The sequence below is a fragment of the Cupressus sempervirens genome, chromosome 5 (assembly GCF_028749045.1).
Source record: "Cupressus sempervirens isolate cs-2001-9-10 chromosome 5, ASM2874904v1, whole genome shotgun sequence".
Lineage (NCBI taxonomy): Eukaryota > Viridiplantae > Streptophyta > Pinopsida > Cupressales > Cupressaceae > Cupressus > Cupressus sempervirens.
Window position 1 is genome coordinate 544,733,712 of NC_143122.1, and position 144,179 is coordinate 544,877,890.

Consider the following 144,179-nt stretch of genomic DNA (forward strand, 5'->3'; position numbering starts at 1 on the left):
GCACAAGACAACATCATAAAGGGATCACAAAGATCGCAATGAAAGACTTCAACACAATTCCGACAACCGACGAATCTTCGAACGCCACTACCCAACTGACACACCCAAACAAAAGCCAACAACCACCACAACAAGATGAGGGCACAAGAAATGACCACTTATCAACAAAACACCAAGCTGGGGTAAAATGCAGAATCCCGAAATTTGGCTAAGCCTGAAATCCTGAAGCCCTGAAAATTGGCTAAACCTAGATTTCTGAAGCCTTGAAATTTTCTAGAATCCATAACTTATCTCTGAGAGTTCTAAAACCTATCTCAAACGATATTTCGCATATATTAAAATATATCTTAAGTATAGTTAAACGATATATTTTAAACCCCAAGAGACAAAAACAAAAACACGAAAACTCGCTTTCAAGAGAAATTGACAGAATTCAAAATGCAACAGCATAGGGTCGAAGAACGCCCAAAAGGGTATCCAAAACCACTCTCAAGAAGATTGGATCATGAAAAAAAGTGCCCGTTGATGGCATGCGTAGGTCTTTCACAAAAATCGTGCGACACTTTTTACTAAGGGAGGGTGATACTTCTCCTTAAGGTGTGCGACACTCTTCTAGTATCGTACGACATTTCTCAAGAAGGCATGCGACACTTTTCAGCATCGTACGACATTTTTCAAGAAGGCGTGCGACACTCTTCCAGTCTCGTACGACATTTCCCAAGAAGACATGCAATACTTTACAGTGTCATACGACATAGTTTGCATGGGCGTGCGATACTTTTTAATGTGTCGCACGATGCTGAACAAATGTCGCCCATAGAAAACAAAAACACTCCCAGAAGCAAAAAGAACCAAAATAGAGCAAGGAACCTCCACGCCAAGGAGTATCGGATCCACGCGAATCGAGGAATGAACACTCGAGTGCAAGAGCAACACAAAAAGAAGAACATCTATCCATCTCAACTACAGCGGCAAAGAACACACTGAAATCAACATCGCAGAGAGCTGAACAATCAAACTAAGTACGCGGTTCCTCCCAACCGTCAATAGCATCATAAGACCATCGTGGATCCTAGCCATCCCCCGCGCGTAATATCCCAAGCCACCGACCAAATCGTCAGTACTGTTGTAATAGTGATGTCACTACTAAAACATGCAACAATATAAGCATAAGGAAATCTAACATGCTAGTGATAAAGCATAAGATAATCCTACAGTAGATAACATCACCTATCACATGCTAAACAACAGTAAGCAACAGATATACTACTAAAGCAAATCACATCATCTAATCATATGCTAAACATCATAATAAGGGAATGTGCCAAATAAAATAACATCATCTAAACATGATATACAAGCATCCCAATGAAAGCATAAATCACAAGAAAGCATACTCCGGAACCCGAAGTACCAAGTGAAGACATCTAGCAACGGTCGCACCAAGACAAAAGACCGTCTCTGTACACCGGTCCCTAGCAGTGGTGAAGGTAGCTACGCCTCCCAACCATGTGGCACCCATAGGTCCACATCCATCGTGCTGATGGAGATAAAGATCCAACCACAAACACACAAAAATCACAACATCCAAGTCTAATACTCACGCCAGACAATATGATGGCTAAACCAAGAACCTAAGACAATGCAAGGAGTACAGGTCCTAGTCAGACACTCAATAGGCTACTATATAGGGACTAACATCATGGAGAGTTGCTTGGCATCAAAAGGCCCAAGCTAGGACTTGCGCAGATTCAACATCCCTCAATGGAAAGGCTCTTGCACCCCAAATATTTTATTATCTTAAGTTTTATTACCAGTCACACATTTTATTTAATTATCACTTAATTAAAGCTTCCTTCGCCAACCCTCTGGGCACAATGATCACCAGGCTGCGAGGTAGAAGTCCCCTCCATATGCTACCCTACCCTACCCATGCTCATCCTATAACAAGTGCCCGTGGGCATGCATACTCCCATCCCAACCCCAATGATCATAACTTTCAGAAGTACCGCGAAAGATCGAGCCTCGCAAGTCACTCGACAAATGTACGTGGACGTACTCGTGTGTGGCGCACCACCATCACGAAGATCATAACACAAGGATAGGAATGAGAACACAAAGCAAAGAAAACACCCAACTGAAAGCAACACAGGAAGGACGGATTCTACACGAATCCCAAAGCCAATAAAATCATACATCATGAAGTCACTCAACCGGCCTCAATCCGAGAGTATGAATTCTACATGAATCCCAATGATGTAACAAGACCAAACATCGTGAACTCACTTGCGACACGCATCCCAATGCAACAAAAAGGTGCAATAGTGGTCTGACTGATATCCAAATGGATCATCCAGGTCCACGACCCACATTGTGCCAAGAAAACCCGAGAAAATAGGGCGGCACACAAAATGAGGTAAAAACTCCAAAAATTTGAAAAACTTCAAAATTAAAACTCATTTGGCCTTTGGGTTCAAAAACCCCAAAAATTCAAAAGTCAATGGAATCGGACAACGAATGCAAAAACGGCCAGCATAACGGCGTAAAATTTCAAACCCTCATCCCAAAATACAAGGAAATGTTCATACCCGCCCAATCGGGTAGAACTAGCATATAGAAACGGAGGGGAACACTAGTTCTCAGCCTCCAAACAAACGGCTACCAAAAACAGAAGCAGAAATGGAGCCAAAACAATAAAACGAAAAAGCCCTACCTCAGCCAAAAGGGCAAAACGGAAAACTGAACTAGAAAATAAAACGATCGCAGAAGTGGCTGAAAATCGTGGCAATCCAAGGTTTCCCCGAGCTGGATCCAACGAACCCAACCTCGCGACGATCCCACGCCTGTAGCTCCCACAACAAACAAAATAGTAAATCCTCATGAAGAGGATTTTGGGTTTTACTCTCCAACTTTCCAATTCAAAAGTGAGAAGTGAGGAATTAAATTCCTCTTTGGATACTTATTCACTTTTCGGGTGAATAATCGATTAGGGCATTTAACCAGCCAATCTAGTTAAACCTCGAATCGACCCAAACGAAAAACAGGTTATTTCTATAAATAGGAATTCATCTATGGAAAAGCTACCATAAATTAAAATAAATCAATTAAAAAGTCTGAAAACCCAAAAACACAAAAATCACCTAAACAACTTTCGCCACAATGCGAACCTCTAAATGCACAGACACTCTTACTGGTCTAATCACATAATGCAAAGGGTTCAGATTTAATAATCACAGAAAGGTTTAAATTAAACATTTAATTAAGGATACGTCGACCATACAAGGACGACATTGGTAAAATATGAAAGGCTGAATCACTAACTCCATGTGCCACTGCCAGGGATATAAATCCTGCACAGTAAACAACACGATCAAATGCAATTGCATATAATAACATAGCCGAAGCAATAAATGCATTAAATCACCTAATTTAACCATTTATTTAATTATATTAAAATAATCTATTTACATCACTCACGTTTGCATAAAGCATAACAACGTAGGAATGAAGTAAATAACCATAGCATTAAATCCATCACATAACATAATCAGAGGTATGTCCAAATACCAGATAACCAGATATCATCATAAAACACACTGTCATCTCAAAATGGCATCATCATGCAATATGATTAACTGAACAGCATAGTAGTCTAATATCTATGATACTGGAATCAAAGAGTAACATTTGACCCTCAGGTCATCTCAAATGTAAAACATCACATAAGAACAGATATCTCTCAGATCAAAATAAAACAAGGTAAATGTCCGCAGCACATAACCAAATAATCCAACAAGAACAATCCATTCTAATTACTTAAGCATTTAATAATGATTGATTACTCTGCATTAAAAAGGCATTTAATACACATAAGCAAACACAGTCATAAACATGACTAACCACTGCTACAGGAACCTAGTCCAGTGTAGCATGGTAAAAGAACATAGTGCAATCTCTGCACACATCTCAGGGTAATCACGGAACAACCTCATGATAACACATCGATCCTGGTAACCACTGGCACAAACCTCAGTGAACCAAAAATCACATCATAATCTCAAAGATCAGTCAAAAGCATAATCAACGCAACTGATACAGAAACATAAATCAAAACACCTCGACGATGTAGACCACTCAAGGTCACAATCATGATCCCATCACAACAAAAGATCAGCAAGGTTGCATCCATCAGGATGACTTATAGAAGTCAAATGGAAAAGGCACTACATCATCCCCCCCAAAGACTAGGCTTACTCCTGGAAGCTTGCAATCCAAGAATAGAAACCAAACACACCAAGAACAAAATCAAAAGCGAGCAATAGGAATGACTCAACAACTCTCTACAAGTCAAACCCAAATCACTCCAACATTCTCAAACCATCATGTTAACCCCCAAATAGGTTAACCACAAGAGAATGGGTGTCACACAGACACAAGGTCCTCCAACAAGGAACCTTCTATGTGCTAGGAAAACCCCTTCTAGTCATAAAGTCAACAACACAAGGTAAGGAACAACCCTCTCTACCTCGCCAACAGGTGCCCAACTACAACATGCACCAACCACATGACCACAACACCAGGTCAAAACACTAAGCAGTTCCAACAAAAGTTGGAATCATGGGGAATAGCCATCCCAAACTCCTAAGAATACTATCATGTCACACATGATCATTCTGGAATCCACGTAAACCACCCTTAGAACAAAGAGAATGAAAGTTTACCAACAAAAGGACACACTCCAAAGGACTACTCACCACCAAGTGTAGGAGCACGACACCTCACCAAGGTACAAAAACTCAACTACCACTGAAAACTAGGGTAACACAACCCAATTTGACAAGATATCACCTTTCCACAAGGTTGCAAAGACTTTCGTCAGTGGACACAATCATTAAATGTCTGCATACCAACTCATGAGATGGTAACATGTGTCCAACGATACCATGTCCCTCTAGCACCATGCTAGGAAAACTACACCCAATCTACCGCTAAACTCAATCTCTAGCCTCAAGTCAATAGTTAAAGAGAAAACTTGACTGAGACAATCCACATGAAGATATAAGCTTAGGGAGAAGGATACTACAGAGTATTAGGACTAAGAGGGAGTCGCTCTCAACCTCTGCACAAAATCAGCCCAAGATGCATTAGGGAACTCACAATTTCCCCAACCATCAACATACTCACAAGAGAACACTAACTGAGCTAGTGGCATAACCACACTAGCCTACTCTCTCAAGAGAGAAAGAATATGAAGATGTGCCAAGGTCAACATCCAGAAAGGAGAATGTAGACTCATCAAAGAACTGAGTCACTCCCGAACGATAAGGCAACATCATCCACAACAAGGAACGCTCACTAACCACACTACACCTCACAAGGGTGGGTCAGTGCAATAGGAAACACAAAAACCCAAGCACGAACTCCAACAAGTACCTAGTAGATTATGAAGACAAGATAACTCTTCTGTTATGAATAACATGAGGAGTTAAACTTCTCCAATGGCCATAAATACGATATGTCATGATTGAATTGGCCTCTACTCGAAAAGGTACTCAGAACATCGATCAACAACTACAGAAGCCATAGCCTCACAGCCGGACTCAGATTGAATCCATTTGAAAAGCGTCGAAAAGATATCGACAAGGACTACAACATGAAGAAGCTAAGAGAGACCAAGACCTACGATTTGAGCCACCACTCAAATCAAAACAACAAAGACAAAACCAACAGCCTTGGTCACCAAGACAAGCAACGGACGAAATGTCCAAATCCACACAAGAGCACACATGCCCAAAACAACATAAGGCATGGAATGAAAGGTAAATCACACATTGAAACCATCATTACTTTTCTTTCATAAATTCATTAATTTAGCATAACATAAGCACTAATGCATAATGAACTGAAAGATTTTCAAGCAAGGGTCCAAGAGTCACTTATAGAACAAGTACATACCTTTCAATTTCTTTCAAAAATAACATTAAGTTTAATCACCATTTAAACCATTCAGTTACAATAACAACTTTAGATCTAACAAAGACACACTAGCATGTTCTCCATGATATTATCCCTTAAACATACTACTAGAGGTTTGAGATGAACATGATAGAGTCACAACACACAACTGGGCAGCAGTAAAACACATCCAGAATGGTCATCATGAAACAAAATAAAAAAGCCCAAATGGGAGAATTGCCTATTCCAACAGTAAGTACCAAAAAGAGCTCATTTCAACAATAAGTCAAATGTGACAACTGCCACAAAGAGAGCGATAGATAAAATTTGATGACTACTCCAAGAGAGGAAAATACTAAAAACTAATGCTAGCCCAACAACATGAGGAAAGTACCTCCAGCCCAATAAAATAAGGCATCAAACAAATCACATTATAGGTGATGACTGAGTACAGTCACACAAGAGGGATAAATCACCACACAATGCTAAGAAATACATCATCCTAGCAATGTTAGAGAACACACTCACACACATCAAACAGTATACCATCAGTAACCTCATGCATATGCAGACAATAATAATTTCCATGCAATGCAACATTTAGATATTCATCAATTAATGCAAATTTTCATATGCTTAAGAAGTAATCAAATTGGGGACTTAAGTCATTAACCCAAGGATATAATGCAAACCTACTCTTTGGAATGATTCACAATAAACACTCATTTTCAAAGAAAAGAACCATTTCATCATTATAACAACAAAATAAAGAATCACAATTAAGATTCATTTATTTACTTGCAATAAAGAGAAAACAGGGAAACAATGCACCTAACCCCCACAAGGAGAAACAAGAAGAGGCACACAAGCCAACACATGGAAACCAATCAGTGGCTCCATCCAAAAAGGGTCACACACGCAACCAACCAAGCAAGGCACATCGATCCCACCTACAAAGGCAGGAATACTCACTTCCTTCTCAACACATTGCTCTAGTTGCCTCTACTGGACAAGCAAATCCATCCCAAGTAGATACCAAAGCAACCAAGATCACGAGTTCTCAACAAGACACTCGCACTCAACCAACGCAGCAACAACTACAAGGGCAACATAACACAGAGATCCCAATGTTTGAACATGGGCTCTGATACCAGATGTAATGCCTCGCCCGGAGATCCTTGGAAACAAGGATTCAAATCAAGCCAAGATATTTTTTTTTTACAAGTATGAATGCACAAGACAACATCATACAAGGATCACAAAGATCGCAACGGAAGACTTCAACACAATCTCGGCAACCAACGAATCTCTGAATGCCACTACCCAACTGACACACCCAAACAAAAGCCAACAACCACCACAACAAGATGAGGGCACAAGAAATGACCACTCATCAACAAAACACCAAGCTGGGGTAAAATGCAGAATCCTGAAATTTAGCTAAGCCTGAAATCCTGAAGCCTGAAAATTGGCTAAGTCTGGATTTCTGAAGCTCTGAAATTTCCTAGAATCCATAACTTATCTCCGAGAGATCTGAAACCTATCTCAAACGATTTGTCGCATATATTAAAATATATCTTAAGTATAAGAAATTAAACAATATATTTTAAACCCCAAGAGATAAAAACAGAAACACGAAAACTCGATTTCAAGAGAAACCGACAGAATTCAAAATGCAACAGCATAGGGTCGAGGAACGCCCAAAAGGGTATCCAAAACCACTCTCAAAAAGATCGGATCACGAAGAAAAGTGCCCGCTGATAGCATGCACAGGTTTTTCACAAAAACCGTGCAACACTTTTTACTAAAGGAGGGCGATACTTCTTAAGACGTGCGACACTCTTCCAATGTCGTACGACATTTCTCAAGAAGGCATGCGACACTTTTCAGCATCGTACGACATTTCTCAAGAAGGCATGCGACACTCTTCCAGTGTTGTACGACATTTCTCAAGAAGACGTGTGACACTCTTCCAATGTTGTATGACATTTCTCAAGAAGTCGTGCGATACTTTACAGTGTCGTACGACATAGTTTGCATGGGCGTGCAATACTTTTTAAAGTGTCGCACCATGCTGAACAAATGTCGCCCATAGAAAATAAAAACACTCTCAGAAGCAAAAAGAACCAAAATAGAGCAAGGAACCTCCACACCAGGGAGTACCAGATCCACGCGAATCGAGGAATGAACACTCGAGTGCAAGAACAACACAAAAAGAAGAACATCTATCCATCTCAACTACAGCGGCAAAGAACACACTGAAATCAACATCACAGAGAGCTGAACAATCAAACTAAGTACACGGTTCCTCCCAACCGTCAATAGCATCATAAGACCATCATGGATCCTAGTCATCCCCCGCGCGTAACATCCCAAGCCACCGACCAAATCGTCAGTATTGTTGTAATAGGGATGTCACTACTAAAACATGCAACAATATAAGCATAAGAAAATCTAACATGCTAGTGATAAAGCATAAGATAATCCTACAGTAGATAACATCACCTATCACATGCTAAACAGCAGTAAGCAACAGATATACTACTAAAGCAAATCACATCATCTAATCATATGCTAAATATCATAATAAGGGAATGCACCAAATAAAATAACATCATCTAAACATGATATACAAGCATCCCAATGAAAGCATAAATCACAAGAAAGCATACTCTAGAACCCGAAGTACCAAGTGAAGACATCTAGCAACGGTCACACCAGGACAAAAGACCGTCTTTGTACACCGGTCCCTAGCAGTGGTGAAGGTAGCTACGCCTCCCAACCACATGGCACCCAAAGGTCCACACCCGCCATGCTGATGGAGATAAAGATCCAACCACAAACACACAAAAATCACAACATCCAAGGCTAACACTCACGCCAGACAGTATGATGGTTGAACCAAGAACCTAAGACAATGCAAGGAGTACAGGTCCTGGTCAGACACTCAATAGGCTACTATGTAGGGACTAACATCATGGAGAGTCGCTTGGCATCAAAAAGCCCAAGCTAGGACTTGCACAGATTCAACATCCCTCAACGGAAAGGCTCTTGCACCCCAAATATTTTATTATCTTAAGTTTTATTACCAGTCACACATTTTATTTAATTATCACTTAATTAAAGCTTCCTTCGCCAACCCTCTGGGCACAATGATCACCAGGCTGCGAGGTAGAAGCCCCCTCCATATGCTACCCTACCCTACCCATGCTCATCCTACGACAAGTGCCCATGGGCATGCATACTCCCATCCCAACCCCAATGATCATAACTTTCGGAAGTACCACGGAAGATCAAGCCTCGCAAGTCACTCGATAAATGTACGCGGACGTACTCGTGTGTGACACACCACCATCACGAAGATCATAACACAAGAACAGGAATGAGAACACAAAGCAAAGAAAACACCCAACTGAAAGAAACACGGGAAGGACGGATTCTACACGAATCCCAAAGCCAATAAAATCATACATCATGAAATCACTCAACCGGCCTCAATCCGAGAGTATGGATTCTACACGAATCCCAATGATGTAACAAGACCAAACATCGTGAACTCACTCAACCGGCCTCAATCCGAGAGTATGGATTCTACACAAATCCTAGCGTTCACGAAACAAAAGCAAAGGTCGAACAAAAATCATAACAGGTGACAAATCACTCAACTGAACACAAGGTCGGGAGTATGGGTGCGACACGCATCCCAATGCAACAAAAAGGTGCAATAGTGGTCTGACTGATATCCAAATGGATTATCCAGGTCCACGACCCACATTGTGCCAAGAAAATCCGAGAAAATAGGGTGGCACACAAAACGAGGTAAAAACCCCAAAAATTTGGAAAACTTCAAAATTAAAACCCATTTGGCCTTCGAGTTCAAAAACTCCAAAAATCCAAAAATCAATGGAATCGGACACTGGATGCAAAAACGACCAACATAACGATGTAAAATTCCAAACCCTCATCCCAAAAAACAAGAAAATGTTCATACCTGCCCAACCGGGTAGGAACTAGCATACAGAAATGGAGGGGAACACTAGGTTTCAGCCTCCAAACAAACGGCTACCAAAAACAAAAGCAGAAACGGAGCCGAAACAATAAAACGGGAAAGCCCTACCTCACAGCCAAAAGGGCAAAACGGAAAACTGAACCAGAAAATAAAACGACCGCAGAAGTGGCTGAAAATCGTGGCAATCCAAGGTTTCCCCGAGCTGGATCCAATGAGCCCAACCTCGCGACGATCCCACACCCGTAGCTCCCACAATGAACAAAACAGTAGATCCTCATGAAGAGGATTTTGGGTTTTACTCTCCAACTTTCCAATTCAAAAGTGAGAAGTGAGGAATTAAATTCCTCTTTGGATACTTATTCACTTTTCGGGTGAATAATCGATTAGGGCATTTAACCAGCCAATCTAGTTAAACCCCAAATCGACCCAAACGAAAACAAGCTATTCTTATAAATAGGAATTCATCTATGGCAAAGCTGCCATAAATTAAAATAAATCAATTAAAAAGCCCGAAAACCCAAAAACACAGAAATCACCTAAACAACTTCCGCGACAATGCAAACCTCTAAATGCACAGACACGCTTACTGGTCTAATCACATAATGCAAAGAGTTCAGATTTAATAATCACCGAAAGATTTAAATTAAACATTTAATTAAGGATACGTTGATCATACAAGGACGACATTGGTAAAATATGAAAGGCTGAATCACTAACTCCATGTGCCACTGCCAGGGATATAAATCCTGCACAGTAAACAACACGATCAAATGCAATTGCATATAATAACATAGCCGAAGCAATAAATGCATTAAATCACCTAATTTAACCATTTATTTAATTATATTAAAATAATCTATTTACATCACTCACGTTCGCATAAAGCATAACAACGCAGGAATGAAGTAAATAACCATAGCATTAAATCCATCACATAACATAATCAGAGGTATGTCCAAATACCAGATAATCAGATATCATCATAAAACACACTGTCATCTCAAAATAGCATCATCATGCAATATGATTAACTGAACAGCATAGTAGTCTAATATCTATGATACTGGAATCAAAGAGTAACATTTGACCCTCAGGTCATCTCAAATGTAAAACATCACATAAGAACAGATATCTCTCAGATCAAAATAAAACAAGGTAAATGTCCGCAGCACATAACCAAACAATCCAACAAGAACAATCCATTCTAATTACTTAAGCATTTAATAATGATTGATTACTCTGCATTAAAAAGGCATTTAATACACATAAGCAAACACAGTCATAAACATGACTAACCACTGCTACAGGAACCTAGTCTAGTGTAGCATGGTAAAAGAACATAGTGCAATCTCTGCACACATCTCAAGGTAATCACGGAACAACCTCATGATACCACATCGATCTTGGTAACCACTGGCACAAACCTCAGTGAACCAAAAATCACATCATAATCTCAAAGATCAGTCAAAAGCATAATCAACGCAACTGATACAGAAACATAAATCGAAACACCTCGACGGTGTAGACCACTCAAGGTCACAATCATGATCCCATCACAACAAAAGATCAGCAAGGTTGCATCCATCAGGATGACTTACAGAAGTCAAATGGGAGAGGCACTACAATATATTTATATATTACTTAGTACAACTAAACATATGTTTGTTATTATTTACATTATGATTAATAATGTAATTATTATTAATTAAAATACTTTTTAAACAAATAAATATTATAACTCAATGCAATAATAATGAGCACTAGCCTTCTTTTGAAATTAAGAGGAAATTATATACTAATTTATGTTTGGTAGAGAAGAAGATGTGGTATTTGCCAAGTGGAGTGGAGGTGGCAAAGGAAGAGTTCCAGACATTTAAACACTTTTGGAGAGGGAGAGGTGGCATTTTTGTTTTGCCAAGTGTCGTGCATGTGTACTTGGTCACTAGGACTCTTTCACTCCTTGAAGGGCTTTATGGAGAGGTTTTAGGTGCTTTTTTTAGGCTATTTAATTACATCTGACCCAATTTAAATCAACGCTCCTCTCTTTATAAGTTTTTGGCGCGAACTTGGTGAGGATATAATCCCTCACTTGTACTTGCTTTTGTAGTTCAATCTTAGATGGTTATTTTGTTGGAGTGACTCCATCTTGATTCCTTAGCATTGTGCATGTGCATGTGCATGTGCATGTTTCCTGTAACACTTTTGGGTATATATGTTTGTTTTTCCTTTGCAGCATACTAAAGAATGTATTTTGGATATATCTTGAGTCTTGCCTATTGTGTGCATAATAGTGATTGATGTTTCTTTCCTAGATTCCTTCAATCCATGCCTCTTTACAACAGCCGTAACAAGTTTCTGGCTAATTTCGTATAGGTTGTAAGTTGTGTCAAAATTATTACAGTTGTTATTTGTGAAGAGATTCCTTCTAATATTGTATTAACTAGATCTTACGGAGCACTATTATACAAAATATGTCATTTCAAGGTTGTATCGTGCAATAGGTGATTTTTTGAAGCTTCACCATGTCTAGACAACAGTTTTATCCTTATTATCTTGGTGCATCACTTCTAAATTTATATTCAGCCATTTCCAGATTATCATTTCTTCTCCCTTTTCCTTTTAATAGTTAAAAGTTTCAATAACTTTTTAGGGAAAGAAAAAGTTAGAAGACGTTCCATGTTTCTCCAAAAAGCTAAGTTCGAAGACTTAACAAGGGTGCATTTTTCACAACTAGCAATAACGAAGTGAAATTTATACTTTACAAGCATATGCACTATTCTCCAAAGCCCCTAGATATATAAATATCTTTGTTGACAAGGATGTCAGTCCTCCACTCCAAATTCTCTCTATTAAATAATAGAGCACTAAACATATGATTAACGAGCCATGTCTAAACCCCTAACAATCCTCTATAACCATGAACAAATTGAACATTCTCCCTACCCATTTTAGAAGCAATGTAAACAGCTACAATAGAATGACACCATCATGATTTTGAAACTAAATTTTATAGAAAATGTCATAAGCAACATATATCACCATTAGATCTTCAAGGGTATTTATCAAAAGTGTACATTATTCATGGTCAATACCAGTTAACTCCTCTAGTTTCTTGTGCCTAGCTACTCTCTTTCCTAGAAATTCACCAACACTAGTCTTATGATGTCTTAAACTACCTCGTTTGTCACCTCATAAGATTTATTCAATGATAGGTTATCATTCTTAAATTGACTCGACAAGAACACAATTAATTCCATGTCATTGCACCAGGGAAATTCTTCCCATATATCCAAATTAAGATTATGTATTCTCTGCATTTCACCAGCTAATAAACTAATCTCCAACTGTTAGATCTTGACATGAGCAAATTCCTCTAACTCAACCTTCTTCGACACAGTCACACTGGTACCATGAACCATCAATTAAGACTCCGTTAGCAATTTTCTTTAATCTTTCTCTCAAGCTCAGCTAGTAAATTCTGATTTCTTCTGCAATAGTGCCGAATGATTTCAAATATTCACATTTATAACCATGATCCAGCATGATTTCTCTTTTGCTGACAAAAAATCATTATCACTGACTCAACCCAACTGTATTGTGCATACCAATCAACTAACATATATGCAATCATTGTTTGTCCAACCACCATATCAGGGACAAGCTAGTCACAACCAGTACCACCGTAGACCAAGTGATTGATATATCATTTTAATACTCCCAAGCCAAAGTATTTGACTCGGTTATATGAAAATCTAATACTGGGATACAGTACCACAGGGCTCTCTTCACCAACGTCTTTCTTCTTCCATATAGTGATGGTCTTTTGAGGTTCACTTGAAATTTTAACATTATTACAATCTCTAGTATTTACCATAGCACCCTAGATTTGCATGTGTTAGCATAATGGCCAATTTGGCCATATTTGAAATAATTGACACCTCTTTAGCCTGATCTCTGACTAAATTATAAATCTTCATTAATTGGCCTTGTAACAGTAATTGTGACACAAATAATTTCATGAAAGATATTATTTGTTCCACATTCCTTAACTGGATTAGAAACTTGACTTCTTCATTGATTTTCTTTATGACCAACTTAAGACAATTAAATCATTTAACCTTCTATTCTTTTCTCATCTTGCATTCAACAACCTTATGACCAAAATTATTGTAAATATAAAAGCCATTAAAATATAAGTGCCACTGAGCATTTGGTTGCTTTATTGAAGGACTTCGTATAGATGTCTTTAAATTCTCAGTCTTTCATGTTGTTTCAGAGAAAATTTGGCAGATATAAAATAAGTATAATATATACAGTTTTGTGTTTCAGTCACATACACCACTACACTCTCACTTATTCCGTTACTGTGAACAAGATATCTTTTTTTATATACACCTGATAAGGTAGCCAAATTATTGGCCAAGCCACAAAACATGTCAACCACAAAACAAAACAAAACAAATTACACCTGTATTTAACACACTGCCACCAATCTAAAATTTGTGTCATACTTGAGAAAACCTTTACAACATGTTACCACATGTCCTAAATATAGGTCACTCTTTAAGATATATTTATTTCATATTACCTGTATCGAAGGAGTATGGAACTGTCAGAAGGCCATAACCAAGTCCATGACTTGACCAACAAAATATTTGAACCAATTGATAAATAGGAACTTATGAAACTTGTCCACTAGAAGAAACCGAAACCATCTGATGAATTGCAAGGATGTCTAATAGCAAGAACAACTCGAAGAACTCTGTAAGCACAATAGTCAATTGATACTGACAGAAACTCCATGCAGATACATTTCAGAAAAACATACAGATGTACCAAAAGATGTATACCAACTATAGAAACAAGTACGCTTAGCACCATATACCAAATTTGCATGTACAAAAACTGTTTTGCAAACATTACCGAAACCCTAATGTCTGACTTACAACCTCATACATCAACTAATGTCTCTAACAAACAACTGAAACCCCCAAGTAACCGGTATGGAGATTTTGACATCATGACAACAGGCCAACAAAATCTCAATCAAAATGTAAAAGTCCCAAAAATCAAATCTTAGAACAAACCCTAGGTTATTGCTAGGAGATCTAGAGCTTGCTAGTTGTCTCTTTTTATTATCACCATCAACAAGTCAAAACCCTAGCTCATGAGTCTAGTGATAAGTACAATATTAGTTTCATCACTTGTCCTTTTGGTTCATTAAGGTCTCAATTTCTTTTTTCAGGCACTTAAGGTTGCATCCATAGATTTTCATTCCCAAGGTTTTGAAAATATATATATATACACATCACAGTCATCTTTAACAAAACACAGAAAATAGCATAAGCATACGTGCATTTCAAAATTTGCATCCCAAATCTTGAAAACGCCAAAAAAATTTAAAAATGAATAAAAACTAAAAGAAATTAACAAGTAAACATAGAATACATATTGAAATGCTAGATTTGTCACATCCTGGAACTCAATATCTTCAAGTTTTGATTTAAGTCTACATTTGTCAATTGGGTTTGTATTCTGCTTCATAAATATGACTAAAATAAGACTTGAATTTAAAACTTCTAAAAGAATTGAAACTCAGGAAGACCAGGGCACATTTGGTTGGTTTTAAAAGTAGATAGGCATGATTAGCCGAAAGCAATCTGTGATCTACTTCTGAAGGCTAACTGAAATCCGAATCCAAAAGGAATTATCACATAGCACAGTAAGTGTCAAATGACACTGATCATTCTTTTTCTGGTTAGATTATAACCAATATGAAACTAAAACCCATAAAGTAGGGATTCATATAAAAAATAAGAACTGGTATCAGTGGAAATCACAAGAATGCTCTCAAGCACAGCTTATGTTCCCAAAATCATTCAAGGAACACTGTTATTAACAAGTACTCTATTTCTCTCCTCACCACTATACCTCATTAGTAATTATATCATCCTCCGAAGAAAATCACAAGAATCATTAATTCCAAGTTTCCTCACAATGATATCTCTTGGCAGGATTCTATTCACAACGCCATGCCCATACTCCAAATGGCTCCCAAAGTTGTGAACACTACTCGTGTAGCCTAGATGACAAATTCTAAAGAATGAAACAATTTTGATACCTTTATTTGCATCTCATCTGCTGTGCATATATCCAACAAATTTCCTCAATATAAATAACTGCCAGCTAGGATGATCCTCGTGGAGACTTTCTTGCATAAATTAGCACCATCATAAACTCCTCTGCACTGGGGCTACTTGATTCTGAACTGAATCTAGAGTCAGCTCTTTCATGATCCATTTCCTGCAAAGAGGATAGCCGGTCTGTTGAAGCAGCATACTGTATCCAGAACTCCACAAGACTGTACAAGGATAGGCTTGGAACAATAGGTTGGCCACAGCATGTTATTTCAACCTACATCACAAGACCCGCAATGTTATCTAAAGCTACAACACGAGGCAGATTATAGGGAAAATGTAACACAAAAAGATACACCAAGAAATGATAGGTATTTGTTTTTGTATGATTATTGCTTTCTGAAATTGGAGATGACGATGATGATGATGATAATTATACTAATAATTGTTCACAAAACGATCAATGATGTCACAATAAATACATAACAAGAAGCAAATAAATTTGCTAAATAATGGGATTTATTCCATGGCATTAATACAACCTGAATATTTGTTCCAGGTCCTCAAACAAAACAGAAGTTAATTTGGGATTCATAAACTCTATGCAAAAAACCATACTGAAACTCCATCAAAGGAATGCGGACTGTGTCACCATCCCCACACCCACAGTTTTTGGTCAGTATACTTGCAAACAGTATAGCAATATCCTTATTGATTTACTCAGGTACTTTAATTTGATCAGCATCCCCATCCTTATAACAGCACCCATACGGTATATCACCATGACCCCCGAGAAAGCCAGACTGTCAAAGAAAATAATCAAACATTACAATATCAAAATCGATTAAAACCAAAGTTACACAGCCCTGGGGGACGGAGGGACGGCTGAAGGGGGGAACAAATTTCCGGGACGGGGGGACCAATCTAGAAATTCATGACTAGAGGATTACCAGAAGTAAGAACTACTTTCATGCCTTTTCATTCCTCATTGATCCTAATGGAATGTCATGGTTCACTAATTTCAGGATTCCAACTAACTCAACCACCCTGAGTATATCTTCTATTAGAAAATGAAAAACTGCTTGAGTTTAAAGTAGATCATAAAACATTTAAATGTTCATATTGGTGCAAAAACCAGTTAATCATAAAACAGCATGTTTCTTGATTTCCAAATCTACACTAGCATATCTCGTCTTAAAGAGTTAAATGCTTCAGCACTAAACTTTGAAAGTGTGACATTCTCAAAGATATGGCAATGTTGCTTGACATTCAATCTAATTACTGAATTAAAGTCTAATGTTACTCTAAGGCACAACTGTAGCACTTAGAAGAAAGCTGTCTTTAAAAGTTGAGCAAAATAAATTCAATGCTACAATATATCTATATTTATTATGTTAATTCTGAATAAAACATAACCAAAAATCCAGAAAGTGATAGAAAGATCACCTCAGATTCGTTTTTCAAGTCAAGCTTCTTTACAAGATATTTCTTCACATATGAAACAGGTACATTTCCATCTCTGTGACAATGGCAGATATATGATCTACTGTCAGCTTATTTAAGACTTTTTCACACGAATATAAAAAAGACATGATGGAATTTTTAAATTCAAAATATTGACAAAATTCAAAAATTCCTTCTAAAATAATATGGAATGTATTGAGTTTAAACATAATATCAAGTCTCTGATGTTTCTATTTATCACAAAACATTATATCTAAACCATTATTGTCCAGGGTTCAATGTTACATAAACATCAAAATTTGCTAAATTAGCAAAATTTGCTAAATTAGGTTCAAAATCATTCTCATGCATATCTAGGTATTTCATGAAGACTAAAGTCTTGCAACTTGAAAAGTGAAAAAACACAAGCAGCGTTAGCTTAAATGAATTTGTGTGCACCACTGCTAGGCAGTAATTACCGAAGTCATAACAGAGTGTTCCAGCAGTAAAAAGTCATGGAAACAAACATTGTTTGTTCCATCCAAAAGAAACTTCAATTTTAAGATTTAGTAAACTCCTGACCTATCTTTACTGGTCTTATGAATATGAACACTGGCATGCTTCAATTGATTTTCAATAAAATATGCAACTTCAAATTAATCATACATTATCCAGCTACATTCAAACAAAAAATTCTAACAAGAGGAGGATTGTGATATTGCTATCCAGATTTAACTGTGTGATTTTGAGTCACACTCATTGACCCATGTTTCGTGAGTAGTGATTCAACATGAATCCATCTCTCATGAGAATAAATAGAACACTTAGCATTCATTGGATCTAGGTGGTGCTCACAAGGGAGAAGCACTGGGACTTCTGTAATGATCCCATCTTTTGGCCTTCACGTTCTTTTAGCAGTTGACCAAGTGTGTGTGCGTTAGCCTTGTTCTACATGGTCTTGAGGGCTAACGAAGGGTTTAATGGGATCCTGGAGTGTTTTGGCCTAGTCATTTCCAGTTTGGGCCAAAACGAAGTTGATTTACTTAGTTTCAGGCATACTATTTTTAGTAAGTCGGCAGGACACAGTGCAGGTCAATTTTGGTGATTGGATTCGATACTCCTCGGTGAGAGCTTTCCGATGAGCTATCACTCACATTATTCGGAGTCCGATTGCTAATACATTTTAATGCTTGAAGTTTTATTAAAGTAACGTCTAATTTAATTGTAAAATATTAAAGTGTTACTTTAATATTTATTTTATGGTGATGTGTACCCAAGGGAGACGTAAGGGGTATTTTAATATATGTTTTATATATTACATATCTTTTATCCCACATTGCCCATATGAGTTGAGCGGACCCTTGGAAATAGAATAAAAGGAAGCATTTGTGGCTTCATTAGGCAGGTTGAATATGAGAAGAAATTGGTATGTGAGTTGCAGCTCAGTTCCTGGCATTTGAGGACGTCTATCCTGTCTTGTAACATTCTAGACGTCATTCCCTTGGGGTTTGGCCTTTGGAATTCTTTGTTTTTGGCTTCATTATCAGGCAGTTTAGTTGCATTTCCGGCTACAGGCAGATTTGGTATTTTGCTCATATCTTCTTCACTACTTGTCCGACGCTTATGCCGCTTTGAGGGAATGGTATTATGAAGGTAGTGGACTGATTGGAGGACAAAGTATTGTAGTAGCAAGTTCGTAAGCATGGGCTGAAGTATTATGACAATATTGCTGAAGTAATTAGTGAGTTGATAAATCTGCCATGTATTTGGTTTTATGAATTCTGAAAATAACATTTTATTAACAGCAGTTCATTTCCACTTTGCATATTGTTGTAGTTTTTTCTTGTTTATGTTGTATGATACCAATTCCATGCACGAAACACAACAAACAAATAAATGTTTGATTTCCAGAGTTATAAGGGGTTTTAAGAAGTTGAATGCAAACTGTTTGACATAATTCCTTTCAGCAATTTGGTTTAGTTTTTGGGACATTTAGGGGTGCCCATTACAATGGTATCAGAGCTATAAGTCCTGCCATCCTGTGGAGATCATATTGATAGCTAGATAAAGATGTATATTAGTCCAGATCAAGATGTGATGTTCAGACAGTTATTGGGTACATTAGAGAAGGAGCAACATATGCAACAAGAGCAGAATAGGCCAATGGATATGATGTTGCAGCTTATGGCTAGACAGATGGGCATCAACATTGATGATTTGTATGTTGCTCCAGAGCAGAAGGTAGTCGATTTCTCAGGTGGGATCGAGACACGTATAGAGCCAGCCAGCTATGATGTTGGTGATGTGGGCATTTCGACAGAGTCAGTAGAGACATGCGTGCGAAGTCAGGAGACCACATATGAAGCCTTGTCAGGGGATGATGATGTAGCAATAGTGGAATTAGGAGAATGTGAGGATACTACCATATCAGCAGCCACTTCTATGTCAGTTGAACCATCCAATGAGGAGTTTAATGGTATAAATGCAGTTGTTGATGTATTTTCTAATGAAGCCACACATGTTGATGATTATGAGTTTTCATCAACTACAAATTCAGTTCAGTTTTTTGTTGCAGCAGCTAATGTTGTTCCTATGTCCATATATTTCGATGCGGAAACACCTATTGTTGATACAATTAGCATGAGTACATATGGTTCACCTATAGGTACATCTTTTTCAATGCGTGATGGTGATAATATGCATTCCAGTCCAATATATATTATGTGGATGGATACAGAGAAGAAAACGTTTCATAGATCTTCCATGGAGTTTCCTTATGGTGACATTCTAACTTCATCAGCACAAGTTTTGAATGCTAGGCTACAGGGGTTGGTTCTGATGATGCGGGTTTGCAGTTGGTTTAACTTCCATATGGATATCACACATTACTTCAATTGGGACCCAGGTGGAGGTTGGCGTTCATTATGTTACTTAATTGCTTGAGGACAAGCAATTTCAAGGAGGGCGGATTTGTAATGATCCCATCTTTTGGCCTTCACGTTCTCCAAAGTCTAAGTGGAGCCTGTAATGTCCTCATTTTAGCAGTTGACCAAGTGTGTGTGTGTTAGCCTTGTTCTACATGGTCTCGAGGGCTAACGAAGGGTTCAATGGGATCCTAGAGTGTTTTGGCCTAGTCATTTCCAGTTTGGGCCAAAACGAAGTTGATTTACTCAGTTCCAGGCATACTTACTATTTTTAGTAAGTCGGCAGGACACAGTGCAGGTCAATTTTGGTGATTGGATTCGATACTCCTCGGTGAGAGCTTTTCGATGAGCTATCACTCGCATTATTCGGAGTCCGATTGCTAATACATTTTAATGCCTAAAGTTTTATTAAAGTAACATCTAATTTAATTGTAAAATATTAAAGTGTTACTTTAATATTTATTTTATGGTGATGTGTACCCAAGGGAGACATAAGGGGTATTTTAATATATGTTTTATATTACACATCTTTATCCCACATTGCCCATATGAGTTGAGCGGACCCTTGGAAATAGAATAAAAGGAAGCATTTGCGGCTTCATTAGACAGGTTGAATATGAGAAGAAATTGGTGTGTGAGTTGCAGCTTTGTTTTCGGCATTTGAGGACGTCTATCCTCTCTTGTAACATTCTAGACGTCATTCCCTTGGGGTTTGGCCTTTGGAATTCTTTCTTATTGGCTTCATTATCAGGCAGTTTAGTTGCATTTCCGGCTACAGGCAGATTTGATATTTTGCTCATATCTTCTTCACTACTTGTCCAACGCTTATGCCGCTTGGAGGGAATGGTATTATGAAGGTAGTGGACTGATTGGAGGACAAAGTATTGTAGCAGCAAGTTCGTAAGCATGGGCTGGATTATTATGACAATATTGCTTAAGTAATTAGTGAGTTGATAAATCTGCTATGTATTTGATTTTATGAATTCTGAAAATAACATTTTATTAGCAGCAGTTCATTTCCACTTTGCATATCATTGTAGTTGCTTTCTTGTTTATGTTGTATGATACCAATTCCATGCACGAAACACAACAAACAATAAATGTTTGATTTCCGGAGTTATAAAGGGGTTTAAAACATTAAACAGAGAAATAAGAGGTTGCATGCAAATTGTTTGACAAAATTCCTTTCAGCAAATTGGTTTAGTTTTTGGGACATCCAGGGGTGTCCATTACAACTTCCCGGGAGGTCACCCATCCCAATACTACTCCAGCCTGAGTGTGCTTAACTGCAGAGTTTCCTCCATAGTTAAACCCAAAGCTTGCAACCCCATTTGCAAAACCTTCACCAAGTGTCGTGCCTTATGAACCATTCATTAGAAAGCCCCTTAAGCTCATCAATTGATAAGTAGGAGATAATTTCCACAACAAGTCAAATAGTGATATTGCTATTAGGATTTAACTGTGTGATTTTGAGTCAAACTCATTGACCCATGTTTCATGACAGTACTGCTTCACCCCTGTGAGCATCACCTAGATCCAATGAGTGCTAAGTGTCCCATTTATTCTCATGAGAGATGGATTCATGTTGAATCACTACTCATGAAACATGGGTCAATGAGTTTGACTCAAAATCACACAGTTAAATCCTGATAGCAATATCACAATTTGACTTGCTGTGGAAATTATCTCCTACTTATCAAAAGGAGGATTCTCAGTACTTTTACTTCTTTCTTTCCCAGGCATTCTAAAAGATGCAGACCTCCTTTCCTGTGTTTGCACACACAAACAATACAGACAACTACAAGACTGCTTAGGAAGGTTCAGAAGCAACGACATATTAAGGCTCACTATAGTGAATGGCACTGCCTTACTCTATTCATAGAAAGCTATCCCATTACATTCTTCATTGATCCTAATGGAATGTCACAGCTCACTAATTTCAGGATTCCAACTAACTCAATCACACCGAGTATCTCTTATATTAGAAAATAAAAACATTAAGAATGCCCAAAGGATTTGATTAAAACTGCATCACAAGAGGCCTATCACTTACATTTTATAAAGTACCCATGGTTTATCCTTTGTAGGCTTATATCAACATTTATGCCCTAATGATGACTTCTGGGTTTTATTTTTAGTATTTGTGTACATATGTCTCCTTCAGATTCATTAATCAACAAAGTTCTTATTGCAGGTTTATGGTCAAAAGCCACATATGCTGACCCATAGGTCTTGAACACAATTCTTGTGTCCATAGGCTTAGCTGTATGTATTGTTCTGAACAAAAACAATATTTGTAGATTACTGCAACAATATAAAGAAAACTAGTAAGGCAACAAGCAAAACTGAAATTTTCAAGAGCATCTACTAGAGCCCAGATTTAGTCAACTGCAGTATTAATATCACATACAGGCTCACCAAAATCAACAGAAAGTGTGCTAATTAGAGGGCATAAAAATTAATTTGCAGACTACAACAACAGACATCAAATGCAAATGTTAACAACAGCCGCAATAATATCTATTTTACTTTCCCCTAGCTAGAGAAATATATAGCAAAAGAAAACATATTAATATTCTTAGTGACCAAAATAGGGTCAGTGCAACTAAAAAAACCCTAGATGCTGAATATATATATACTAGAACAATTTAACCCTTAGTTGAAAGGGTAAGCCCACAATGGGTACAGCCTAAAACCAGGTAACAAGAACATGCATAATTATGATGCCGCGTCATGCTGACATCATTCAGAAATTAGCGATTCAGTTTTAAGCTATGTTCCCCATGTTTCTGGATGGGGATGGAATTGGACAGGTGGCTGCATTGCCAGGAGGAAGATGGCAGGGAAGCCATTTTAAGGGGACAGCAAGGGATGACTATTAAAAAAATAGAAAAAATATAAAAAACAAATTGAAATTTCAAAGATTCATATGATAGCATTGATAAGGCAATCATCATTTGCATCATAGAACGTTAACACAACATTAGAATTCAATTGACAATTTCAAATCGTAATTGTAAAATATAACAAATAAATTAAGTTTTAACTAAAGTTAATGCATTTACTGACAATGTGCATATATATTATATTAAAATTTACAACAAAATTGCCCAAAGGCTGAAATTTTCAACTACAAAATGACAGATATAGAAATATGCATCCATCGCTAATCAGCATTTTAAATTTCCCAACACTGCATCAAAATTGGAGTCTGAGTCAATGCCACTTGGTCTTCTTTTGCCCTTTGCTCACTTCTAGTCCCTACCTTCACTTGGTTCTCACAGCTATGCTCTTCTTTTTCTTCTTTTCATAATTTACAAGATGACACAAATGAGCCCTTCTTTGGTATTGATTGATATAGTGTTTTTATTGGTTCAGGTTTTATGTAAAGGGGTGTACTTATTAAAAAGGGAAGGGAAACTTGCTAGGCTGTAGGGGATGACCAGGGCACTAGCCATCCTTGCCATTTTTTAAACTTTCATAAATCTCTAGGGACATTTCCAAATTTAAAAAACTGGGGTAAGTAGTCAGGACGCTTTCTATCCATCCCCTTGTCCTTGTATTGTTCCTTTTGGGGAAGTTCTTATTTTGACTGAAACTGCTTCCCCTGGCTAAATCAAAAGAGAAAATTGCACAAAATCGTGATGAAAAGCCTAAAGTTTCAACCATCTATATGCCATCAAAGGATTGTTTGCTATACGTCACAAACTACCATCATGGCTGGAAAAATAAAATAAAATATTATAATGTTCTTTTTTTTTAACCTTAATTTCATTTGGATTGGCTTTGATTTCTTAATCCTAAATTTGAGCTCTAAAAGGGTTTCGTCTTGGTGTCTGATGAATTAAACATATTAGAGCCATAAAACTAAATCCCATGATTTTCCCTATTGATTGATTTATTTTTAGATACAGCAAATCCTGGGAAGCCTAAGCTAATCCCATCATTTCTGAAGTAGTCAAAGACTCTTGCACCATAGTATACTCAACTATATTATTCACAGCATCCTTCCTCATAAAAGATACTTCTTTACTAATTTCCTTCTTAAAATGACCATTTACAAAAAATCTCTGTAACGACCAGCTACTAATATAGTGTATACACAACCGCCACTTGAAAACCAAAAGCTCGCAATCTAACATTTTAACAAAAAATGATGGAAAGATATTACAAAAAATACACAGTTACTGCACAAATATCAAATATCTCATGCCAAATTGATCCTAAATAAGCTACACAGTTGCTGTCATTAATATGGAACATAAAAAATCAAATGAACTTATAGAGTTTACCATTTCTTATTCCAGTATACTAAACCCAACCACAAAGGATTTATATGTTTCACGACTCCAAAACATGGATGTATCAAGAGCTTGGAGAAAAGCAGAAAACAGAGAAATCAAAGTGAGAATTTCTAGAAAGGAACACCAAGGGAACACCTGGAAATAATCAAGGGCATCAAGAACCAACATCCTGCAGTTTAAAAATAGCAAAACAAAAAGAAACAATTAAAAACCACTGTCCACAAGGTTGATAAGGTGCAAAGAGATGTTGTTGATATAGTGTCTTCTAAGTTGGGATTATTAATATTTATATTAAGGGTAATGATAATTCTCTGTAAGTAGAGTTTTATGTGTCTGACATGAAGATGCTGGATGTAATTGAGTGCTTGATATATGTTGATTAAGTTATCCTCAGTTTTTTATTTGTCTATATTTAAAATATAAATATTAATTCTTATATATTATTTTAATAGTCTCCTCATAATAATAAGAAGAAATTCTTTTCCCCATAAGCAAATCTCCAAGCCTCCATGTTCTCTCATTCCTGAATTCACACACAATTCAAAATTTTGCCCTAGAATGACTTCATTATAGCTCTCCACCATCTACATAAAAAATATACAAACATCCAATCGAAAGATCTTAACCATTTAGCTATCTCCTCCAACACTGACCATTGCATACATATCATTAATTGAGACAACCCTGTTCATGTTACTGAATATCTTGTATTGCTTAACTTACATGGTGCTTGCCATGCCTAACTCTTATTTGAGAAAGCATTTGTATTCCACCAGCTTTAATATTAATCCATTAGATTCATGTATCTGGAGTCTGGACTATGCAAATATAGCATAATTTCATTAATAGTAAATACCCATGAACCAAGAGAACATAAAAAATAGAATAATATCTCTTTTTGATTAGTAAAATTTGTTATTATATTAATAATGTTCAAAGTAGTTACATTATATTTTCAAAATATATCATAACCTTCCCCATGTCATTCATATGTCTTACACAGCATGTCATATTTTCAAGACAGAAATCTCCCCCACCCACCCCCCATCCCTCCACATCAGCATTGTTTTACACATATAGTGCACCCTTGTCTACATTCATCTAGCAATATCATTACACGCCTCTATAGCAGTTTGGCAAAACAATTCCAAGTGTGTTAAAGCACAAAATATGCTATACGTTCGTAAGCTACTTGATGGATTGCCAACAGAAGCACAACAACACCTCAAATGGTCCAAGGTCCATGACGTTCATCCCTACATCAATTCAGACCAAGTGTACCTTCCTCTGCAGCCCCCTCTCCAGTTTCCCATGTATGGTCACCCATTTCTTCCTCGCTCTATTTTGGGTTCATGCTATCCTCAATTCGACACCTACCCACACCTTGCTCCTTTATTTCCTCCTACGGGCTCCTTGGTTTTGGTCACCCACATTCTGATTTAAAGCTCTGAATAGTCTTCCAATTTGAATTTGAATTTGGTGACATCAAATTCCACTTAGCTTTTCCTAGAGTTGATGACTTTTTATCAATCCTTCATATGATCACCCAAGACCCGCCACGTTTGTTGGGCATGTTCCCTTCTACCCTGGCGATTGGACACAACCTTGTCAAGACTGAAATGATGCAACTATGATGGGTAACCCATAACTCATCTCCACTCTCCCACTGCAGTACAAAATTCTCTCCCAAGTTTTGCTATGTGCAAGGTCTCAAGCCCCACCCTCCACTTGGCTCTGACACATCTAGCTACCACTCCATGCACCTCTAACCTTGAACTAACTTTAACCCCCTCGCACAGAAAAGTGACGAAATTTCTATGTTAGCTCTCAATTTGTAGTTTGTCAAGAGAAAGATGTAGCCCAAAAGCCCCCTAACCATGAGTAGGAACCATAGGTCATCTGCAATAAAAACATGTTTGAGCCACTCTAGTGTAACCTCGACCTGAAAAAGCATCTCCTACTTAGGTAATCACAAGCTAAAATTGACTTCCATGATCATAGACCACACTATTACTTCCCTTCACTCCAACAAAATGCAATGAATATTGAGATCATCCGCTTGCCATTTGTACACCATCTTTTTCTCAAGTGGCCAACAAACTTAATACACGTGTGTTGAGTTGTATCGACATCCTTCATCATTTACTTCTTCATTTACTCGTGTACTTTCATATGCTTAGTCATCTTTGGTTACAACCACCAAGATTTTTCACCTTAGCCTTGGGTCACCAACAATCCCATTTTTGGTATCCACACCTAGGGGTTTTATCCATGTCCTCCCTTCCCTAAGTATCACTTCTCTAGGGCATTTCTTGACTTTAGCACTCATCTTGGCGAATTTCATCCACCCCTATCCTACTCTACTAGAATGCTAAGTGGAATGTAAGCATCCTCTTCTAGTGTGTACAACACTTCTTTAGGCCTCCTGCCACCTTCTTGTCCTTCAAATGCTTGTTGAACTATTTCAACGTCTTTCAACAATTACTACCTATCACATCATGTGCTTAGTCATCAATGGTGTCCACCGCCAGAGATTATTCACCTCACCATTAGTTTATTGGCATTTCCACCTTTGTTATCCGCCTCGAGGTATTTTATCTACCAAATCCTCTCTTCCTTAGATGCCACCTCTCTTGGATTTCTCACATCCTTTGTGTCCGCCACTGAGAAATTTATCCACCTCAACTTTGGTTTATTGACATTTCTAACCTTGGTGTCTACCATTACGATTTTATCCACCATGTCATCCCCTTCCCTAGTTGTTGTTTCTCCAAGGGATTTATAATCTTTGTTGTCCACCTCTAGAGAATTTCTCCATTGTGTCTTCCCTTCCCTAGGTGTCACTGCTCCACATTTCTCACCTAGTTTTCTTTGTCGTCTACCAACTTGGATAGGGAGTTTGCCACCGCATTGCCTTCCCTATATACATGAAATACTTTCAAGTTGTGAAAAACCTCCAATTTTTTCTGCGCTATAGTTATTATCTTATCAATTTTCCATACATGAGACTTTCCTTCCCCAATGGTATCAACTATGATTTGCGAGTTTCTCTCCAAATGTAAATGTTCCACATTCAATCTTTTGTCCATCTCTACTACTACCAATGTTGCCTTGACTTTTGCTATCATTTGTCAATACTCTAGTTTCTTTGCCTCCATGGCTAGAATGTTACCTTTTGAATCCCTCACCACAAAGCCTGCACTTAATGGCCCTAGGTTACCTTTTGATGCCCCATCAAAGTGTAACTTAATCCATCCAATCTATGGCACTTCCCTTTGCACCTTACTCCTAGAAAATTTGTATGATCAGCCTGTGTGAGCCCATTAACAGGCCAACACATACCACTATTATGATGAAAGAAAAAGCTGAAAATTGTTGAGAATATTAAGATAGTATGCAATCTTATGGTCTAATAGTAGTACTACAAAGTTCTTAGTAAACTTGAATGAAAGTCGGAATCAAAAGTAAATCATGGAATAAAAGTTAAACTCACGATTTCAAACTCTCCAAGTAGTTGCAAGTTATTTTATCGGCCAAGTAAATAGCCCATTAAACCATGTCATTGAGTTTTGGTAGGTCTTTGGCAAGTTTTGATGGGTACTCCGAAGTCTTGCCAATCTAATGAATTTAAATATTTTTTAATTTGCTTGGTTTTGCAAGTTTTTGCCAAGTCATGAAGTCAAGGTGTAAAATGGGTTGTCTTTCCAAATGGTGAGTTAAGAAATTTTGGTCATACAATTGGCAACTTAAGAAAGTTCAAGAAATATAAAAAAACCAATTATTATAAACAATATACGAGAAGAGATAATCGCACTACAATTCTCCTACTCATTTTTTGAATTGCTTGGGATCATTGTTGGTATTGTTATGGAGGGGCCAGCCCCTCCGTATCTAGACCTCCCTCCATCCACCAATTTCTCTCTACTTGAATCTGATGCCTGTGTTGGGATCTCAAGATGCTAGGTGGATCCTTAATGCATGTGATTTTGCTTTTAGTCCACCTCATTTGCAAGCTTGTGCTGATGGTGGTAGTTCTAAGTTGAGGCTAGCCCCTAATGTCACTGTGCAGAATAGATCTACAATGAATGTTCCTACAGTGGGCTTAACCGTTTAGGCCAACTCCATTCCCAAGGATGGATACGCCTAATCCATCCCTAGAGAATGTTTCGTCAAATCAAGTTGGTGCTTGGAAAAATACCCTTGTGGGTTAGCCACACTTTATGTTAGAAATCACACAACCACAGGTCTCTCAATGTGAAGAGGGTTTCAAAAGTTGCCTCCCAAACAATATCACAGGTAACATTGCTTCTTCCTTCCACTTTTGCTTGGTTGGAAGATTTATGATGTTTAGACTCATGATTGACGTTGTTAGGTGGGTTAACTCAAGGAAGGAGCTAAAGGGGAGCGTTGGCATCTCTGCCATGCTAGGAGGACTTTTCCAATTCACAGCTGAGGAAGATTTCATTTTTTTAAATTTCTAGTTCTTGTAGCTATGGGAAGCATAGCTTGGCCCTCTCTCAATGGAAGACAGGGTTTGACCCTAGTGTTGAACTCCATTGCTTGGCCCCTATCTAGGTCAATTTACCTGGCCTCCTGCTAGAGTTTTGGGATGAAAGAGTTTTTAGGTGGATAGGTAATTCCTTTGGCCACTTTGTTGTTATTCACAATGTCATAGTTCAGAATTTCAGACTTGTTTATACCAGGTTTTGTGTGAATGTGGCAGTGAATAGGCCCCTCCCTAACTTCATTTCACTCAAATCCAAGTCAGCCAAACAGACACAAGCTATTGTCTATGAGAATGCCTTTTTATATTGCCAACGTTACACTAAGCATGGGCATGTTATACCTGATTGTAAGGCTCCCCCTCGTCGAAGGACCCAAAGCTGAAGAAGGTGTCGACATCGAGTGTTGTGGGGGAAAGTCTTGCAGTGACTCCCCTAGAGGGTGTGCTGCTATTGTGATGGATATCGGTTCTAACCAAGTATCAAAGGAGATGGAGAACTTTCAGGGACCAATGGAAGGGAAATACCCCTTTCTGGATGGTATTCTAAATCTAATAAAGACACTGGAGCAATATTGTTTACAAGATTTTCTCGAAGGTCATTGTTAATAGATTAAAGCCCCTACAAGATTGATTCATAACCCCTTCCTAGAAGAGCTTTTTCCTTGGAAGGCAAATCCTCAATACTGCTATCATCGCCCATAAAGTTATCCATCCTATGGAGAAGTGCAAAAAAAAAGGCATTGTTTTAAAGTTAGATATTTATAAGGCTTATGATTAGGTTAACTGGAACTTTGTGTATGTTGTTCTCTTGAAGTTGGGTTTTCAATGAAGGTTTATAAGAATTATTAAGTGGTAGAAAGTGTCCATTATTATGTGCTAGTGAATGGATCCCCCTTGGGGTTTCGTTAAAGCAAGGAAGGGGCTTAAACAAGGTGACCCTCTACCACCATATCTATTCATTATGGTTGCGGAAGTCTTGCGAAGGATTTTTTCCTCTCTAGTCACAAGTAGTAGAATTCAAGGTGTGAAAGCCGCCTCTACCTTACCCCTAAGGTCTTGCAACAATATCTTGATGATACCTTTTTGTTTGGTTTATCATCTATTGTTGAAGCCAAAGAATGGAAAAATCTTTTGGAAGACTATGCGACCGCTTCAAGGCAACAAAACAATTAAAACAAGAGTAAAATCTATTTCTTTAATATTGATTTAAACCTCCAACTAAAGATCATCAATATTCTTGGCTGTAAAGCTACTGATTTTGAAACACTTGCCTAGGATTTCCCTTAATCGAACTCAATTTTGGAGAGAATGTAGAAGAAGTTGGCTTGATGGAAAGGAAAATTTCCAAGAAACATTGGCAAACTCCAATTGTTGTTAGCCTCCCTACAGGTCATTTTGGTTTACTTCCTTTCCTTGTTCAAGATCTCTAGGAGATGGCAGATAAGCTAGCGAATATCCAAAGGAACTTCTTGCAGATGGGAATGGAGGAGAAGACCAGACTTAGCCTTGTCAGTTGGGAGGTTACTTGCAAGCCCGAACTTGTGGGGGTTTGGGCATTTGGAGGATCTTAGACCTTAATAAAGCTCTACTCACCAAGGTTGGTTGGATCCTCACTTTGGACTTAACTTTTTGGTGTTAGATCACAAAGGCCAAGTATTTTAATAATTTGACTTTCCCCACTCTTTTATCTTCCAATGACCTCCCTGTGGGGTCTAAAATATGAAGCAACATAGTTAAATGCTAAAGCTTGTTGAGGGAAGGTTTAAGGTGGCAGGTTGGTAATGGTGACAAGATCAAACACTAGGAAGAAACTTGGATAAGTAATAAACCCTTGGCTATGGGTCATTTCAGCTATCTCATGAAGGACCCGAAGAACCATTTTGGTTACCATGTTGTAGACTGTTTTTCCCCATCGAGAGATTGGAAAACATTGTTAGATGCGCTTGGGAATGCCCCCCAACTTGTTCGACAGGGGGCAGGAACTTCACAACGTGATGTTCGTAGTGAGAATCCCCATCTCTCCCACTGTGGAAAAGTTTGTTTGGGATAAAAGCAAGTTTGGCTCCTTATTAGTCAAGTCGTCTTATGTTCACATCGAAAGCTCTATTAATGATTCCAATTGTGGGAGACATGTCTGGAATGCTTAACTTCTACCAAAAAATAATTTATTTTGGTAGATTTCTCTTGATAAGTTAATGGTAAAATCCTCACTATTGACAATCTTTAAAGAAGGGTCTTCCACTTGACCAATTAGTGTGTCTTATGCAAGCAAGAGGAAGGAGGTAAAAATCATTTGCTCATTCACTATCCATTTTCTACTGAGGTGTGGTTCAAGGTGGTTTAATAAATTCAATACTACCTAGGTCTTTTTGGAGGATTTGCAGCAATTTGTCCAGAATTGGGTGTGCCCCTCAATACAACCTGTAGTTAGACAACTATGGAAATTTGTCCCACCCCCCTCCCCCCCACATCTGTTGGAACCTATGGAAGGAGAGAAATAATCATATTTCTAGAGGAAATTATAACATTGTTCATATGGTGGTATCCATAATTGAGAAATTGCTGGTGGAGAATAATGTTGTCTATAAGCAGAAGGCCCCAATGAATCCTCCTACAAATGATTGTTTGTTGGCTAAGAAGTGGAAATCGCATGACACCTACAAGTTTGATAATTCCAAGAAGTTGGCCAAAATGAACAAAAAGTGGTCTCCACTACAACTCAACTTTGATGTTATCGCCACAGGAGGAGAAATTATAAGGGATGGAATGGGTAACTTGGTCTTGGCCTACACTTACAATTTATGCTCTATCTCAAGTAAATTAGTCGAAGTCTTGGCTCTCTTTTGGGGCCTTAGGTATGCAATTTCAATTGGTTCAAGGAAGCTGATTATTGAAGGATACTACAAATTAATCATAGAGATCATTAAAGGGAAGATGAACGTCTATTGGAGGATCCATAATGTCATAAAGGACATCTGGTTGATGTTGACAAAGCTGGAGGAATTCACCATCCAACACATAAATAGGGAGGGAAACGTTGTTGCAAACTCCCTGGAAGCTAAGGGCCTCAAAAAGGAGGGAATGAGGTGTTAGGGGCAGCTGGCCTCCCTCCCATAGACTATGATATCCCTCATCAGGGGGGAACAAACCATTTCGGTTCAGCAGTGATTCAAACTTCCCTGCTTGGGGAATGACCTATCAACATCTATGGGCAATCACAACTAAGGTGAGCAAGCCCTTGATTTTAAATTTGAATTTTTACTGTTGCTTCATGACTTGCAAAAATGGGCCCCATTACCATCACCATAATCATGAGTTGGACATGACAAGTAAGATTAAAATCTTTTGTACATCAAACATAATGATCTCCATCAGCCTCAATAGTTGTCTTATGATGGCTACTATTAATTATAACTATTATTTCTTTAACCCAGTTTTAGGACACTTCTGTTGGGAATTAATCCTGATAAAAACGAAATTTTGGAACTTGACTCCTCGCCATTGTCTTGTTGTTAGCGTGTGCTTTCCTTGGGAAAGACACTAGGAATAATAATTACTCCTTTTGTCTTTTCTTGTATCTTGCCATTCTTAATCTAGGCTTACATCTTTGGGCTTTGCAACTGCCATAACTCACCTCTATTTGTTCATCCTATTTTTGCCATTATGGAGGACTCGAGTTTTGATTTTGAAATGGGAGGACATAGGGTCCGGGTTGAGCCGGATCACATTGAAGATAGCATCCACAACAATCCTTGTTTGTGGATGACTTTTGACGAGGGCAACATTTGTGACTTTCACAGAAGTTATGACAGGGTTTGATCAGAATTACTCTATGGAGTTTGTGAACAATTGGTCTGATGTGAGAGTCACTAAGGGAGGCATAATGTTTGAGGTCAACGAAGAGGTTATTGCACAGGCCACTGGGCTCTCGACCAAGGGAAGGGAAGTGGAAATAAAGAGTAAGGTTTCAAATGAGGCTAGTCTAAATAGATTTTTTCAAAGGAATGAAGAACCTACCAAACTGTTGGAGGCTTCAATCGATCGGAGTTCCCTCAACCTTGGGATCAAGTGCACATGGTTGTAATGAAATATTTTACTCTAGAAGGGTGTACTCTTGAAGGGTGGTTTGGGGTTTACTAATACTACCATTTTTTGTTATTGGATCTTTTTCATCACCGTAATCTTATCTCATTCCTCTTCTATTTTCTCCATTCTTCGGAATACATTATTATAGAGACATGAAAGCTTCATAGACAAGGTGGAAACTACACCATCCTCCACCAAGGCCTCATGTTTTGCCTTTATAATTTCCACTTAGCGTTGTGTCCTCCCAGAACCATCTCTGCTCATATTAGTAAACCCCAAACCACCCTTCAAGAGTAAAAAATGTTTAAATACCAAAAAAAAAACCATCGAACCCCTAGGGCTTCCCCTTCAAATTCCCATTTCAAATCTGGCCAGAAGAATATAATTTCTCTAGGGAGACCCTTTGTTGTTGTGAATAAGCCCTAAATGAGCCTAAATTTCACCTTGTTGCTAGAAAACCCAACTTAGATCCAACAAAATTTCTGCCAAGCTAAGGATGAAGGAGAAAGCCCTTAGAGAAAAATATGTGGAGGAGGATGATGATTCTAGCTAAAAGGGCAATGGTAAAAGCAAGGAGGAGGTCACTAATAATAGTACTGACTCCACTCACGTTTTTGCTAGCTTTAAAATGGATATTGTTGACCTTACTACAACCAAGCAAGAGGAAGGTAGTAAAAATACCTCTCCCATGAGTGCTACTTCCACTACCCATACCAAAGATAAAGGCAAACAAGTTGCCATTGAGGAAAGTTTGAAGGCACATAATGTTGGTGTGGGTGGAAAAGCTAAGGGTGTTTCTTGTGAGAGGTGTGTAGCCAATTTGGAAGAAATAAATAAAATTAAGAAAGATTTGGAAATCATAGACAAAAGCTTCACTAGGTTGGCTAACTTTACTGTGAAAGTTATGCATTCCTCCACCACCACTTTATGTTTGCTTCAACATAACAAGGAGAACCAAGAGGAGGACGTTGGTGGAGGTGCTGCCAAGAAGTTTGTCTAGGTTCTTAACTGATGATTGGACATGGCTGCTGCTCTCTAAGCCCAAGGAGGGCAAAACTAATGCTTAATGTTTCGGTGCTGTTTCATCTTTTTGTTCCCGCTTAGTTCTATCTGGATCCTAGGGGATCATAAGCTCTAGACTATCATTGTGTAGCTCTTTATCATAGATTTCATTTTACTATAGATGGATCTTGGACTTTTAGTACTTCTATTAATATGTTATCTAGTAGTTTATGTATGTTTCATTGCTTGTATAGTATGTTTGTGGCTAGGAAGGGGTATGTGCTTTTGAAGTATTTGCTTAGATAGTGGGACGGGTTTTTGAAATTAAGGGAAGAGATTGGCTGACAATCTGTTGTTAATACTACTTTTTGGTCGATGTTAATATTTGGTAACTATAGTGCTTGAGGCTCTGTCTCCTGTTGTTTTATTGGGTCAGCCCCCTTGTTTTGGCTTATTTTAATATAAAAAACAATATGAGAAGACTAGTACAAAACTAAGGAAGAATTGTGCTTGGGTTAACTTAGCCACCCAAGAACACGATAAATTTAGAATAAAGTGCTCTTGGAACTAAGCACATTCCCCACCTTTAAGAGGTAGATTCTTAGGGCCATTAAAACGGTTAGAGATTTTAATTTCTTACACAAGATGAAATCTAAGGAAGGAACCCACAACCTATCAACATTACATTTAAAACAAGCAGACAAATATAGCTACTAGGTGCAAGTGATGTTGGGTCCCAAAACCACTGCTCAACTTCTTAGAACAAAATCCCACTAATGAGGCCAAGGTGGTCATTAAGTGAATAGAAAATGCTCGTCAAGAGAATAATGGAGGATTCAAGGCCAACTCAATGGGAATGGGTTCTCTCTCCTACAAGTCCAACTCAACTTAAATGAGGGTCTTCCTTCAAGCTTGAACAAATAAAAAATGACCAAGGGAAGATGATAATATCGTTTTCATAAAAGATGGTAGTAACTTAACCCAATTAGTTGATATGACTCCAAAGATTTGTCACCAAACATGAGAGCAACTAGTTACCTTACTACCTCAAAATAGTTAGTTGATGCCTTTGTAACGGGTGTGAGGGATAGACAAGAGTAAGACAGACAAATTACAAAAAATTGTTAAGGCTATTCCCTGTAAAGTAGTGAAATAGTGAATGCACCAACTTCAAACTAAAAACAAAGATGGATTCAATATTTTTTTGTTAAACCAATTGGTTGAGCAAAACTATCAAGAATAGTGCCTATTTATAGGTAACAAAATCAACCTAACAAAAGAGGTGCAACAGAAGGAAAATACTAAAGTATGATATAAGCATGATGATGCATCAAATGAGAGTATTGTAAACAAATGCACTTATTTATCCATGATTAAACTCCACAGATTCATACGTAAACTTGAATAATAAATTACAACATTCGAATTGTTTGAATTATAATTACAACGTTCGAATTGTATTAGAATGCTGTTACATTCTCAAACAGAATTCTCTTTCACAGCCACTAAGCAAGCTGAAGGGAATTTCAAAATGTTTGGAAATACCCTAAGCATGTGCCTATAATTTTGGAGTTATATTTATAATACGCTCTCCATGGTACCTTCACATATTGTACAAAGTCAACTTTAACACTATCCTATGCTATGATTAATATTGACAACTTTGATATGCATTTCAAGACTATAATCCTAGGTTGTAACTCTAATTTGTGGCACTTTAAACATTTCCAATTATTTATGGTAGTTGAGCAAGTTGATGCCATTAATGTGAGTTGATGGAGTGGGTGTTGGACCCTTAAAGAATGAAGCATTAAGATTTGTAGACAGAGAAAAGTGAAAACCATTTAAGTATTGGAGAATGGGGTATAAATGAGACCATTGGACCTAGGAGAGAAGCAAGAAACCACTGACATCCAAGAAAGATCTATAGCTCTGCATTGTTAGAAATTGGGCCTCCTTTCAAAAGCATAATCACTGGGAACGAAAGAGAGCACATCCACCTTTGATACCCCAATAGAATACATGTATCAGGCATTGAATCACCTAAATACCAGCCAATCTGACTTGGCAGAAGGTACATTCATCATCGGTGCCTCAACAATATACTATTTTTTTGGGCATTTTGATCATTATGAATCAACCTTACTTCCTGCTATGGAAAAATATGGGAAGCAAAACTCCAAAAATATTGTGATGATGATGTCAGCAAGGGGATATGACTTCAACGGAGGAAAGGCAAACATTAAAGGAGTTGGAGATGGAAAAGAAAGTAGAGGAAAGCCTGAAAGTTCAAAAACTTTAGATGAATTTAGAATGGGATAAGACATTGGGATCAAGGATCGATGATACTGCTTGACAAGGGAAAAAGCACTAGAAGAGAAAAGGAAATTTTGGACTACAAGATCGGAGAAAAAGGTAGAAGTAATTGAGGCATTGGACTTCAGTAGGAACAAGAAAGTTCTAAATCCTAAAATGCCAATACTTTACTCTTTTTAGCTTCGGACTTTTGGGATCAAGAAGGCCATGAAAAGGATGCTGAAGAAGGTTGTGAAATAAGAGAACCATCAACAAGCTGAAAGTCCAACAAAAAAAGCAGTTGATATGCATGAATTTTGGGGACCAGAAAAGCAAAGAAATGTGTGCTTTAATGGAGATGGGGGCACAAGAGTTGCTAACACGTTTAAAGTTTAATGAACACTTAAGAACTTTTTATACATTTGGATTTAGTGATTAGGGAAATAGTGGAGAGGCAGATAAAATAAGGGCACCACCCAAAGTTTGAAAGGCCAACAAAAAAGGACTTATCCAAATACAAAGCGTCTAACAACAAGAAGTCAGGGCCATTGGTAAAGACATGACAGCATGAACAACACCCAAACTCTGACAACCTAATAAACATAACACTTAGCCAATATTTTGTTTTTCAACTTGGGTATGTGACTAAGAAATGAAATGATGGACTAAGGCAATGTATAAAGGCATAGTTCTGAGTGATATCTGTAACAACCCCTTTTCTTGGGCATTAGCTAACGACTAACATATCATTGAGATAGTTACTACTTCACATTCATGAGAAGACAATTATGTAAGTTATGTTCATGTGAAAAGAGATTAATGGTTAAAATCAGCTTAACTGAAATATCCCAACTAACAATGGAAGGCAATATCAAATGAAGCTAAGTTGAGGATTTTAAGTTTTGTAATGCCCTAAATTCAGAAACCGAAATCTATCTAGGGCAGCATTAGCAAAACCCAAGTTAGTTCACATATACCACTTAGGCACAGATAGTTATACCACTGTATCATAATGACCAATACCATTTAGGGTATCAAATTCCACTGTATCAGCCCGTTCCTATCCTATTGCTAACTATGGCAATAAAATATAGGTAAAAGATACGTTCATATTCATTATTCACATAAATGAAGGACAATTACAACAACCATCAAGTAAGCCTATCTCATGCATATAGATACATTTCATGTTCAATTGGAGAATCAACAGATTAATTATTTTCCGAATACATTAAAGAGAAACTAATTTCTAAGAGTTGAAGGGAATAATTGATTAAACAATACTAATCAGTCTAACATATCTTCAACTTACAAGTTTCAAATTCATTAAGTAAGATACCTGTTACCAACAAATATTTGAATGCATAACTTATCTTTGTCTTGTGCATATCTTCGCATCTTGTGGAGAGGAGAAGCATTGTCAAGGGCTTAATCTCCCAACCACAGACCCTTAAATATCCCCACACAATCTCGATCAAGAAAGTCGCTCCCTACCCTGGGAATTGGCCTAGGACACCACAATGCAATCACTGAGCATTCTAGTGTTGGAATGTCAACCCACTGCTCAGCTTGGCAACAAGATTTCATACAAGGAATTCCCATGAGCTACTTTTATATTTGATTTAGATGTTAACAAATGATTATATTATTTCTTTCATTGCAAGAATTCTTCCCATTCTTTCCTCCCTTAGCTCAACCATGATGGTCCTTACTATTTGGGGGAAAATTTATATTAAATTCATGACCTCTTATTCCTTTGCCAAAAATCATGCCTTTATCGGTCTATGGCATCATAAGACGATAAGCTTTTAATTCTATTTTTATCACATCAAGAGAGCTCTCCATCTTAAGGACATATCGACTGTGCCTTTGTATGGTGCTCAAATTATATCGAAATGCAACTCAATATCACACTAGCAAAGCATATTGGGGATCAAATAAGATCATCATGGAACTAAATATGTTCGGCTCTATACTTGCAAACACGAATTTAAGCTAATAGCAGAACTAAGAAATTTGGCATATATGGGAAAAGATAAAATATATTAAATACAATGGGATTTACAAAGCATGACCTAATCCCCTACAATCGATCTAATGATTATGCAAATTTATGATGTAACCGACACCAAGACCCCAGAACAATTTGATGAATAATCACGAGCTTAGTCCACGAGCTTCGGCTCTAACAATATATCTCTAATAATAGCTTTTGTATGGGCTCCAACGTGTAACACTATACTATGGTGTTCATAGAAACTTGAAATGCTCAAAACAAATATGCAGAGAGATAGAAGAGAGAGGAGCCTCTACGGCATGATTAAGAGCATAAATAAGAACAAGTATCGGCCAAGATGGAAAATGACCTCCCGCGTTTGTTCAGTTAGACCAAGATTGAGGTGGCAAGAACATTGCAAAACTTATAAAAATTCAAAAAGAAATATCCATACAAATATGATAGCTCGATGCCATAAGGTGGCGGATACACAATATAATAAGGTTGATCAAGCATTTTAAAATAAATGACCATGGACAAGGTCAAGATGTACATAAAAATAAAAGGTGGCAACATACACCTAACCATGTCTTAGTATATTAATGTTGTTCCTATATATATTCATGCTTGTCTGACTAATTTTGATATGTAGGTATATATATGTATACGTTAATGATGAACTTCACATACATATCTATATACATATATGTGTATACATACGTACATATTTCATACCCACACAAGTATGAGTATAGGCATGATATTACTATACTAAGACATGGTAGCTTTGCAAGATACACCAAGATCATCCACATAATGAAGGTAATATTTCTTATTTGAGTTATATAATGTTTTTAATTTAATTTGTTAGCTCATGGTTATCCTTTGTTCTTCTTGCTTGTCTAGCCGTTTCATCCTTGGTCGTGGTGGTTCAGAACTCCCATCTATTTCCTCAAATGGTAGGTGATGCTCCCCTGCCCAACTCCTTTCTGGCAATGATTCCCCCCTTCGATGTGCTCCTACAAGGGAGAGTTTCTCCATGATAATATCATATTCCTCAATATAACCATAATTACCATAACAATTATTATTCATAAACCATCATAACAGCTAACCACCATTTCACTTTCCATTAATTCATGATGAATAACCAACTTTCCAACATAGCATTAAAATATCATCATAACTGTTAACTAGCATGCCAACTTCATATGAAATTATAATGATTAACCATCTTACCATTTCACATGATCATAACTAATTTTACATGTCAACTGACTTCCATGAAACCTCAACAGCTATATAAACATATTTAATTTGAGCCAAAAATTGGGATGGAACAGTATGCCCCATTAAAGTTTCTCAAATTGATTATTATCTTGGACTAAGTACCATGAAGACAAGAAAGGAATGGGCTCAAGCAAAATGGTTTATGTTGCAGCAAGTGGTAGAAAGAAAGAAAGGTGCTCTAGCTAAGAAGCTCAACCTCCACATGCATGGCCTTCCTAAACCCAATACTTCTTTGTTGACCATCCAAGTTTTCTGAAATGAGGCATAGAACTGAAACGAAATTTATGTTGATAAGGCTTGAATAAAAAAAGGTTGACATCCTTGTCATCTAGTTTTGACATGAAAGGGAGATTTCGCTAGCCTTTAAACTTAAAGTTAAAATGAAATTATCCTCTCCTAGACAAGACATTGTTAATGCAAATCTCACACAAGTGCAATTGGAGAAAATTTAAAAAGTGCTTTCTCAAGTCATGGCTTCAAGAATAACCATACTTCTTCAAGAATGATGTTTTGCAATAATTTAGATGTATTCTGGTTAAGAATGTTTACTGACATGTTAGCTGTTTTCGCCCAATACTGATACAAGCAGATTTTGGTTGTGCGCTATGCACCTTGTCATCTCCGTAACCATCCTACTAAACTTTTCCAAGACCCCATTTGGCTGTGGGGATTACAAAATTGTATACTATCTACATATGCCATCCTTGTACAATTCTTTAAACTATTTGAAGGGAAAAACTCACCTCTATTATCAGACCTGACGGTCTTTATCTCTGTACTTGGTTTCCTTTCCACCATAAATTGGAAAGGAAATAATTCCATTATATTTAATTTAAAATCAGAAATAATTTATTTGCGGATAAGGAAATTTAAACTATTTCAGATACAGTACTGAATTAGAAGAGAGTTGAACACAGAAGATTGTTTGAATCCAATATCAACTGCCTTCCTCAAGGTTTCCATGGATCCAAGCCCACGATCCCATCTTGGGTGACCTCTAGGCATCTTGATTCCATCTTGGCCAATCCTCAAGGCAACAATAGGGATGCTGATCCTAGCCATCTCAGAATGACCTATCAATTGGATTAAACAAGCCTTCACTATACCTTGTTCTTCTAATTCAGTATTCTAATGATTATGATATTGTACACTAATTTAATAATAGGAGGTGTTGAAAACTAAACTCAATATGTCTAATAAGATAGATCAATGATTTAGAGCAATCTACTATGATTTTATATGCACTGACATTTGTCTGGTTATACCAGACGTAAGTAGTACTAGTATAAATTATTACTTAATATTGCCAATGAAGGTCCAGGTATTTTTATTACTGTGCTTTTCTTGTTTCTTTCTGTTCAATGTTTTTAAACGATATGCCTCAGCATTGATTATTTATTGATTGCTGATAATGTGGGAATATACAATTCCTTCACTTATTAATTATGAGTTTGTATTTATTCATTTATTAGCTGTTTAATTAACTTAAATATTAATAGCTTTGAAATTCATTCATTTATTTAAGAGTTTATTTATTTTATCCCTCTAAGTATTAATGAATGATTTACTTGTTTTATCTATCAGGTAATAGATTCATTTATTAATTTATTTTAAAAAGGAATAAAATGTATTTATTCATTAATAAAAATCTTATTACAAGTAGGGGATGTCACAAGGATGAGCTCGTATATCAAACTATCTATTTTGATGAGTTGTTTTAAGTACATTCTACTATATTTTTTTATATCTATAATTTTATTGCTATGCCTATCATTGTATTTTGTAATTTATGATTTTTAGCCATGGGGCCTTTTCTAGTGATAAAAACAATGATTTTTTTTTTTTGTTGCCACTAAACTTGAGTATATGACAATTATGAGTGTGCACACACACATGCACTTGTGTGGATTTGTGGTGTGCACACGTGCATGCGCGTGCACGCACACACACACACACAATGGCAGCATTCAGGAATATTTTCTGGGGGAAATGACAAAGGACTGTGGTATATAAATTCCTTAAAAATGCAAGCCTTGCTATCCAAAGTATAACAAATATTTGAGAGAAATCTTTCTGGGTTTCACAAGAAATAATAACACATACAATGCTTCCATACTTTTATTATTATACATACCAAAGTTAACAAAATACAGAATTCATTCTAACTTGGTGCATTTGGATACCAAGTATCAATTATTATCATTTACCCCCACTTAATCATTACATTTTGTACATATGAATAGTGCATGCATGCTAACAATTTAGAGTGCAGGATAGTTGAGACAGCTTACTTGACTTTGAGATAACATTTTGGAATCTGTGGAAGAGCATTGTCTCCAGATCTGCATACAAACATTGCATAATCCCAGACAAACAATTCAGCTATTCTCTTTCATGAAAATACTTGCCCGGCAAGATGTTATGCATAAAAAATTAAAACTAGCCCAAACATGTTTATCAAATTATTCCAAGGAAAATTTTTAATCTGTGAAGAGAAAATATTATGCCTTCACTTTAATTGCATGCATCACCAAAAAGAGAAAAAGTATCCTTACTGAGTTTCAGAAGCTAACAAGGCAAACCAAACAGGATTACTTCTTCTTTCATATTTTACAGAAGAATCATTTTCCAAAGCTACATTTCTCTGTTTCCTTGATATGGATATTCTCTCTGGAGCTGTAGTATGCAATTTCCGAGCTACCTTTGAATTCGTACCAGTATGAACCTTGCCTGACTCCTTCTTTCTAGCTCCATTTACTGGACCTGAACCTCTCTTCTTAATTCCATTTGTGTGCTTCATGCTTCGATACTTATCAGCTTCTTCTGTTTTGATAGCAGGCAAGCCTAGCAAAGGCGGCTGAGAGATCTCTGTCCTGTTTGCTGCCTCTACAAGACATGCTAGTGGTTCCCATGATGTACTTTTTCCTGTTCTTTGTCGACCACTTTCTGGACTGGTTACATTTTTTAACTCATCATCAGCATTTTGATTTGATGGATCACCCCCTGAATTACGCTGAGGGAACTGCGTTGTTGTTAGATACAAAAAAGGCATGACCATATATAATTGTTTTCAAAACTAAACAGTATATCCTTTTCACAATGACCATATGAAATACATAGGAAAGTCTACGATACAAAACATAGTTTTAAAAAATACATATCCCATAAACTCTAATGCATTGACAAGCACATGTGCCATAAGAATACAGCATAGCTTTATCTTCTTTACCTGTTTCTTTATTAACATCTTGTTTGGACGTTCTAGCAAGTCAAGCCTTTCAGAATTATCCTGTGCCGTGTCTACATCCCTTCCACTGTTTACCTTATTGCCTATTCCTCTTGATGCACCAGCTTTTCTTGCAACAGCTTTTGTTCGGCTTGATAAGCCAGTCTGTGCTGACACGGGAGGAGTATTAATTACTAATGAGGACAGTGAGCGTTCCTTCCTCCTAGCAGGTGCAGAACTGAGGGAAATATTCTCGGCTGCTTTCATCTTTTTCTTTTTCAAAGGGAATATTTTGCTCCTGACATCTTGTAAGTTGTTATCCGGCCTGTACATGTAGAACATTAACCAAACACAAAATATAATGGTCCATAAGCGTATTATAATATAAACCACTTGAATAGAGACAAGTCTTGGGAAGCAAATAAAATGTCTTAGTGTTAGCGCTGAGATTTGTCAAATGAAAAAGGTCCATTGACAATATGTGAAATCCCAGTTCTTCCTCATTTTCTAGGTGAGTCCATTTATTGACAACAATATTTATTTCAAAATGAAAAAGAACTGAGGAAACACTTTGACATTTTGGCAGGTGCATGCACACAGAACTATAAAAACTAAACTTAATCAAGAATAAATGAGACTGACTCCTTTATCAAGGATAAACTTGAGGAGTGAAGCAGTAGCGAGAAGTCCAAGAGCTATATCATCCTGATCAAAATTCATTATCCAATACCTCCTACTTGTGGGCCAAATTAGAATCAATCTTTCATCTTTTGCAATTCAAGATACATTAAGTGCTTATTATATCTGTAACTCACCTAGTTATCTTTGACATCTTGGTGCAGGAACACCAGGAGCACAATGAAGCACCAAGACCAAATCTTTGGTCAAAACTTGTTATAAGGCCAAGGAAAAGGCCATTTATACTGTTTTTAAGTCTAGACATGTTTATTATGTTCATTTGAGTCCATTCTGCATGGCTGAAAGGTCAATTTGCATTGTAAGGCCAATCAGTACCTAGACAGTCATAATAGGTCAAACTGGTTGAATGTGGTATACCAGCATGGTCATGGCACCCTTCAGTCATTTAAGGTATGTTTGGCACAAATTTGATGTAGTAATGTCCATTTGGAGGTTAGAATTACAAGTTGTCGAAAAATTGCAAAGTTGCACAAAAGTTGCTTAGTAAAAAGTTGTTAAATGGAGTCTAATTGAATCAAGTTTCAGCCACCTTGAGGGTTGGTTGGAACAGATGAAAACTGATTGCATATGTTTAAAATACCCCTCTTTGTGTTAATGGTAATCATCTGGTGGAGTTTTGGATGAAGTTCTCGATAAAGCATTGCATTTCATTGTTGTTTTTACTATCAAATTGTTGTTTAAGCACGTGAACGGTGATACTCATATATGGTGATTGATTTTGATTTCAAACCCATTCTGGAATGAAGTTTGGTGAATCTTCTTTCAAATGAATCAAGTTGGAGGGTTGTCCACTATTTAGAAGGAGAAATCCATCAATTTCTTTCCAAACTATATCCAAACCCTCACTTCCAAAGGTTTCCACAGAGTTTGTGTAGTATTTTTGCTTTCCACCATTTAAAAATTCCCATTTCTGAAATATATCAGCAATTTAAAGTACCAAACTAATGCATTTGGTTTGAGATTAAAAGACTGACTATTTGTGGAGAACTCTGAAGCCCTAGGTCTATTGCTAATGAGGTTGATTGCCTTGTAATTAACTATTGTAGCTGATTATTAATTAACTATTAGTTAAATGAAAAGGCCGCTGATTTGTAGTGGAATAGGATTGTTTCATGGATGGCCAACCTAGAAGGGGTTGTGTCTTATGAAAAGACAAGACCCTTGGTCAATGTATAAAGTAGGAGCAAGATTGTGGATAGAGGACACACAATATTATCAAAAGTCTGCTCTTCTAGCAATCTGATCCTTGACGATTTAGTGCAGAGATAAAATATAATTTTTAGAATTTATTGCAGACTTCCTGAACTAAAACATGGAGCCCAGAATTGAAGTAGATTGATTTGCAGCAAAAGTAAAGTCATTATATCAGTATTGGTTGATCAGAATTTGTAGAATATCTAACAATAACTTCTTATTCAGCCGTTGGAACTTTCTATAAATTGAGTAAAAGTCCTATAACTAAACCATCTAAAATCTGACTGAAGTGATTGGCTTCATTATCATTTTTGTGGAAATCATCAATGACTGTTCCTTACAGTTTATTGTGACCAGCAAATCATGAGTTTCAAATCAGAATATAATCAGTCAACAAATGCAAGTTATGGACAATCCTAATGAGCAATGAGAATAGAGGAGCCTCTGGATCAAGCATGGATCCTAGTGGAGATTGTCAAATAGGAGAGAGTTTTTAATCTTGTTTAGATGCCTCAATTCCATAAAAAGAGAACCTTGTAAGGTGCTTAGATCAGTGAGTATCCTAAGAGTTGTGTTGTTGTATGATGTTCTGCATCACATCTTCAACACGGCCAGTCTAAGTGAATCAACAGGACAAATTACTTTCCATGGACAATTCTTTTTTACGTCTTCAGCAAGAATCTTTATTCCTGCCAAATATTTTGATCTCATGATCCGGCATCCTTCTAAGAAAATTTTAAAAATGTTTGAGGGAGCTCCAACTAGGTCCAAAGCATCAAATCCCTTAGGAACAACAAACATACAAACTAAATACCATAATTTAGATTTGAAGAGCTTCATATTTCTAATTATTTATTTATATTGAAAGGGTATGCATTACTCCAGGGTGTACTATCATAATCCATGAATTGTGTATACAAAAATACATGTTTTAGTGAACTATTTCTGTTACACAGATCATGGCTCAAAAGCATTATACAATTTCCTTCAGCTGCATCCTGAGCAATGTAAAAACGATAAATAAAAGAGACCAAATAAGTATATTTAGATTTAAGGAAAAAGCAATTTAAAGATGCATCAAGTTAAGCTGTGCTGATATACTAAGTTTTGAGACACCTTCAAATAAAAATCACATCCATTGATGAGAGCTATTCCAATGCCCTATTAAATGTGCAAATGTGAAATCTCATCAAAGAATGTAACATGAATCATGGCCAGATAAAAACAGCTAAACCATAAATTAGGAAAGACATTGTAAAATCATGATTCAATACCTTAGCTTCTCCTTAGGCAGACAACCAAGATACACATTGCATATAGGGCAATGATATGTGTCTTCTTCAGCAAGCTTCTGATAAATACAGTCCTTACAAACTGCAGAAAACAAGGAACATTAAGATTTAAAATGATAATTTCATGCATTTTAGAACCTATAATGCAAGAAACTAAAAGTTGGGGCACTACGACAAACACTAGGCACAGGAAAAATATCTAGTATAATGGAAGGCTGTAATTATGGAGAAAAACTGCATTTTACAAAAAATACATGAGATTTTACATCTGCAAGGCTTAGAAAGTCACAAGACAGTCAAAAGACAAAAGGATACAAAACTTACAAATAAAGACTTAAGAAAGATAAATTTAGGACAACTATGAAGTTATAGCTAAACAATTAGGTTTCCACCATGTAGATACATAAAAGTAAATGCTCCATATCAGAAGCAATAGCAAGCTAAAATTCCACCTAGAATATTTTAAGAGTAACAACATGCATAACAGAAAATTAGCCCATGGTGCTCCTGAGGTCACTGTCATTGGCACGAGTTGGGTCATTGTCTTTTAGAATTGTTCACCAGATTCAGATGTCATACCTAGCAGAAGGCTTAAAGAATCATGAAGAGCATCCCCTGATTGAATGCACTCTTTCATAACTTGCCTCTTAGTAATTTTCTGCAATATTTCAAATTATCATGTGTTATCTTCCTCCTCTCAGAAGTGACAAAGCTCAATAATGAAATTTTTATTTCTCTTTTGGGATTTGATATCAATTCCGATTTCTAATTTAGACATTAAACAAGAGGTTTGAGAAGGGTTTCATGGGCTTCCATCTTGACACCCTAGGCACTTACAGTACTGACCATGTGGGAAATAGTTGCAATTGTGTTAGCCAAGACGAGATGCAACTGAACCTTGAATCGTGATTCAGAATGAAACGAGTGTAGCTACACTTCTAACTGGCCTGGTATTGATAATCAAGAGAGGGACCATGAAACACAGTGGTAGAGTGTTTTCTGGAGAGTAAAGCTGAAGGGATAGTAGCTGGGCTAGTGCAGCACTCTTGGATTTGGGGATTGAAAAAGCCCCCTGGCTGAAAGGACTTGGGTAGGCCTTACATAGTGACCTTAATTTCTAAACACATCAATAGCAGCAACCATCTTTTCAAATTTGAAGTGAAGGGCACACATAATAACTGACAAGGAAGCAGAGGTTCCTGGTTTGGATGTTGAATTGACTGCCCATGTTTCCCAAGGTGGTTTATTGTGATGTCCCCAGAGTGGGCCCCTAACGGAAGGTGACGTAGGTCTGTCTGTGCGGTTTGTCGCTACCACGTGTCCGGGGTCCTCGCCAACGAGGCTATCCTGGGGTTGCCCCCTTAATGCGGGGAGGTGCCATTTACTAACAGTCCGGGCTTTTGGTGCAATGGTTACTAACTTGGTATCAGAGCCGGAGGTCTTGAGGTCGAGACCCGCGAAGCGTGGTGGGCTGTGATGTCCCCAGAGTGGGCCCCTAACGGAAGGTGACGTAGGTCTGTCCGTGCGGTTTGTCGCTACCACGTGTCCGGGGTCCTCGCCAGCGAGGCTATCCTGGGGTTGCCCCCTTAACGCGGGGAGGTGCCATTTACTAACAGTCCGGGCTTTTGGTACAACGGTTACTAACTTGGTAGAATTTCATATTTTAGGGGGTTATTCAGCAACCCTAGGCGCCCAGATTTATTGCTTTTGGAGTGACAAAAAAATGCTGCAATATTTTTATCTAGCAGTCGTACCAGGCCGTACCTGTACGGCCCTGTTAGTTGGGCAGCAGCAGCAATTTTGTGAGTCGGTTTGGGGCAGATTGTGAGGTCTTCGTGTGGCATTAATCCAGCATTCATATCCGGCAAAATTGGAGCTATTCCAGGTGCACAAAATATTGATTGCCAAAATATTGCATGTTAAGGATTAGAACAGTCAGCACTGTCATTGCATAAATAGTTATTTCCAGTCATTAATAACTGTTGTAAAAGTTTCGTCATTTGCATTCCAAATCTGAACTGGGTTATTGTTCATGTCATAACATTGCATTGTCAAGAGCTTGATGTATTAGAAGTGCATAGTTGTGACAGTCTCTCATTGTAATCAGTTCTATTTGCTGTCATAAAATCAGAATTGCATTGGACTTCATATTTGAGTTTCATATTGTCATCTATCTCTTAGATTGGTAGTGTTATAATCTGGAATTGTTGTTCATACATTATTGGCATCATATATTGAGGTTTCGTTGTACAACAATTAGTAATATTGCAGCCTTATTCGGTTACATGCCAACTGTTTGACAAAATTCCTAAGTCCAATTTGAGGGTTTCAGTGGCCTTTATAGTAAGGGTCATTACATTTATGTTTTTTGCAAGGGTTGGTTCTGGGCTATGCAAGTATGATGTAATCAGGGAATCTCACAAGTTTGTGATCTCGTAAACTCAATAATTATCTGGTGGATGACATCAGGAAATTTGTCCTTGCATTTCAGAAAGAATCCATTTTCCATATGAGATTCCCATTGTCCTATGCCATAAATCTGCCATCCATATAAGACATTAATTCCAGTTTTACTTGGAATGTGTACCTGTATTACTGAGATACTGTTGAGATCATCTCTGCTTTGCCTATTTGCCATGTTATTCCTGGATGAAGGAGATAATCCCTTTATTCAATTGTCTTCCAACTTCCAAAACTATCGATCTCAAAGAAACGAACCTAAGGGTTGCCATCAAGTTGTAAATGTCTTTATTTCTACTGATTTAAACTCACTAAGCCCCCAGGTAATGCCTTAGATGACATGTTTATTTCCCATGCCTTGATGTTTTGGGCTTCCTTTCCCCAACATGCTTTTCCTCCAAACAACAAAATCCCCAATACATGTCACCATGTTACCTTTTGGACTTGGAGTTCCAACCATCTCTTTACCCGAGTACCTCGGTAATTTTGATCCCTAAATACTAATGTTTTCTTAAGCATGTATTTTCGGATTTAAAGATACAGAGACAATCCCAATGTGGTATGCGGCATACAATATCTCCAAACTCAATCTGTGAAACTTTTCACTATACTATCTTATCAAGATCATAACTTTAGACTTGTCCTCATTTGGCTACCTTGTATGAGGTAATTTCCAACCTCTGATCCCCAAAATCTCAGACTGTGTTGCAGATTACTTATTCAAACTTTCCCCAATATGCATATCATGATGGATGAAACTACTGGCACTTCCAATCCCCGACTCCAAATAGCTTCCTCCGCTTTTCTTTTCAACGTCAATGCATCTTAATCACCAATACCTGGACACTAGCATTGATGCAATAGACACCCTCTTTTCTTAGCAATAGGTAATCTCAACAGAAACCTATCAATTTGTTGTTATCGAGTGTTGATAAGGATTATAATGCTGATAAAAGCACTGGTATAGAATAGCACTGAAGAAATCACTTCCCCATGTTTGCCCAAAAAGCATAAACCACACACAAAACTGAAAATAACAATAAAATACCTAAGTGGATGAATGAACTGCTGGTGCAAGTCTGCATGCGCATAGTGTTAGGGTTTGACAGATCCAGAACAATATAAGAATAAACAGTTATATGCATAAACAATAGAAGAAAAAACAAAGAACACAGATAACACACAGATTTAATGTGGTTCACCCAAAACCTGGGCTACATCCACCTACACAGCATTCAACCTTTCTATTATCCAGCAAAAACGTTTACCAACATTACAATGCATTATGCATCTTAGCCGCTTATAACAACATTTTAGTGCAACCTCTAAAATCGACCGTTTTAGGGTCTTTACAATATTGGTTTTATGTTACCGAAAAAAAGCACCACAGCATCAACCCCCACTACATGTCAGTTGCCACAATATCAACACATAGAAAGCTCAGTAAACAGCACTGGGCAGCATGAGTGGCATCCAGATTCATTAACTACTCATTCTAATCTCCACAAAACATTCATGGCTGGTTAGACACTTCCGAACACCCCAAAACTTCACTTTTAACCGCTGGAAGGAAGATTATGACTATTTGACAACAAAAATCAGACCCGTACAATTTTGTATACCACTAGTGTTAGTTTTGGTAGCTTTAGTTGGATAAACTCTAGTGCAAATATGCATATTCTTTATATAAGTGTGAGATATAGTGTATATATATTAATATATTAAATATGTGAGATATATATATTTGTTATTATATTAATGAGATGGCTGCCATATTATTATATTAAATATGTGAGGGTTGCCTTCATGGGACATGTCTATTCGTACTTCATCCTATATTAAAGAGATGGCTGCCATTTGGAAAGCATATACCAATATGGCAATGCAACTACATTTGCAGTGATCTCTGGAAAAATAGCACAATATCAGAGCCAGGCTGCAAATACAGAAAAAGAGATGAAAACATAGAGATAATAATTTTCTGGAGAGTTTTAAGAAAATATTTTGAAGAGATAAATTATAAAAGCAGATTCTACCCACCAAGAACTCATTCTTCGATATTTACATCCAACGTGGAAGGATCAGACTGTAGTGTTGTATCCAAACATTGTAAGGAGTTCATGTCATAACTATTTGTCAAGAAGTATTGTATTGGGGTTCAATAGTGTGTCATCAATTAAACAAACAAAAGGAAGAATGACAGTAATCTTGGCCATGGAAAAATGAAATACAATTCTGTTAGTGAATTCTAAATGGACTAAGCTTGGTCGACTATGATGGTAGTCGCTTAGAAACTATGTTTGCTGCAGTCCATATTATCTCTATGATGCGGTAAATTTGACTACATTTATAAGTTTATGTGAAAATTAACTATTGCAGTCACTGATTATTAATCTCCAATCGTAAACAATTATTAAACTTGCTGAAAACAAATTCCCAGCTAATATCGAAAAATAACACAACTGCAACTTCACTTATAAAATACAGAAAGAAATGCGCAACACAATGAACACAACATTTTCAAACAAATTGTCCCTGGAAAAACCCCTAAGGGAAAACCAGTTTTACAGATGAGGAATTATATTAAACTTCAGCAAATCAAGAGATACAAAATTCCTTGCCTCTTACTGGCAAGACTCCGACAACCTCCTAATTTCTCTCGCTGCTATTCCCACGCTAACACTACGCCCTTGCTAACATTACAAACTTACAAACTCATTTGCTAGCATTGCAAATATTTCTCTAAACTTCTTTCTTGTCCTTCCAAATGTCCCCCTGACCTCCTTTTATACTACTACTGTTGGGAAACCAACGGCCGAGATTGATGCTCAATTGATGGTCGAGATTAAAACAACTTAACAACCCTAACCAAGTCGGTTTCTAGTTGTTTCCAAAAGTGGTCAATTAATTAACAAATATTTGTCTCTAATCTAACCAATTAGTTAGCAAAACAATTACTTCCTAAATAATAGCATATGGACGAATAGCTGTCCAAAGCTAACTAAACTAACACTCCCTCTTAGCAAGGAAGTTGTTCTACATGACACCTAACTTATCTTTGAAGAAGATAAATTTTGCCTTCCCCAATGCCTTAGTCAGAATGTCTGCTAACTGCTCCTCTATAGGTATGTATTGTAGCTGAACAACTCCCTGTTGTACACAATCTCTGATGAAGTGATATCTGATATCTATATGTTTAGACCTATCATGAAACACTAGATTCTCAGACAACTTGATGCAACTCTAATTATCACAATGTATCACAGTAGTCTCAACCTTCTGACCAAGCAAAGCTACTAACAACTTCCGAAGCCATATAGCTTCACATGTCGCCATGCTAGCTGCTATGTATTTTGCTTCTGCTGAACTCAGAGCCATAGACTTCTGCTTCCTACTGAACCAAGAAACAACTCCTAATCCCAAGCTGAAACAACACCCTAAAGTGCTCCTGTTGTCCGTTGCACTTCCTGCCCAATCTGCATCAGTATAGCCTTTCAACTTGATACCTTCACCTCAAACATATCTAATCCCATACTCAACTGTACAATGCAAGTAATGCAATACATGCTTGGCCGCTATTCAATACATTCTCTTTGGTTCAACCATGAACTGACTAAGAGAGTTAACTGCAAATGCTATATATGGCCTAGTGTTGACCAAATACATAAGCAAACCAATCAACTATCTGTATAAAGTGGGATCTACATCCTTCTCCCTAGATGTATCTACCTTCCTCCAATTTGTGATCATGGGTGTAGACATGGCTTTGCAATCCTCCATCTCGAATTTCTTCAAGATTTCAATGCAATATTTCCCTTGACCAAGGAAAATCTCCCCATTTGTCTGCCACACTTCCATGCCTAGAAAGTAATGCATAAGTCCCAAATCCTTCATCTCGAACTCTTCTACAAGGTTCCTCTTGCAGTCCACTATGAGCCCTAGTGAACCTGTAAGAAACAGGTTGTCCACATAAAGAACAAGAATGAAAATCTCACCCCCAACCATCAAGTAGTAGAGGTTAGCATCCGCTTCACTCTTCACAAAGCCTATTTTCTACAAGTATGTATCAATGCACTCATACCACGCTCTAGGAGCCTGCTTTAGTCCATACAATGCTTTCTTCAATCTACACACATGGGTCTCTTTGCTGTGTGCTACAAAGCCTTCTGGTTGTTCTATGTATACCTTCTCCTTCAACTCACCATTAAGGAATGTTGTCTTGACATCCATTTGATGGATCTGCCATCCCATCTGTGCTGCAAGTGAGATTACAGCTTGTATAGAAGTATACCTGGCAACTGGAGCAAATGTCTCCTCATAGTCTATTCCCTACTTCTGCGAGAACCCCTTTGCCACGAACCTAGCCTTGTATTTCTTGATGCTACCATCTGCACCGTGCTTTATCTTATAGATCCAGCGTGATCCAACTATCGCCTTATCTGTTGGTCTAGGCACTACCTCCCACACATCATTCTACATTATTGAGGAATATTCCTCAACCATAGCATCTTGCCATACCTGATGTTCTATAGCTTCCTAATAGCTAGAAGGCTTACTATCTACCAACTAACTAACTAATGCCACATAGTCATTGAACTTGGTTGGTTGTCTCGACTGTCTAGTACTCTTCCTAGGAGATCCCACAAACTCCTGAGTATCCCTTTGTGTATCTAGAACCTCTTAGTTCCTGCTGCCAACTGTAGAGGATGAAATGTCAACCTCTAAGTCCTCTAGATGCATTTCCTGTTGCACCTATTGCTCCATACTATGTGAATCTTCACTACCTGAGTCTACACTCGTACTGGTAACTGTACTTGAGCTTTGCTACCCTTGACTTGGTCTTGGAGCTTCTGTTGGCTGCTCACTCTAATCATCTGTTGGCAAATCTCTAGATCTCCTGAATGCCTTGTCCTCCATGAACTTGACATCATGTCTAACAATAATTCTTTTAGTCATTGGAATGACAATCCTATATGCTTTTGAGGTCTCACTGTACCCAACAAAGTACCCCCTCTCTACAGTCTGATCTAACTTGGTACGTGTATCTCCAGGAATATGACAATATGCCAAACTCCCGAATATCCTGAAGTGACCAACCTCTAGCTTCTTCCCTGTGAAAGCCTCCTCTGGTGTCATCTTCCCTAGCACCTTGTGTGGAACTCTACTATGGATGTAGACTGTTGTATTACATGCCTTTGCCCATAAGTAACGGGGCATGTCCAAGTCATGTAGCATAGCTCTTGCTACCTCCGATATAGAACGGTTCTTCCTCTCAGCAACTCCATTCTGCTGTGGATTGTAAGGAATAGTCCATTCTCTCTTGATTCCTCCTCTGGTACAGAACTCCTAGAAGACATTTCCTTTATACTCGCCTCCATTGTCTAACCGAAGAACCTTTATCTTCCTTCCTATTGAATTCTCCACAAGAGCCTTGAACAATTGGAATCAACTAAAAACCTCACCCTTAGTCTTCAAGAAGTATATCCAAGTCTTTCTAGAGAAATCATCAATAAAAGTAACATAGTACTCGTATCCTCTAAGAGATTTCGTCGACATCGGTCCACAAACATCTGAATGTACTAGATCAAGAACACCCTTAGATCTGGTGTCACTCCTTGGAAAAGATGCTTTTGCGAACTTCCCCAACACACATCCCTTACATATATCGTCATGCTCTGTGCTCACCTCTGGAACACCTATCACCGTCTCACGAAGCAATCTAAGTGCTCCATGATGAATATGGCCCATCCTCCTATGCCATAGCTCTCCAAGATCTCTAGGATTATTGTTAATCATGAGTGCCTTACGAGTATCAAACTGCAACCTATAAAGGCGACCACTCCTAACTCCAATAGTTATGGGTGATTTCCAATCCTTATGCTTAATCAACACATTTGTACCTCTAAAGAGTACATTATACCCCCTATCCTGCAGAACAGATACAGAAATCAAATTCATACCTAAGCCTGGCACATACAACACATCATGAAGTGGAATTATCTTTGCATTCTCCCTCTGAAACTAAACAGTCCCTTTCCCAACTAGGTTGAGTTTGGACAAGTTTCCCATAGAAATCTGGATGTTGGTGTCCTCCTTGTAACTCCTATCATATGGAATGACGCCCCACTATCTATATACCAAACACACTGTGAGGTTGAGCTAACCATACAAGCTATGAGTGCAAATTCATCTTCCATTCTACTAGAGAGTTCTTTCGCACTTGCTGAAGCTACCACCTGCTTCTTACCCTTCTTCCTCTCTGGGCAGTCACTAACATAGTGACCAAACTCGTGACATCCAAAGCACTTGACCTTAGAAAAGTCCTTCTTCTTCTCACTTTGTGAATTCAATCCTTTGCTAGATCCCTTCTTTGCTTTCCCTTTACCCGCTAGGGCAATGTTCTCTTGTTCCACCTTAATTTTCTGACTCTTGTTGGCCCCATTGATAAGACTTAGTCTAAACTCCTCCTGAGTGAAATCAATCCATAGTCAATCCCAACTCAGTAAAGTATCTCGTCCTCTGACAACTTGAACAAAGACACTCCATTGTTTAGTAAACTCATTTAGGGCTATTCTCACTAGCTTGTCATCATTAGGGCTATCTCCAACAGCTGCTAACTCGTCCTTGACAAGTCTGAGCCTGGTGAATTAACTTGTGACGTCTTCTCCCTGGTTCATCTGAGTATTCTTTAGCTTCTCTCTAAGAATCAACTTCTTGTTGGTGGTAGCATTCTGATACAGATTTAGAATGGCATCCCACATCTTCTTCGCCATATTTAGCTCTGTGATATGTGGAACAATATGATCCTTGACACCATCAAGGATAATCCTCCTTGCCTTGGCATCGTCCTTCTTATATGCTGCAAGCTGTGTTGCATCCATTGGTACAAGTACATCACTGGTAGCATAATTCTTGATACCATTCCCTTCCAACAATAAAGAAATTTTGGCCTTCCAAACACCAAAATTCGAGGCACCATCCAATCGATCCCGATCTCTCAAACCAATTAAAGCCATCTCATGGGATTAAAGCAATAATAAATCTAAAGAGATCAAAATTTCTTTCCTAGGGAAGAACTCTTCTACCCTTAACAATGCTTTGATACCATGTGAAAATTAACTATTGCAGTCACTGATTATTAATCTCCTATTGTAAACAATTATTAAACTTGCTGAAAACAAATTCCCAACTAATATCGAAAAATAACACAACTACAACTTCACTTATAAAATACGGAAAGAAATGTGCAACACAATGAACACAATATTTTTGGACAAATTGTCCCTAGAAAAACCCCTATGGGAAAAGCAGTTCTACAAATGAGGAATTATATTAAACTTCAGCAAATCAAGAGATACAAAATTCCTTGCCTCTCACTAGCAGAACTCCGACAACCTCCTAATTTCTCCCACTGATATTCCCCATTTGCTATTCCCACGCTAACACTGCGCCCTTGCTAACACTGCAAACTTACAAACTCATTTGCTAGCACTGCAAATGTTTCTCTAAACTTCTTTCTTGTCCTTCCAAATGCCCCCCCAACCTCCTTTTATACTACTCCTGTTGGGAAACCAACGGCCGAGATTGATTCTCAATCGACAGTCGAAATTAAAACTTAACAACCCTAACCAAGTTGGTTTCTAGTTGTTTCCAAAAGTGGTCAATTAATTAACAAATATTCGTCTCTAATCTAACCAATTAGTTAGCAAAACAATTACTTGCTAAATAATAGCATATGGACGAACAGCTGTTCAAAGCTAACTACAGTTTAAACTAACAGTTTAAACTACTGAATAAGCAAGAAGCAACGGTATAGAGATGTGATACAGGCCAAATTTAAGAGATTCCATACAGATGCTAGTGCTACCTCCATCAACACAATAGTAAACAACCAATCATTTTGAAACCACAGATCATTGTATATAATTATATGGAGACTAATAACCGTAGGAAGTGAGAAAGGTATCAAGGATCAAATAATGAAATTGAAGAGCGAAAAACATGATAAGGAAATAGATATAGGATATGTTTTTCTTGACTATGAAAAGGCTTGAACAATGATTTGTTTGATTCATTATTGAAACCGATTTTCCTCATTGTGTGATTAATAACCATTTACACCAGCGCACAAAAGAATGAATGAAGACAAATATATAGTAATGTGGTTATCAAAGAGAGATAGAGTGAAGTTTAGGAACTTATTGGATATTACAAAAGGAGTATTCAGTTCATCATTTATGTGGATCATTTATTTGATTGGTCTTAAGGATGTTACTTATAATTATTGGCACAGATGTTAAACAATTTTATTTTTTAAATGTTGGAGGAATCGGTCAATGGGGAAGAAGAGTTTGGGTAGTGACTAAGATCGGTCAACATCCAAGACCATTGCACAATATAATAAACTATAAACTACTACCTATTATATGAGCTACAACAGGAATATAATGATACGTGATTTTCATGCAATGGAGAAGGGAATCCTTGTTAATACTTACTTATCTTGAAAACAATGACTTAATAGAAGTCATCTGGAGGGCATTATCTTTTGACTACATAAGATAAGTATTTTCTTTTCAGTACAATTTCAAAGTATTGTATTTCTAATATTGTAAATCTCTCTTATTTATTTTTAAAACATACTATAAGAGTTTTTTGTCTTGATCTTCTCTCAAGAATGTTATTGCAAGAAAAAGGAAAATTGACTTCCGACTCTGAGGAAGATTGAGATTCAAAGGGAGCTTGACATTTCATTAGATGCAACCTTGAAAGAGAGGGAGCAGATAGAGGATACGGTTTCGTCAAACTTCAGTGATCTCAAGACTCAAATGGAGTAGATCATGTTGAGAAGGATTCTCCAATGATCAATAAATTGTAAACAGTTAAGAGGACTATGAGATATGAATATTGTTCATAACTATATGGGCCTATCCCTTGTCTACATCACAAGGAAGTGACGACTTCCAAATGATTATCACTTGCATTTACAAAAGTCATTGTAAGGTGACGATCTTACAATAACTTCATTCAAATGTCATATGAGTTGACATTCAAATGTCAAATGAGTTGAAAATCAAATATCAATTGAGTTGATATTCAAGAAACTAGAAAGTCAAATGAGCTGACTTTCAAATGTCAAATGAGTTGACATTTGCCAAATGAGTTGGCATCCAAAAAACTGGGAAGTCAAATGAGTTGACATTATAGAAACCATTTTTACGTTGAGCTAATATGTTAGTCATATTGTGTATGAATCTTGTTTATCTTCCCTAACTAAGAGGGAGTGTTAATTTTTGGTAGTTTTAGTTGGATAAACTATAGTGCAAATATACATATTCTATATATAAGTGTGATATATATATATATATATATATATATATATATTAAATATATGAGATACATATTTGTTATTATATTAATTAAATACTAATGAATAGACATGTCCCATGAAGGGACATGTCTATCCATACTTCATCCTATATTAGAGAGATGGCTGCCATTTGGAAAGCATATACCAATATGGTAATGCAACTACATTTGCAGTGATCTCTGGAAAAATAACAATTAGTACAGCAAATACATAACTATGATGGTTTCCAAAACACAGATAATGAAGACAATCAATTGCCCAACACATGAAGTAACTTGGATAATGCATAAAGGAGCTGTTGCAGGATAGTAACACTTGTTTTCTCACTGATATGAGGGATTGAACAGGTCTAATAATGCCCAGAGAACATATTGTAGCAGTCTGATAAGCAGGTTCATAACTCAGGAATCATGATCAATTCTACCCAATTCACCAATAATGAATATGGATTGTATTTTGTACCTTCAAACACCATATACTTCACCCAACAACACCATTTTACCAAGAAATGAACCTTGCAGGCCTGGTAGGAACATTGCAGCACTCTCATATGCCCAACTCAAAAATTCACTCAGGAATAGCACCTCCAAAGGTCTAATAAAGATTTGATAAAGATGTGATAGGTGCTAACCATCACAAACTCACAGACCTATACTAGGAAACAGAGCATCACGTACCGGCCCATAAAACCAGCAGCAAATATTTCCAAATGTCCATTGATCCTACAAGAAAACAGTTCATAACAGGGCAACCAAGTTTGTAAGCTATTCCAACAAATTTGCAAGGCACAATGTATCAACCAACTTCCATCATACTATTCCAAAGCCTACATAACTTCCTTGAATAGTAGTACAACAACAAAAACTGTTCCACTTGTTGTCAACGATCTCAATCATCTCTGCAATAACTTCAACAATACATTCACAATCCCTGTTAAGTCTGCAATATGAAAAAACTTCAAAGATCTTCACTCCAGCAAATTGAAACTGAAACTCTACACTAAGCACAATGGTGGCATTTGGATAAAACCACACCAATCTGCAAGGAATTATCTTTCAAATAAAAAACTGAAAGTCTTGAGAGGGTTTTAGTCCTATAAAAAATGTGGAAGAACCCCATGCTCATTCCAATAGCATAAAAATAGCATTCATCAACATATGCACAAGTGAGCCCCAACAGAGTCTTTTACAGCTTTTTTGGAGGGAATTTGAGAAGTTCTTTTCTGCAAAGTAGTTGGAGATGACCCATTTAGCCTATTTAATTCTCATGCAATAATTTTGGGCAATATTAGGGAGTGATTTAATTAGTTAAATAAAGTTGTCCAATAAAAAAAAAAGTTATGGATGACTTTAACTAATTTTATTAAGGCGAGTGAACTAAAAAGGGAAATATTAGAAAAAAGGTGTTTTAATGAATATTTGAAGTGGAAATTTAGAAGGTCTGTTTGGGAAAATTCCATGGGAAAGTATAAAACGATTTGAGAGCTTATTTTCTCATGCTTGTTTATTTTTCTCTCTAATGGAGATTAGGCTTCTTGTTGGGGCAAACTGTAGGATGAAAACCCTGAGGGAATCAATTTTTCGATAGTGAGATATCTACCCTAGCTGATTGTAGTTGAAATCATACAGATCTCTGCAAGGATTTAATGATTAACTCTCTTATGTTGCTATTAGACATTGGAGACCTAGATACACTTAAATGTTGGCTACATTGTCAAAATCCTTTCAGCAAATAAATGAAATACAAAGGCACTTATTAGAAATGAACTAATAAGACTCAATTCATACAATTTCAAAACATGTGTGACTTCATCCCCAAATTAAGTCAAGTACACAATGAAAGATTGAAAAAATCAAATAAACAAATTCATACTAAATATTCTCTCTAAGCTTTGATGGTTCAAAGTTTGTCTCTACTTGCTATGCCACAAAGAGTGCATTGAGAATTGAGAATTGATAATTAATAATTTCTGATATGTCAAGTAACTCTTGCAGTTTGAATCTCATGACTGCCCCCTCAAAACAACTACCATCTATATACCAGAAAATATAATACTGGAACTTAACCAGCTGCAATTCATGCTTAACAAAAGCCTCCAAAAGACATCTAAAATACAAAAATATCAATGACTTGGTCTATTATGATTTTTTTTAACTTGCATCTCAACATACAAATCTTGGTCCTCTCATTCCATCTGCAACTTTTCAATCGTGTTCCAAAAAGACACCTCTACAGAATTCATTCTAGCAACAGTGATAAAGCAGGAATTCATGGATTTAGAACTCATTTCCAGTGGCATGTTTTCCCCTACTTGGAAATTTAAAATAGTATCAAGAAAAAATTATTTTCCAGATCGCAATATCCAATTTTAGATTATGAGCAGAAATAAACTCTTCAAATTTACAATCTGTGTCTACACCTAAACCTCTACTTAATAAAACATCAAAATTTGATTCAACGAGGTGGGAACCTTTTCCTTAGATATAGTTGCTATTTCTTATATTTTTCTTAAAGAAAGAAACAATATGAAAACACAATATTGAAAGACAGAAAAATTGCAACAACATTTAATACAAAGTACAATCCAATGACAGAAATATAAAAACACTTACAGGTATGAAGACACTCGCATATTGTTGTAGCTTCTCTCAGGAGGTTGTCGCAGAGAGGGCAAGTCAAACATTCTACCAACGGACGCTTTTTTGTTTTTATAAAATGACTAGACATTGTCATTATACTGTGTTGTGTATGTCCACCAGCACTATTCACAACCAAATTCCCTGCTTCCCAGATTGACAAAGAGTTCAAATTTTCTGATTGTTCACCATGTATGACAGCATACTCAATTTCCAACTCTACTTATTTTGATTAGTTGAAATATCTGCAGTAATTTATTTTGACCAAGATAGAAGTGTAGCTGCACAGATGAAAAAACAGTATCAAAAGGGTCTCATCATCTAAAAGAAGATAATTGATATACCTTTAGAAATAGGACAAGAAGTCAGGATGAATTAAAATATCTTATAGGTGGCCCAATATAACCAAAAGCAGTCGAGACAGACAAATTCAAATGTAAGATACTGTCAACAAGGGAGTATTTGACTCATCTCCCAGAAAAAACTCATCAAAGCTAAGCATAATTATAAATTATAATCATTAAAGTTTTAAACAATACAAAGTCTTCAAATTTTAGAATGATGTTTTCTCCAAAAAGTAAAATAGTTAATATTATCCCTAAGTATGGTTTTTTCAATGTGCAAGACAGACACAAACCTAGAAAGTCTTGAAACTAAAGAATATTGCATACTAATTTTTAATCTAAATACCAAAGCAAGTAATAGCATTACAACCAGATGCATGAAAAAATTTCAAGCTTGGTAAATCAATAATTTAATAATGATTTAAAATAATACACAATCAAAGAAAAAAATTGCGTCAGAACTCAATACCAGTGCTCCCTAGGGACGCGTCCCCAGCCTAAAAATCCATCCCTGTATCTGGGATGCTTCCAAGATGGGGGAACAGACAGAATATGACCCCACCCCATACCCAACTTTTAAAAAAATGCAGGAGACATCCTGGAAACCTGAGGACGTTGCCAATATTTTGGGGGGACAGCCATCCCTGATGAAAGAGTGCAGCAGCAAGCCAAAAAAAATCATAAAAACCAATTAAAATGCAACTTTTTAATGATTTCTATGTGGGTCCCTCCTCCCTCCTCCCTTCTTCACCCTGAAATGCATTGTGTATTGTTTTAGGGCTCATTACCATCAGTCATTACTGGTATCTCATTTCTTTCACAGAGGCAACAAAGAGGGTTTGAAAGAAGGGGAAAGTACAACCATGCAAGTGATAAAAGGAAGATAAGTTATATTCTATGACTCTTCCATTCTTTTATTTTCCAATTTTTTTCAAAGCTTGGAGCTTGAAAAGGTCTGAGATTTTTTAGAAAAATTGCATTGTTCAATTTCAAAGAAAATCAAACTGAGCAGCAATGAGGGTGGTAACAGTGAGGATGAATTGGAAATGGGTGGTGAAATTAGAAGTCAAAGTGTCAAAGCTAGTAGTGGGCAGAAACCTGACTTGTTTAACTGCCCTTCAAAAGCCATGAGTACAAGTTGAACAAGACAAAACCTCTTCTTCAATATGTTACACCTAGGAGTCAAAAGAAGATTATTCAGGGGCGACTATGATGTAGTATTGTCAATGTTTGTTTGGAATACTTTAGGGGCACCTATACAAGGGTGAAGTCTCATTTTTTTAGTATTGCATGCCATAAGGTTATAGCCTGTCCAGATTTAATTGAAGAGGAGAGAATACAGTACCATAGATTGCACATCAAGACTGAAATGGGGAAACAATGTTTGGCAATGCCAACATCTTATATTTCAAGTGCACAGTCATCTGGGGCTATGCCATCCCCTATTGGTAGTAGTCCTATTGAGACGAGGAAAGAAGAAGGTGAGTAGTAGTGAGAAGGAAGGAAAAGTTAAAAGTATGTATAATGTGCAAGCACAGGAAGTTACAGTCTTATCCATTGCTAAATTCTTTTTTCCTAATGCTATCCCATTTCATGTGGCTCGTTCCTCTTATTTCAAATGGTGAAAGATATTAGCCACTATGGGTCCCTTATTCATACCCGCTACTGATCATAAGTTGCAAACTATCCTCCTAGACAGAGTATTCCAAGGTTAATGTGTTGTTGGAGGATATGAGACGAACTTGGGTGAGGACAAGTTGCTGTATTTTGATGGATGGGTGGACTGATTTTAGACATTGACCACTCGCCTATATCATGTCACATTCCCTATTGGTTCTTATTTTCTAAAGTTGGGGATTGTTCAGGGAAGCACAAGGATGCAGAGTTTTAGATCACCATTTTGAGAGATGCCATAGAGGAGATTAGGCCCACTAATGTTGTACAAGTGATCACACATTCAGCATATATGCAAATCAGCTTGTTTGATGGTGGACGGGGCTTATTGGCACATCTTTTGGACCCTTTGTTATGTTCATACATTGAACAATGTATTGAAGATGTAGGGAAGATAGATCGGGTGTAGCAAGTTGTGTCAGAGGCCAGCAGGTTCAAGTGTTCATTTGCAACCGCCACATGCCACTTGCAATTTTTAGGTCCTTTTCAAAGGAGTTTCTCAAACTAATTGAGACAAAGTATGCCAACTACTTCATTTTATAAAATTAATAAATTGTTTAAATTAGAATGGGTGTAGCAAGTGGTGTCAAAGGCTAGAGAGGTTGAACCATGCATTCGCAACCACCACACATCACTTGCTCTTTTTAGGTCCTTCCTCAAACCAGCTAAGACAAGGTATGCCAATTACTTCATTTTATTAAATTAATAAATTATAATGTGTTTTTTCCAATTACATTGAGCCTTGTAAATATGTCTATTATAGGTATAACTACATTTGACAGAAAGGATGCTTTATGTGCATGAGCTTCTATTATTGATGGTGGTGAATCCAAAGTGGACCCAACAATCTAATTCTATCTCTCCTAAAACAAAAGCAGTCAAGGAAAAGATCTTTGATGACAAATGGTGGACCACAATCAAGTAAGTTGTTGAATTTATTAGAAATTAAATCTTAGCTTTTAGATTGCATATTAAATCTCTATTTATAAAATTTATAATTCTTTCAAGCTTTTGTTTGCATTTTGCAAATATCTTTCCTCTATCATCTCACCCATTATATGTCGATAGAGACTCTCCTAGTCTAAGAGAGATGTTTGAGACATTTGACAATATGCTTGGGAAGATAAAGAAAAAATTATGTCTAGGGATCCTACTTTGAGGTTATATGAGCAACATTAGGCCCATTGTAACGTGGAGCATATGCAGCTCACACTCTAAATTCTAAAGATATCGATGGAAGGGTGTCTCCATATGATGCAGGAGTATCCTAGGGTAGTTAGTAATCCTGCCTATTGGAGGGATTTTGGCTTTGGAGTTAAGGACTTAGTCGCCAAAGGAGTGGTGCTCGGTTGTTACTGGGTGTACTGTTGGTCGAGGAGTAGCTTAGTCACTAAAGGAGCTTGGTATATGCTATGTTGCTCGGCAATGCTTATGGGAGCTCGACGATGCTTGTGGTTTTTGCTAACGCTCGGCAGTATAGCTTGCAGGATGGAGTTCTTGAGAATTTGCTTGGCTGACTTGGTGCATTTATTGCATGAGGAATGAGATCGTGATGTGGATCGATCATAGTAGTTCGTGTGGACCTATTTGGGTCTTGGTTATTTGTTCTAGGTGTATTTTATGAATGTTGTAAGCCTTCTAAGGCATTTGGTATTTAATATCTATTGTAGGCCGACTTGTGGCTCAATATGTATTTAATGTAAGGGTTTATTTAATTTGTAACTTGCTAGGCCAACTTGTGGCTTAATTGGGTACAAGTAAAGGGTCTTGTGGAGTCTTATGTCATAATAGTCTAGCTTGGAGAAGAGGATGTGCAAGAGGAGAGAACTTTGAAGAAATAGTAGTTGTGGCTTGGGAAACAAGGTGATTGCTTGGTGGGCTTGCAAGCACAAGTTTAGATCTTCCTTGGAGGTTTCTACCAAAGTGTAGTTCTGGACTAGCTAAGTGATTTGGGGTTGGACCTTGAGGAATCTTGCAAAACTATTATTGTAATTGCTATTGTACTTGGCTGTAACCTAGAAGACCTTACAGCCGGGCACATTGCATGTAAACAATTATTTTATGAATAAAGAGTTTTTATTTGGTATCAAATCTTGCATTGTTGTTGTCTTTCCACTGCGTGGTTATTTGTTGGGGGCTAGGACATCTCCTTTGGGGATACTCCTGCTTGTACGACATCACCATATGATAATCCAAAGGCATTAGATAGATTCACTCAAGCCATTGGTAAGATGTTTCCAGCAAAAGAGGTTTCTAAACTTTACACACAATTCCTTAGCTTTGCAAAACTTTGAGGCCCAACACCAAGGAAACCAGAGGTGAGGTTGAACAGAGGCATATTGGCAAGCAAAGATCCAATCGGATGGTGGACATGGCTTAGGAGAGATGCACCAAAGTCGAAGGTGGTTGCCTCTCATCTCCTTACACAAGTTGCTAGTTCCTCTACCATCAAAAGGAATAGACTTACCTTAGATGAGTGGAGAAACTAGTGGCCATGCATAGTGTGGATTTCGACTTCAAGATCATCTGACTCTATAGTGTTGGTAGACCCAAGCTTTACAATGGGATGTTGATCTTGAAAATGTACCCCAAGTTAATGAGGGGACATCACTAGGATTGGTTGGCATTCCATTGGAAGACGATGCACTTATAATGGAGCGTGATATTGGCAATGGCTTTTGATGATCTATTTTTAAAGGAGAGCAAGCCAACAATTATTTGGGATGGTCCACTTTCCGATTAGACTCGAAACTATGTATGGTGTAGGTTTTTACTTTGGAGTAGAAAAGGGTTCTTTGATTGTTATCAGTACAAAAATAAAAGTCAATGCCCCAACTAGAAACTTAAATTGATGCTTAATGAAGTTGGTTTTTGGCGAACAAATTGTCTTTACTTCCAAATTTCCCATTGTTTTATGTCACAAATAGAGTTGAAGACTATGCCTAGTTAAGGGGATATGCATGTAGAATTTACACTAACTGAAAGTAGTGATATTAAGGAGTGGAATGGACTGACTTGTTTATTATTCTTGGATAGACCACCTTAAGTATAATACCATGATGCTATTATGATGGTATGGGGTTATGCCTATTGGCATAATTGTCTTGAACCTCGAAGATTGACCAAAAGACCAACTAGTGGACTCAGTTTTCAAAGATGTTGTCATTGGGGTCAAGACACAAAAAGGAACTAAGATTACTAGGGAGCGACGACAGGCAAGGCACATTGATGTGCAGATCTAGTTCACAAGGGTGATCAAAAAAGAGATGAAGTGTGGGCCCAGCAAAAGCAATTACAGAGGTGATCCACTTAGATGAAAAGTGTGCTAAGTGAAGACAAAGTGAGAAAAAGGATGCCAAGTAGAAAGGAAAGAAAATCAACAGGTGGCCATACAAGATGGTTTGGCCAAGTCAACAGGGAAAGCATGGAGCAGGATACCCGTGTCTGCCACGTCATTAACAAGGGCAGGAGTGCACTCATCGTTGCACTCATTGTTAACATATCAAGGAATAGTCGGAAAAATTCAAATTTGAATTCTTTCCAACAAAAGCAAGCCATCGAGGACACATGACACCTGTGACTCCTATACAAACATGCATCTAACAAGAGTGGCACACTACTGCAATGGAAAGGCGAGCTAGAAGTAGGGGTGAGAATTCAAATTTTGAATTCACGGAGTAGGGCTTCAAAGCCAAGCAAGAAGGAAGTATAAAAGAAAACAAAGTCAAAAGAGAAAAGGTTAGATAGTTGAGTGATTAGCAAAAGAGACAAGAGAACTAAGCTAAGCATAATCTCGAAGTGTGAAGGAGAGTGATAGAAAGGAGTCGTTACTAGAGAGTTGATGAATGTGTTGAGGAGAAGCCAGTAAGCCCAAAGAGCACAAGCATGATCATGTGCAAGAGCAAGGAGAGCCAAGCGCACAAGTAATCAAGTTTGAAGTTACAAAGCCAAGAGAGGCCAGAGCATAGTTCCAGATGGGTGAAAAGAGTTGAAGGATGATCTATTTCAAGCTAAGTGCAGTAGCTACTTTGTTAGATCATTCCCTTTTGTTCACTAACCTTTGCAACAATAAATCCCATCAAGGGTGGACCCTAATAGGATCTTTTTACTAAATGCCCTAATAAGGGTAACACATTAACTTGTATTCAGAAGTTATTTAACTAGGTTGCTCCTAACAGGGCAAGACTCTAACAAGTCTTATTAAAATCCCCTAACCAAGTGCCCCTAACAATATCTTTGTAATCTTTTAACAAAGATAAGCTCTTGATCGGGCGCACTTCAGAAGAGTGCAAGCTTTGTGAGGATCAACTCACACACTGTCATCGGTGGAAACTGTGTAGCCGACAGGTTCATGTCGTCAGTAAAGATTTTGTAGCCGACAGGTAGATTAGTATTGTTATGTAGCCAATGGACCCCTTCGGGAAGGTTCGACGAGAAGTATATATACATCTTCCGAGGAACCATTGTAATGATCATCTGTATGTAATCTCTTGGCATATGCAAATAATAAAAGGAGTATTGCTATTCTTGTCCATTGTCTGTGTGCATTAATCTATTGATTCATACAGTAAACATTTGGCGCCGTTGCCCAATGGGCCTGGAACAAAGGCTGAGGAATGAAGACTAATGCCGAATCAGTTAAACAAAAATAAGAATAAGCTGAAGGACAAAGATGAAATCCACACAGCTCAAGGAAATTTAATTTTGGCACAGCAGGCCGAACGCAGACAAAGGTTTCAGAAGATTACCGATGGACACCAAAGTGTTGAGGAATTGTTGGAGGAGATTCACCCGCGGGTGGAATTGGTGGAAGAAGCAAGGGAGGAATTTTTGAACTTGTATTCGCCGAGGGAAGAGAATCCAGATAGAAGGGAATTAACTCATACGGCTCAGAGTGCCGAGGGAGCATGAGCGTGGAGTGAACTCTTCGTCCGTGATACACTTCTGGAAGGGACAACTTCAGAAGATCCTTCTTCACCAAAGTTCGCCGCTATTGCAAATAAGACACTTGTACCAAATAGCGACGGTGTGGGAGCACAAAGCGTCGACGTGGGATGCAAAGCCACGGTGTGCAAAGCACCGGTGTGGGAGTACAAAGCGCCAGTGTTGCAGGACCGAACAACACCTGTGCACACAATCCAATAGTGATGGCAGGACCAAAGGAAAAGCTACCGAAATTTGATGGTGATGGTATGGCTGATCCAATCTGACACTGTAAAACATGCGAAACAATTTGGAGGGCGAATGGCATAATAGATACAAACAAATGGGTCCGACAATTTTCGACAACCCTACGATGTGTCACAATTGATTGGTTTGCCGATACGGATCCCCAAAAGTTAACCAATTGGGACAACATTAAAAAGGAGTTTATCATGGAATTTCAACTATTGCTCGACAACAATGAGATCGTAGCGGAAATATACAACACAAAGCACGGGAAGAATGAAACTGTCCGAGTCTACGTCAAGAAATTAAAAGACTTAATAAACAAAATGAAAAATAAGCTAGCAGATGGACTACAAAAATGATGGTTCATTGAAGGCCTACGACCAAAGTTGCGGAAGAAGATGAAGATTGTGCCACCATCGTCATACATTGAAACATACAATTGGGAAATGAACATGAAAAGTGAGCAGAAAACAAAGAAGAAGAAGAGTAGCTCATCCGAGTTAGACGACAATGCATCTTCGGAAGAAGAGAGCAGCGATAATAAAAATAGCAACAAGAAGGTCCGAGCTCTCCAGAAGCACATGATCCGAATGATGAAGGAATTTAAGAACATGTAGAAAGAAACAAAGGAAAGCGAGCTATGGTGCACGGAATGTAAGGCAGAAGGTCACACAAAGGGATCCTGTCCAAAGAACCAGTTTTGCGAGATCTGCCAAATCATGGAACATTCCACAAAAGAATGTCCTTTCAATATGAAAATTTGAGGACCTCAACAAGTGTTCCTGACACAGGAGGCTTTCGCGTCCGGAGGGAGCGGAAACACAAGTACGGAGGGTGCCACGTGTGGAGGGTACAGAAATAATAGACGAGGGCAAAACAACAACAATGTGAACAATAATAATGGCAACCAAAGTTTAATTCAGTACGATGCGAACGGCCGGCCGATGGTTCAATGCCGAGCATGTAATTTTTGGGGCCACTTTGCTCGAGACTGTACAACAACAAGCACACCAAAATTATTATGCAGACAATGCAAACCCAGTGATCATGAAGATGCCAAGTGCCTAAAATCAGGAGTAAATTTGATCACCATCGAGACAAACGAAGAGGAGGTTTGGCAATTACATAGCGGCAAGCAAAACTGTACCCTGATAAGAAAAGAGGAAATTGGAGGAAGCACAAGCAGAAATTGAGAAAGCAACACAGGCGGAGACATCTCAGTTGAAGGACACCACCAGCACCTCAACAAGGAACTCCGCGGAACAAAACATCATACGGCAGATATTACAAATGGAGGTACCGATCAAGATAAATGATCTGCTTCTTACAATGCCTCAGCTCTAATCAGCACTCACAAACATTGCACCAACTACTAAGTTACCAGGAGAACCAGGAAGAGGGAAGGAAATTGCCGCAGGTGGAGAAGACCCAATGTTGCTAGCCCTCACATCTGGACGGCATCTGCCAATCATTGAGATGGGGATTCTCATAAATGTGCTGACAGACACAATTGTCGACGGAGGGTCCAACGTGAATGTCTTACCCGAGGATACCTGGAAGAGATTAGGACAGCCGACGTTGTGGCCACCTACATTCCAGTTGCTGACAGTAGACCAACACAGCATTAAACCGCTCGGCGTCCTGATGGCACAACTAGTGACGATTGGCACACAGCCATTCCTACTCGACTTCGTTGTGATCCCGCTAAAGAGAAAAGGATGCGACGCCATTCTAGGCCACGGATGGCTTATTCAAGCCAAAGTTAAACACGACATGAAGAAAAACACTCTATCACTTGAAAGCAAAGGGTAGAAATTTGTCATTGATTTACATACCCAAATGGTGAGGGACGAAGCTCTATCATTAGATTCTGAAAAAGAGGATGAAGGAAGGCAGCATATGCAACCAAATCAAGAGGGAGTCTTGTGGTTGGAAGGAGGATCAACGAATGACAATTTGGATTCGGTGAATGGTCTTCTCCACTAGCAGATGGACTATGAGATGTTCCAGAGCTGCAACGTACTAACGATAGAGGAAGGGCACAGTGGAGCTGGGTTTCCAAGGGAATTCACGGAAACAAAAGAAGGGGATGTGCCATTGGATGAAACACCCGCCCATGCATTCAGTGAGGGGGAGCCGATCAAATACAATGAAGCCACACTGTAAACCATGAATTTGGGAGATGAGGCCGAACCAAGGAACATACTGGTGGGAGGTAACTGGGACCCAGTACTGAAACTAGTGGCATTCAAGATATTTTTGGAATATAAAGATGTATTCCCATGGACATAAAAGAATCTGAAAGGAGTACCATCAGAATTGCATGTGCACCACATCCTGCTGGTCAAAGGAGCAGTGCCTGTACGGAAGCGACTTACAGGATGAATAAGAACTATGTGGCACAGGTTACAGAAGAGATGGAAGCCGGTATTATTTTCAAGGTTTAGACAAGTGAATGGGTATCACCCATAGTAATCTCACTGATGAACACCACCTAGATCCGGATATGCGTTGACTTCAGATGCCTTAATGCAATCACAATCAAGGATCCCTTCCCGATTCCATTTACACACAATATATTGGAGGAGGTTGCAGGACATGAAATTTATTCCTTTATGGACGGGTTCTCCGAATACAATCAGATTTCCATAGCAAAGGAGGACAAACTGAAAACGACATTTGTCGTAGAAGACGGGGTGTACGCATACAACCGGATGCCATTCGGCCTGTGCAATGCGTTGGCTACATTCCAACGGATCATACTACACATCTTTGACAAAATGTCCGTCGAAAACTTCAAGGCATTCCTGGATGATTGGTCTATAAGTCAGAGTCGTATTGGAAATGCAACCATCCACCAATGTAACGGAAATAAAGTCTTTTCTGGGACACAAGCTATTACAGAAGGTTCATCAAAAAAATTTCCAAAGTATCCTACCCGCTAGATAGGTTAACATGCAAAGGAGAATCGTTCAGATGGGAGAAAGAACAGGATGAGGCATTTGAAGGGCTGAAGGTACGATTGGCTACGGCACCCATCTTGGCATACCCGAACTGGAACAAGGAATTCCATGTTCATGTCGACACATCCAACTATGCGATCGGAGCAACCTTGGCGCAAACAGGTAGCCACGGGTTGGATCACCCGATATAGTTCGTCAACCGATTGTTATCAAAAGCAGAACAGAACTACAACACAACAAAACGCAAAGCCTTGGGAATGGTCTACGCCGTACAGAAGTTCCGTCATTACTTGTTGGCAACACCGTTTGTGTTCTATGTCGACCATCAGGCTCTGTTGTACCTGGTCAATAAACCTGTCATCCAGGGAAGAATCAGCAAGTGTTTACTTCTGTTGCAGGAGTCCACCTTCAAAATCATTGTACGGCCTGGGAAGAAACATATCAGTGTAGACCATTTGTCGTGAATCAAAACAAGGGAACCGGCGAACGGAGTGAACAACAATTTTCCTGATGCATAGTTGTTTCAGATTGTAGTACTGCCGAAATGGTACACGAGCATTGGAGAATACCTTTCTACAGGACAGTTCCCAAGTGAGATGCCATCACATGAAAGACGAAAATTGGTAATCAAGAGCCGTACATTTCAATTGATCAACGGATTACTCTACAAGATGGGCCCTAATCACATCTTGCGACGGTGTGTGTTAGAGGAAGAAATACCACAGGTGTTGAAAGAAGCACATGAGGGTCCAGCAGGACACATGGGACCTGATACCACAGCACGAAAAATATTGCTGGCAAGACTGTGGTGGTCAACAATGTACAACAACGCACGAGAATGGGTCGTCAGGTGTGACACTTGCCAACAAGCCTGGAAGCCGTTAAAGAGAGACTTCATGCCGCTTAAACCCTCCCATGCGCAGGAACTCTTTGGAAGATGGGGATTGGATTTCATCGGACCCCTGAAGGTGAGCAAGACTAGAAGGTGCCGATACATTGTTGTCGCAACGAAGTACCTGACCCAGTGGGTGGAGGCACGCACACTACTGGATAACTCGGCCATCAGCATAGCAAGATTTATTTACGAGCGGATCGTTACCAAGTACGAGATTCCACTATAGTTAACAAGTGATAGGGGTGGACACTTCATTAACCATGTTATCCGACTGCTCACCATTGAATTCAAGATATGTCATTCATTATCGAGCTCGTACTATCAGAGAGCAAACAGACAAGCCGAGGCTACAAACAAAATCCCGGTATCAATTATCTACAAGTCATGTGCGGTTGAAGGTGAGGACTAGGAGGAAAAACTATACTTTTCCCTTTGGCCATACCACACGGCGTACAAGGTGACATGGGACACACACCGTTCCAGTTGATGTTCGGGCAGGAAGTAGTGGTACCAACAAAGTTCATGATACCAAGCTTGAGGATCGCGCTAGAAAATAAGTTAGACGACATGGAAAGCCTAAGGGAACAGTTGCATAATTTGAACAAGCTCGAGGAGAAACAGCTACTGGCACAATGGGCCACGGAGGTGACATAGAACAGACGTAATGCGTGGCATGATAAACATTTGAAGCTGAACAAGTTTTAGCCAGGGAGTTGGTATTGAAGTATGATGGACGAAATGAGATTAAACCAGGAAAGTTTAAGGTCAAATGGGTTGGGTCATACCAGATCCGAGAGGTAGGTGACAATGGAGCAATAAAATTGTGGACTTTAGATGGACAAGAAGTACCTTAGGCAGTCAATGGTTCGAAGCTAAAGATGTAACATACCAGGAAGACTCCCTCATCGTCAAAAAATGATGAAGTCCACACAACTCCCTCGTCATTGCAAAATGACGAAGTTTGGAGGGAGAATTGAGTTTGTTGAAAACAAAAAATAATAATAAATAAATAATTGAAAAAAAAAAAAAGTGAATGACCGCGGCTGAGGTCCACAGGGTTCCCACGAACACCTGTCTCACGGGTTGCTTTTATTTCCCTGCGTCTTGACTTTCCCCGTTGGGCTACCTTTCTCTTCTGCGAGCGGCCTATCTTTTCCTCCAACGTCTAGCATTTCTCCTATGGACTTTGGAGTTACCTTGGTCCTTCCGCAAATTGTTTATTAGTCCGCAAAAGGACCAAGGTAACTCCAAAAGTCCGTGGGAGAAATGCTAGACGCTGGAGGAAAAGACAAGCCGCCCGCGGAAGAGAAAGGTAGCCCCACAAGGAAAGGCAAGACGCGGGGAAATAAAGACAACCCGCGGGACAGGTGTCCGTGGGACCCCGGCCACGGTCATTCACTTTTCTTTTCTTTTTTTCTTTTTTTTGTTTTCAACAAACTCAATTCTCCCTCCAAACTTCGTCATTCTATGACGAAAAGGGAGTTGTGTGGACTTAATCATTTTGTGACGACAAGGGAGTCTTCCTGGTATGGTACATCTTTAGCTTCAAACAATTGACTGCCTGAGGTACTTCTTGTCCATCTAAAGTCCACAATTTTATTGCTCCATTGTCACCTACCTCCCAGATCTGGTACGGCCCAACCCATCTAACCTTAAACTTTCTTGGTTTAATCTCATTTCATCCGTCATACTTCAACACCAACTACCCCAGCTGAAACCTAATCAGCTTCAAATGTTTATCATGCCACGCTTTGCGTCTAGCATTTCTCCCATGGACTTTGGAGTTACCTTGGTCCTCCCACGGATTGTTTATTAGTCCACGGCTTCGCTTTTCTCTGCGACTTCATCTGATCCTCCCCGCGGTGTTAACTTTTTCCTCATCCTGCCGTGAGTTGTCTTATTCCTCTACGGTGGGATTCTTTTCGTCTACAGCTTCACCTCCCCTTCCGCGGGCATTACATCTTCTGCGTCTAGTCTTTTTCAACCGTGCTACTTGCCTCGTGTTACCCGCAGCATCTCTTATTTCGGCAGAATTCGTCAGTCCAACGATTAGTGTGGTGATTGAAGCTTGTGGAAGGGAGCTTCAATTTTATAAATCTGGTGTGTTCGATGGTAAATGTGGAATAAATTTGGATCATGGGGTGACATTGGTGGGTTATGGATCCGCTTCCACATAGTAACAATTGATGGCTATGAAGATGTGTCTACGCATAGTAAAAAAATCATTGCAGAAGGCTGTAGCACATCAACCGATCTATGTGGCTTGTCTGTTCCCCCGCGCGTAACTCCAGTTCTTCCGTGGATGGTATTATTCTCGCTCCAGCCGATCAGTTGAAAGGGAACCATCAAGGAAAGAAACAAGTAACGGAAAAACATATATTGAGGCATATCCTCCGCAAGAAGACAAAAGCGATAGGAACCCTACATTATAAAGGAAAGGAGAAGCCGTTATTATGGAATCAGCGGGGAAATGGAAGCACTGGAAGAACCAGCTAAAGACATGTATGGAGAAAAATGCTAGAGTTTTAGCTTTTGAAATCCGGGTTGCAAGGCCATCCGCTTCCAACAGTAAGAAGCAAAAAGTAAGAGCCGAACTCACACATCTTACGGTTCAATTTGAGGGAATCAATGGCAAAGAGTGCCGAAAATGGTGGCAAGAGACTCTGAACACAGAGGTAATTAAACAAATTTTAGTACGAGCACAGGTGCATTGGGCCATCCAGCTTCCAATTTTTTCCGTTCAATTGTTCGAATCAGTTTTGAGAACCATGATAGAAGCATATAATCGGCACAGCAAAACCAGCACATTTTTGTACAAGAAGCATCAGATGACGATTTCTTTTAAACCAAAGGATTCACTAGGGTTTTCGGCATCCCTGGCCCAGGAGCTTGGAAGGTGGAAATCAAGAACCACAAGCTGTCTCAGGAACGAAAAGAATATTGGATAAGATTGGTAGGCCGCGATCTTTCACCTGAGGAGATGGAGTCAATGGTAAAGGGGTCTAAATGCAGAGGGCTTTAGCGAGATTTTATTCAAGAGGGCCACTGGCAATGCATCATGGATGTCATCAAAAGCAAGTTGACAAAGGCAACTCAAGCTTCAGATATAGCGTTGCCACAGATTGTATTCATGAATGGCATCATGAATGGCACAGTGTACAATTACACCACAGTACTCGCCGACCAAATGGAGGAGTTCATGACACTCCAACATTGGACGTTCTTTATGCTACACCATGCCATTGGCCTGTTTCTGGAGGCAATCATTAATCAGATACCAATGGATGATTTTGAGGCTCCACCGAGGGGAAAGTTGGCGCAAAGAGAGCCTCCAATATTCTATTGGAGACATTTGGACACAAGTGGAACAGCAATAGGGTAGAAGAAGATATTCCAAGGATTGGAGGCTTACGGGGACATGGTCAGCGGACAGAAGGACACTTCAAAAAGCAGTGGGGCTAAGTACGAGGAAGAGAGTACTTCTGCGGAAGTTGGCAACGAACCAGCAGTTAGCTAGTCCACATTTTTCACCCCACCGCAGTTGCCAACTTCGACGCACTTGTCCACCTCCATTTCACACATTCTTTCATTTGGTCAGTGTCATGCACCGGTCGTTATGACCCCACCAACAATGGCAGATGTGGTCCCACAAACAGTAGCAGATGTTCCACCGGCAATGGTGGACGGTGTCCCACGGCTGACAAATGTTGCACCAGCGGCCACTACAGAGATTACTTTTCCGACGGCCGCGGCAGATGTTTCACCTGAGGGCATACCTTCCCAGGATTGTATGCCAGACCCTGTTGCACCAGCAGAGCCAGAGTTGATAGAGTTGCCAATGCCAGAGCCTGAACTCCAAGTTTGTTTGGATGTGATTGGTTTAGATGCTATGCTCACTATTTCATCTTCCTTGTTGACAGAGGCACAGTCAGCACAGTCAGCAAAGCAAAAGGAGAGCATCGAGCCAGCACGAACAGAGCAGCTCGAGAGAATGGAGGTGATGAATAGAGCAAGCACATTTCTGAGGCTACAGTTCCGACTCATTCCTACAGAGGTCGGACCGTCCATTAAGTCCCCGAGTCATGGAGGAGTCCCTCCAAGACCAGCAACCATATCAGAGCCATAGGAGGTGGCAGTTCCACAATCCGAGGATGCGCCCAGGAAGGAGGCGGCGGCACTAGATGTGGACATGGTTATCGTAGCAATGGCGGAGACAAGTAGTGATAGGGAGTGGACCATGGACGATGTGCCGAAGGAGGATTATGGATCAGATGAGGATAGACGCATGGACTACCTCAGGGCTATGCGAGTTGCGTTGCAAAAGGGACACAATGTAGCACTGCAGGCTATGACTCGGCGTAGAGAGTGGCATCTGGTCCAGGCTTATATTCGGGGGGTTTGTCCTCAATGATTTCGCTCCTGCTTTGAAGACAAAGGATAGCCAGTAGTCGAGACGTCGAAGATGTTGGTGGATTGGGCCACTGAGCCTGAGTTGGGACCGTGCAACACTGCCATGGAGAAGCTGGCGCACGAGATAGTAGGATTGTACAAAGAAGTATATTATGCTCGCAGGCGTGCGGAGGCGAACAGGGAAGCAAACAAGGTCACAGCTGAGAGGTTTCTAGTAGCAGAGAGGGAGGCTAGAGAAAAGGTAAATGCAGATTTGGCTAGTCAACAAGTAGCGTGGGCAACTGAGCGTGCAGCACTTTTACAAGATAAGGAAGCGGCTGAGCAAGAATTGTAGTTAGCGAAGGCCCAGGCTATGGATGCAGCACTTCTTCTGAAGGAAGCCGTAGAGGTTAACACACAGATCCAAAAGGATTTGAGCATCCGGACGGAGCAAGTCTATGAATTGCACTAGCAGCAACATTCTTCAAGATCACAGCCTCCTCTCTAGTGTATATTCTTTCTATATTGTATTTTGTGGTCTCCTATTTTTGTTAGTTTTGAAGTCGCCAGGAGACAACTTTTCTTTTTGGGGGGGATGATGTCGTCGGTAGAAATTGTGTAGCCAACGAGTTCATGTTGTCGAAGATTTTGTAGCCGACAGGTAGATTAGTATTGTTATGTAGCCGACGGACCCCTTCGGGAAGGTTCGGCAGGAAGTATATATACACCCTCCGGGGAACCATTGTAATGATCATCTGTATGTAATCTCTTGGCATATGCGAATAATAAAAGTAGTACCGCTGTTCTTGTTCACTGTCTGTGTGCATTAATCTATTGATCCATACGGTAAACACACACCATGGTTTTTATCCTAGCCTAGTTTCCATGAGATAAATACTATGTCGTGTTTCTATGTTCATGTTCTTTGTTTTTGCTCAATCCTGAACGGTTAAGTTGTAGCTAACACAAACCTATAGACAAGTGTCAAGTGTGATAAAGGTGAAAAGTAGAAACTAGCAAGCATATTGATTCACCCCCCCTCCCCTCTTAGTATACTGACCTGTAGTTGGACCAACAATTGGTATTAGAGCCTAGATCCTCTAAAGTAAAGTGTTTAACAGCTTGAGGAAATTATCAAGATGTTTAAGAGAGATGCACCAAAGTTTTCCAACGAAAACTACAGTTCACGATGTAGAAAGATCTGTTTGCACCTAAGTACGCTTAACGATGCTTACTCAACCCATGTAGAGGTCAAATATGTTGAATCCTTATTTGTCGATTCATAAAACAAATCCGATTTGGGCACGTGAATCAGAACCATAGATTCAGGATTTTTCTTTCCCAATTATGATTTGTGGAGGATTCGTGTGTGTGTGTGTGTGTGTGTGTGTATATACACACACACGCTGAAAAATAAGAGAAATATCTAATAAACATTAGCTAAGTTGATAGCAAAGGAGAAATCCAATGGCCGAGCACATGTTAGTATATTACATTTCTCAACTTTTACAGGTCAACACAGCTCAATTGACAATGAATTTGAAGGTTGCGTTAATGTATACAAGGCATCATTTCTTGTTCAGCACTCAAATAGGGATGCGTGTGTTTTATTCATGCTGAATTCTACCAGTGTCAATAGAAAAAATGCAGCAGCTAGACATACCCCTGAAATATTATTTCATTTCCAACTATAGTGAATTCAGTGAAAATTCCTGTTATGCTCATTGCTGACAATGCCATTTTTCAGTTAGGAGGATGGCAAAAATTGAGGAAAAGTGACCAAGAGAATCTTACTAAAACTGAGAGATGAACAAATGAAGCTCTATTTTAATTTTCTATGGCATGAATATTTGTTCCAATCAAATTACAATCAGTCAAGATGTATATGGAAGTAACATGTTTCCCATCAAAGCATGAAGTTCAAACTACAAATGAATTCATATACAATTCAACTAGAATAAAATGTTAAAGCCTCATATAAAATTTGGAAATGATCAATAGGATTCTACCAATAGAAGGCTAATTTGAAATGACAAATTTATCCTTAGGCTATGGCTTGGATCCAAGTAGGATCCTTGATTCTGCTTGTGAATCCATCAGGATCCACAAGACGGATCTACAGGCAGGATCAAGGATCCTGCCCAGATCCTCATGGATCCAAGCCCGGATCCGGATCGCATACCAATCCGGTAACTAAGGTTGAACCTATTGGTCAACTCAATCTGGACCAATTAAAGGAAAAAGAGACACACACACCCACAACAGATGCTTTAGCAAGCACCCTATCCTACCCTGTGTACAAAGATGTTGAAGACCTACAAGCAGCATACAAGATGTGCGAGAAGCTCAAAATGGTCTATAGAGGCGATAAGCATGTCATGAAGGCTAAAGCTATAAGCTTGAGAGGAAAGTTTGATGACATGAAGATGTAGAAAGGCGAAGATATTGACACCTATGGCAAGCAAGTGAAGGATGTCATGCTAGCCATCAAAGCATCTACAGGCATACTACAAGAGGATGAGTGTGTGAGCAAGATATTGAGAACCTTGTAACCCAAATATGCCATAAGGATGTCAACCATTCAGGAGCTGAGAACAATAGACAAGATGGTATCTCTTAATGCCTTGGTAGGCAAGCTCGCTGCAATCGACCTTAGCAATTTCGACAACAATCAACCACCTAAGGTTGAAATTGCATTCAAAAAGTCAGTTGCACTAGTTGCAACACAAAAAGGAAGGGAGGAGGAAAGCACATGCAGATATAGAAGAGAACTTGAGAGTCTATATGCTAAAGAAGTCGAACAAGAAGAGTTGGAGGCTCTATTCGCAAAAAAAATGGTCAAAGAAAAAGGGAAGTACAAAGGTAAGCTTCCTTTCAAATGCTTTAACTGCAAAAAGGTAGGACACTATGCTACTAGATGTCCAGAGAATGTAAACGAGACCGGAAAAAGATGGAAAAACCTCAAAGGGAAGGAGAAGAAAAGATGCTACATTGCTGAAGAAGGTGACACCAATGAAGAGTCAACCGGTGATGATGATGAGGGTAAGGATGAAGTATCCTTTTGTTGCTATCACTAAAGAGAGGGTGGAGAAAGCCCCGATAACCAATACAAGTATCCACAAGAACTTGCATAATAGAGTGGTTGATCACAACATATGTTTGGTGACATGAGCAAGTTCCACGAGATCGAGGCCTACGATGAACAATTGGTGAAGTTCAGTAACAACTCACCGTGCACAGTGATAGGTAAGGGTATTGTAGCCCTAAATGAATCCACTACTTTTGAAGATGTATATCTAGTGGGAGGATTGAAATATAACCTATTGAGTGTGACCCAGCTGATGGAGAAAGATTATAAGTTTGAATTTAACAAAGGATCTTGCAAAATATTTGACAAGACAAGCAAACTCTTAGCTACAAGATAACAAAGAAGAGAATCTTTTCTATCTCAATATTTCTGACAATACTTGCATGGTAACTAAAAATGATAATCGTTAATTGTGGCATAGAAGGCTATGTCATGTGTATTTTGAAAGCATTGTCAAAATAGGAAGGAAAAACCATGTAAGAGGTTTACCCCCCATTACCAAACCAAATAATGTTATGTGCAAAGATTGTCAACTAGGAAAGTTGGCAAATTCTAGTTTTTCTAGCAAGTCACTTACTTCTAAACAAGCTCTAGATCTAGTTCACACTGACTTCTGTGATCCCATGAAGACAAAGAGCGTATCTAGTGACAAATACTTTATGTTGTTTATCGATGATTTTTCTAGAATGATGTGGGTTGTCTACTTATAGGAAAAGTCACAAGCCTTCCACATGTTCAAAGTTAATGAAGAAAAAGTGGAAAGGGAGACCAGTAGAGCATTGAAATGCTTGAGATCAGACCAGGGAGGTGAGTTCACCTCACAAGAATTTAAAAGTTACTATGAGGAGCACCGGAATCAAAAGACAAATGTCAGCTCCCAGGACACCTCAAAAGAACGATGTTGTTGAAGGATGAAACAAAACCATCATAGATTGTGCTAGAACATTGATGATTCAAAACAATGTTGCACAGATCTACTAGAGAGAAGTTGTAAGCACAATTGCATGCACCTTGAACAGGGTAAAAGTAAAGAAGGGAACAAAGAAGACTCATTATGAACTGTGATTTGGTCACATACCATTAGTTAGTTATTTCATGGTATTTAGAAGAAAATGCTATATCAAGAGAGATGAATACCAAGGAAAGTTTGAGCCCAAAAGTGTTGAGGGTATCTTTCTGGGATACTCCACCAAGCATAGCATACTGGTGTCTGAACCTCCAGACAAACAAGATTGTGGAACCTACCAATGTAAGGGTGGATGAATTCTCATTAAAGAACAAGGAAGAAGGCAAGAAAGAACCGGAAGATTACAAGAAAATTGAATAAACCCAACTAAGTGATACAGTGGAGAGAGTACCGACAAAGGAGGAACCTATTCAAGAAGTTGTAACAACTCAGTCAGAAGGAGCTCAAAATGAAGAACAAAGAGTAGAAGCACCTAAAGGGGAACCGGTGCTAGCAAAGTATGTGAGAAGGCAGCACTCAGCTGACCAAATCATTAGAGACAAGGATGTTGGAGTGATGACCAGGCGAAAAGCGAGAGAGACAATATGTCTGCTCTCGCACATGGATCCCAAAGCTACAACAGAAGCTTTGAAAGAAAAAGACTAGAGAAAGGCCATGGAGGAGGTAATTACTCAAATTGTGAAGAATGATACATGGACCTTGTTCACCCGACCAGAAGACAAGAATGTCATTGGTACACAATGGGTGTTCTAAAACAAGATGAACGAGGATGGAGAGGTAGTAAAAAACAAGGCCAGACTTGTCTACAAAGGCTATGCACAAGAAGGCATAGACTACAAAGAAACCTTTGCACAAGTGGCCAAATTAGAAAAATTCCAAATACTCCTAGCATTTGTAGCCTACAAGAACTTTGAAGTGTATCAGATAGATGTAAAGTCTACATTTATTTACGGAGTTCTAGAAGAGGAAGTGTATATTGAGCAACCTAAGGAGTTTGAGAATGAACAAGGCAAAAATCAAGTACATTAAACTGGGAAAAGCCCTGCATAGATTGAAACAGGCACCCAAAGCATGGTATGAGAGACTGCACTCATACTTAATAAAGATTGGGTTCATAAGAACAAGTGACAACTACAATCTATGCATGAAGCAGGAAACAGAAGCAAGTCTATTGATTGCAGAAATCTTTATTGATGATATCATTTTTGGAGGAGACGATAAGCTAAGTGTTGAGTTTGCTAAAGCCATGAAGAGAGAATTTGAAATGTCCATGACCAAAGAAATCAAATTCTTCATCGGCCTTCAAGTGTCCCAACTAAAAAGAGGAATCTTCATAGGGAAAATAAAATATGTGAAAGAAATATTGAAGCCATTCGATATGGAGGAAGCAAAACCGATGGGCACTCCAATGGTGACCGGTTGCAAGCTATCAAAGGAGAATGAAAGCCCCGAAATAAATGAGACAATTTACCAATCCATGATTGGTAAAGTGCAGTATCTTGTGCACAGCAGACCAGACATGCACAGGCGGTTGGAATAGTAGCCTGAATTTGTGCCAACCCAAAAGAATCACACATGATAGTTGTGAAGAGGATCTTTAGATATCTAAAGGGTACTATAGTGTATGGCCTATGGTATCCTCAAAAGGGAAAATTTGAGCTTTGTGTCTTTACTAATTCTGACTGGGCAGGGATTATGGATGACAGAAAGAGCACAACCGAGGGTGCATTTTTTGTTGAAGGAAAATTGGTTGCATGGGCCAGCTAGAAGTAGAACTGCATATTGCAGTCAACACCTAAAGCAAAATATATTGTTGCAGCAATGAAGTACACTCAAGTTGTTTGGATAAAACAACTCCTTGAAGGATTTCAAGAGAAACTTGAGGAACCGGTAGTTGTCAATTGTGATAACACTTGCGTAATCAACATATCCAAAAATACAATGATGCACTCAAAGACAAAGCACATATCAATCAAGTATCATTTTCTAACAGAGCAAGTACAAGTAAAAGAGGCCAGGTTGGAATATGTACCAACCAAGGAGCAACTAGCTCATATCTTTACCAAGCATCTTCAAAAGGATACTTTCGAGTATCTAAGAGAAAGGTTATGTATCTTACCCCTATACAACCTGAACTAAGATCAAAAAGGAAGGCATCAATCCATGATGGAAAACAGAGAACTCTAACGGTGGATTGATAAGAGCAAAGGACTACTCCATAAGGAGAGCAATCAAGAGAAAGAAGAAGAGAGAAGATGATCATATTTAGCATTTTTGTCAAAGGGGGAGAAGTTGAGAAGGGTAGAAGAAGAGAAACAAAGGGGGAACCAAACAATAGGAGCTAAGAAGAGCAAGTGTAAGAAGACACGAGAATAAATTTGAGAGGAGTCGATGAACGGTCAAAGTATGAGGATGCATCATCTCAGGGGAGATGTTGAAAGAAGAGAAAAAGAAGGGAAGGCACCAAAATGGTGATGGAATTTTTGGTGATAGAATTATCTAAGTGTTACCATCAATTCCAAAAGGGGAGATTGTTGGCATAACCGTCTTGAACCTTGAAGGCTGACCGATAGACCACTCGGTGGACTCAATTATCAAATATGATGTCATTGATGTCAAGACACAAGGAACTAAGACTGGGAGGGAGCAACGACTGGCAAGACACATTGATGTGTGACTCTAGTTCACAAGGGTGATCAGAGAAAAGACTAAGTGTAGGCCTAGTAGAGGCGATGATAGAGGTGATCCACTTAGATGAAAGTATGCTAAGTGAAAACAATGCGAACAGAAGGATGCTAAGCAGAAAGGAAAGCAGATCAATTGGTGGCCATACAAGATGGTTTGGCCAAGTCAGCAAGGAAAGCATGGAGCAAGATGCCTGTGACTGCCACATCATGAAGAGGGTAGGAGTGCATTCATTATTGCACTTAATGGTGATATGTTAACATATCGAGGAACAGTTCGAAGAATTCAAATTTGAATTCTTTCCAACAAGAGCAAGCCATCAAGGATACATGACACCCGTGACTCCTATACGAACATGCTACATTTGACAAGAGCAGCACACTATTGCAATGAGAAGTCTAGCTAGAAGTAGGGGGTGAGAAATCAAACTTGAATTCACAGATTATGGCTTCAAAGCCAAGCAAAAAGGAAGTATAAAAGAAGATAGAGTCAAAAAAGGAAAAGGTTAGATTACTAAGTGATTAGCTAGAGAGCCAAGAGAGTCGAACTAAGCGTAATCTCAAAGTGTGAAGGACAGTGATAGAGAGAAGTCATTGCTAAAGAGTAAATGAATGTGTTAAGGAGAAGCCAGTAAGCCCGAAGAACACAAGTGTGATCGTGTGCAAGAGCAAGGGGAGCCAAGCACACAAGTGATCAAGTCTGAAGTTGCAAAGCCAAGAGAGGGAAAAGCATAGTTCGAGACATATCAGAAGAGCTGAAGAAGGATCTATCAAGCTAAGTGTAGTTGCTACTTTGTTAGATCATTCCCTATTACTTACTCATCGTTGCAACAGTAAATCTCGTCGATGGTGGACCCTAATAGGTTCTTTGTACTAAATCCCCTAATAAGGGTAACACGTTAACTCCTGCTCAAAAGTCCTTTAACCAAGCTGCTCCTAACAAGGCAAGACTCTAATGGGTCTTATCAAAATCCCTTAACTAGGTGGCACCTAACAATGGGCACACTTTAACAGAGTGCAAGCTTTGTAAGGATCGACTCACACGACTTGAATTTTACCCTAGTCGGGTTTCTATGAGATAAATATTGTATTATGTGTTGCTTTGTTCGTGTTCTTTGTTTTTGCTTAATCCTGACTGGTTAAGTTGTAGCTAGTACAAACCTGTAGACAAGTGTGAAGTGTGATAAAGGTGAAAGTAGAAACTAGCAAGTATATTGATTCAATGCTTTATTAATCTTTTTCAATGCTTGTGTAGGTGTTTATGGATTATGTCGGTGTCTTTAAGTTGTACGGTCAAGTGTAATATTGTTTTTTCTATTGTCTTTGAAAATATGCAATTAGTATTTCAGAGTTGGTACTTCAAATTTCTAGTTTTAGTTCAGTTGAAGCCCCTTATGGATCCCAAATAACATATTTAAAAAAGCAGTCCATTTCTTGTAAATTTTCATTTTCAGATCATTTCATTAAACATGGCTGAACAAAAATATTTGGGTATTATAAATTCAACTATAAATTGCTTCAAAATGAAAAAAATGTTTGCAGAGCAATAAACTTCAATCCAAACAAACTACATTGGGCATGAATACTCTTAGATAGTTCACAATAACATTATTCTTAGCATATGCTCAATTGTCTTAATTGATTCTCTCAATATTACAATCATTCTTAGGATGGGAAGCAATTATAAAGTTTTATATTAGTACCTAATTCCTAGAAAAGGAAATCTAGAAAGATGGAAATCTGGGACCCTTATATCTTTTCTTGAAGCACCTACAATGACTTGCCTCCTTTTGCATCCGACAAAAGTGTTATCCTTACCTAACCAGCCTATCACAAAATCATATTTGCATAGACCTAGAACTTGAAAATAATCCCTAATGTTAATCTGATTTCCAATCTAAATTTTCAAATATAGCCCCAATGTGCTTAATAATTCTATCATCGTGCAGCTCAACAAATACAAGCATGATTTTTTCTAGCTGAAAAATTAAGCTGACTAGTCTTGGCAAAATAAAACTATGGCTACTTTTAAAAACTGCAACAAATAATGTATAAATTATCCATTAGTTTAATTTATGTTGATAAAAAAATTGGTGATGCATCACACTTGTATTAATACAAAAATATTCTTTATCTATTGGTTGTTACGAAGCATCTTCTAATGTAGGCTCAATATTTTGATGTCATTTAGTTTCTCAATTTCCTTAACGTTATTTGAGAAAACTAATTTAGGTCTCTTGTAATTCCAACACTTGATGGATGTATCTTTCAGGTGAATATGAATCTTCCTCCATGGTGGAGATAATGCATTACCAATTCACCACTGAGAATCATCATTAAATTGGTGATATCTCGTCCATTAATTTTTACTTTTTATTTTTATTTGATAAAGTAAATGTATAATTGTACTTTTGTTAATAACAAACGAAATCTTCAATTTTGGATGTTGAAATGCATCTTCTAATGGAGGCTCAATATTTTTGATGAATTTCAATTTCACTCTTTTTCCTCCATAGTCCCTATACTTGATGAATCTGTCTACTAAGGCTATCATGAATTTGCCTCATTTAGCTGAGATAATAAATCCACAACTTGATACCACACATTTTATTTAAATTGTTAGTATCTTGTTAATTAATGTTTACTTTCACTTTGATCAAGGAAATTTGACTAGTTATTTGTTTCAATAACAAAATAATCTTCATTCTTTCATTGTTTGGAAGCAATATCTAAGGTGTGCTTGGTAGTTTTTTTTGTTTGTTTATGTGAGAGAATTGGGTCCCTTGCCCATTGTATTAACTTGTGGAAAAAAAAAAATTCAAGTATGAAGTGAAAGCTAATATTCTAACCAAAATGAAAGTTAGAGTAACCTATCTACCTAGTATCTATAAGCTAGGAAAGCTGATAACACTACAAGAGCGTAAATGCACTTGAGATTGAAACTCCCATCTTCACATATGGTCTCAATTTGTAGACAAAACTTTGAAATTTTGTAAAGCAAATAACATTTCTTAGCATGGTAGCTACTAGTCATTTTTTCCTTGATTATTTTTACTCTTGGAGGAAAATTTCTTCTTTCAAACCACCAACCAATTTGCCTAGTTTTATCACAAATATCCCCCATGAGCTAACCAAAATCAACTAGAGAGCATACAAAAATTTCTAACTAAAACTTAGAGTGATGTTTTCCTATTCTGTCTAGAGTTTTTGCAAAGACTTCATCAATTCCCATGTCTTCTTTAAAACAAAGAGGTCTTTCTTCAATAGCCTTTTCTAGCTTATGTTTTAGAAGTGGATCCTTCAACTAAAATTCTAAATTCAATTTTTTGGCCCACAAGAAGGAAATTGTGTTAAATCTAAAGCCCATAAATCAATGGTGATAAGAAGCACTAAGAAGGAGCCAAAACCGAACCAATAAACACCAAAATTATCTTGGGAAAACCCTTCAAGAATGAAGGGAAAATCCCAGCCACACAACACAAATATATCTTTATTGATAATAAAATGTTCAAGTGTACAATATCCTTTGCTTGATGCAAATATATAATATTATAAAATAGGAGAGACTCTTCACATTATAACCGAAGGTCTCTTGAGATTCTCATAACTCTAATTAATTATAATTTTTCGGATATTCATGCCTCAATGCATGTGAATAACACATGCCATTTACATTTAATATTACAAATTAAACTTAAGTGACCTTGTCAGCTGAAGATGACAATAACGGTAATAATGTCCAAAATTCAAGAGATAAAGATCTCTATTGCAGCTACAAACTTTAACACTCCCTCTTAGCAAGAGAGAGATCTTTAGCTGAACAGTCACACAAAATTGCTACAAAAAAAAAATGTCAATGATAAATTCTGATCATATGAATTGAAAACATAATTCATGGAGTTACTCCACATGAAAACCTATAACAATTACTCATATTCATGGAATCACTCAACATGAAAAGATTTGTGCGACTTAGCTATGCCTTTTATCACAGTTTCTCTCAACGTGAACTACCATGTAATCTCTCAACATGACATCCAACTCCCATCACGAAATCTCTCAACGTGATGACATCATGGACTCTCTCAACATGATGTTCACTATCGCATAGTGAAAGAGCTATCATAGCTGATCTTACAATCTCATTTATTCACACAAGAATATGCATAACAAAATAAGACTTAATTTCGTTTAAGTCAAACTTTACAAATCCTATTAGCATCACAAGCATATATGAGAGTGGTGGGGATTCCATAAGCACTCCCTCTTAATTATGAAGCCTCCCTCTGAAGCTAAAACATCTCACTCTTAAATCATTGTTTTTCTCCTACCAAGAAAGTAGATATTAATGATAATGAAAATTCTAAAAGGAATCACTATTAGAATATTCACTATTCCTAGTGAAATGACAACTCAAAAAATAAGTTGCAAGAAAACACCATGCATGTCATCAAGAGATATTTATTTTCTTGAAAAAATTTCTTCAGCAAACTCCATTATAATCCTAAAAAAATAATCTAAGTGATTCTTCTTTCAGCTAGGGCTGTCCTCTCATTGCCAAAAATGGCTTCCTCAAGTATCCATCCTTAAAAGATCAAAATCAAAGGTCACAAAGCTCTGAGTTTTACACAAAAAACTTCATAAACTACTCAATATTTGCTCATTTTAAAATCGAAAGACTGTAAGAAAATATCACAAAAGAATGTAGGAAACTTCCCTTTGAATGTGACTATGAATAAACATTCTCAAAAATCCTATTGCATCCATTTACAATCAAGAGAGATTAGTAAAATAATCTTGTCATAAATTTTCCAAATCTAATCATTGACAACCATTTCATATATGACAATATAGTAGATGACTTCAGATAGGAAGATAACATAGAAAATACTTAGCTTCCTTTGAAAGTTACAAAAATCTCTCCATATGTAGCACCGCGCACAAGTAACATATGCATACTTTTCGGGGCATGTATGTCGCCCTCACTATGTCTTTCACAAAAATGCCAGAGCCTTTCCTTTGTTGATATTATTGATGAGCAGCAGTTAATCCTTGGCCTATTCTCTAGCTTGTAGATGTGCATGAGAGAGAATAAAACTGTAATTCACAGCAATGATTAAAAAATTCATAATCTCCACCCAAGTATTAGTGTAAGAGCCTTATACAAATCTGATATATCTGAAGCAGAGTTGGTCTCATCGTGTATGACCCATTTCCAACAGAATCGATTCATGCTAATGACATGAGTCCCGAATGGAATAAAACTCGTGCTCTGATCGAATTTGGTGATATCCTCTACACAACATATATTTTAGCCTTCTTGAAATTTTGTCACCTATATTTGAGGCTCGACATACACTCCAAAGAGATATTTGATTATCCTCGTCCATATGCAAAGAAACTTGACTACAGAGAAGAAAAAATGATCAAAATAGAATACATGTCTAGCTGTTACAAAAGCGGAAAGGTGTAATCCAACAACCCAACGCTCCACGGTAGAATTTCTTTTCAATATTCATCGACCCACTAATTATAACGAACTAGAAATGCTCTTCGAGCATCAAGATCGCATACTAAAGTTTTGACGTTACAAAGGAGACTCCCAAGTCACATTGTGCAACTAGATTTTAAACTCCTTTTGCTACTCCTTCGTACTTTCAACGCAAATGCAAAACACAAGGTAATATCAAATGAATGCAATCATAAAAAAATGTGAACCAAAAAAAATGACTATGATGAAGGAATAAAAGCTGTCAAAGATATTAATCAAAATGCATGAGCATGATCAAGATGCCTTTCAACCACGAAAGGCTTGTTACGAAGTGATACAACTTCTCATGAATAGGTGATGGAAGCAAAAGAAACCACAATTCTTTGCTAGCACAAAATGCTACTTTCTCTAAGAGACGGGGTCTTGAATGATCATTTATGATCCTCACAATTCACCAACATTCAAGGAATTCGCTCATCCAACCTTCTCCGTTTTCTCCTTCATGACAACATTTTTAATTTCAAGATCGGGATCGATACACATCCTTCATTATCATCGCCCATGATTGTGAATGATATAACCATTTCACCCTTATCCTCAATATGTACATACCTCACTAGTTTCTACACAAATCAATCATAATGTTAATGATTATAATAAAAAATCTATTATGAAGGCACGCAAAATAATAAACTACATCCCACTAGCTCAACACCCGACTATAAAGGAAGAGGCGGTGGTGATAGCAACGTCATAGCTCTGCATCATCTATGACATTGAAAATATTGAACTATAATCCACTAGTGAGTAGATCCTCTCATTAGAACAACATAACATCCAATTTACTCTTCACCATGGACGAAATTGAGTTAGAAAACATAACATCCAATTTACTCTTCACCATGGACGAAATTGAGCAGATGAAAGAGCATGGATTCCCACCAACAAACAAACTTCAAATATTCTAACACTTGTATATTGCCAATTGAAAGGATACACAAGATATAGAACAAAACAAATTCTTTATTGCTACCATCTAAACCTGGCTCTGATACCATGTTAAATCTAAAGCCCAAAAATCAAAGGTGATAAGCAGTAGTAAGAAGGAGCCAAAACCAAACCAATAAACACCAGAATTATCCTGGGAAAACCCTTCGAGAATGAAGGAAAAAACCCAGCCACACAACACAAATATATATTTATTGATAATGAAATGTTCAAGTGTACAATATCCTTTGCTTGATACAAATATATAACAATAGGAGAGACTCTTAACATTATAACCACAGGTCTCTTGAGATTCCCATAACTCCTATAATTAATTATGATTCTTCAGATATTCATACCTCAATGCATGTGAATGTCATTAACATTTAATATTTACAATAACGGTAATAAGTGACCTTTTCAATAGAAGATGACAATAACGGTAATAACGTCCAGATTTTGAGAGGTAAAGATCTCTATCGCAGCTACAAACTTTAAATAATTGTACCTCTACTCTCTCCATTAGGAGGGACCTACCAATACTGACCCTCTATCTAAAGTGATAATTACAATAATTAATAATGAACAATATTATCCATATACAATGTAGAATTCTTAAGATATTTGATTTATTTAGTAAACATTGTTTAATCAAAAAATAATTGAATATTTAATTTGTTACCCAATTAAGGTAGGCCTTCTTGTAAAACATGTCTTTACCAAACATGATGGATGAGATTATGTTTTTGCAAGAACATTTAACGGATATGAAATATCGTCATGATCAATTGTCAAACATGGGACACAGGATGTGAGAAGATATGATGGTAATTATGCCAAAAATCTTACCACGGGCCTAGAACTATTTTAATGAAACACTCAACATCACATCTACCAATTCTGACATGAACATCATGGTGGAGAAAATAAGATCAATAATAGAGGCAAAGAAAATGACCCACCAAATACATTTTTCAAAATTGTGCAACAAATTATTAATAACCATTGGAACAAGATGATCACCCCCTTGCATCTTTTAGCATTTACTTTGTCGCCAGGTTGTTATAGAAAACAGATATTCGCAATGCCAAGGAGTGTGGCAACATATAACGATGTAGAGGTTGCTGCTCGCTATAAGGTTTAGAAATATATATTTAATTGATGAAACTCAAAATATTGTCTTAAGTGTGTTTGGTCAATTTGCATCTTCGAAAAATCATGATGTTTCCACTTTTCATGCCAAATACAAGATGAGTGTTAATCAATGGTGGTACATGGTCAAAAGGTTCCATTTTCTTGCAGCCCCTTGCAACTGAAATTCTATCCCAAGTATGTATCCTTTTATTTATTTTTTAATCATTTTTTATTTGATGTTATCATATTAAAATATTTTTATTTTATAACTTATCTTTAAACTTTTTAAGTTTTGATTCTTGAATTATAACATTACATACTAAATGGTGTATACAAACTCAACAGGTTGCAAGTTCTTCAATTAAGCAGAACTAAAGTACATGCTCTTCCAACAATGGTCAAGTGCAATCGTTAGGGTGCAAAAAAAGTAGAGGATTTGATCTACATACAGTTCAACCTACATCTATAATCACATAAGCAACATGAATACAATGAGGACGTAACAAGGAGTTGGGATTTACTCCCTGAGTGTGATGATTTAGATGCTAAAATTGAATAGATTGCCTAAGTCTCTATAGATAAACATGAGATGGCTCTTGCACATGAAACAAATGTAGTTAGTGGAAGTGGTAATCTAATGGATTGCAGTTCAATTGAAATTGAACCAAATGTTGACCTTGATGCTTATGATGAAGACAAATATGGATTAGGATATAAAGTACAAACATGGATTTGCATAGAAAATACAAAGAGGAATTTGGATTAAAAATATGGTTTGTAATTTGAATTTTCAATGAGTAATGATGTTTTAAGACTTGAATATTATCAATTTTGCATAATATGAAAATAATATATGAGGTATTTAAAAAGATTTACATATTGGCAATTAAGGGTTTATGAAAAATCCCTCCTCTTATAGCTATACAATTATATTTATAATACTTGTAACTTTGATGTTTGAACATAAGTGTGCACGCACCCAAATGCGCATGACCTATGTGTGTGTGTATACATGTATATGTATACGCATATATGATCATTTATATGTATATGTAAATATACACTGCTGTGTATGTGTGTGTGTGTGTGTGTGTACATGTATGTGTGTGTGTGTATCTGTTGATGTGTTTGTGTGTGTATATATGTATATATAATATATATAGATATACATATATATGTGTGTGTGTGTATCTGTGGTTGTGTAACAGACATACACCCATACCCAGATTGGCAACTTACGTTAGCATCATGCACAAGATGTCAAAGATGAGGTAGATGAGGATTCCTTGTCATCTAGTACCAACATGAACCCAATACCTTCTAGTATAAGGGTGGGACTACAACCAATTACAAGATGTAGGCCCTCACCCCAATTGTCCACTACAATGGGAAAAAGGAAATATAAATTGTTATAATTTGCATGGATATGCAACTGATGATGATGATTTTCACAAAATCATATAGCCATAATAAATATCAAAGTTATTGGCTGGGTTTATTTAGATATAATACTCTTTTTGTATTCAAATCCAATAGAAAATACTTTCCTGATGTTTTGCAGACTCATTTGATACATTTTGTAGCTATATTTGGCCTAAAATCTTATGTTTCTTCAAGTATTTTTTAAGTTATTGAGTTCTTGCTGAGTCTCGGCCAAGCTTTTGCAGAGCTTAAGTTTGCAACCTTTATTCTAATGACTATGCCATAGAACCTCAATGTGATTAAAGTGCCAATATAACAGGACCTCTGTTATCAGAAACACAATGAGACATCTCTGGTGTAGATTTATAGAACAAATAGCGCCTGCAACACAGAAAGCTTTTTATGGCTTCTCATGGCATCTTTGTTCAGGCATAATGGCAACTTTAATGAATGCTTGCATTTCTTGTCTGTTCCAGTCTGTTGCATAGTTGCTTCTGCCAGCTAAAATGCATTCCTTGGCCTAAAGCACACAACCTTGCTTGAACAAATATAGAAGATGTAGGACTTATCTAGCACTTTCTGGAACTGGAAGCACAACTGACATCAATCACTTGGTATTGAGCAAGTCATCATTTTGACAGACCCCATACTTTATGTTCCTTGGATTTCTTCCAGATAAAAGCTCATATTAAGAGTGAATGGAGTTAATATGCTCAAACAATTTATTCCCTTTTTTTTCTGGCAAATGAAATAAAGGGACAGGGATTAGTCAGTCAGAGTTAGGTCATACTCATTGAGGATACTTTGACCTTTATTTTTCATTTTGTGAAAGGACGCCCTCTGGCAGATGCAGAGATAATAGAAACGAAGTTTCCTGATGTAGGAAGAAGTTTACAATGACAGAGTTGGCCTTCAAGATGCCATCCAGTTTAACTATGTCACATACACACTAGTTAGTAGCATTCTCATCTAGTGACATAAAAGTTTATGTCATTAAATTGTACGATGTTGGCTTCTAAATATATGCTGTTCATACAAACATGTGCAGCCAAAGAACAGACAAAACACAAATGAAAAAGAACAGGTAATGCACAAAATTATATTAATCACAGATGTAAGTTTAATAAAGCACATCGCATAATTTATTACAGTCAAAAGGCTAAGTTCTCCATTGCATTCCCTTCTTAGGCTTGATTCTAGTGCATGTGGCAACTGTATGTGACCAAAAGCTATGTCAGTTATGCTTCTCTTGAAATGATTACTCATTGCTATACTCTAACACATTAAGTTAATGCTGACCCATAAATACCAAAAATATATTAGCATTCGTGCATCGTACTTTTATACCATCCTCTTGCAAATATGTAATCTCCCCTCTAGCATAGCCATATATGATTAAAATAATACTAGCCTGTTTTACATCCCCCATGGGCTAAGTATTTAATAATAAAGGGGCAAGGCAACTTTTAAATAGTTGGCAAAAACTAAAAAAAGCTCAAGTGCCAGAATAAAGTCATTATTTCACTTTAAGTGTTGGAGTGGGGTAATGTATATGGCTAATGCTTTTCTCAAGCAATTATCTCAAAGGAGATAATTTCATTTGGGGTAATGTATATGGCTAATGCTTTTCTCAAGCAATTATCTCAAAGGAGATAATTTCATTTGGGGTAATGTATATGGCTAATGCTTTTCTCAAGCAATTATTTCAAAGAAGATAATTTCATTTAAATGAAGAAGATATTATTGAGCCCCAAAATTCCAAACAGGGAGGAAAAGAAGGGATCGACTGTTTTTTCTGGCTGCAGTTCTTTATAAAGGATGGGTTGGGATTGAGGTTTGATTCATTCTATTCAATCAATCATCACATTTTTTTTTTTTTCTGCAAGAGACGGCTACAACAATTTCAGGACAAAAACCCTGAGATGCACCAGCGTAGACACAATCCCAGGCATGGGAAGAAGCATCTATGCAGCTGACAAAATTCTCGGCATAAATCATTTTTTCTCATTTAATAATTATTTCTAAAATTATTTAACAATGGTTTGTGTATTTTCATTTATTAAAGAAAATGATAACAAAGGAGATTCCGTCGGCTAGTTAGCCACTGGTGGCATGGGAGACCCCAAAATCAGTCTTCAGAAATGGATGGCGATTAGTCTGCCAACATAGTCAATGTCCAATTTGCAAACAAAAAGATTCAGCCTTGATCGGGCAGCAAAAAAAATAGTTGCCTAACTAATTCAGGAAGCTGCAGGTTTTTATATCCATCAGAATTTGGCTTATGAAGAAGAAACTGTGTTACAATTCTATGGAATTCGATCTGCAGCACATCTGATTGAGAAATTGATAATGGCATAAGCCAAGTTTGTAATAAATCCTCTACTTCCTATTTGCTATAATCAATTCATAGAACATCTAATTTTCCACTCTTAGTCCCCTGAAAATTCTATTACAATATCATACTGGTTATTGCATGCATTGTCTGGAAAACTTCAATCAATTCAAATAACTAATTGTTAATCCAAAAAAGAAAATGAAACCTATGCGACCTGATCAAGGCCATTTCAAAATAAATAAATAATATATCATCAATGGAGAATATTAAAATAAGTAAACCCGAGTCTTGCGGACAACGTTCTGAGACTAAAACTTCTCCTGCCAAAAGCATTCATTACTGGAAATATTTGGCATTATATAAAATAGTAATTGTATGACGCCATCAATCAAGCTAGATTTCTCCCAAGTTACACAAGAACTTTCTTTACAGAAAAGATTATTTGAGATTGAACGGACCCTTTAGAACCTGAACCCAGAGAAATGTTCAGAAGCAAGGGGTTTACAGTGACAAAGGGATTGTATATCTATATGTTGTAGATGCTAAATAAGGAGCAGAAATATCTGACACATCATGGAATTGAGTGATCTTCCATCTCTTTTTTTCTGGCCAACGCTATAGTTCAATTCCAGTGTTTTCACATGGCAGATTACTCATCTAGATCTCCAGACTTCAGAGAACACCAGAATTAAATTGGAAAATAAAAATACAAAACCTCACAAAAATTGAGAGCCTCCAGAAGTTGAAGAAAATCATGACTACTCAGCATTAAGTTGTGTTCCACATACAAGAATCTGAAATGTTTAATCTACAATATTATTGCCCACAATCAGAAAACAGAAACATACATTTTAATCATGACTACTCAGCATTAAGTTGTGTTCCACATACAAGAATCTGAAATGTTTAATCTACAATATTATTGCCCACAATCAGAAAACAGAAACATACATTTACAGTTACGTTTTTTTTTCTAGCAGACAAAAAATTTCTTTGAAAAACCAAAAGGGGAAGCAATGCTAGAGCTTTTTTTAAATAAAAAATTAAAATGAACACCGAGTGTCCAAAAACAATTCATACTTTTGAACCATAAAAGAGATGTGATGTAACAATGCCAGGGGGGACCTTCCAAAAGTGTGACCAAAGCTCCTTCGCTGCAATAGATTGACCCATAACTCAAGCGGACACTGAGGTAATGGTATACATCTAATATTTTTCTAAACTGTCAAAAGGGGGTATCGCGTAATAGTAATAACGGGGGGAACTCGTAGAGTCCCCAAATCTCCCTCGTTGCAACAAACTTGTAATAAATACCATAAATCTTGCCAACGTTGGTAAATGGGATACATATGGCACACCCATGCATATCAGTATCCCATAATTCGTGCAAACACTAGGGAGTGGGACACATTTGAGCATGACCCAAGCGCGCTGATCTTTAAAATGCAATCCAAGCTTACCAGCCTTCCTTCCATGTTTATCCTATTAAAAGGCAAAGAACCTAATCCATAGTTGAGCTGAAATCGTCCTGAAGCAAGCAAAATCCAGATTCTAGGCATGGACGCACTTCTCACTATAAGGCCTGAACACTCTACCTCAAACAACCTCAAGCTAGAAACTAACTTATATAATTCCCAAAGTGTGCTGACTCGGCTGTTCTAGCAACCTTTAAACCTAGACTTCCAGACCCAGATAAAGAAAACATCCAAATTTAAAACAATATCGAGTAACGGTGAGGTAATATTGACAACACAATAACATTATCAGGAAAGCCCCAAGAGCCCGTAATTCTATAAATCTTCACGTAGCGGGCCACGTACTACGGAAAAGAACTCTTAACACAGGTGAAAATCACCACATTTGGTCTTTCTCCTACACCGTAACGTAACATTACGTCAAAGAAGAACGGAAGACAACTGAACGCATCGAATCGAAGTTCCACATCATGGGCCAAAATCGTGCATTGCAAGGCCAAACTCTACGCACGTCTCGATTTCCTTAATTGAGCGATCGCGCTACTGAATCGAAACGACTGAATACGTAGGTCGAAGGCGCACATAATAAGAACGTCGAAGGAAAACACTATCGTGAACGTCGAAGGTTCAAGACTCGCGGAGGTAAGTTACTGACAAAACTAATTCTTGCAAGCAGATCGTGACTTTCCAGTTTATTTACGCTAAGGAATAAATTTCTGCAACCAGTCGCCATGAAATGCCGAAACTTTAATAAGCTCAACTAACTAAGCGAATTCGACCGTAAATTAACGATACCAGACAACGCATGCACAAGAAATTCGTATTCTGCGGAAGATGTCGTCGCCCAGCTGTTCCTCACCAAATCTACCAAACCTACGAAATACATAACGCGCCGAAATAAAAACTCGATGGATATTAACCGTTTCTTCTCCTTCACAATGTTCTCTTTACGACACAAGACTCAAATCTTCAACATTTGCGCTTTCGGCTCAGAGATCATCGAGACAGTATGAACACAAAGCCTCACAAAGTAGCACCGCCAAGACAAGTTCGAAAGAAAACAAATCAACAATATAGCAAGAAGAATCAATATCAAAATCTCTGAATTTATTTGAAATAACGCAAAATTTGACATGCATTTGAAAGTGACGTGCCATTTGCAAGGTGACAGCGTTCTTACCTGGTTAACATGATTTGGGGACCGCCATTGAAATTCGGAGATCGCGGGTTCGAAGCCCTCTGCAACTACTTCGCCTCCTCCATATTATCGTTCCTTTCTCTTCCCACGCCACTCCAGGGTTTGATTAGCTGCTCTGAGAAGAAATCCGTGAAGGAGAAGACTGATTTATGTGCGTAGAGAAGGCAACGGCCGCCTTGTTGCATTAACCAGTCATTCATAATACACGAGGAAGATGAGGAGGAGAGAAGGCGAAAAGAGAAGAAATAATGTATACGCTTTGTTTTGCTTTGCTTACCTGTTTTTGACAGAGCGTCGTGGCTCGTCTAATTGTTGAGAACGCCCCCAAATGTCATTCCCATATTAAGGGGCATCGACTACGGGGTTTCAATGGAAAACAAGAATCTGAATTTAGTATTTATTCAAGTCAAAGGAAACGATAGTTTTATTTCGAGTTACGATTGTTCAAATATTGAGAAGCTCAAATCGGGAGATGTAGGACAGCTGTATTCTATTGTATTATTCATGTGCATGGATTATATTATTTTTTGCATCGTCTAGGGGTTTCGCAACCCCAGTTAAAAAATATTATATATATTTAATTTATCGGATAATAAATTAGGATTAGGGGCTCTAATTATGCGGTTATATTTTAATTGACCCACGTTGGATTTCTTCAAATCACAAAATAAAAGAGAATCGTCAAATTCCCTTCATCCGTTTCGTCTAGGAAATCGGGACACGAGAATCCATGCTAGCCATTGAGTGCATAGGCTACCCTCACTTTTATTGTATTCTAATCCATTTACGTTTTCCGTCGTTTGGTGTTCAATTTTTTTGCTCGGCCCAATAATCGACCTTAAATTTGGAGTTATAGCTTTCAGATAAATGATATATTTATCAAGATTATTATTATTTCCATTATTATCTTTTATGACATGTGTGATTTTTGTAAAACAATATATATTGCACGTGATATAAAAGAACATATAGTTGTAAACGATTACATATTTTGTAAAAGAAAATATATAAAAGAATATTTTATTGTTTCTAAATATACAAACATTTTCTAATTGACTTTTTAGAGTCATTTATTTATGGAGCCAACCTTTAGTTGAAAAATGTCAATCTTTTATTTCCATTTAACTATAATTGTTATATATGATTATTTTTGGTATTGTAATGTTCATAAATGAATGTAATTTTTTAATAAAATATTTTTATACATATTATTTCAATGTAGTTCTTCATTTATTGTAGTCTTTAGTTCTTATTATTGTACTTGTCTAGGCAATGTACTATTGCATTCAATTTGCTCTTTCACTCAATTAATTTCCACCAATGGCAATCGTTTATTTTTTTGGTTTTAAAAATAGTTATAGTTTTCATAAAGTTTAAATTCATAATTATTAAATTTTCTAATAGAAATAAATATTTATTTGTTCTATGATTGGCTCAAATTGATTTGTGTTATAGGAGCCCTTTTTCGGAGGCTTCATCATGTTGCAATATTTTCACCATAATTATAGTATATGATATAATTTGAAGGGAAAAAACCTTAATAAAATAATCACATTAAAACAATCTTAATAAAATAATTACAATTTAACAAAAAAATAATTATAAATTGTATGGATGGAAGGTGACCAAGGGTAGACAACCTCGGTTGAAGATTTTAGTGATGTTTTATACTGATTTTGTGTGGCTCCCTTTCGGGTGCTTCTCTCTTGACATTTGATGTATCTTCTTTTGATCTAGTCATATTTTGTATCTACTTCTTATGATGTAAACTTGTTGGGTTGAGGCCCCTGCCTCCCCTCCCATTTTTGTACCTATCTTTTTGATCAATCGATATATAATATATATATTAAAAAATTACATAAGAATGAAATTAAATGAATATTTTACTAAGAGAGTCATTTTTTAAGAGTAATAATACAAAAAACTTGTTGATAATTTTTAACAAAAAAAAATTTAAAAATTATCTATATAAAATTTGAAACAATCAAATATGCATTACTAACATTCCTTTCATAATTATATGAATGTTATTTTTTAGGAAATCAAACACACAATTTATTTTTATAAATGCTTATTTTTACTCTAATATCTATTTACTATGTTAGAATTTTTATATACATCCTTCATAAAATTAGATATATTTTTAGTTACTATATAAAAGCATAGTATTATAACAAAACTATAAAATTTATTATTATTTAAATTATATTTTTTTATTACTATTAAAACTATAAGGCAAATACACATCACTACGTGGCACTTGTTTTATTTTATTTTCAAATAATCTAGAAATAAATAATAATGATTGTTTCTAAAACAAAAGTTGAATACTTTATAGATATAATTTAATGGGGAATTGAAAACTTTATTATCAAAGCGTACATGACAATCCTTGCCATGAGGAGAAATAATTTAGAATTGTTAGAGGCATTATATCTAAATAGATTAATGGATAAGAATTTGTACATGATTCTCTCATATTAAATGTATTCTCTATTTATTTTTTAAAAATAAAATCATTTTTTCTTATTTATGATTTTTTTCTACAAATGTAATTATTATTACGCCAAAGGCATCCCTTTTTTGAGGTCTCATGTAACGCCCCGCCAAGGGATCCAAAAGAATTAACCTAAAGTTTCACTAAGTTTGCAAAAAAAAAAAAAAATTTAAAGTAAGAAAGTATAACATACACATCAAACACATTGTAGCGGAAGCAATAACATGTAATCATCAACAAACATACATCACAAGTTACACCTTAAGGATCCCAAGACGTTGAGTCACATTTAAATTTAATTAATTCTAAGTCTAACAACTACCACATACATATGAAAGAATAATCAGAAAGTCCAATGTCCATAATATACATTTGTTCTGAATGCCTCTTGGCAATTTAATTCGGAATGCTCAATCATCCACTGTACATGTTACAGGGTATGAAAGGCTTAAAAGAATATACATATGTAAAGATAGAGATACATCATCCTCAAATCCATGATACAAAGTACAGTAAAATAAATGAAACTAATAACATACCTGATACATCCATACATCCATAATGATAAAACATCTATCATAAAATCTAACCATCCATCATAGTAATCCAAGAACATAGTGAAGGTAAATGCCAACCAAGAAAGCTTCAGCCACGATGACCACGGACGGATCTCAATGGTAAGAGTAAAAAGCACTACCACCCGACCGCATGGAACCTAAATGGTCCACTCCCACCGCGCTGAGGAGATAGTCTCAAGTCTCAAACAAGGTATCAAACACAAAACACAAGTACTCTCTAAGTCTGGGAAATTCTAAAAGTATACTAACTCAAAGGTTCCAACATAGAAAGACATCTAGATCCGGAGGCACCACAAAGACACGTAGGAAACCTGCTATGCAAGCGGGAAAGTGTCATCACAAAAGTCACGTAGAAGTTACCCAAGCAATCCCTTAGGAATCTCGGGTCCCTAGTGATTCCTACGGCCACTAGTATCCTCTCGTACTGACGAGGCATACTGCGGAATGCAAGGTCGTAACCAAGCATTCTCTCTACCCCATCCTAGCCTGTACTAGCACTCAAGGTATGGGAGAGAACATACAATTATCTTATTAGGTTCATTTAAGTCAGTATTTAGGTGAGATGTTTTCACTTTTTAAAACAACTTACAATGGGTTACTCCAGGCAGCCTCTTAGGGCCCCGATCCCCATTGCAAGCCACTTCCCGACACTACACATAGATAACCTACCCTAGGCTCATGAAATCACAAATCAAAGAATCATAATAAAATCACCTCAGTCCTATACAAGCAACTGAAAAATATCATAAAAGATAAGCCACAAAAAGTACATCAGTTCTTCATGAGCAACAGGTAAGCATCAAATAATAATCATATGATCACAACAGTTCTCTATCAGCAACTGAAGGCATCAATGATAAATCACAGTATTGATCAAAGACTCCAAAATGGTCAAGTCAACACATGACATCATCAAGAACATAACAAACACTTCAGTCCTCTCAAGCGACCGAAAGCAATCCAAGTGTAACTGATCGAGACTCAAAAATGGTTATCAAATATGACTGATCGATGACTCAAAAATGGTTATCAAATATAACTGATCGATGACTCAAAAATGGTTATCAAATATAACTGATCGAGACTCGAAAATGGTTAAGTCAGGTATCTCATAAACATACACCTCAGCTTCGCACAAGAAGACTGAAAGCAATAACAACTAGTAAATACAATCATGTCATAGAGCACACCTTCACATTACCATGGTCGGATTAAGAAAGATCGAGACCAAATCATCATAACATCACATTCACAACCCTGAGCCTCTGGTAACAACCTAAACTGGTCAATACTAGAACAATCCCAAAACATAGAGAACACATAGAAAACATCAAAGTCTCACAGATTGGATTTGAAAGTATATTATTGAGTTAAGGTAAGGTTTATGTTCCAGTTTAACGTCTATTTCAAGTAACTAAGTTTTCACAACTACCCCTTACAATTAACCCATTTCTATAATAACTTCCATTAAATCAACAATCCAAATCTACAATTAAATCAAATAATATTCATTATTAATTAACTTTAAATAAACTAATTTTAATTAAATTAATCAATAATTACTATTCTAATTACTTATTTTAATCCATTCACTAATTGTTAATTTATTAATATTTAACCAAAATTATTAATAAATTATTATTAATGGGGTTGCAAGCTTTGGGTTTAACTGTGGAGGAAACTTCGTAGTTAAGCGCGCTCAGGCTGGAGTAGTACTGGGATGGGTGACCTCCCGGGAAGTCCCGGTGCTTCACCCCTGTGAGCATCACCTAGATCCAATGAGTGCTAAGTGTTCCATTTATTCTCATGAGAGATGGATTCATGTTGAATCACTACTCATGAAACATGGGTCATCGAGTTTGACTCAAAATCACACAGTTAAATCTTGATATTCACATCACAATTGTTACTTAGTTCATTGCTTAGTTATTGCTTTCCAAAGTATACTTATAAGATGCACTTTTGATTATTTTACAATCAAAGAATCAACCACTTATAGAACCCCAAACATAAGATAGCAATTAGAATGATCAGAATTTGAAGACAAGTATGTTTTGACAATTAACCTATTTCAAAGTGTATTATTCACTATTCCTTCATAAGGATTTCTCATTTAGTAGATTGTAACAACTTAGTTTATATACAGTATTCTGAGCTTTATATATATATATATATATATATATATATATATATATATATATATATATATATATATATATATATATATATATATATATATATATATATATATATATATATATATATATATATATATATATATATATATATATATATATATATATATATATATATATATATACACTCTGTCTCATATACATATATACACTCTATCTCATACCCCACTTTCAGGCAAAGACATAAGTTATACCATTTCGAACCCTCCTGTTATTTCTCATGGTGTAGTTTTTTTATGGAATAGACAACTTTAGACAAGATAAGGAATTGACATATAGCTCTAGGAAAAACAAGATCAACTTATAGAAATAGATGTGACTACCACTAGATTTGTCCCAACAGAGGAAGAAAACAAAGCATAGATCTTGAAAAGGAGAAACCAAGGGTTGCACAAATTTGGCTTGTACTTCCAGCAATACCAAATTCAAGAGAATCATGACCAAATTTGGCTGAACAATCCTGATCTTTGGAAGATCTTATGGCATTCTCTGCAAAGCTTGATTTTGTTCTAATGGAAGAAGCAAATATCTGAACCCTTGTACATACATTACATGAGTTGAGGGGTTTAATATAAAGAACAACACAAATTAAGTCTACAATCCCTATTCAATTTCTCATAGCTACTCCAAACTATGAATTATTTAGGTTCAAATCAACATTCCAACTGATTTCAAGCTTACTAAAAAATTTCTAAACTATCAAACTGTAAAGACTGCCCTTGCAAAACCAATGTCACATCAGCCATCTCCATAAAATATGAAAAATTCAATGAGAGTCAAAGTCTTTTGAATATTGACCAGTCATCAAAATTAGTTGATTAACTATAATTAACTTTACCAAGAATGATACATATACATATATATGCTCAAATCTAAAAGAAACCATAATTTTGTTACCAAAATACCAAGGTGTACCAATTACATCGACCTTGTTGACAGAAGCTCAAGAACCTGTTTAAGAACACATGGCTAAGAATATTGTAGGAGTTCTTTACCACCCTACCATGAAGTTGTTAAGCTTCCCCATAATCTTTCCTAACATGAAAGATACCCAACTTGGCAATGAGGAAGTCTAAACAAGTAAAACTGAGAGAAGTAATGGAATTGTGTAACACATAGTCAACAATATCATTAAAGATACCATCTACCCAAGGTTTATTATATTTGTATAACAAAACCCATCTTTTAACCACTTTCCACCATGTTGTAGAACCCACTTCATATCAATCCAAGGATAATTTAGAGGTGTTTATACGAAATAAAAGACATCATAGTGCAAGAAATCTACAAAAGTTTGCCCATGATTAAATACATACAATGATTGAAATGTGAATAAAAGTGTATTATATTTTCCATCTCTAACACATAGGCTTTTCATTTTAGCACAAGCTCTTAAGTATTCACTCTACAGATTTTTAATGGTATTTTAAATATTGCAAGTGAAATGAATGCTAGTATTGATATCTAGATTGTCAGTATCCTCAAAATATGGACAAGATTGGATTGTTGGAATCCACGATTATAATCATGTAAAACACATATGAAATATATAGCTTGACCCAAACACTTAACATTAATTTACAACAGGAAGGTGGAAACAAAGGAAAACAAATACATCATATTCATTTCCTACCCTTTCCTAATAGTTCACAAACAACACCCTTCTACACATTGTTAGGACATAATTTTAGAACATGTCAATGCAAATATATCTTCCCTTGAGTGATTTCATATGAAAGTAGATTAAACTCCACAATACTTCACATACATTTTTTTTGAAATAAAAAGTGACCAAAAACAAGGGAGTCGGCCCTTACAACCAAAAAATTGGTGACACATTACCAATACTAGTACATTACCAACAGAAACCAACTGAGGACCTTAATTGATTGAACTAAAGTTCCACATAACTACAGTAAAACTAATGCATGTTACCAACCAGCATAATATTATGAACAAAATCATCTAAACTATAGTAGTAGTCTAAAAAGTCTATCAAAGTACAAGAGTTCATCATAAAAACTGTTAACATTACCATGCCTACCCAAGTTTGAGCAACAACTAAAAGCTAGCAAAACCAACACTAGCATATAAACATAAAAATTTGGATCCAAGGATCCCTGAAACCTAAAAATTTAATTAGTAATTTTTCACCTTTCCCTTCATAGCGAGCAGAATCTGAGTCTAGTCATCTGCAAGGAATTTAAAGAGGAGCTTATGATCCTACATATTCATTCCATTGTCCTCCTTCTCCTGAGCCAATAGTTGGAGGGTAGTGGTAGTAGCGTGGGTGACCTTAAGGGAAAATTTAGAGAAGGGGAAGAACCCTTCTTCTAAAGTTTTAACCCTCTTCTCCAATTTGGCATACGCCTCAATTGCTCCTCAATCACTTCCTTATTTTCCACTTCCACCTTCTTAGCTTCCTCTTTAGCATTCTACACCTGGTTATCATCCTACACAACCCTTGGGTTAGTAAAAACCTTAAGTTTTTCCTTGGCCAGGGAGGATATAATGATGGGGGAGGTGTCCACTTTTCTGCTATCCTCACAGAAGGAAATGAGTTGAAGAGTAAAGTTGGCAAAAACATGGGTAGTCTTCGTGGTTGCAACATTTCTAGCTACCACGTGAGTATTATCAGCATACAACTGAGCATTTTCAACAGAATTGTCAATCAAGTTAACACTTTTTTTCTACCTCCTCCATTCTTTCTTCTCCTTTGGAATCCTCCTCCTCCCCTTCTTCTTCATTATTTTTTGCTCTCTCTTCTTCAGTCTCCTCAACCCTAAACCTGTTGGATTTTTGTTTGTGTCTTGCCTGGGATTGGGCAATTCTCCTAGACCATCTCCTAGCCATTCCCTCAACCTCTTTCTTCGAGTCCTCCTCTTCCACCACCACAAATTTTTCCATTTAAATATTTTTACTATCCTTATGTTCCCCAACTGTATTAGGCTTTTTCTTTTTCTTATTTTCACGGCTAGGGGAGGGTCACTAGGTATGAATTTTTGTTCTAGTACTTGTGCTCAGGGGTGAATTTTGATGGAGGCACTGGTTGTCAACCACCACCACCCTAGGGGGATGAAGGGCAAGGTAGAATTAGTATAGGTGAAAGATAAGGCCTTGGTGGATAATGGTAAAGTTTTGCACTTTATTTCTTTTCTCCCTAACATCACTAACCATATCTTCAAGAGAATCTAGCAAAAAAAATGGGATAGAAATAAAATCCCTAATCCTAAAATGATTCAACAAAGGGAAATGATAATAGAAGCAAACATCAAATTTTCCCTCCAGCATCAAATATTTCATAAGAACTAGGCACACATTATCCCAAGGAGTTGGCAATTTGTCCCTCTTAATTCCTCCTCTATAGCGCATTGGTTCCTCCTCGTCCATAAAAAAAACTATTCTTACTGGTCGTGTCCATAGTTTTAGTGACCTTCTTCCATTTCTTTCCTCTCATTGAAAGACCGGTAGTCATGGTTATCACCTCCTCATTCACTTGAAAATTGATTCCATTAATAGTGACCTTGTAATCATTGCACCCATTGACAAACTAAAGAGCACAATTATCATCATACCCCACCATCGGCTACATGTAGGGAAAAAAGCCCCCCTCCTTCAACAAAAACTAGGTGGCCATCCTATCTTTAAAGTTATCCATTTTTATGGGCTTCAGCCTATTCAAGTCCCCTCCCATATCTATCCCACCAATTTTCTGTTCCCCCACTTCAGTGATGCGCATCTAAACCTCCTTGTCTGCAAAAGCACTACCCCTACAATTGACCCTGAGTCTTTCAACAATGAGCATAGAAGTTTTACAATCACATGCTTGATAAACTTCAAAATCCCATGTAAATTCATAATGGGATTCATGATTGTATGGTATCATAATTTTAGCACCCTGAAAATCTCTGACAATCAGATAAATGATATCATTCGTACTTTTAAATAGGGAGAGATTTGAATTCTGCAATGGGTTAGCATAATGATGAAGTGACATTCCTCTTAATTTTTATTCACTCATATTTTTGTTTGTATGGCCGCGTCTCCTCATTTCCCTAAGACCTTTCTTAATTTTAGCACACTTTGACTCACACTTGCCAAATTTGGCTCCAATATTAAATATTATAGACATTATTACATGATACTCCCTCTACTTTCCTTGCTTATCAAGGACTTAATTTCTTCATTAATATTTTGCACATTCCTCCAACATGTGGATGTCGTAGATTTAAACCACTTCACATACATTGTTATCAGAACACATCACAAAAGAATTCACAAGGAAATATGAAAGGATGCTCTTCCTCTAATAAAAATATATCATCTAGTCACTCTACATGACAAAAACATTTGTTAAGAGTAAGGATAATTTTATGCAATATAAAATAGTAGTTTATAAATACCAATTGCAATAATTCCTAAACAATTGTTACTTAGTTCATTTCTTAGTTATTATTTTCCAAAGTATACTTATAAGATGCACTTTTGATTATTTTACAATCAAAGAATTAACCACTTATAGAACCCCAAACATAAGATAGCAATTAGAATGATTAGAATTTGAAGACAAGTATGTTTTGACAATTAACCTATTTTAGAGTGTCTTATTCATTGTCCATTCATAAGGATTTCTCATTTAGTAGATTGTAACAACTCATTTTATATACAATATTTTGAGATATATATATATATATATATATATATATATATATATATATATATATATATATATATATAGACACACACACACAGAGAGTCTCATACCCCACTTTCAGGTGAAGACATAAGCTATACCATTTTGAACCCCCCTGTTATTTCTCACGATGTAGTTTTTTTTTAATGGAATAGACAACTTCAGACAATACAAGGAACTGACATACGGCTCTAGGAAAAACAAGATCAGCTTATAGAAATAGATGTGACTACCACTAGATTTGTCCCAATAGAGGAAGAAAACTAAGCATATATCTTGAGAAGGGGAAAACCAAGGGTTGCACAAATTTGGTTTGTACTTCCAGTGATACCAAATTCAAGAGAATCATGACTAGATTTGGATGAACATTCTTGATCTTTGGAAGATCTTATGGCATTCTCCACAAGCCTAATTTTGTTCTAATAGAAGAAGCAAATATTTGAACCCTTGTACATACGTTACATGAGTTGAGGGGTTTAATGTAAAGAACACCACAACTTAACTCTACAATCCCTGTTCAATTTCTTGTAGCCACCCCAAACTATGATGTGTTTAGGTTCAAATCAACATTCCAACCAATTTCAAGTTTACTAAATAATTTCTAAACTATCTATCTTCCTCTTGTTTGTTATAGTTAAAAAAAGATGATCTTGAAATTTCCCATTAGGATTTTCTACTACCAGAATCTAAGCCTTTTTAAGAAGCTATTCATTATGTCCACGAGATCGAAGCAAAGCAAGGAAATGAAAAACTTGGAAGTTATACATAAAAAAAAGAAAGGAACCTGATTGGGTTTCAGTTGCTTGTCAAATGCTCCATCTCCAGCTGTTAATGGAGACGATTCCCAATCTACCCATGTTTTGGTTCCTCCTTTTGAGCTCCTTTTGCCCTTCCCTTATTACCATGTCCAAGACTCACCATTCTATAATATTGCATACCATTAGAAGAAGAATGGAGTTTGGCCTTTGGATTCACTTCCCATAGGAAGGAAGATGGGAAACTTCTAAAATATTTCCCCCTAAATGAATGAGGGAGGAGATGGTTATCATATGGTTGCCGAGAAGTTGGTGTTATTGTCCCCCCTAATCTTCTACAAAATCGGTAACTTAATAATTGCTTTCTCAATAATTCCCACGTATAAAGATTTCCTATAAAGAAATCTAGGTGACAATTAATGACACTGATAAAATTCTAGAATAAGATAGTGGGTTGTGACATCTTTCCCCACTTAGAAAATGCATCGTCTCGATGCAATATGCAAGAAATAACAATCATATAATTTCAAGAATTCCATATTGTAATGATCAGTAATCTAACTTCTATTATTCATAACAATGCTAGCAACAAAATTGACTTACATTTACTGAAATAAATTCAAAAATTGAGTTCCTTAAATGAAACCTACAGTCCATTAATACATTAACTCTCATGGAACTATCTCTTCAAAGACATATTAACATAGTTAAAGTAACAAATTTAGAGAAAATAACACACATTTTATATAAGCACGTATATAAGTAATCATTTCAAGAACATTTTCTATGTGTGAGTGTGTTAATTCCATTACCATCCTTTAGTTTTACAAGGTTAGAAGTACCTCTCTCTGACAATATCCCCCCTTTCTTATAATATGTCATTCCCTCTATTGCATTACAGGAAAAACACCAAAATATTAGTCCATATTATATCACAAATCAATCAAATACCCAAGGAATATCAAATCAATTACTTCCTTATCTCAAGAAATCTCAAAATTAAGTAACATATCACCTTAAAATCACATGATACCAAACACATACCTACGCTTACTTATCATACCTTGGCATCAACTGGATTTGACCCCACCATTAGGTACTTCATAGCCACTTCTTGCCATACTTATACATGTACACTTATAATACCCTTAGCTCATTCCTAATTTCAATACCTCAAAAATGTAAATATTCAATATAAATATCAAGGGTCAATATTTTCCTTTAAACCCATCTTTAATCACACCTTGATCACGAGTGACAAAATTTATCAACCATACATACCATATGTACCATCTAACATGTGGTGCTTGCTAAGTGAGTACTCATCCACATCAATAGGTCAATGTCCGTGAAACATAATCAACTGATGCAATCCCATTACATCTAATTCATCATCATTTGATTTATCATGAAATATAATGACATGCACATATAACATCATGAATGTAATAATTAACATTTAATCATATTATACATCTAAATACTTGCTAAAGTTTCCATACAACATAATTACATCATAATGCATCATATAGCTCCAAATTAACACATACATTTAACCAATATAATTGAAAGATCAATGATAGAAAGTCACATAATCAAATGTATCAAGTAACATTGACCCAAGTTCTACATCAATATATAATTTTACCAAATCCAAAACACACATGTCGACTAAAGGTTCTAAGTTGGATGCATAATAGCTAAGTCTATGTCGAACACCATATCGACTAGGAGTCAAACAGATAACTCAAGATGACCAAATTGTTGATCGTCATTCATTGACTAAGTTGACTAAATAAAATGAGTTAGCAAATTTTTATAAGTAGAAGTCACATGCATGTTGGATCATCACATATGCATAACACCAATGCAAAATATTATTAAAAATAGATAAAAGAGGGATCTATACATACCCTTTTGCATTCTCATAGGGAAACCACATACCCATACACTTGCCATGTAGGCCAAAAAGTCAAGTCAGGTTAGTCAAAATTGACTACACATAGTTAAATCAACAAGTAGAAGCAATAAACAAGCTAAGAGTTTTTGGGTGTGGTGGTTGCTAGATCTAGCAATGGTGGTATGATGGCTTCTGAATCTAGCAAGAGTGTTGGTTGTAGAAGTGGTAAAAATGGTGCTAGGGCTTTTGGCAATGGTGTGTTGGTTGCTAGATCTGGCAATGGTATGGTCGTAACTAATTCTGGTGGTGTGATGGCTTCTAAATTTGGAAAGGGCACTAGTTGCGAAAACAAGAAAAATGGTGTTAGGGCTTCTGGAAATGGTGCAGTGGTTACTGGATTTGATAATGGTATGGTCATAACTGGTTCTAGTGGTGTGATGACTTCTAAATCTGGCAAGGGTGCTGGTTGCAGAAGTGGGAAAAATGGTGCTAGGGCTTCTAGCAATAGTGTGGTGGTTGCTGGATGTGGCAATGGTGGTGTGATGGCTTCTAAATCTGGCAAGGGTGCTAGCTACAGAAGTAGTAAAAATGGTGCTAGGGCTTTTGGCAATGGTGTGGTGGTTGTTGGATTTGTCAATGGTATGGTCATAACAAGTTCTAGTGGTGTGATGGCTTCTGAATCTAGAAAGGACATTGGCTATAGAAGTGGGAAAATTGGTGCTAGAGCTTCTGGCAATGGTCTGTTGGTTGCTGGATCTAGAAATGGTATGGTTGTAATTGGTTCTAGTGGCATGATGGCTTCTGAATTTGGTAAGGACGCTGATTGTGAAAGTGGTAAAAATGGTGCTAGGGCTTCTAGAAATTGTACAGTGGTTGGTGGATCTACCAATGATGTGGTCGTAATTGGTTCTGCTAGTGCCAAGGTTTCTGGTATTGGTAAGGTGGTTTTCGACACTAATTCTGGTGTGGTGGTTGTCAATTTTGGTTTAGAATCTAGTAAGGATACTTGTGTTGGTGCTAGGATTTCTGGCATTGGTGTGAGGGTTGTTGGTTCTGGTAGTGACGCTATTGCTAGTGTCAATTTTTTTGGTAAGGGTGTGTTGGGCACTGGTTTTGGTTTTGTGGCTTCTGAATCTGGCAAGGGTGCTAGTGTTGATGCTAAGGTTTTTGGGAATGATGTGGTGGTTTCCTATGTAGTAGATGTTAAGAAAGGGTTTTCATATACTAAGTCCCTATGCAAGGGTAGGGGTTTGGAAAAGGCTTCTAAACCTTTTGTATCTCCTTCGATCCCCACCTGTAAGTCAATTTCACTTAATCTAGGGGATGAGTCACTTTTAGAAATTGAAGAACATTCTAGGGATCTGTCCAAGGATTCTATTATTTGTTGCTTTAAGGGTTTTTGGCCTGCTCTCTTGAAGCTCCATGCATGGATTTCAAAGAATTGGGATCCATATATTATGACTACTTTTGAGATTTTCCCTTTGGTCAAAGGTTTCTTCATTGTTACTTTTCTCAATTCTAAGGATAGGAAAACTATTCTCTGTGATTAGGTCTTTTATTGGGAGAACCACTTTCCTTTAATGGTTAAACCATGGCATCCATATTTTAACCCTCAAATAGAGTCTTTCAAAATCCCAACTTGGGTAAGGCTTCCTAGTCTTCCTCTTCATTTTTGGGTGAATTCTATTTTTATGGAAATTGGCAATGCTTTAGGGGATTTCCATATGGTTGATTCCCAATATTTTGAGCATTTCCATTCTACTTATGCTAGGATTCTAGTGGATATTAATGTTTCAAAGGATCTCCCAGCTGAGATTATTTTAAGTTATTCAAAGGGCTCTTGGACTCAGTCACTTGATTATGAGGGCCTCCATTTTAGGTGTAAAAAATGTTTCAATACTAGACATATGGTTGCTAAGTGTGAGACTAGAAAAACTAGAAAAAAATGGCCCTCTTCCTAGTGGAAGGGTGTATTGGAGCAACATTATTTAGTAGTCAATCATCTGTTCTGGTGGATGAGGTTTCTAGATCTGTAGAGCAGGGAGCTCCATCCTCTATATTGGAAATTATTCCTTCTGAGATGGTAAATTCTTTTGATTCGAAGATGGATGCCCAAGTTTCTTATGGGGTTGGTCCTTTGTCTATTGGTAGTCTTGGAACCTTTCAAAATGAGGTTGAGACTATTTCTAGTCAAGGTGTAAAATCTGGTGTTCTTGGTGCAGATTTGGTTGAGATAATTCCAGTGGTTTTGGTGTTGAGATTGCTAATTCTAGACAAGGTAAGTTGCATTGTGCTACAACTATTGGAGCTGGTCATTGTATATCTGCTAGCTTTGGTAATATTCCTTTTGGTTCTGCTCTTGCTGCTATTGGAATGGGTAATCAAACTGTTGATATTAGTTCCAATTCGATGGAAGAAATGATGATAGATAGTTCTTGTCAAAAGGATGAGTTTCAAACTACTGGTATTAGTTCCAATCTGATGGAAGAAGTGATGACAAATAGTCCTTGTCAAAAGGATGAGCTTCTCTCTATTGTTCCTGCTAGAATTGGTAATCAGACTATTGATATTAGTTCTAGTCTGATGGAAGAAGTGATGATAGATGGTCCTTGTCAAAATTTGGACAAGTTTCCCTCTATTTTGGATTCTCAAAATTGGCAGTCTAAGGCTGTGATGGTTGAGGAGGGGTGGACACCTATGACTAGGAAAGGATCTAAAAAGGCCTTTCCTCAATTTGATATGAATTTACACTCTCACAAAAAGGGAGTGAAATGGAATTCTTAGTCCCCTTGGCTGGTTAAGAAGTTCCTATTGGTTTCTTTCCTGGTTTTTGTATTGGTGCTACTAGACATATAATGTTTTTCTAGTGCAACATGCTTTTGGTTTGGATCCCTTTGGGATGTTTGGGCTTTCTTTGAATATATTTTGGGTCTATGATGTAAAGGGGTTTTGGGTTCCCTCAAAACCTATTTTTACCTTAATCTAAAACAAGTAGAAGCAATATCTCCCAATTAATTATGCAACTTCATTCTAGTTTCCAACTTACATGTCAAAATTATAGGTATAATAATAATTACATTTCATAAACCAAGTATCGACCAAATTGTTGAGTACAACATATCACCACATGAATATTTCATACATGAATATATTGAATAAGTTGACCTACATGTCAAACTATATTTCATCATATGTAAGAACCATGTCCTACTAAATAATTGCCACATTATCAATTGCAAGAATACATAAAATAATCAAGAAAAACCCTAGTTTGAATAGTGAACAACTATTGCATTCACCATGTTCATAAGTTATCAAATAATTATTCATTTAAGAAGGTAACACATGGCTTTACCCAGGGATGTTGACCTACACGTCGTCCATCTATCAAAATGCATGATTTAATAAATACACAAAGTATAATTTAAAGCATCATACCTCAATAGACATCATAGAAAATGTTGACCTACATGTCATACATGGAACAATAAGCACATCATACAAGTGCAATGTCATCTACCATATGATCAGCACCATTAAATAAATCATCTAGGTATGCTCACCAATCACTTGCAAGGATCAGTAAATCCAATTTTTATCAATTTAGTGACCTTAGGCCCTCAAGCCCATCTTGTCACCATAGTGTGCTTAACCAACACATAAGCACATGTTGTGATGTATGGCCTTCACACCATTCAATCGTCACACAAAATATGGTTGAGGTGCTTTCTTGCCCAACCATGAAGCCTTACACTTCCTTGGGATCCTACCTAACTCGTAGAATACCCAACCCTATAATGCCCAAATATTACCAATAAGCATTTCCTTGAGATCCTACCTAGCTCATAGAATTACCCAACCCATAAATGTCATAGTAATACAAAAGGTACTTTCTTGGGATCCTACCTAACACGTAGAATTTGCAATTATGGAATGCCCATATAGTGTAAAGAGAGGAGGTATCTGGTGCAGCCATGAAACATACTACTTCCCACATGTGTCCAAGTAGCCATAATCATGGATGTGGTAGGGAGATGAAACAAGGGCAACATAGATTTGGCCAAAGCATTTTTGTAGTGCTAGTATTACAGTGGCAGGTGGAGTGGAAAATGAAAGCATCACTTCTACCCTTCCCTGTTTGTCCATATTCCACCCACACCAAAAGTGTAAGCTTTCCAAAATGAACAAAAATAAAATAAAATAGATGTAAAAGGAAGAATGGCATGTTCTTCACAATCTACTCCCTTATACATCCTATCAATGCTCCACCATGAACATCATAGATGACATCACTTCCAAATCATAGGACTAGCATCATCAAAAATACACACACACACCCTAGCCACCTCAAGATCAAAGAAATCTTGAAAACAAGATTCATAATTCTCAAGTCAAAGTCCAAAAAGGAGATACAAAACAAGAGTCACAATAAATAGGTCACATAAGAAATTGGAGGCTCATTGGTCACAAAGAACATAAAATTTCAAGCTAGTCCTTCATCACATCCAAGTTCATGAAACTAAACATAACAAAATGAAAACCTAATTCACTTAAAGTACAATTACTCTCACTAGTCACCAAGAGGAGTAGATTTTTAACGATACCTTATGTCCAAGGTATGCTAAGAACATATCCAAACTTCACATGAATCACATGTAATTTATCTTATAATCAAATATTTGAAACATGCAATACTTTTTAAAACAAAATCCATGTTCTTCCTATTTATTATATTAGGTTAATCAATCAACCTCATGAATCTGGAATAAAATAGAAATAAATCCTTGCACCACATGTACATCACATGTCATTTACATAATAAAAATACATTTTTCATTACTATCAAAAGCCAAATCTTAATTTAGTAGGCTCTCATAGCCTAGTGCAAAAGTCAACCATCCTTTGACTATCTCTATAGTTCAAATTCAATACTCCAATACGCATATTATACCATCACATTGTTTAAAGTAAATATAATCATAAACATATTAGGTACTCAATTTTCTAGTCACTCCGTAAACTTTCCATTTTGACAATCTTTAAAGGAATGCAATGTTTAACTCACAATCATGACATGCATAAGGAACATCATATCCTTCTATGTCAAAAGTAATCACAGCTAAGAGACACAATATGCAACCTGTACACTCGAAAGTGTCACACTCTAAACCCTTCTATCCAAACGATTCCATGAGTTGGAATGCTTGGATGCCGGCTTAGAGCTCCCTATCCATGGAGTGCAAGAGAGTATATTTCAAGAATAAAAAGGCTCTCAGATGAGCCTTAGAGATACTCTTCTTGCTAGTAAACCATGCAATGGGAGGTTCCAAAGACAAGATGCAAGAATGCAAATGTCCCAAGGAGTTCCTCAAGGATGCAAATAAATGAAGATTAAGCTAGAATGAGAATGTCAAATGCAGCTATGCTAGAATATGAATGAGAGTGTTACAATCCAAATATTAAGCTATGTGAGAGATTATTGCAAAATAGAAGCTAAACTAACATGCAACATGAATCTAAGCTAAAATGCCATGGATGAGAGAATGTAGACAAGGAAGAGAAGTTCTCCACAAAGCTCCAAATAAAACCTGTTAGAAAACCTGCAGCATAACAATGTTCAAAAGATGGATTATTGAGGGGGAAAGCTCTCTCCCTTTTAAAGATGTATGGACGGTGGAGATCAAGATGAAGATGGTGGATGATCAACGGTTGAATTCAAAAATAGGAGTGATCCATGTGCACACACAAATCAACCAATAGAATATAAGTTGACTTGTCATATAAGACAAAAGTCACAAAGCCTTTTCTTTTAATTGCAAAATAGAAAAAGGACTTTATGTGTGCACTTTAAGTGGGTTAGAAGAATGGGGTCTTTTATTTAATTAAAAGGGGACATGTTCTTTTAATCAAATAATGAACTTAGGATAGCATAGTCAAACTATAGGTTATAATCAAATAAATTGATTATTAGCAATTTGGTCTAGGTAAATGATTAAATTAATTTAGCCAAAATGTTGAAAAGGGGGCTAATAGTCTAGATGACCATTTTTAGGTGATTACATTTGCCCCTCTTTGACTAATGCGTGATCGATTTGGGAACACATTATGTCAAAGAAAATCGAAGCCAAGTAGGCGATGATAGATATAGATGTCTAATTTCAAAGAGTAAAATGCAGAAATAGATAGCAAGTCGTGAATGCACAGCCTAATAGCAGTAGTACTGAACACTAGGAAGAGATGATGTCAGAATTCAAGAAGAATACTAACACTTAGAAAAGCGGATAGAGTGAGAGCAAGTGAGAAGATCAAACAAATGCTCCTAAGCAGTGATAGAGTATTTCTGCCCCCTTGGGATCGAAATTGAAATGAGATAAGGGGATGCAAAAACTAGCTAGAAATGAGAAAATTAGAGTATAGAAATGTCCAAGATGACAGATAGATGATTAGAACCCAAGAATGACTATATAAAAAAATTGATAAAATGCCCCAGTTTGACTAGAGTTGACCTTGAAGGATATAGCATAAAAATAAGGTTGAAATGAGTAGAAAGTTGATTTTAGACATGAAATAGTGAATTTAAGTAGATATGAAGTATGAAAATGATGAAGACATGAAGAAATTAAGATGCCCCAGTGATGATTCGAAGATTAGACCTCAAAAGGTCAGCTAACTGCTTAGAAGAAAGTAGAATTTTAAAAGACAATTTTGACCATCAAGATGAACTTGAATTTGGATTTCGATCCCGAAAATGAATCTAGGATGTTGAAATTATTTAAGAGGTCAAACTTTGTATAATGTGATGATAAGATAGAAAAGAGATGAAGTGAAAGATTAAGAATGTGAAAAGACATGAACAAGAAGAAAGTAAAGAAATATATGAAAGGAGTTAGCTGATATGTCCACAAAAAGATGAAGAGAGAGCTCTCCCCATATGCAAGAATGCAAGATTAAGCTAGAAAATGAACCTAAAATGCAAGCTAATATGCAAAGTGGTTTACCAGCAAGAAGCACATAACATTTAGACTCTTAATTTCATCATTGAGCATTTATTAGGGACATCATGAGATCATACAATCATCACTAGTATAACTATGATGATATGAATATGATCGATATTAGATAGGTATGTGGAAATCCAATCTAAGCATCAGAGACATGTAAGTCAAGATAACTACACGATTAGATTCCCTAAGTTTAATTTAGCAAGATTACACCTATATCAAGGCATAAGTGCTAGGATAAACCCCAAGTGCGATCTTGCAAAACAGTCAAGGATGATACATTTATAAGTCAAAGTGTTGAATAGGTCAAGCATAAATGCTTACAACACTATAGACAAACAAAAGTGTACCCACAAGCAGAAATCAAGAAAATATGTCCCATGCCCCCAGTCTTCTAGTCAATGACATCCTTGAAAGACTATTAGGGAGGGAACACCTGGCAAAGAAATCATCATAGACAACACACAAAGTAGATAAAGATCAGCATAGCTCAGTCGTTTAAGTTTTAAAGTGTGTGTGTGTGTAAGTCACTTGGCCATTTCTTCCAGACTTGATTCTGATAGTGAGAAATATCGCAACATTGGAGACCGTAGGTAAACTATCTGTAAAGTGTTAAAAAACACTTGATGTCAAAGTGGGGAAGTGTTGAGAAACACTATTTTGTGAGTTGTCAAAGAAATCCTAATGCACAAGAATACCTCAATAGGCTAAGTAGCTATGCCCCCAAGATGAGGACAAGAAACAATTCCAAGCTAGGAAATGTGTAGTGAAGTGGATGATTGAGATTGATAGACATAGGTGCAAGGGTTTCAAGTAGCGCATGTTTCCAGGTTTTCACCACTTGACAGATTTTTTTCAATTTTTTTGTATTTTTGATGATACATCAAAGTGCCTATTGCTAGGTTTTCACTAAGATGATCTTTTTTTCAAGACATTTTCTGATTTTTAGGATTTTTTCAGCATCATATATGATTTTTTATGGAATTTTTTAGAATAATTTAGAGATCACTAGTTCTCAAGCAAGATCACATCATTTTCTCCCAATGTCTAGCAAGGTATAGGACACGATGGAGAAACAAGCCGATAGATAAGAAAAGATGCATAAGAAAGGAATGTGAAGTAAGTGAAAGTGATCCTCAAGAATTGACTCCTCAAGAGTACCCAAGCTAGGGAAAGAGGTGAAATAGTCATATGAAGCATGTTTTGGATAAGCAATTGAAGTAATGAGAAAGATAGTGTGTAGGATAAGCGACGAAGCCAACAAGTGAGATAGCATGAAGCATGTAGTCCAAAAGAGTAGACATGTCAAGAGACCTATCAGAACCATGTTTCATTTATTATGATCAAGACCAAGGGGTCAACTAGATAGTATAGCAATGGGATAAAGCAATAAGAATAAAGCTCAAGATAGAGGCTATGAATGAATGGGAGAGCACAATAGAAAATATGGTGGAGAAGATAGCCAATATGCAAAGATAGCTCAACATTGTCAAGATCAAAGAGAGAAGAGAGGATAGATGGATGATGGAAGAATTACGCATGATGCCTATTTACTAGGTTTTCATCATGGTACTTATCCAAGGTGCCACAAGAAGTAGTTTTCACCATAGGATGGATTTATTTCTCTTTACTTTTGCTACCAAGGTGCCACAAGAAGTGGTTTTCACCAAGGCACATTTTCATTTTATTTTTTTCATGTTTTTTTAAATTTTTTTTTTTTTTTGAATTTTTAGAAAGAGCTCAAGCTGTTTGAATGTAGATAGTGCTCCTATAGAAAAGATAAGTCATGATAAGCCAGGACCATAGAAAGGTATGCTCAAAGATGTTGATAGGGTGATGAAAGAGAAATGGTAGTAGGAAGAGTATATGGAGGATAAGAGTGCATATATAGAAAGTAAGTGTAAGTTTTAGAGGATTTCATGAGGGTAGCTAAAATATTGGACAAGATCAACATTGACACACACCTTGAAGGGTATTGGAATGATGGAGGAATCATGGATGAAGTAGCTTGAAGTTTAGATGTATGAGGTGGTAGAAGAGATTTGGAAAAAAGTGGAGTGGAAGGTTTTGGAATAATTTTAGGAAGATTTTTGGAAGAAGATGGAATGGAAGCCTTTGGAAGCTTGAATGTCAACTTTGAAATATTTTCAATCTTCAAGTCTTTTAAAAGAGACTTGGGAATCCATATAGCTTTAGATTTTCCTTTGGATACTTCAAAACACATTTCTTCAATAATGGGTTTAGGAACCCATATTTTCTTTGATTTAGCTTTTTTAATAGTGGACCTTTGCAGTCTCTTTTGTGCATTCTCCTTCTTAGCATTCACATGTCGATTAGATGGGACATAGTGATCTTTCTTTTTCAATGGATTCTTAGGTTTATTCTCACTTCCAAAGGACTTGGGATTTGTGGATGAATAAGATTGATATGACTGGTTTAGATGGATAGATGGGTGAAAACTCATCAAGGATGAGTGTCTTTGTTGATCTTGAGGTATGATGGAAGAGCTAGGGAATGAGCTAGGAGTGAATGTAGGAGATGGAGGAACATAAGGCCCCAATATGGATGGAAGGTTTGAATGCTTTAGCTTAGATGGATAAGGACCAAGGATAGATTTAGAAGATGCAAAGGGATAGTGGGAAGGGATATCAATATCTTTAGAGTGAGCAACATGGTCAAAGCCATCAATAGACTCATGAGTACCTTTGATAGGAACACCATTTTTAATAGAAGAACTTGAAGCTTGAGCACAATTTTGAAGTGGATGTGGAGAAGTAGAACATGAGGGGATCCTTTGATCTTGACAAGTAGCTTTGGATAGCATATGAAGAGAACTTTTCTCATAATTTTCAGTAAGCTCAAGGGAGATAATGGAAGTGGTATCTTCATCATACTTAGGAGGTGGACAAGTTATAGGATATGGAGGGGAAAAATCTTGAAAGAGATGAAAGGGTGCTTGATCTTGATCTTTCTTGACATTTATAGCTTTTTCTTTTTGAGAGTCCTCTTGACATGGAACCACTTCTAAGGACAAGGGAGAATGAAGAGTGAATGGAGTAGTGCTTGGATTAGGCATAGCAGTGCATGAAGGTTGAGGATGTTTAGGATTAGTAGCATGGAAAAGGTTTGCAGTGAAGTTAAGGTTAGCTTGGGTTTCTTTTAGAGGTAGCCCTTGAGGATACATGTAGTCAATGTGGAAAGCATTAGGTTCTTTATTTGATGGAGGCATATTAGAAAGCTTTGAGGTGTTGGGAGATGCATGAGTGTTGGACGAAGTGGAAGATGTAATAGAGCCACTACTAGACATAGGTTCATTAATGTAATCTTTCTCAAGAGAAGTATCTTCAGCACATGAGTCACTAGAGGTTCCAATAATTCCATTATCCATAAGATCTTGGATTTTATGTTTTAGCTCAATGCAATCTGAAGTACTATGCTCATTATGTTGATGATAAGCACAATAGATATCCAAGAATGGGTTTCCATATGAGCTAGACTTAGGTAACATGATGATCTTATTGCCTAGAAGTTTTTGCAAAGTGTCATCATAAGAATCTTCCAAGGGAGCAAAAGTTCTATCAAAAATATGTCTAGGATCTTCTTGTTGTTTCTCAAGTGAACAGCATGTGTTTATGTCTTCATCATTATCTTTGTCAAAGATAGGTCCATCATGAAATTTTGGCATAGGCTCAAAGGAGGTATCACTTGCTTGTTCTCTAAAGAGGTCTTTAGATCTAGAAGATGAAGACATTTGATGTCTTGAAGTAGAGCATGTAGACCTAGAAGAAGAGGATGACCTCAAAGAAGGTGACTCACATGCATGTAAAGACCTTAAGGAAGATTCATGTAATGATGCAATCTTCTCCTCTAACCTTTTCTCAAGTTTAGACTTCATTTCTATCATGCGCTTAGAGAGATGAAGGTAAGAAAGATCATTTGTCTCTTCTAGTTCTTTGTATTGTGCATAGAGATCTTGAAACTCTTTAGTGACATGGAGGATATCATGATCATCTAGATTTGGTTGAATTTTGGTAGCATAAGGTTTAGATCCCATAGTTTTAGATGCAAAGCCAAGCATAAAATAGTCTAGAAGATAACTTGATGTCGAAACTATAGGAGGTAGAGTGTTCACTTGCCAAGATAGTAGAGAGAGATTAAAGCGACTTGTCAAACAATATGTCCAAGAAACTTATGACATGAATGACTGAAGTCAATAGCTAGGCAAGATGCCCAAATAGCCAAATAAATAGAGCAAGCAGGGTGACAAGTGAACAACTTTCCAACCCAAGAGTGTAGTCAAGAAATCAAGGCAACCATTTTAGCAAAAAGATAACTAGCAAGTGGACATAGACCATGAAGATAGAAAGACCAAGAGCGCTAAGACCAAAGAGCCACTTTAAGCATGTTCAAAAACTAGAGATATAGCAAATCAAAGTCAAATGATGAGACTCCCCTTAGCAAGAAACACAAGAAAATGTTTGCATTTGATGTTTTGACTTGGTTGACAAAGTTTGACAATAGTTGATAGCATAATAGTTTGATGTTCAAAAACAATTTCTTTCCAAGCAAGATAGTGACACATGGAGTATTCTTCAAACAATCAAGCAAGGGACAAAGCAACCTTGCTTGATACAAGCATATGTGACGTCTCAAAAGAATTCTCTAGAATTATCGTCATGTGTATGTTCAAAAGATTTTCATAGGTCTAGCATATTCGAGAACACATCAAGCAATATCTACCTAAAGGACATGGTTCATTACTCAACAACTTGGCCCACGCTTGATGATCCTTTGCCTCACACCAAGTGGTTTTCCACAAGAGATATTGGCTTTGTCATGGAAGTGCCATAAGCACAACCAAGGGAACACATATGGTGAGTGTAAATCTTGGGGTGATCCGGGTAGTCCACTAGGATCAATCCTTGCACCAAGAAGTTGAGCGGCTAAAAAAGGTAGTTACTAACTTAGGGTTTTTAGATCGGGCTTCCATTCATAGTGTTCCTCTTGCTCCCAATTACGGGACACCTCACCTTGCGATGAGTAACCGATCTCGCGATCACAAGAGTACCTTAAGCATTCTTGCCTAGTGATCTCCCTATGGTCGAAATCCCATAAGCAATCACACTAGGCGAAGACAAACACTACGTCTACCAAAGTTTTGTGTCCTTGGTAGCCTTGAGTTTATAGTGGGTTGGAAGAGCCAGGTAATCTGCTTGTCCCCACTTGGGTCGTTCCTCTCAGGTTGTCCGAGAGCAGGCCCTCTAAAGGATTCTAACTACACAAAGTGGATCAAATTTTGGAAGTCAAGATTTCTGGTTCACCATAAGGGTGAAGAGAATACTCTCCTATTCCAATCATTTTCTCCCAAACACGCCAAGAAGATTCAGTTACCCCTTGCTTTTGAAACCAAATGGCAAGTCAAGATTTATGATTCACCACAAGGGTGAAGAGCATACTCTCCTATTACCAAAAGACTCCAATCACAAGTTTTATGTGCCTATGAAAAATGAACAATTATTCAATGCCACACATGAAAACAAAAAAGCAAGAAATTTTGGGTTTTTATGCTTTGGGCAGCCCTGCAAACAATCGTTAGTAGCCCTTGTGCATTTGAAGCTTTGACATGCGTTCTTTTTATGCAATGTTTCAATTTTTTTCACAAGGATGGCAATCTGAAATCAAAACTTGTTAGCAACAAAAGTTAATATGAAATAACATAAAAATCTACAATAAAAAGTGGTGAGTTGCTTCAAAAATCTAATTTATCTTCCAACCAAGTGCATGCAAAGAAAGTGCAAGTTAATCACAAATGCTCTCATTTTTACTCTTTGATTTTGACCTAGTCAACAAGATTGGACTTGTTTACTGTGATTTTGTATTCAAAAATGAAAATGAAAAAAAGAGACCCCTATTAAAAATTAGAAAGATTTCCAAAAATGCAAGAAATTTTAAAAAATCTCTTCATTTGCTCCCTAGAGATTGATTTTGTCAAAACAGACCAAATTTATCAAATCGAATTTTTTATCCTTAATACAATCTCAAAATTCAAAACACAAAGAAAGAACCCCCATTAGAATTCAAAAATCTTTCTGAAAATGTAAGTTTTTCCAAAAAATGCGCTTATTTGCGATCAAAAACGGCTTTTTATGAAAAATAAAGAAAAAATCATAACTTCCGAAAATCATGTCAAAATGCTCTTAAAATTAGACTGAGACATTTTGAGCATATACCCAACCTGCAAACAAAATTTCAGAACCAAACTCTAAGCGGTTTAAAAGATATGATCAAATCTTTAAACCAACTAAGTTTTTGGCCTTCAAACCAATTTACTTATGGGTTGGCCTTAAAACCAAAGTGATAATTCTACAAAAGCATTTGATTAGATCCAATATGCTACTGTAAAAAACCAAAGATAAAAAATGAAAGCAAATGGAGCTAGAACTTGATTCAAGCCCCACGGTGGGCGCCAAAAATGTACACTCGAAAGTGTCACACTCTAAACCCTTCTATCCAAACGATTCCATGAGTTGGAATGCTTGGATGCCGGCTTAGAGCTCCCTATCCATGGAGTGCAAGAGAGTATATTTCAAGAATAAAAAGGCTCTCAGATGAGCCTTAGAGATACTCTTCTTGCTAGTAAACCATGCAATGGGAGGTTCCAAAGACAAGATGCAAGAATGCAAATGTCCCAAGGAGTTCCTCAAGGATGCAAATAAATGAAGATTAAGCTAGAATGAGAATGTCAAATGCAGCTATGCTAGAATATGAATGAGAGTGTTACAATCCAAATATTAAGCTATGTGAGAGATTATTGCAAAATAGAAGCTAAACTAACATGCAACATGAATCTAAGCTAAAATGCCATGGATGAGAGAATGTAGACAAGGAAGAGAAGTTCTCCACAAAGCTCCAAATAAAACCTGTTAGAAAACCTGCAGCATAACAATGTTCAAAAGATGGATTATTGAGGGGGAAAGCTCTCTCCCTTTTAAAGATGTATGGACGGTGGAGATCAAGATGAAGATGGTGGATGATCAACGGTTGAATTCAAAAATAGGAGTGATCCATGTGCACACACAAATCAACCAATAGAATATAAGTTGACTTGTCATATAAGACAAAAGTCACAAAGCCTTTTCTTTTAATTGCAAAATAGAAAAAGGACTTTATGTGTGCACTTTAAGTGGGTTAGAAGAATGGGGTCTTTTATTTAATTAAAAGGGGACATGTTCTTTTAATCAAATAATGAACTTAGGATAGCATAGTCAAACTATAGGTTATAATCAAATAAATTGATTATTAGCAATTTGGTCTAGGTAAATGATTAAATTAATTTAGCCAAAATGTTGAAAAGGGGGCTAATAGTCTAGATGACCATTTTTAGGTGATTACACAACCCATGTCATCATCTCATACAACATAAAGTAAACTAGTTGACATATAATTGTATGTCTAGCATAATGAACTCAAGGGCCAAGTGTGGAACCAAGAGCTCTAGTACCATATGTAAAGATTGCCCCTACAAAACCAATGCCGCATCAGCCATCTCCATACAATGCAAAAAAATCAACGAGAGCCAAAGTCTTTTCAATATTGACCAGTCATCAGAATTAGTTGATTAACTGTCATTAAATTTAACAAGAGTGATACATATACATATATATGCTCAAATCTAAAAGAAACCATAATTTCATGACTAGAATACCGAGGTGTATCGATTATGTTGACCTTGTTGACAGAAGCTCAAGAACCTTTTTAAGAACACATGAGCGAGAATATTGTAGGAGTGCTTTACCACCATACCACAAAGTTGTTAAGCTTCCTCGGAATCTTTCCTGACATGAAAGATACCTAGCCCAACAACGAGGAAGTCTAAACAAGTAAAACAAAGAGAAGTAATTGAATTGTGTAACACGTAGTCAACAATATCATTAAAAGATACCAACTACCCAAGGTTTATTATATTTGTATAACAAAACCCACCTTTTAACCACTTTCCACCATGCTGTAGAATCCACTCCATATCAATCCAAGGATAATTTAGAGGTGTTTATATGAAATAAAAGATATCATAGTGCAAGAAATCTATAGAATTTTGCCCATGATTAAATACGTATGATGAATGACATGTGAATAAAAGTGTATTCTATTTTCCATATTTAATACACAGGCTTTTCATTTTAACACAAGCTCTTAAGTGTTCACTCTACATATTTTTAATGGTATTTTAAATATTGCAAGTGCAATAAATGCTAGTATTGATATCTAGATTGTCATTATTCCCAAAATATGGAAAAGATTGGATTTTTGAAATCCATGATTATAATCATGTAAAACACATATGCAATATATAGGTTGACCCAGACACTTAACATTAATTTACAACAGGAAGGTGGAAACAAAGGAAAACAAATACATCATATTCATTTTCTACCCTTTCCTAATAGTTCACAAACAACACCCTTCTACACATTGTTAGGACATAATTTTGGAAGATGTCAATACAAATATATCTTCCCTTGAGCGATTTCATATGGAAGCAGATTAAACTCCACAATAATTCACATACATTGTTATTAGAACACGTCACAAAAGAATTCACAATGAAAGGATGCTCTTCCTCTAATAAAAATATCTCATCTAGTCACTCTACATGATGAAAACATTCGTTAAGAGTAACGAGAATTTTATGCAATGTAAAATAGTAGTTTGTAAATACCAATCACAATAATTACTAAACAATTGTTACTTAGCTCATTGCTTAGTTATTGCTTTCCAAAGTATACTTATAAGATGCACTTTTGATTATTTTACAATCAAAGAATTAACCACTTATAGAACCCCAAACATAAGATAGCAATTAGAATGATCATAATTTGAAGACAAGTATATTTTGACAATTAACCTATTTTAGAGTGTCTTATTCACTATCCGTTCATAAGGATTTCTCATTTAGTAGATTGTAACAACTCAGTTTATATATATATATATATATATATATATATATATATATATATATATATATATATATATATATATATATATATATATATATATATATATATATATATATATATATATATATATATATAGACTCTCTCTCTCTCTCTCTCTCTCTCTCTCTCTCTCTCTCTCTCTCTCTCTCTCTCTTTCAGGTGAAGACATAAGTTATACCATTTCGAACCCTCCTGTTATTTCTCATGATGTAGTTTTTTTTTTAATGGAATAGAAAACTTCAGAGAAGACAAGGAATTGACATATGGCTTTAGGCAAAATAAGATTGAAACTTATAGAAATAGATGTGATTACCACCAGATTTATCCCAATAGAGGAAGAAAACTAAGCATATATCTTGAGAAGGAGAAACTGAGGGTTGCACAAATTTGGTCTGTACTTCCTGCAATACCAAGTTCAAGAGAATCGTGATTGGATTTGACTGAACATTCTCGATCTTTGGAAGATCTTATGGCATTCTCTGCAAGCCTGATTTTGTTCTAATGGAAGAAGCAAATATTATAACCCTTGTACATACATTACATGAGTTGAGGGGTTTAATGTAAATAACAACACAACCTAACTCTACAATCCCTATTCAATTTCTTGTAGCCACCCCAAACTATGAAGTGTTTAGGTTCAAATCAACATTCCAACCAATTTCAAGTTTACTAAATAATTTCTAAACTATCAATCTTCCTCTTATTCATTATAGTAAAAAAAAAAAAGATGAGCTTGAAATTTCCCATTAGGATTTTCTACTACCACAATCTGAGCCTTTTTAAGAAACTATTCATTATGTCCATGAGATCTAAGTAAAGCAAGAAAATGAAAAACTTGGAAGTTATACATAAAAACAAGAAAGGAACCTGATTGGGTTTTAGTCGCTTGTTAAATGCTCCTTCTCAAGCTGTTGATGGAGAGGATTCCCAATCTACCCATGTTTTGGTTCCTCCTTTTGAGTTCCTTTCACCTTTCCCTCGTTACCCTGTCCAAGACTCACTGTTCTATAATATTGCATACCACTAGAAGAAGAATGGAGTCTGGCCTTTGGATTTGCTTCCCATAGGAAGGAAGAGGGAAAACTTCTAAAGGACTTCCCCTTGAATGAATGAGGGAGGAGATGGTTATCATATGATTGTCGAGAAGTTGGTGTTATTGGCCCCCTTAATTTTCTACAAAATCGTTAACTTAATAATTGCTTTCTCAATAATTCCCACATATAATGATTTCCTAAAAAAATCTAGGTGGCAATTAACAACATTGATAAAATATGGGAATAAGATAGTGGGTTGTGACACCTACCCTTGCTCTTACTTATGATGCCATGTATGCTTTTGGTCTGCATGTTGCAGGTACTTTGTATGCATGCAGAATGCAATAGATACAACAATGACTAAGCGAATATAGTAGCAACTCCGTTGAAGCTTTTCAATGCCATTATCCCACACAAAATACAGAGGCCACCAAGATGCTAGCTGGACCAAGTAACTGTTAAAATGATTCCGATGGGAAGATGAGTTTTACACTTATCACACTAGCTGAAAAATTTTGTTGGCACCAAGCTGGTTTCTTTGTAAAACTTTGCATTGGTTGGGTCAAGATTATAGACATATAGTGGAAATAATGTATTAGATATCTACAGTCCATAGATATGATTGAGGATGGAAATGTTTTACTGTTCGAGTTGTGGTGTGAAATATTTTGTCTTTCTCTTCTATTTGTCAGAGCTTCAAAGCTTATTTGGACATCTATTCCCTTCATTAACCCTATAAAACTATGTACTTTTGTGTTCAAGGACCAAGATTTGAGAAGTTTTATTATATATCTATGTTTTTAACTTTGTAGTACTCTACAAAGAAGATCCAATGAAAACATTTCAATTTTTGCTTACTCATGTTTTGTATTTTCTCTTTGCTTGTGTGTTTTTAATGTTTTCTCTTTTAAGGGTATCTAATTCTGATAGTTGACGATTTGGGCTTTGTTGTTTGTCTATTTAATTTTTAAAATTTTATTTTAGTTTGGTTAAGTTGATCTAATTTTATTTTTAAGTAGTGGTTTTACTTATTGAAGGATAAACTTTAGTTTACAATTTAGCTTAATCTAAAATTTGTTTAGGGCTCAATTTAGTCTAGGGTCTAGCTTGAATAATATAGGATCAAGGTGAAGTTGATTAAATTTAATATTAGACTTATAATTAGGTTTAACATTTATTACTAAGATTTATTATTTACAATTTAGATTTTTATTATATCTATTATGCATTTTATGTTTCAATATTTATAATAAGAATTTATTATTTACAAACTGTAAATTAGTTTTTGCTAAATTTTTATTGAAATTCTCTTATTTTGATTCCAAATAATTATTACCTGCTCTAAATTTACTTTTGAGCTAAAATCATATGGAAGATATATATATATATATATAGTTTTCGTCCAGATCATGCTCTATAAAACATTAACCTTTTTACTTATATTTGTTCGAATATATGAAATCAATTTTTCTTAAATGTCATTTCTTACCTAAATTATAACATAACATATTTATCTTCGGCATCCTTATTGTGACCTTAGGTGCAATCGCTAGTTATTATTTTGTATTGGACTCAAAACACTTCAAATTAAACATTTATGTTCTTGTGCTTACAAAACATAGAAGATAGTTAAGATGCATGAGAGACATCATTCAGTAGTTGTGAAAAACATATGCATCATTGTAAAGCATCTAATCCTTATAGCATAGCAATGCCATCAACATCCTAATTGGTGTAGTGTTTGTTATGCTTCTTTTCAATATTGTTTTGTCAACAGGTTTGATAAGTTATTAGGGAAGTTGTAAACCTTCACTCCACGTACTACAAACTTTTACTCTTATTTGTACTTTTCAAAATTGTGCTTGTTTTGAATATGCATAGAAGTATTGATAAATATGATTTTATGGCTTAAAAGTGGCAGAGGAACAATTATCTCATGAAGAACAAGAGCATGTCAAAAAGCATAAAATCAAGTCATGTGAAATATAAATTTTACAAGAAAAACCAAAACATAAATGCAAATTTATATAAAGTCAAGAGAGTTTATAGTTATTCTACTTTTAAATACATTGCAATGTCAAATCAAAATTATACCATATTAAAAAATCAATTAAAAATAAAATCAACAACACAATCAAAGTAACTAAAAAATGTATATATTTAAAATTTTAAAACATCTTTCATTTAATCATTTATATATTTCAAATTTTAATTTCCTTAAAAATGATCATATAAAAATAATTATATTATATCGTTAAATTAACGTGTTTTATTTGACTAAAAATTTAGATATTTATTCAAGATGAAGACATATTTTACCAAAATATTACCTTTATTAAAGTGGTGTACATCTAGCTCTACAAATAATTGTGATATTTTACATTTCTTTTAGATGTGTTTATGATAAAATAATATAAATACAATAAAACTAATTTCTTATTTATTAGATAAAATATGTCACTTATCCTAAGGGTTTGAATGAAGAATTCAACAATCTCTTGAAGTTAAAAATCAACTTTCATGTGAACATGATAGTGGAGATGAGGTAATTAAGCTAATATGGTGCAATTGTGTGACATCAACAATGTTATCATAATGTCTCAAGTTCAAAATATTATGATTATCAATTTTATGAGAAGTGTGTTACTAAACTTTAATAAATTTTTATAATTATTTAATGAAATATTTTATATTATTATTAATATTTATAGATATTTTAAAAAAATTAAAATATAAATTTTATTTTCCAATGTTAGTATTATTATATTTTGTAAATGACAAGTTAAAATATATAATTATTTGTATATCTTCAATTCAATCTATTTTTTTAAATAGCTAAGAAATCGATTTATTTTTAAATTCTTCAAAAAAAATCATAATTGTTATTGACTTATTTATATCCAAGATGCACTACTATCAATGAAATATGTTTTATCCTTTATATAAATATTGTTTATTTAGGAGGCAAGTGTATGATGTTATATCTGTTTCTTTCTTTCATGAGGGGAGATGGCGAATTCAAATTGTGGAGCATTTTCTAACAAAATATCCAATTATAAATCAACATAGATATTTGTGTTGCATAATTGTTTAATGAAATATTCTTATAATTATCATGTTAATGTCTTCTCAAACATGAATTTGATCTACCCATAGTCCTTTTAATAAACCATATTTTGGACCACATAGATTAAATTACCAAGTGGTATTTTTATTTAGGTGAGAATTTAGTAATATGTATAAGCATATTGCATGTATTTAATTTTAATGACCATCATAAATGATCTATTTCCAAAGATAAAGCTCAAGGTGTCTATTGAAAAATGTAAGTTTACATGGCCTACAAATTTAATGTTCTTTAAATCACCAAATTTATACCTTGCAATAAGCATTTCATTCCAATGTTTTTAAAGAATTATTTAAACTTTGATGGAAATAATATAAATGGGGAGCTAGACTACCTTTTCAAACCTTGAATCATGGGTGTCGTGTGGAGGACATATGTTTTGACTATAACCAATACAAATTTGATGACAAGGTTGCACTTTAAAAAAATCTTTTTAATTTTTTTTGTAAAGATAGCCCTTAAAATGCATGACCGCATGTACAATTTTGGAAGAGAAATGGTTAAGGAATATAAAATTATCATAATATTCTTTGGCTTCCCAAACATAAAACATCTTAAGTATGCTCCTACCTTATGATTTAGTTGTATTGTGCTTCTAATATAAGTTTTGAAAAGTTAAAGTTTGTTTGCTAGTTCATTAATTAACTTTGAATTCCAACATAGACGAAGTTGTTATACAAATCCAAGAGTTCAAGACAATCATCAGTATAACCCACAACAAAAGTTTTAGATCATCTCTTTCAAATTTAAACACATCTATGTGTTCTCAAAGTTGATCCATCAATTAGTTTGAAGGAGACTCATATTTTCACTTTAGAAACATTTCATAGAGATACTTTTCTTTTGGCTAATAAACTAGGTATGTTAAAGTTGAAAATGTGCAAAATACTATGTATTTCAATATAGTTAACCTACTAATTTTTTTGTTAAAATTGTTGGTTGTCTCTTCGACCGATTGATGATCTCTACTTATAATTATTATTTAGGGATTTAATGCATGACCACTTAAGTTTGTCTTCTACCAACTTAGATAACAATCTATATATTTGTGAGCTATATATTTATTAAGTCTCTTTAGATGGATGTCAATTTTTGTTATTGTTTACATTACTACTACTAAGGAGGTATGATATGTCCTTAGATTTCATGGTTATATCTAAGGCATTGTACCTCATATGAAGAATTTTATGGTTTCCTTGGAAACCCCATTAAGTACAAATAGAAAGATTTTTATAGAAACTGGGCCTCCATCTCCCTTGTTGTATTTTACTCTCTACTTTTAAACCATTTACTATATGTATTTTCTTCCAATTCTCATGCATTCCTTATTATCTTTACTTAAACATCAATCATTCCAATGGCCAAGCAATAGTAGGAGTTTTACATCTCAACCATGCCAAAAAGTTCTAAATATGTTTTGTATTTTTATTGGTTAAAATTGATCTTTGACTAATTAAATAGATGATGTTTACAAATAATCTTCCTCGTTGTCTTCATATATTATTTTGGTGTTCTAATCATAATGTAGTTATTTAAACAAAAATTATAATGCTCTTACATAGGAGAAAACACCACATAATTATACAAGGTAGTTCTTAGAAATAGTGAACTACTAAAATGTGTTGAAACCAAAAATTAGTCAATATGTCTCATATGATTTTTTTGTGCATATAACGAGAACTAGAACAAAATTGTGGGTTTAAAATCTAGATGACCCCTAAAAGTGAAGATGATAAGGAGGGTTCAAATGTTAAGGGCAAGGATGGATTTTGGGATATCAAGGAGCACAAACTTTTGATGGACTTAACGCTCAAGGTTCGATTTTTAGGGAAATGATTTTCTTCTTCTGTGGCAATTATGAATGACTTTAAGGTGAATTTTTGTGTGTGGCTTCAAACAATTCTCAAAATCTTGTTGCTTAGTTGAAAATATTTTCTTCCTAAACACACACACATGATTATAACTTTTATTTACTAAGTGATTGAATTTTTTTAAAAAAATTAAACAAAAAGAAAGCTATATCCTCACATTCTATTTACAAATATGAGTTGTGAAAGCAAAACTATTTTTTTATGCTCAAATATATATTTTTGAATGACTTAAAGGCTCCAAAAGCAACATAAATATATACAAAGGAATGTCATTGTTATTAATGTCCTATTTCTCCAAATCACAACCATTTATCTAAACTAGTGGATTTATTATTTCTTTTAAATTATCTATGTTTGTATGTAATCACCAATTCAATTTCATGTTGATTTTTTTTTAACTAAAAGAGGGGTAAAAAATTTATTGAATACCAAAGAGAGTAGAACAACATAAGAAACAAAGAGAACTAAAGAGCTTTGTCCTGGTCCACAAGTTGATCCAACATCTGAGATAAATCAAGGGAAAGCATCCTATGATCAATAATGTTCCAAGCCAGCCCATGCTCAGAGGGCCATTAAGCCAAACAATTAGCTACACCGTTCCACTCACAAGCGATGTGCATCAAAGACACAGAATCCTGAGAATTGCATAATTGAGTGATCTGCTAAATAACTAAAGCCAAATGCCAATCCACATGCACAAGGTTCCCTCTATTCAATAAATTCATGACCACCTGCAAGTCAGTCTCACAGGTAATTCTTCTCCAACCATGTTGACAACACTATTCCACTGCAACCAAGATAGCTAGGGCTTCCACAATTTCATGTTGATTTATTATGTTTAACTTTTTACATTAAAATTAGCAATTCTTTATTAATTAGACTATTAGAAATTTCAATGACACTGTATCTTGTGCTTTTTGTGGATTGTAGATGCAAGACAATTCAAACTTAAAACTTTTAAAGTACTAAAGAATACTTTTCATATAAAATGGATTTTTTTCAACCCTTGCAGAAAAAAAATTATTCAAAAGTTTTGATGGTTTTAAGCAATCCATAATTGGAAAAGCTTCACATTTCTAAATGTCTCTCACTCGTGTTGAAATTTAAAATGTTTGTGAAACATACCTTGAACTATCTCTCAAAATGGATGGACAATGAAGATGAGGATACCATAGGATGAGTCTTCTAGAAGCGTTTTAGGTTAAACAATTAGAAGTAGAAGTAAAGGGATATATGATTGTTACAGACACACATGATTTAGACTTGTATTCCTCTTTTTCCAAATGGTAAACACACCTTCTTATGATTTTATTTTGAATGTATTTCACATAAGATACCTTCCTACCAGATCCAATTCAAACTATCAAATCAAAGGTAGATATTTGGTGCAATGTGCATTTCATTTCATCATTGTTGTATAAATTTTATTACATACTAATATTATCACACTCAAAATGATACACTTGCACTAACACCCCCTTGTAATTACCGAGTTGATACATGAGACGAGCATATAGTTGCATGAGGGATAATAACTACCAAATGCTCAAATTAGGCGGGAGATTTACCTATTCAAAAAATGTCAAACATGGGGTATGCTAACTCAGGTAAAGATACAAAAATGGTTATAGGAAGGTGGCTAGTAAATCGAAAAAATGATGAGACGTTGAAATACCCAATAGTGGGTATGAATGACACATGTAGCTCTAGGATTACGCCATGTATCCTAAAGTTATTCTAATATAACCTAACCAAGCTTAATATGTGTATAGAAAAAATGAATATTTTGTAACATAAGGTAATATAATAACCTACACACAAATGGAAGTAGAAAACATTTCTCACTTGAAATATTATTTCATTAGGGAACAATCAAATAGGTAAGCTTCAACCTTGTAAGAGAAACGAGTACTATTGTTAATAGTTTTTTTTTAATATGATATGATTGGAAATATATCTATAATACAAAAAGATGTAAAATGAGCAATAATCAACATAAATAGATAGATAGAAAACAATTAATCAGAGTGTAAAGTATGATTAGAGTGGGATATAAAAAGGAACATGTTCTTGAAATTTGAGTCTAAAAAAATCATAGTTTAAAGCTAGACACCTCAGTCCTACGAGTGTCCTTGTCTGTTCAAGTTCTGAAATTTGAGTCACAATATCACATAGATTACTTGTACACCAAAATTTGACAAAATAAATTATTGAACTATGAACCTAACTAGATTTTTCCTAGGGGGTTTCACCTATTAAGAGTTTGGAAATGTGTTTCTCAATTTGGTTTTCATAAAAAGAATTATACTAAAAGAAACCAAAATAGGGTGGTTGGCCCAAACAAAATAAGAACAAGAGAAAAAACTAGCACATCAACACCTCAACCAATACCCTTTTTTAACATCAAAAACTTCATCTTAAAAATCATAGCTTGTTGATAAACTAAGATAACGAACAAGGAAAAACAACCAAACCAGGAAGTTTCAATGTTAAGCAAAATACCACAAGTTCTTGAAAAAATATTACTACTAATAGCGACAATAATTATCATATAATAAAAAAAATTAGAAGTCACACATGATAGTAAGACCAACTTAGAAATCAAAAAATAATTGAACTTGAGGGTGATCCCTCATTTCCCAGTTCTTGGGGACAACAGCTTGGACAATAGCACCCACAACCAATCATCAACTAGGAACATGTAGAGGTTCTTGGAGCTACTCTCATCTCCATCATATGTCCCTTTCTCATACTCCTACTGGAGGAATTGAAAAGTGGTAGTAGCAAAATGTAACACCTTAACTAAAAACTCAAAAGGCTGGTGAAACTCACATCTAGCTCAAAGATCATACCACTCATCTTTTCAACATGTTTTCTTCAACCTTTTAGATCTCCAACCAACGAGCCACAATACTAATGTTGAACCCTTGGTATTTGGTCTTTGATTATTGTCATTGATATCAATAATGAAATTATAATGAGCATATTATATGCTTAACATCATATAATTATCTTATTTGATGTCCTTCAATATTGTTCAAAACATAATCAAGACAAACACTTAAGTGTTATACAATTAACACTTAATGTTCACATTGGTTTAGAAAACGGTTATAAAAAAATAGTCTTAGTCTATGAGAAAGTCGACAAGGTTTATTATCAAATAGATCCTAACTATCATACCTTTTTGGGAAGGTCTCTAAGTTAGCTAAAATGGGTCTTTGTTAGTTTTTGCATAACACGTATGGAAAGAGAAAAAGTATGTTTATCATAAATAATTACCAAATTGTTATGACAGTTTTAGCAGTTTTGAGTAGTTTTGTTCTAATGGAAGTTTTGGGTATGTACCTACCTCTAAAATTTCAACTTTCTTAGTTTATAAGTAGAGGATACATTCCTCTAAGACATTCAATAGGTGATTTTGATAGAAGTTGCAGGATTGGTGTGGAATTCTTTGTAGACTGAAAAATTTGCAAGCATATTTTTAGCAACAAAGAAGAGGGTAATGCTTTATGTTTCTATTTTCATATTTGTGATTTGATTTTCATTGCAAAAGTTTATCAGAGGTAGAAGAAGGGATATATATTACTTCTTCATTCATTCATATCAGTATTTGATCATATTTTTTAATGGAAAAAGAAAATATATTTGTATTTTGGATGTTTTGAGGAGAATAGAAGTATATCCTGCATTATGTTCTCAACAAGAAGTTGAAACAAGTGATTATGATTTGTGTTGTAATAGAGATGATCCTCTAATTTTATATCTCATTTTTTCATTTTGGAAGTTGGTGCTTCTTGTATTCATGAAGTTGGTGCTTTAGGTGTAAGGGATTGGTATTCCTTGAAATTGGTATTTCTAAAACACGGTGTTGGTGCTTCCCAGAGTTGTAGATGTAAAATATTTTCCCAAGAGGCCAATAAAGTTTTAGATTCAAAGTGGTTTTTAACCCTAAGGGGTTTTCCATGTTAAAATATTGTATCACTTTGTTATTCATTAACTATCTTGTTCATGTGTTAAATTTTTATAACTTGTAATCATTTCAAGTTTTGAAAAGTATTTTAAACCACTCCCCCCCCCCCCCCACCCTCTCAGTGGTGTTTGTATTCCAACAAGTGGTATCAAAGAAAGATTCCCTATATCAATTTTAACAACTTTGGGTAGATTCTGGTTGAGTGGAATACTTATCTTTTATGGCTCAAGATAGTTCTTCAAAGGTTCCTATTTTTGATGGATCAGATTATGTTTTTTGGGAAGTAATCATGCAAACATATTTGTTATCTATTAATTTTGATTTTGGGCTTCATTTGTTAATGGTTATAAATTTTCTAATACTTTACCTATAGATCTTGATGAAAAGAGGAAGTATGAAACTGATATGAAAGCTAAATTTTCTATACTTAACAGTTTATCTAAAGATGTTTTTGTTAAGGTAATGCATTGCAATTCTTCTAAATAAGTATGGGAAAAATTGAAAAACACATATCATGGTAATGATAGAGTTAAAGAAGCCAAGATACAACATTTGAAATCAAGATTTGAAGACCTTAAGATGGGTAATGATGAAAAGGTAGAAGACTATCTTCGTAAGATAGATGAAACTATAAATGGCATAAGAGGACTTGGTGAAAAATTTGATGATATTGATGTTGTAAAGAAATTTTTGAGATCTCTTCGTAATAAATTTGATTCTAAGATATGTTCTATAGAAGAAACTAGAGATATTAACAAGTATGCAATGGAATATATTCATGGAGCATTTGTAGCTTATGAAATGAGAAAGTTTGGCAAGTAGGAATCTACAAGCAAAGAAGCAACATTCAAGGTGGAAAAGAAAGTGAAGCGAGTCTCTTCAGAATTAGAAGATCTTGATGTTCTTGAAGCGAATTTATCAAGGAAATTAAATAAAGGAGTAGGTAAATACAAAGGCAAACTTCCTTTCAAATGCTTTAATTATGGTAAAATAAGACACTTTGCATCTAAATGTCCTTATAATAGTCATGATGAAGTAGATGATGAGAAAGAGAAATCAAGTAAAAAGACATTCTATAACAAAAAAAAGCTCTTTAAGAAGAAGAAGAGTTCGATTGCTGATGTATCAGATAGTGAATCTAGTAGTTTTGAATGTGATGAAAATTAAGTTTCATTCATGGCTATAGAAACTACTTTTGTCAAGAATCAGATAGTGATGATGATGTTGAACTTGTTGAGGCTGATTTAGAATGTGAATTACTTTATGCACTTAAAAAGATCAAGGAATTAAAAATAAATTTAAGTGTTAAAGAAAATCAATTCTTAAAAGAAAAGGATAACTTTGAAAAGAAAAAGAAACCAAGGACTTAAATCAACAAGTTATAGAATTGAAATTACAAGTTGATGAACAAAAGAGAATTGTCTTTGTCACTAAGGAAGAGTTAAGTTCTAAAGGTCAGGAATGTACAAGGTTAATGAATGAAGTAGTATCATATAGAAGAAAGTTAGAAAAAATCAGAACATTACCTTGGATTATATGTTAAGGAAACAAAGAAGAACTGATGATCTAACAAGAATTGGTTTTGAACTTGGACAATGTTCTAGTAACAAGAAAGATAAATCTTTATTTGAGATAATTAAATCTGAAAGTAAGGATACAAATTAGAATGCTACCATTTCAAATGCAGGTAAAATGCATATTTAAATCAGATTTCTAATGATAAAAATTAGGTTATATCAAGCACTTCATTCATGGGTAAAAGATACTCAAACAAGTTCACTTCTTTCTTTGATGGGTATTGCTTCACGTGTCATCAATATGGACATAGAATAAGTAATTGCAGATACATGTCAAGGAAGTATTCAATTTTTCATTTTGGTTATTCCTTTCCTAAAATGAATGTTCTAAGATATTACAAATTCAATATCTTTGGTCATGTTATGATTAATTGAAAAACTAAGTCAATTCAGAATGATCAATCTTATGCTAGTCTACAAGTTGATAAAGAATTTGATACTAAAGTGACTAAGATATGGAGGCCTAAGATTAATAAGTCTATGTTTGTTCAAATGGATCTACATTCTGAAGAAAAGGACTTTTGGATAATTGATAGTGGTTGTTCTAGACACATGACAAAAGATAGAAAGAAGTTTGACAAATTGATTAAATATAAAGGTGGAAATGTTAGTTTTGGTGATGATTCTTCAAGGCAAATTAAAGGTTTGGGTTCTTTAATGCTTAGTGAAAAAATGGACATTCATGATGTGTATTATGTTGATGGATTAAAGTACAATATTCTAAGTGTTATACAAATTTGTGATCATGGATATGAAGTTGTTTTTAATGACCATGGTTGCCAAATCAAATTAAAATTTGGACAGTTGTTTGCATCAGGTAAAAGATCTAAAGGGAATGTATATAATTTAAAAGATATCACAAATACTAACAATCATGAAGATTTTTGTCTTATGGGATAGGTGAATGAAAGTTGGTTATGGCACAAAAGGCTTGGGCACTTGAATTGTGACAACTTGGTAAAAGTTAGTAAGCATCAGAAAGTAAGAGGTATGCCATGTATAAGTAAGCTAGAGAATGTTATTTGTGAAGGGTGTCAACATGGTAAACAAACAAAGGCATCTTTTCCTTCAAAATAATATTTTGCTTCTAAACCATTGCAATTAGTACATAATAATTTATGTGGTCCTACAAGGACAATGTTGTTAAATGGTGAAAAGTATTTCATTCTTTTTATAGATGATTATACAAGAATGACATGAATAACCTTCTTAAAGCATAAATCAAAGGAATTTAATAAGTTTAAGATTTTCAAGAAAATAGTTGAAAATGAGTCAGACATGAAGATTAAATGTTTAAGATCAAATAAAGGTGGTGAGTTTGCTTCAGATGAATTTGTTGATTATTGTAAAAAACATGGCATCAAAAGACAATATGTAGCATCTAGGACACATCAACAAAATGGAATTGTTGAGAGAAAGAACCAAACAGTGAAAGAAATGGAAATGACTATGTTAGATGAATCTAAAGTACCAAACATGTATTGGAAAGAAGTAGTTCAAACAATAGTATATATTTTAAACAAGCAACAACTAAGGGTAAAAAATAAGTACACTCCTTATGAGTTATGGTATAGACATCCTACATCTGTTAAGCATCTTAGAATTTTTGGAAGTAGATGCTTAATTAAGAATTCTAATCATAAAATAGGAAGCTTTGATTCAAGATGTGATGAAGGAATCTTTTTAGGATATTCTTCTCAAAGTAAAGCTTACATATGTTTTAATAAAAGGTTGAATAAACTTGTTGAAATTGTACATGTGAAAGTGGATGAAGTTGTGTAGGATAAAAATGAAATAAGAATGGATAATACTTTCCTACAAGACAATGATAAAGACTTGAAAGAAGCAGATAATAAAGTTGTTGAAGGTGGAGAAGAGATAAAAGATCAAATAGAAACACTAGAACCCACTGGTACAAAGGCTACAGAAACAAGATTGAAGAAGTATCATCCTCAAGAATAGATTATAGGGGATAAACATGCAAGTATTCAAATGAGAACAAGAACTACATCTAGTGAATGTGCTAATATCTATTTGTTATCTCAAATTGAACCAAAATCATATAAGGAAGCTAGTATAGATGAGTTTTGGTTTAATGCTATGAAAGAGGAACCAAGTTAAATTGAAAAGAATAAAACTTGGGAATTAGTGCCTAAACCTAAAGATAAAAATGTAATAGGTGCTAAATGGGTCTTTAGAAATAAACCTGATGAAAATGGAAAGATATCAAGGAACAAGGATGGATTGGTTTCTAAGGGTTATGCACAAATAAAAGGTGTGGACTTTGATGAAACTTTTGTACTAGTGGCTAGAATTGAAGCAATTAGAATCTTTCTTGCATATTTGGTTTTTAAGGGCTTTAAAATGTACCAAATGGATGTTAAAATGACATTTCTTAATGGTTATCTTGATGAAGAGGTCTGTATGGATCAACCTAAACGATTTGAAAACAAAGACTATCCTAATCATGTCTACAGGCTAAAAAAGGCTCTTTATGGTCTAAAACAAGCTTCGAGGGCTTGTTATTCTAGGTTGGATTAATATCTTATCAAAAATGGCTTCAAAAGAGGTGGTGTTGATAGCAATTTGTACATATATGGTACATCTAATGATGTTCTCATTGTTCTTGTTATAGTATTTGGATCCAACGATGATGCTTCTAGTCAAGGTTTTTCAAAGCTTATGCAATCTAAATTTGAAATGTCCATACTTGGGGAACTATCCTATTTTCTTGGGTCGCAAATTTCTTAGTTGGAAAATGGTATATTCTTATCCTAAAGTAAGTATGCAAAAGAAATGTTAAAGAAATTTCATATGGAAGATTATAAGCCTATGGGAACACCAATGATAACAGGATGTAAACTTACTAAAAATGATGATTCTCTTGATGTTGATCAAACTACTTATAGATCCATGATTGGTAGTTTACTATATCTCATAGCTTCAAGGCCTAATATCATGCATGTCGTATGTTTAGTTGTAAGATTTCAATCTTCACCTAAAGAATATCATGTTATGGCAGTTAAAAGAATTTGTAGATATATTTAGGGTACTTTGGATTATGGGATTTGGTATCCTAAACATGATGATTTCAGATTTTTTGCTTATACTGACTCAGATTGGGCAGGTTGTCTAGATGAAAGAAAAAGTACTTTAGGAGCAACATTCTTCTTAGGTAACATGCTAGTGTGTTGGCATAGTAAGAAGAAAGAATCTACTACACTGTCTACTATAGAGGCTGAATATATAGCCACATGTTCTTGTTGTCAATAGGTTCTTTGGATGGTTCAAAATTTATCAGATATGAAAGTAATAATGTTTAACCAGTTCTTCTCTATTGTGATAATTAGAGTGCAATCAATATTTATAAGAATCTAGTTATTCATTCACACACCAAGCACATTGATGTTTGTTATCATTTCATACGGGAACATGTCTTGAATGGTAATGTTGAATTATAATTTGTTCCTTCTTCAGATCAACTTGCTAACATATTTACAAAACCTCTCTCAAGAGCCATATTTGAAGGGTTAAGAACAAGATTGGGGGTTTTATCCCTCTCTTCTCTTGCATAAGTTCATAAATGAGTGATATGTTTCAGAGGGAGCATATTTTACTTTTTTTTTGTTATATTGAAACCTTGGTATATCTCCTTTGTCATTGATGTCAAAGGGGGAGAAAAATGAAGATGAAGATGTCTACATGATGGATATACAGGTACAGGTACAGATGGATAGACATGTATAGTTACAAGGATATATAGGTACAGATACAAGATATATAGGTACACATGGATATACATGTACAAATATAGGATATATAAGTACCCATTGATATACATGTATAGATACATGATATATAGGTACACATGGATATACAGGTGGAAATTGGTATTGACATCAATGCCAAAGGGGAAGTATGTTGAACCCTTGGTATTTGGTCTTTGATTATTGTCATTGATGTCAATAATGAAATTAGAATGAGCATATGATATGCTTAACATCATGTAATTATCTTATTTGATGTCCTTTAATATTGTTCAAAACATATTCAAGACAAACACTTAAGTGTTATACAATTAACACTTAATGTTCACATTGGTTTAGAAAATGGTTATAAAAATAATAATTTTGGTCTATAAGAAAGTGGAAAAGTTCTTTTTTATCCAATAGACCCTAATTATCATAAATTTTTGGAAAGGTGTTCAATTTAGGTAAAATGGGTCTTTGTTATTTTTTGCATAACACATGTATGGAAAGAGAAAAAGGTTGTTTATCAAAAATAGTTACCAAATTGTTATGACAATTTTAGCAGTTTTGAGTAGTTTTGGTCTAATGGAAGTTTGGGGTATGTACCTGCCTCCAAAATTTTGAATTTCTTGGTTTATAAGTAGATGATACATTCCTCTAAAACATGCAATAGGTGGTTTTCATAGACGTTGTAGGATTGGTGTGGAATTCCTTGTACATCGAACAATTTGTAGACATATGTTTAATAGCAAAGAAGAGGGTAATGCTTTATGTTTCTATTTTCATATTTGTGATTTGTTTTTCCTTAAAAAAAATTTTATTAGAGGTAGAAAAAGGGTTATATATTGCTTCTTCATTCATTCATATTAGTATTTGATTATATTTGTCAATGGAAAAAGAAAATATATTTGGATATTGGATGTTCTGAGGAGAATAGAAGTATATCCTGCATTATGTTTTCAACAAGAAGTGGAAACTAGTGATTCATGATTTGTATTGTAATAGAGATGATCCTCTAATTTTATATCTCATTTTTTCATTGTGGAAGTTGGTGCTTCTTGTATTCATGAAGTTGGTGTTTCAGGTGTAAGGGATTGGTGTTTCTAAAACAGGGTGTTGGTGATTCCTATAGTTGTAGCTCTAAATGATTTGCCCAAGAGGCCAATAAGGTTTCAAATTCAAAGTGGTTTTTTTACCCTAAGGGGTTTTCCACATTAAAATATTGTGTCACTTTGTTATTCATTAACTATCTTGTTCATGTGTTAAATCTTTATAACTTGTAATTGTTTCAAGTTTGGAAAAGTATTTTAAACCACCAATTCACTCCCCCCTCTTGGTGTTTGTATTTCAACAACTAACATTTAAAAATGTCCCTCATAGTATGCACTTTTTGCACAAACAAGGAGTTAGAGGGGCTATCCAAAATTTTCTTGTCTTTGATGGTGGGGTTGCTAGGAGAGGAGGTGGAGGTATTCTTAGCCACTTTGGCAAGGGGGGGAGGTAGAATTCATGGGGGATGTATCTATAAAGTTCCCAATGCCCTTATTGATAGTTAGAGCCATTGTATCCATTTTGAAGTTGGTCAAGACATGGGTCATCTCCTTACTACTAATAGTGGCATCAACCTCTAGTGTGATTTTTTCACTCTTAGATTCTGACACATTGTCTTCCTCAACATAAATTTTCCTAAACACCTTCTTTTTTCACCTAGAATTACTTCCCTTCCTCTTCTCACTCCCTTTGGAAGTAGTGAAAACTCCACTTCTACCGAATGTAGTTGTATGTAGGCCACTTGTTTCCTCCTTTGGTTGGAGGCAATTCTATGGGAGTGTCTAAGCCCACCTCCCTACTCCATATCTAATTCACCAAAATAAATCAGAGGGTCTAGTTTAAGCTTCTTCTTGGAGATCATTTGTGCAGGGGTTTTCTTTTTTTTCTTACCACTAATAGAAGTAGTATCATGGGACACCATGGGGTTAAGGTTATGCTCGGTAGAGTTAGAAATAGGATTGGCGTTAATCATAGGAGCTTGCAGGAGGACAATGCTATGAAGGGGTAGAGGGAACAATAAAAGTTGTGAAGGAAGAAGACCAAACCATGATGCATGATAACATAGTTTTTCCCCAATTGTCTACACTCAAAAATCTCCATAACTAAGGCTTCAAGGTCATGAAGTAGAAAAAGATAGAATGGAAGCCACAACATGGCACTTGAATTAATTCAAAAGAGGGAAGTGATAATAGTAACATACCCTAAAGTACCCCTCTAATGTGAGATACTTCATAATTAGAAAGAAAACCTTGTTCCATAGATCACAAAGTTGTTCTTTGTCAAAATTACCATGTACTCTACCGAGAGCTTCCTTGGCCTTGAATAATCTATTAAGACTGGTCTCATCTGGCACTTTGGTAACTTTCACCCACTTCCTTTGCTCCATAGAAAGCTTAGTGGAATAAGTAATGACATCTTCATTAATTTTGAAGGTAATTCCATCAATAGTGACCTTTGTAGCATTCCAGGTTTTCACCTACTACATGGAAAAAGATTCATAATAGCCCTCCATGGTTTCCATGAAAGGAAGAAGTCCACCTTTACTGATAGTCATATTGGTACATGAATTCTTCTGTCATACATCCTCAATTTTGTTGGGCTCAATTCTAACCATCTCCTTGTTAGAAAGTAAAGTCCACCAAGATGATTGAGAGGTGAGGGGGGGTTTGAATCAATTATCATATCAATATAACTTTTATCAACCTTATTAAACCTTAAACATGTGATAAATATAATCAATAACCATAAGAAGATACATATACATAATAACACTAGATATGTTAACTAGGGAAACCCTTGATTAGAGGGAAAACTCCAGTGGGGATGGTACCTACAAAATGATGTACTAACATATAAGTTCCTTGTAAGAGGATGGACTCTATTAGGAGCCAATGAAATACATTCAGTACATATCAATCCATGTTAGGAGATTCCAACCATGCTAGGAGTTGTGCCAACCCTATTAGGAGTTGTGCCAACCTTGTTAGGAGTTATAGAAGGTAGATGGACCCATTGTCCAAACAGCTTCAGGGGAAAGACTGCCTAACTCATTGTCCAACTAGCTTTTGTATTATTCCTTTTAGAATAATAGAAATATAGCTAATCTTAGTAACTTTAACTCTTTCTTTGTCCTCTTACCATA

At 36.3% G+C, this 144,179-nt stretch overlaps 1 protein-coding gene across 4 annotated transcripts; it reads right to left on the reverse strand.

Annotated features, from left to right (window-relative positions):
* Positions 1 to 15,649: 15,649 nt before the first annotated feature.
* DRIP2 (DREB2A-interacting protein 2) lies at positions 15,650 to 97,530 on the reverse strand. Of its 4 annotated transcripts, none has more exons than XM_089831781.1 (9): positions 97,318 to 97,530; positions 97,023 to 97,215; positions 60,799 to 61,103; positions 46,339 to 46,438; positions 43,175 to 43,496; positions 42,501 to 42,958; positions 42,237 to 42,287; positions 17,548 to 17,620; positions 15,650 to 16,378 (listed from the first exon to the last, which is right to left on the reverse strand). In XM_089831781.1, exons 3-9 carry the CDS (start codon positions 60,917 to 60,919, stop codon positions 16,151 to 16,153), a joined length of 1,353 nt encoding a protein of 450 aa, XP_089687907.1. In that variant the 5' UTR covers positions 60,920 to 61,103; positions 97,023 to 97,215; positions 97,318 to 97,530; the 3' UTR covers positions 15,650 to 16,150. The 4 variants fall into 4 exon arrangements, with proteins under 4 accessions (XP_089687907.1, XP_089687905.1, XP_089687908.1 ...); XM_089831779.1 differs by having other exon boundaries at positions 42,501 to 42,967; positions 97,318 to 97,485; XM_089831782.1 differs by having other exon boundaries at positions 60,799 to 60,966; positions 97,318 to 97,447.
* Positions 97,531 to 144,179: the final 46,649 nt, after the last annotated feature.

Bases quoted from the DNA above. Each gene is read 5' to 3' on its own strand.
- DRIP2 (XM_089831779.1), bottom strand. From the start codon at position 60,919: ATGACAATGTCTAGTCATTTTATAAAAACAAAAAAGCGTCCGTTGGTA. The intron at 46,439-60,798 runs GTAAGTGTTTTT...TGTTTTCTGCAG, and splicing joins ATGCGAGTGTCTTCATACCT to TTTGTAAGGACTGTATTTAT. The intron at 17,621-42,236 runs GTAAGCTGTCTC...CCATTGTCACAG, and splicing joins AAATGTTATCTCAAAGTCAA to AGATGGAAATGTACCTGTTT.